This window comes from Nomascus leucogenys, chromosome 24 (assembly GCF_006542625.1).
Source record: "Nomascus leucogenys isolate Asia chromosome 24, Asia_NLE_v1, whole genome shotgun sequence".
Lineage (NCBI taxonomy): Eukaryota > Metazoa > Chordata > Mammalia > Primates > Hylobatidae > Nomascus > Nomascus leucogenys.
Window position 1 is genome coordinate 1993069 of NC_044404.1, and position 108239 is coordinate 2101307.

The window sequence follows — 108239 nt, forward strand, 5'->3', positions numbered from 1 at the left end:
CAGCGCCGTGACAGTTTGCCAACGCCATGGCAGCACAGGAAGTCCCCACACCTTGCCATGGAAACAGCTGGAAGTTAGTGCCCATTTCTAGCTATTTCTGAATAACCCTCCCCTTAATTAGCATGCCATTAAAAGTGAATTATAAAAATGACTGCAAGCCAGCCCTAGGCTGCTACTCTGGGAGCACAACCCACGGAGGGCTCCCTGCCCTGCAGGAGCGGACGCAGGGCTGTAACAGCGCCAATGCCTCCATGGAGCTGCTTTCTTCCACCACAGGCTTGCTTTTGAATTCATCTTCCTCAGCGACACCAAGAACCTGCCCTTCCTCAGTGTGACTCTTGCCTAAAATCTATCCCTGGTTTTCTCTTTTCCTAAGCGTGCCCTGACTTATTCTTCCATCTTCTCTGATCTTGCAATTGCTCCTCAGTGACTCTACTCTGCAGATCCAGAAAACTCAGCCTTAATCTTCCCAGAGCCCTGTTGTCTCCAATATTGCAACCTCTAGCCTTGCTTTCTCAGACGCCTAGATTACAGGCCTCTCTCTTGAACACCTATTGGTATGGTATCTGGGGATCCTTTAAATACACGATGATTGGCAGGGGTTACATAGCGGAAATCAGTGCCTGACAATTCGCCTTCCAGGATATGGACTATCATTCGGTCTCTTTCTGGGCCTCAGTCTCTTTTCCATAAAAGTAGAGATTGTAATACTCATTTGAATTGCAGATACCTCACCCCGAACCCACCTAATATAAGGTAAAAGCCAAAAATACAACCCCTCTCCTCATCCCATGAAGGTAAAGTCCTCAGAGCCAAGGAGAGAAGGCTCAGGGAAGGTACCTGGGTGTTTCCAACACTAACCACATATTGTAGTTTTTAGTGTTCAAGTTTAAGCTTCTTATGTTAAAGTTACCCCAGCTTTAATTTTATTGTAACAAGATTTATTTTTGTAATTCCATTTTTGGATTCTTGATTTCTTGCTAAAGAAATACAATTATTTTTTATACCAATCTTGTATAGTGTTACATTCCTAAATTTGTTCATGAGTCCTAATACTTTTTAGTAAATTTCTTATGATTTTCTAAATGCAAGATCATGTCATCTGTACATAAAGATAACTGTACTTCTTCCTTTCCAATCTAGATGCCGTTTATTTATTTACGTTGCCAAGTTGTCCCAGCTACCACGGTTATCAAGTAAAAGGGTCTCACTGCCCAAAGCACTAGAAGCCGGTACCATGACACTGAGTTTTTGAGAAAAGAAAAACTTTAAAGTCAAACCAAAACCTATGGGATACAGGCCGGGCGCAGTGGCTCACGCCTGTAATCCCAGCACTTTGGGAGGCTGAGGTGGGCAGATCATGAGGTCAGGAGATCGAGACCATCCTGGCTAACACGGTGAAACCCCGTCTCTACTAAAAATACAAAAAACAAAAATTAGCTGAGTGTGGTGGCAGGCGCCTGTAGTCCCAGCTACTCGGGAGTCTGTGTTTTGCTTGATTTCAGTTAGAAGTTGTCATTCAGCTTTTCAGAGTCCTGGAAGATTTTCCTAGTCCAATGATATGATCCCCAAAGTTATCAGAAACCATATTTAGGAGAACTTGTCAGAGTCCTTTCCATTAAAAGTAATTTAGATGATAGCTGATTGTAAAAGCTTTTTCTTTTTTTTTTTTTTCTTCTTTTTGAGACATGGTCTGGCTCTGTCACTCAGGATGGAGTGCAGTGGCATGATCTTGGCTCACCACAATCTCTCCCTCCCAAACTCAAGCCATCCTCCTACCTCAGCCTCCCAAGTAGCTGGGACCATAGGCATGCACCATGCCTGGCTAATTTTTGTATTTTTGTAGAGACAGTGTTTTACCATGTTGCCCAGGCTGCTCTCAAACTTCTGAGTTCAAGCAATTCACCCACCTCGGCCTTGCAAAGTGCTGGGATTTTTACAAGTATGAGCCACCGTGCCCTGCACCAGGCCCAGCACCGCGCCCTGCACCAGGCCCAGCACCGCGCCCTGCACCGCGCCCAGCACCGCGCCCTGCACCGCGCCCAGCACCGCGCCCTGCACCGCGCCCAGCACCCTGCCCTGCACCGCGCCCTGCACCGCGCCCAGCACCGCGCCGTGCATGGCATCCAGCACCGCGCCTGGCCTGTAAAGGTTTTAGAGAAGAACTTTAAACAATCACCATAGATGACAAAAACTTAGAATAGCCTTTGGTTAAAATCCAGTGAAGGTTCTCAACTGGCAAGAAAATTTAGTTATTTCTATTATATGTAGCATTTTAAGATAACAGCCAGAATCATGACTGACAGCAACACATCAGATCCATCAGACTTCCACAAATTTTATATAATCTTTAGAATATTTATATTAATAATATGTCTATACACATACAACTTCAGAAAAGATTTAACATCATCAAAATTATGACTGATACCATATTAGATTTTTATAAATTTATATAATGTTTAAAACATTTATATTAATAACATATCTATAAATGTAACCAAAAGAAGATTTAGGCCACGCACAGTGGCTCACGCCTGTAATCCCAGCACTTTGGGAGGCCACGCTGGACAGATCACCTGAGGTCAGGAGTTCGACACCAGCCTGGCCAACATGGCGAAACCTTGTCTCTACTAAAAATACAAAATTAGCCAGGCATGGTGGCACGTGTCTGTAGTCTCAGCTACTTGGGAAGTTGAGGCAGGAGAATCCCTTGAACCTTGGGGCAGAGGTTGCAGTAAATTGAGATCACGCCACTGCACTCCAGCTTGAGTGACAAAGCAAGATTCTGTCTCAGAGAAAAAAAAAAAAGAAGATTTAGTGTTACTGGATTTTTGGCAATGCTTCCTATACAATGTTATCAACTAAGTTTTAGCAAAGATGTCAAAAAATTAAAAACATTTGACCAAAACAGAATGACAGTTTTTTTATTTTATTATTTTTTTGAGACAGGGTCTCACCCTGTTGCCCAGGCTGGAGTGCAGTGGTGCAAACATGGCTCACTGCAGCCTCAACCTCCCAGGCTTAGGTGATCCTCCACCTTAACCTCCCAAGTAGCCAGGACTATGGGCACGTGCCACCACACCTAGCTAGCTTTTGTATTTTTAGTAGAGATAGGGTTTTGCCATTTTGCCCAGGCTGGACTTGAACTCCTGGGCTCAAGTGATCCACTCACCTTGGCCTCCCAAAGTGCTGGAATTACAGGCATGAGCCGCTGCACACAGCCACATGTCATTTTTAAATAACAGTCATTCATTTAATTAGCATGACAACCAAAAGACATCAAAAGCAACATAGAAGGTTACATGGATGTGAAAACTGAAAACCCTCAATTTTCCAAAGTAATTTAAAAAAAACAAAGGCAACACATGGATCATGTTGATAAAACCTAAAATCTTTATTACAGGCCAGTCATTTAAAAGGTAAAAGCTCCTGTGGCATAATTGTGTCTTCTTATGGGAAGCTAATTTAAATCACTTGGAAGTCAAACCTGATGACAAGGGGACTTGGATTTAATTAGACATAGAAAGAGTGTGTCCAGGGTCATGAGTGAGCATAATATTACAGAGGTATGTAAACAGGAAAACCAGAGCATAGAGCAGTGGGGATCCATAGCTCACAGTGATAGCATGGAAGTTTCCTGGTTACATGAAGTAATTCAGACATATTTAAAAGCCAAGAGTACAAAATTAGACCTGATGAAAAAGCTGAAGGAGTTATCATCCCAGCCAAGCAGAAAAGCCAAGCCTTCTATTCCTTGTAAAGAAGGAACAGAAGACAATATGTGATCTGTGAGTGATGTGTAACACGAAAGTACAGGAAAAGTTGAACTTCTGATATATAAATCTGAAAAGTTTTTTATAGTAACAGATTTCAGGATTAAAAGTCAATATTTATTACCTCATTAAGAGCAAATAAATACTTTAAGAAAACCTTGTTGTTTTAACCAAAATTTTTAGTTTTGTATCACTATGTTTTTAATATTACAGCCAATTTAAATAAACTTTATAAACAATCTATCTGATCTCAATCAGTTTTGACCTCAAGGTAAGATTTACATAAACTTTTAATCACCTTGTATAATTTTTTCCATCTTTCCCAAGTTTTTATACACATTTAGTTTTATCTATCTTTTTTATTCCTTCAATTTAAAATAATCCTTAAAAATCTCTAAGTGAATTTACTTTCTCTGAAACAAAAACCGGTATACATTTTGCATACAGAATTGTTTCTCTTGTATCTAGTAGTCTTAATCACATATATCTACCACAATATTAATACTTAGTAACCCTTATTTTAATAAAAAACCTAGGAAGAAAGAAATCTTGAATTGTCATATAGCAGTATCTTACAGATGAGAATAATTTCATAATTTAGAAATATGTGTTCCTAAAGCATATTTTTTTTAAGATGGAGTTTCGCTCTTGTTGCCCAGGCTGGAGTGCAATGGCACAATCTCGGCTCACTGCAACCTCCGCCCCCCAGGTTCAAGCAATTCTCCTGCCTCAGCCTCCCGAGGAGCTGGGATTACAGGCGCCCACCACCACACCTGGCTAATTTTTTGTATTTTTTAGTAGAGACGGGGTTTCACCATGTGGTCAGGCTGGTCTCGAGCTCCTGACCTCGGGTGATCCACCTGCCTCGGCCTCCCAAAATGCTGGGATTACAGGCGTGAGCCACCACGCCTGGGCTAAAACATAAGTTTTTAAATTGGAAATAACCCAGATATTTAATGAGTATCTATTATTTAATTTAACATAACTAAAACTTCCAAAATAGGCTGGGCATGGTGGCTCACACCTGTAATCCCAACACTTTAGGAGGCCAAGGCAGGAGTATCATGAGACCAGCCTGAGCAAAATAGTGAGATGCTGACTCTACAAAAAAAATAAAAATTAGCTGAGCATGGTGGTGCATGCCTGTAATTACAGCTACTTGGGAGGCTGAGGTGGGAGGATCCCTTGAGTGCAGGAGGTCAAGGTTGTACTGAGCTGTGATCATGCCACTGCACTTCAGCCTGGCTGACAGACAGAGACACTGTCTCAAAAAAATTTCAAAAATACATTAAGATGTCTTGTATAGACATTTATCCATTTACATTTACTTATTTTTAACAGTTTAGAGTGTGAGAACTGAGCTATTAGACAAAGCTAGTCATCATTTCTAGGTTATTTTCTTGTTAACCGTGTTATAGCCTGTGAATATCAGGTGTTCATGTAAGTGAGGACTTCAAAGTTAAATACATGGGTATTTTACCAATAACTCAGAAAATTCCATTATTTTTGTTCAACAAACCATATTAAATTGGTCTTATGTATTTAAAAAACCACATAAACAAATATTCTTTTTTTCCTGTGTTTATAGCTTTATAACCTTCATGCCAAACCCTAGCACCTTAAAATATCTAGCAAATGTAAATATAAAACACAGTCAAAAATGTATGCTGACAATTCTGAAGACATTTTTATTTTTATTTTATCAATACTTTTTAAATTATTTGTATTTATAAAAGAACTCTTTTGTCTGGGCACAGTGGTTCATGCCTGCATCCCAGCACTTTCAGAGGCTGAGGCAAGAGGATCACTTGAGCTCAGGAGTTTGAGACCAGCCTGGGCAACATAGTGAGACCCAATCTCTACTAAGAATAAGATAAAAAATTACCAGGCATGGTGGTGCATGCCTATTGTCCCAGGTACTGGAGAGAACGAGGCAGGAGGATTGCTTGAGCCTGGGAGGTTGAGATAACAGTGAGCTATGATCCCACTACTGCACTCCAGCCTGGGGAACAGAGTGAGACCTTAGAGAGAGACCTTGTCTCAAAAAGAGAAAAAAATTAAGAATTGTTTCATTTTTTTGTTTTTCTTCAGACAAGTAACCTTCAATTTGTAACATCACAGACAGTAAGTTTCATCTCAACACCAGTAGACAAGTCAGCAGATTCAAAGTAGGCAGGGAAAAAAAATAGATAGTCAAAAGAACTGAGACTTTTTCATTTTAGGGTTTTTAAAAATAGAAACTATTTGAGTTCTGAATTTTCTTTCATGTAATTTGGCCATCAGGTTTAAAGTGTGCTCTAGAGGCCAGGCACAATGGCTCATGCCTGTAATCCCAACACTGTGGGAGGCTGAGGCAGGTGGATCACTTGAGGCCAGGAGTTCGAGACCAGCCTGGCCAACATGACAAAACCCCATCTCTACTGAAAATATAAAAATTAACTGGGCGTGGTCTTGTGCACCTGTAGTCCCAGCTACTCGGGAGGCTGAGGCAGGACACTTGCTCAAACCTGGGAGGCGGAGGTTGCAGTGAGCCGAGATTGTACCACCATACTCCAGCCTGGGCAACAGAGCAAGACTCTGTGTCAAAAAGAAAAAAAATATATATATATGGGCTGGGCGCAGTGGCTCATGCCTGTAATCCCAGCAGTTTGGGAGGCCAAGGTGGGTGGACTACTTGAGATCAGGAGTTCGAGACCAGCCTGGCCAACATGGTGAAACCTTGTCTCTACTAAAACCACAAAAATTGGCCAGGCGTGGTGGTGCACACCTGTAATCACAGCTACTCAGGAGGCTGAGACAGGAGAATCACTAGAACCTGGAAGTGGAGGTTGCAGTGAGCCAAGATCACACCACTGCACTCCAGCCTGGGCAACAGAGCAAGACTCTGTCTCAAAAAAAATGTGTGTGTGTGTGTGTGTGCGTGTGTGTGTGTGTGCGTGTGTGTCTAGAATGGTCCATAATATATAGCCAGCTTGAGTCCCAGAAAACCTAGCAAGCTTAAGGGTAGAGCTTCTCATTTTGGCCTTTTCAACATTAAATCTCCTTTAGTAAGCCCTTCCCCTCTAGGGAGGTACTTGCCGGAGCGCTGCCTGAAGTTGGTTTTCTGACGCCTTGTTGTTTCTGTTCTGAATGATTTATTTCTCATTATAAGAGCTCAGCAAAGCAGGCAGAGTTAAAAAGCAGAGACAGGAAGAATTTTTTAAATTGTGGACTTCACTCCTACACTGAATCTCAGGTCCCCAGAAAGACAGAAACACCATGGGACCACAGCAAAGGCAGAAGGAGTGAGGGAGGGAGGTGGGCAGAACAACTAACAGGAGTTGGCTCTCAATTTTTCACGTGTGCCATTTTCTTTAGGTTTTTTTTAGTTTATGGAGTCTCTTTGTTCCATTTGAGCACACAGATAAAAACTAGAGATCTCACAAGGTTTTTGCTGAGACCATCAAAGCCTTTAACCTCTGTTGGGCCAAATATTTTAGACCAAAAATACAGATAGACACACAAAAGCCAGAACCAGACCAGCTTGAGTATTTCAGTGGCTGCAGCCTTTATTCCCTTTATTCTTTAGGATTTGAACTCAAACCAGATTCAGGGTTCTAACCCAACCAGGATCCCCCTGGAGTGAAACTGAAACCCACAGTCTAGACAAGGTTGGGGGTCTTTATCTTTTTTTTTTTTTTGAGACGGAGTTTCACTCTTGTTGCCCAGGCTGGAGTGCAATGGTGCAATATTGCCTCACTGCAACCTCCGCCTCTCAGGTTTAAGCACTTATCCTGCCTCAGCCTCCCAAGTAGCTGGGATTACAGGCATGTGCCACCACACCCAGCTAATTTGTTTTTTTAGTAGAGACAGGGTTTCTCCATATTGATCAGGCTGGTCTCGAACTCCCAACCTCAGGTGATCCGCCCGCCTAAGCCTCCCAAAGTGTTAGGATTACAGGCATGAGCCACTGCACCTGGCCTGCTTGTTCTTTTCATTTCATCCTGATGTCCGAATACAGGAGAGTAACTGAGTTGGTGTTCACTAACAAGCACAAAAGCTTTGTTACATTTACAGAGTCATTCTTGGCAAAACCTGAAGTTTTGCCTCCTGGGTGCACGTCATTCTCCTGCCTCAGCCTCCCAAGTAGCTGGGACTATAGGTGCCCGCCACCTCGCCCAGCTAATTTTTTGTATTTTTAGTAGAGACAGGGTTTCACTGTGTTAGCCAGGATGGTCTCGATCTCCTGACCTCGTGATCCACCCGCCTCGGCCTCCCAGAAGGCTGGGATTACAGGCGTGAGCCACCACGCCCAGCCAGAAGCTCTGTAATTTCAATGATGATTGTGCTTTTAATCTCTTTCTTGGCATCTGGTTCATGATAAAGTTTCAGGTGTCTTGATGGTATCTAAATCAGCTGTTGATTCCATCCTGGAGAAACACAAGCATAACCTCTATGCCAAGTTATTATTTTATATTATTTTACCTATTTCCCAACTTTTTGTTATTGGATCTCTCCACCAAACCAGTTGTTCTGCTTCTGTCTTTGCAGCTGGTTTCTGTAGATGCTGTTCAGCTGCTGATAACATCTGGCTTTTGGGCAGGCTCAAAAAATTGAAAGTTAATAATGGTAGATCCAATTGTGTCTGGGCTGTCCCATAATCCCTGTTTCTTCCCTTTTTTGTTTTTATTGTCAGGTGTTCATCTGTATGAAATCGTAACTGAGCATTTTCAATTAACGGTGTGGAATGAACCACGTATGAAGAATCAGAAATCACATTAATAGGCATATCGAAAGCAGTCAATACCTCAATTACAGCTACAAGCTCCATTTTTTGAGCTGAAGTATAGGGCGTCTGGAAAACTTTACCTTTTGATCCAGAATAAGAAGCTTTACCATTACTAGACCCGAATTGTAAATGCAAACCATTCACAGTGTTGCTCAGCTAAAGGGATAGTAAAGAAACAGTCTTTTAAATCTATGACTATTAAAGGCCAATTTTTTGGAATTATAGCAGGAGACGGCAATCCTGGCTGTTATGCTCCCATAGGTTGTATGACTGAATTGATGGCTCTTAAGTCAGTTAACGTTCTCCATTTACCTGATTTTTTCTTAATTACGAAAACTGGAGAATTCTGAGGGGAAAATTTTGGAGCTATGTGCCAATTTTCTAATTGTTCAGTAACTAATTTCTCTAAAGCCTCCAGTTCCTCTTTGCTTAGCAGCCATTATTCTATCCATATTGGCTTATCTGTTAACCATTTTAAAGGTATAGGTTCTGGAGGCTTAACAATGGCCACCATCAAAAATGGTATCCTAATCTTTGGCGGGAACTTTGTCTTTCCGCTTGAAGCGGTTCTTTCAAATCTTGCAAAGATTTTTCTAGTCCCATACGAGGGACATGCCCCATTTCATGAATTATATGTCGACTTTGAGGGCTGTATAATTATTCTGCAATTAGAACTTGTGCTCCCCATTGTTGTAATAAATCTCTCCCCCATAAATTTATAGGTACAGAAGTTACAATTGGTTGAATAGTCCCAGGTTGTCCATCGGGCCCTTCACAATGCAAAATGTAACTACTTTTTTTTTTTTTTTTTTGAGACGGAGTCTCGCTCTTTCACCCAGGCTGGAGTGCAGTGGCGCAATCTCGGCTCACTGCAGACTCCGCCCCCCGGGTTCACACCATTCTCCTGCCTCAGCCTCCTGCGTAGCTGGGACTACAGGCGCCTGCCACCTCGCCCGGCCAATTTTTTGTATTTTTAGTAGAGACGGGGTTTCACCGTGTTAGCCAGGATGGTCTCGATCTCCTGACCTCGTGATCCGCCCGCCTCGGCCTCCCAAAGTGCTGGGATTACAGGCGTGAGCCACCGCGCCCGGCCATAACTACTTTGATATACTTCAGGGGCTTTACCAACTCCAACTAAGTTAAATTGAGTGGGTTGAATTGGCCACGCGGACAGCCAGTGCTGTAGAGAAATGATTGAAATGTCCTCCTGTATCTACCAAACCTTTAAATTTCTTTCCCTGAATAGTTATTTCACAGGTAGGATGTTTATCAGTAATTTGATTTACCCAATAAGCCACTTTGCCTTGTTTATTTGTGCTTCCAAATCCTCCTGTTCGTTTAATTTCACTTTTCCCCATTCCCACATACAGCACAATCAGGAGCTGTGCTATATGCTCTCCTGGCTCTGCTTTCCAGGGAACAGAAGTAGATATAACAATTTGAATTTCCCCAGTGTAATCTGAATCAATGACTCCTGTATGTATTTGTACCCCTTTTAAACTTAAACTAGACCTTCCTAAAAGTAATCCTACCGTCCCCACTGGCAAGGGTCCACAGACTCCTGTTGGGACCTTTTGCAGGGGTTCCCCAGGCAGAAGACTCACAGCTATTGTGCAGCATAAATCTACTGTGGCACTACCGGCTGTGGCGGGGACAGACATTGTACAGGGGTGAGGGAATGGCCTGAGCTGGAAATGCCCCGGTTTGGAACGGGGCCCAGGACGGGCCCCTCACGGTGTTTCCCGAAATCGGGTTCCCTTCTTTATCAAACTTAGAGTGACACTGATTAGCCCAATGTTTTCCTTTTTTACATTTTGGACATATTTCAGGCTCAGCAGTTTTCTTTCTTCCCCTATCTGGCAGCCTGACTTGCTGATTATTTCTACATTCTTTTTTAGTATGAACAGCTTGTTTAAATTCTTTGAGCAATTTAAAAGGAAAAGGCTCAAATGTAGCTATAATATTTCCCTGTTGATCTGGGGGGCGTGTATTCTAACAGGGAACTGCCAAGCCTCTAAATCACCCTCTCTTCTAGCTTGCTGAATTCCTGCCTGAATAGAACTAAGAGCGGTCGCTCAAGGCGCTGCTCGAACAGTCACTGGGGCAACTACTTTTCACCCACTGTCCACTGGAAAAGAAAGATCTGGAGGGTCATTTTCTTCAAAATAATAATGAGGGGGTGCAGAAGGGTAGGGATGAACCTCTCCCTCCTTTGCCACTTTACCTTTAGCTGGCAAACAAACCTGGTCTGTAACCTCTTCTGTTACGTCACTATACTCTCCTTCCTCCTCATCATCAGTGTGAAAAGGTTCCAAGGTGAAACGAACCAGACCCCACACCTGTCCCATTGTTACCCTGATGCTTCCGAGCTCCCCTTCTTACTCCCCACGGGGATGGCTTTAAGAGCACTCAGGTGTCCTCCAGCTAGTTCCACGTTCTCCAACCGTCGCTCCGGCGACCCTTCGACCTGGATTCGAGCCCCCACGATGGACGCCACTTGCAGAGACCAGCTCGGTCGGGGACACCCTAACCCAGCGGCACTAGAGGAATTAAAGACACACACACAGAAATATAGAGGTGTGAAGTAGGAAATCAGGGGTCTCACAGCCTTCAGAGCTGACAGCCCCGAACAGAGATTTACCCACATATTTATTAACAGCAAACCAGTCATCAGCATTGTTTCTATAGATATTCGATTAACTAAAAGTATCCCTTATGGGAAACGAAGGGATGGGCTGGAATAAAGGGGTGGGTCTGGCTAGTTACCTGCAGCAGGAGCATGCCGTTAAGGCACAGATCGCTCATGCTATTGTTCGTGGTTTGAGAACGTCTTTAAGCAGTTTTCCGCTTAAAGCGGTTTTCCACCCTGGGTGGGCCAGGTGTTCCTTGACCTCATTCCGGTAAACCCACAACCTTCCAGCATGGGCGTTAGGGCCATTATGAATATGTTACAGTGCTGCAGAGATTTTGTTTACGGCCAGTTTATGGCCAGATTTTGGGGGGCCTGTTCCCAATAGTAACCAATATTAAGTCATTCTTATTTCAACATTTAAACTCTCCCAACTGAATGCATTAAAAAACAAAAGTCACACACCACTATACCCCTTATATGTACACAGCGGTGGGCAAACATGTGACAGGTGGAGGTCCTGAGGCACCGCTGGGGGCTTGTGAGCGGATGGGCGTCTTCCAGAACGCACTCTGCTGGCACTGGGCAACGTGAAGTGTTCATGGCCTGTGATGCAGCCCGCTCCAGGCCACTTCCAGGACTGCGAGGGAACAGCTGTGGGCATGCTCATTTCATCTTTGCTTGAGATCATGGCAGTTGGGGGCAACTTCTTTTTTTTTTTTTTTTTTTTTGAGACAGAGTCTTGCTCTCTCGCCCAGGCTGGAGTGCAGCGGCGCAATCTCAGCTCACTGCAAGCTCCACCTCCCAGGTTCACGCCATTCTCCTGCCTCAGCCTCCCGAGTAGCTGGGACTACAGGCACCCACCACCACGTCCGGCTAATTTTTTGTATTTTTAGTAGAGACAGGGTTTCACCATGTTAGCCACGATGGTCTCGATTTCCTGGCCTCGTGATCTGCCCATCTCGGCCTCCCATAAAGTGCTGGGATTACAGGCGTGAGCCACCGCGCCCGGCTGGCGGCACCTTCTGCCCCACAATGAGGGAATAAGCAAACCAGAATGGGGGTGCCTGCACGGGATACTCCTAAGTGCTCAGACATGGCGTCCACAGATGGATCCAAATCAGTGCTGGATGATGGGCACTCACCCCAGGTCTGCAGTCCAATAACATGGGCCTGAGCAGAAAGCACGTGGCACAGAGCCCCATGGCAGATATGGGGACAAGCGGCCAATACATCAGCTCAGGTGTCCGAGGGGTTTTGGGGACATCAGAGAGAGTGGGGAACAAAGGGGGAAATCGCTTGGAGACCCGGGACGAGCCTGGCACGCCAGGATGCTGATTCTGAAAGGGCGATTAAGGAGATTCCATGTTTTAAAAATCTGGATTTCTGGCTTCTTCTGAAAAAAAATCAGAAGATGTTTAGCACAACAGCGTCGCATCATCAGCTGTACTCCTGCCCCACTGTCCCCCAGGCAGCCTGGCTCATCCCATGGCTCACAGAGGCCCACACTGTGGCTCAGCACGTGCACCTCGGCTGCAGGGAGACGGGTACCAGCCCAGGAAGTGGGACACTGGCTAAAAGAGGATGGGATGCAGGGATGGGGTGGGATGGGAGACCAAACCAGTGTGAGGAGTGAGGATAAAGGAGATGCTGGAGATAAAATCTGGGCAAGTGAGCAGGGGCTGCTCCTGCTAGCTGAGGCCAGAGATGCCAGCCCAAGGGCCACTCAGACTCCTGCGCTGGCCCTTCCACACCATCCCAGGCCCAAGGCCTCCCACACACAGCGTCACACCCACAAACAGCACCCTCCTCACAGCGACAGTTTACCCTGCCCCTTCACAGACCTCCCTTCCCCCACAGTCACCCCACATTTTAAAGGGAACTTGAGTCCATCCTGATATGTAAACGTGATTGGTTAAATATCTATCATGGGGGAAAATAGACAAATCTCCAGTGCGGAATAGTTCTAAATAACCTATGTGGAGGCTCCACTCTCAAGGAGATACAGCCTAACTCCCCACCTCTCCGATGCGGCTCATCCCAGCAACCTCCTTCTTCCAATGCAGCTCATCGCAACGACCTCCTTCTCAGGAGTGCAGAGTGGAGGTCAGTGGTGGAGTGAAGACGGGCCAGGGTTAACATCAGCATTGATCACTTGACCTCTGCACACTTGACTCTGGGTCTTTCTCCCCCAAAAAAACCAGAACCTCAGTATAATCGTGAGGAAAATAGACAAATCCTAATTGAGGGACATTCTCCAAAATACCTGACTGGCCCTCCTCAAAACTGCCAAGGTCACGGAAACAAGGAAAGTCTGAAAAACTCACAGTTTAGGAACCTAAAGAGACTTGACTACTAAATGGAATATATCCTGGGATCCAGGAAAAGAAAAGGACATTATGTAAAAACTAAGAAAATCTGAAGAAAATGTGGCCTTTAGTTAATAAGAATCCATCAATATTGGTGCATTAGTTGTAACAAGTAGTTGTAACACGTGCCACGCTAATGTAAGACGTTAGTACTAGCGTAACTGGGTGCCAGGCGTTTGTAAACTCTGTTCCTTCTTCTCAATCGTTTTGTGAATCTAAAACTGTTCTTTAAAAAGAGTTTAGTTAGTAGGCCGGGCATGGTGGCTCACACCTGCAATCCCAGCACTTGGGAAGGCCAAGACTGGTAGATCACTTGAGCTCAGGAGTTGGAGACCAGCCTAGGTAACATGGCAAAACCCCATCTCTACTAAAAATCCAAACATTAGCCAGGTGTGGTGGCGCACACCTATAGTCACAGCTACTTGGGAGGTTGAGGTGGGAGGATCGCTGGAGCCTGGGAGGTCGAGGCGATAGTGAGCCAAGATTGCACCACTGCACTCCAGCCTGGGCAACCAGAGTGAGACCCTGTGTCCAAAAAAAAAAAAAAAAAAAAAAAGAGTGTATGTAAAGTGAAAACAGAGAGAGTACGAGAGAAGAGGGAAATCAGGGGCTCAGTGGAGGTGGGCAGGGGCTGGTCCATGTGCATGCAGCCCACCTGGTTGGCAGCCACCCAGGTGTCTCCTCAGGCGTTGGAACAGGAGTTTCTTCCACAGCCTTCAGTTTGCTCAGGTGGGCATGTGGCGATGGCAGACCCTTGGGCTGTGAGAAACTATGTTGCTGTTTTGTCCAGGTCTTCACAGACCAAAGACGCGGCTTTGCCCAGAGGAGGCCTCGAGGAGCCAGGCTGGAGTTTGTGGAGAGAGTGTGTGTCACTCACAGGACATATGACGCGTTTGCGACATGCGTTCTCAAAGTGGGAGCCACAGCAGTGTTCATTTTACTATTGCTGGGCCTGTAAATGGAGCGTTTTATCTTTTTCATCAGCTGGTTCACTGAACAAGTGTTCACAGAGCACCTGCTAGGCAAATCCATCGTGACAGAGACTCGGTGTGCCCCCAAGGAGCTCACAGTCTAGCAGTAAAGATGGTGCATAAACTCTCTGACACTCAGGGTGACAACGGCCACCCCGCCTGCTCACCCCTTTCCTAATGCCCACACAGAGCAGACACTCGAGGGCTGCTTTTAGGAGTGCTGACTACATGCTTACCTACCTCCACGTAGGCATGTGTGTACACAAGCATGGCCTGTTTTCACCTTTTCACAAAACTATGTGAAAAGTGAAACATTTTGGAATACATTTCCAGTTATGCAAAATGTTTAAAGTATGAATTTCTTTGGTTAACACAAATTAGGCATGAAATGCAGGCAACCCTGTTTACCAAGAAACATCAGGGTGCGGTGTGCCTCTGGGAGGTGCCCATGAGCACCTCATCTTGAGGCCAGTCTTCATGCTAGACCCTGGGTGGAGAGAGCGAGGTGGGTGTGACGCCAGGTGACTTAGCAGCCCCAGGAGGGTGACTTCCCCTCTGGAGGTGCCATTTGACTGTACGGCTCAGGAGCACTCGGGGTCACCTTCAGGAGGGGCAACTCCTGGGTGTCTCCCAACAGAGCCCAAAACCTGGAAGTGGACAGAGCACCCCCCGCTCATCTCCTGGGTCCTCATCTCAGGGGAAGGACTGCCATTCCGGCCAACACTGCCCTGCACTGCCTAGAAGGAGAACCTAGGTTGGGCTCCAGACAGGAGAGAGGGGTGGGTTTGTGGGGCTAATTAATAGTAATAATAGGCCGGGAGCGGTGGCTCATGCCTGTAATCCCAGCACTTTGGGAGGCCGAGGTGGGTGGATCACCTGAGCTCAGGAGTTCAAGACCAGCCTGGCCAACATGGTGAAACCCCGTCTCTACTAAAAATCCGAAAAACTAGCTGGGCGTGGTGGTGCCTGTAATCCCAGCTACTCGGGAGGCTGAGACAGAATCACATGAACCCGGGAGGCGGAGCTTGCAGTGAGCCGAGATCGCGCCACTGCACACCAGCCTGGGCAACCAGAGTGAAACTGTCTCAAAAAAAAAAAAAAAAAAAAAAAAATCGTAATAATAATCCCCTCTCACCTGAGTTCTGGGGAGTCAATCCAGGTTCAAGATTCCTCCTTTGAAAGGTAAACTGGGTTTGGATAAAGAGGGTGCCCATGCGTGTGGGGACGAGGGGGCCGGGGATGCAGGTCAGGGGTGAGGCGACGAGGAGGCCTGGGATGCAGGTCGGGCGTGAGGGGGTGAGGGGGACCCGGGATGCAGCCCAGTTTGAGGGGATGAGGGGCCCCCGGATGCAGGTCCGGCCTGAGCGGGTGAGGGGGACCCGGGATGCGGGTCTGGCGTAAGGAGCTGCAGAGTTGCCCCATGCTAGTCATTGCGGCCGCCATAACCGAGCCCCACCGGCTGCGCGGCATCTTCCACAAGCGTTTATTTGCTAATTCTGGGGGCTGGAGGTCCGCGGTCACAGTGTCCACAGACTGACTTCTCCAGAGGCCTCTCCTTGGCTTGTGGACACCGTCTTCTCCCTAGATCCTCATCTCCTCTTCTTTTAGACTGTATCAGGGCCCGCCCCATGATCCCATTTAACCTTAATCGCCTCATTAAAGACCCCATCTCCAAACAACCATATTCTGAGGTCCCGGGGTTAGGGCTTCAGCACAGGAATTTGGGGCGGGGGCACACACACTCTTGAGTCTGCACCACCTCCCCACCACTGCGTGGTGTGTGCTGCAGTTTAGCTTGTGTGACTGTGATCTTTTTCATCAACTGGTTCATTGAACAAGTGTTCAACGGGCCCTCTAAGGAAGTAATTAAGGTAAAATGAGGCCCTAAGAGTGGGGCCCTGATCTGATACAATTACTGTCCTTATAAAAGAGGCACCAGAGCACCCACTCCCTGTCTCCATCGTGTGGGGACAGAGCAGGCGGCCGTCTGCAAGCCAGGTATGAGCCCTCGCCAGGAAAGGCCCAGCTCACACCTTGACCCTGGACTTCCAGCCTCTAGAACTGTGAGAAAATTAATTTCTGTTTAACCTACCCAGTCTGCGGTACAGTCATCTGTCAGTATCTGTGGGGGACTGGTTCCAGGATCCCCACAGATACCAAAATCCACAGATGTTCAAGTCCCCGAGTGGGCCCTCTGCATCCATGGAGGCAGCCCCAGCCTTGGAGACCGACTGTGTTTCATTAGGGCAGCCCTAGGCGCAGCGGTGCAAGGAGAGCCAAATCTACCCCCCCCTGGCGCTGCACGGCCCTGAGGCTGAGCAAGGCTGTCCACCCTGCTGTCAGAACCCCAGCAGGGAAGGTGTCTAGAAGGCAGTCCTGGGAACCCTGCACAGAGGCCCAGCGGGCACAAGGTTGGGGCAGCTCTGTTCCTAGCAGGCCGAGCCCAGGTGGCCGGAGAGGGAGCTCTGGAAGGTCAGCGTAAGGGCTGTGGGCCCCTGTGGACTCCGTGCCCAGCCCAGCATCCCGGGGAGCTGCCTCCACGTGCTCATCCCACGAGGTTCCTGCTGCACTCAGAGTGGAGGATGGGAGGCCTGGGGCAGAGGGCCGGGGGTTTGGAGGGGCTGAGGGGGACAAGGATGCACAAGGGGCCAGTGCAGAGGACAGCGCGAGTTCCAGGGGCCCGGTGTCCTGGTCTTCCTGGTCCTGCCGTTTTTATTAGAAGCGAGCCCTCCACCCCAGCGGGTGTAGAGCCCAGGACGCAGCAGAGAGTGGGGGTTGGGGGGCGGCATCGGGGCAGGTGGCAACCCCTTGGACGCAGGCTCAGGACGCCAGGGTCAGGGCGTGAGTGCCGGGGCCCCCTCTAAGCCGCGGGGTCCAAAGAGGCCGCCGTCCCTGCCCCGCCCCCTCCTCCTCCCCCTCAACCCCCAGTCTTGCGTGGCCGCCTCCTCCGAACGTGGCCGCTTCAGCAGCGCCCGGCGCAGGCCGCACTCTGCCACCAGGGGGCGCCGCAGCTCCTCGCTCCGCCGCCTCCCGCGAACACAAAGACCCGCGCGGCCACGACGGCCGCGTGCCCGGAGCGCCGGGGTCCTTCCTGGACACCAAAGTCAAGAGCTCACGTTCCAGGAGGATCTGTCCGCCGGAATTCGGTTCTGAGCGTTGCCGGACTCCGCCGCGGGGAGGACGTGGAGGGGAGGCGGGTGAGGGGAGGGGGGCGGAGGGTCGGGGGTGCCGGGGGGCTCGGGAGGGCTGCAGGGGAGGCTGTTGGGGACGTTCGTGGCGGGGGGAGGCTATTGGGGGACGTTCGTGGCGGGGGGAGGCTGTTGGGTCCCCTCCCCGCCCCGCCGCGTCCCAGGGAACCCAGGGAGGGCACCCAGCGAGGGGGGCCGGGGCGTCTGCCGATTCCTCACTGCTGTCCCCGCCTGTGCCCGAAACCCCCGTTCACGTTCACCGAGAAAACAGACATAAACCCAGCCAGGCACATCCACTAGAATGGCTGTGATTTCAGAAAAGCAGAAGTAAGTGCTGCTGAGGAGATGGGGGCATTGGACCCCCTCGCGCATTGTCGGGGTGGGCGCAGCCGCGGTGCAAAAGGACCTTCCTCAGAAAGTTGAGCACGGAATTCCCATAGGCCCGGAAATTCCCCTCCCGGGCGCTCCCCGGAGAGCTGAAGACTCAGGCGCATGCAGGCGGCGAATGTTCACAGCAAAGGGCGGCCCAGTGCGCAGCTGGAACATCACCCCCAGGCACTCGCTGCGACAGGGACGAGCCTGGGAAACGTGAAAATGTCCAGAACACGGAATCCACAGATAAAGAAAAGACATCGTGGTTGCCAGAGCTCGCGGGAGGGGGCAACAGGGACCTACTGCTTAATGTGTATGGTTCTGCTTTAGGGTGAGGACGTGTTCTGGGACGAGCTGGAGGTCAGGGTTGCAGGACAAGGTGAAAGCGCTAAATGCCACTGAATTGTTTGCTTTAACGTCATTAATTTTGTTATGTGATTTCATCTCAATAGAATAAATAGGTCAAGCTGGCTGCAGGGCCCACCCCACCACGGCCTGGAGCAAGGTCTTCTGGGGTGTAGCCTATGGCTTCCTCTCCCTGCAGGCTCCTCCACCTCCGCCTTTCTCCCCACCTCTGCCCTCACCCAGGCTCCACCACGACCAGCTTCATCCACCCCCCAGGAGACCATGAAGGCCCACGTCTGAAATCCTCACTGAGCCCACCCTCCCATCTCCCTGAACTATGGGTAGGACCCCTCTGGCCCCCAGCCCTGCCCTTGACCCGGCCCACCAGGCCCCCACCCAGATCCACACCACCAGGCACTCTTGCCCTTGGCCTGCTGCCTGGCTGGCCCTGCTCCTTCTGGGCCTCCTGGAGCTTCAGCCCCTGCCTCCACAGCAGACCTTGGCCTTTAGCATGCTCAGTCTCCTCAGTGGCAGCCCCGGGAGCAGCCCAGGGCCATCTTCTTGGGTCAAAGCCTCCCTCACTACCCACCCTCTTGCCAGGACTAGCTGTGTCCTGCAGCAGCCCAGCATGTGCCATTGAGCTGGCCTTTTCTCAGGCCCAGTGCCCAAGGAGGAGCTGATTGCATAGGCTCAGCGGTTCCAGGAAGAGTGGGGACTCAGGAATATCTGCCCAGGTGTCTCCACTGCCTCCGCCAGGGCCTCCAGCTTTCCTAACCAGGACCCTGGCCTCTGGCCTTGGTTGAGTATTTCACCTTCTTCCATGTTTAGTGCCTTGGGCTCTGCTACCCTCCTGCTGGAGGTGAGAGCATCCTGGGTGCAATCAGAGATGCCCTCTGGCTTTCAGACCTGCCTGCTTTTCACCCTCAGCCCTTTCTCGCTCAGCAAAATTGTGGTGGTCCCTACTCAGCAGCTCCCTGGGCAGCTCTCTGAGCAAGGTGGTCTCTGTGGTCATGAAGGAGAGCTGGCTACGACAGCGCCAGAAACTCAGCTGCCTCTCCCCTTCAACTCAGCCGGCCCCCACCTGAAGTGCACAGGAGCTGGGAAGAGAGTCTGGAGCCCGCCCCGGAGGGCAGCACAGGAGGTGTCTCTGCAGCTGGTGTCCTGCCACCCCTGCAGGCAGCACACGTCCTGGGCACTCTCCTTAGCCACAGACAACAGCCAGTGCCAGAGTCTGCTGTCACTTCCCCTTTAAGCACACTCATTCACCCACACCCAAGGGGGTCAGAAGTGCAGGGAGCATGGGCTGGGTACGCCTCCGCCGGTGAGAAGGCTGAGCCACCACCGCCCCGGGAGCCCTGCTCCCAGGCCTCTCATTTTCCCCTACCTCTGTAAGACTTTTCTGTCACTCTCTAGCCATTGAAAGGCTTCTGTTCCTTAAAGTCCTGTTACACTCTTCTTTCCCAGGATGCAGCGAGCCAAGACTGTACCACTGCACGTCAGCCTGGGTGACAGAGTGAGACCCTATCTTAAAAAAAAAAAAAAAAAAAAAAAATTGGCTGGACATGGTGGCTCACGCCTGTAATCACAGCACTTTGGGAAGCCAAAGTGGGCGGATCATTCGAGGTCAGGAGTTCAAGACCAGCCTGGCCAACATGGCGAAACCCCATCTCTCCACTAAAAATACAAAAATTAGCATTGCATGGTGGTGCACACCCATAATCCCAGCTACTGGGGAGGCTGAGGTGAGAGAATCGCTTGAACCCAAGAGGTGGAGGTTGCAGTGAGCCGAGATCACACCATTGCACTCCAGCCTGGGCAACAGAGGGAGACTGTGTCTCAAAAAAAAAAAAAAAAGTCTTCTTTCCATGATGAGACTGTCAGGCCCTGCGGCCTCGTGCACTGGCCAGAGGGGCCGGGGTCACTGTCTGTTTCCTTGCCCACCCTCAAGGGACAAGGAGGAGAGGTGAGGCTGTGGGTGCGCCTGATTTTACCTGCTGGAGTCCGTGTTCTCTGGGCTTAGGGAGCATCTGGAGTCGACTCTTTCTCCATGGGACCCTCCCTTTTTCAGGAAAACTTCCCCTCCGCGGGGACCCCGCAGGGCTAAGAAACACCCTCTTCACCTCCCTCCTGCCCAGTCCTTCTGACCAGCCAAGAGAGTGCAGACCCTCCCCGATCTGGGAGGAGGGCCCATCACCGGCTCCCTGCCCCCTGCTCGCCAAGCCACCCTGGGACTTCCCAGGCTGCTCCTTCCACCTGAAGGGTCTCCCTCTGGCCAAGGCGAGGCTCACAGGTCCCCTGTCAGGATGGGGCCTTAGACACCCGGACTGACCCAGTGACAATCACCTTAATTCTCCACAGATAACTACCTGGAGTTTTCTTATTTATTCATTAGTGGATTTGTTCGTGATCAGCCCCACACCTGTTAGAATGGAAGCTGCAGGCAGCAGGAACCAGTGTGGCCAAGTCGGAGGGCAGCACAAGCCGGTCCTCCTCATGGACAGCAGGTTCACGGACAGCAGGTTCATGGACAGTAGGTGTGGAGCAGGCCAGGCCCACAGGAGGGCGGGCAGGAGGGCAGGCGCCAAGAGGTGCGGATGGCCTCTCAGAACAGGGGTGCAGGCTGGTGGGGGCAGCAGCTGGAAGGGGAAGGTCACAGAGCCAGAAAGATAGGGTGTCCGCCACAGCCAATTCTTTGGAAGTTTTCCTGAAAAAGGGAAAAGAGACAAGGTATGGTTCGAAGGAAAGCAGGGCCTGGGAGAAGCCTGTGTGCAGTGTGTCTGCAAAGGGAGGAGGAAGCAAAGATACTGGAGGGGAAGAGGGAAAGGAGGAAGGGACAGGGGAGGTGACAGAGGGAGGGGAGGGGAGACAGAGGAGGGGGAGGAGGGGCAGGGGAGGGGATGAGGGAAAGAGGGAGGGATGGGACTGGGAGAGAATGAGGGAACAGGTGGGAGGGGAGGAGGGGGTGGGGGAGAGGAGACAGGAGAGAGGGGAGTAGGAGGAGGGGATGAGGAGAAGTGGGGAGGGGAGAGGGGACAAGTGGGAGGGGAGGATAGGGTCGGGGAGGAGAGAGGGGAGTAGGAGTGGGGGGATGAGGGAAAGGTGGGAGGGGAGTGGGGACAAGTGGGAGGGGCAAGATGGGGGAGGCAATAAGGGGACAGGTGGGAGGGGAGGAGGGGACAGGAGGGAGGGGATGAGGGGTAGGTGGGAGGGGAAGGGAATGAGGGGCAGGGGGTAAGGGAGGGGGTTTGGCCCTGCAGCAGGTGGGATTCTGCTCAGCCCACTTCCTGGGCCACAGGGATTCATGAAGGGCACTGGATCAGGCCCCCAGGGCGCACTGATGCTGGTAAATGCGGTGGTCGTTTTTGGTGTCATCACTGCTATCTCCGAGGCCGGGAGGAAGGACCGAGGGTGGGCCCGGCGCGGGTGGGGTTCGTGGGCAGGGGCGGCTTCCAGGGCGGCGGCGCGGCTGGGCTGGTTCTGGCGCTGGGACCCGCAGCTGCGCCCTGTGCCTGAGCAGAGACCGGGGACCCCACGCTCCGCGCCAGCACCCGGCCGCGCTGCGGAGAGGGAAGGGTTACGGCGGGGATGGGGGTGGGGGGTTGGCGGGGGCGCGACTGACTGGCTCGGGATTGGCTCGGCGCGCGCAGGACCCGGGGGCAGCTGCGGGCCCAGACTTCCCGGACGCCCTGGCGCCTCTGCTGCCCACGGCGGCCCCGAGGCCGCGCCCGCGGAGGGGGGGCCCCCATCTCTTGTCAGCCGCAGTGACTGCGGGTGCCTGACGGCGCCGCCAGCCCGGGTGGCCCCTCCCGGCCCCAGCGGGGTCTCCCGGGGCTGCCTCTGTCGGTCCCGACCTGCCTGGTCCTTGGAGCTGGGGTGGGAGCCACGCTTTGATCAATTGCTAGGGGCGGGGGGACTGGTCGACCACACCTGAGGGCCTGGGACTTGTTTGCCACACCTGTGGCATCTGGAGGGGTCCTGGTTGAGCAACTAGGGGGATGTCTGGTAACCAGCCAGGCCCCTCAGGCTCCCTCCCGGGCGGAGGAACCTGGCAGGCCCTGAGCAGACAGACAGGGATGGACTCGCCTCCGGGCACCCTGTGCCTGCCTTCAGCCTCCCCACTGAGGCCCAGGACTTTAGAGGTGGGCGTGCCCACCAGGCTGCCAGGCCGTCCATCCTGGGCAGCTGAGCAGGCCACAGTGTGGAAGAGGCTCCAGAAAACCCAGCCCTGCCGCTGCACACGTGCGTGGCCAGCAGATAAAGTCTCCCTTGTTACTGTGGGCAGTGTAGCTGCACCTGTGGTGAGGCCAGCACTGTTGAAAAGATGTCAATTCACAGAGCTTGACTATGACCCAAAGATGAGGTTAGGACTCCGGGAAAGGATGGTGGCAGTCTTCAGGGGAAACCCTCCTTTTCTTCTGTCTGGACACTGGAGCCGCACACTCGCCTGTCCCCATCCTCCCACAGCACAGGGCCCCTGGGATCTCGGCCCTGGACAGGATTTGGGGGATGGCCACATCTCCCCGAGTGGGCTCTGCTCATGGTCCTCACAAGGCCCAGGACAGGGATGAGACCAGGCCTGCGTCCTCTGTCTCCCCGCCCCACTGTGGCTGTGCCAGCCTCCCTGACAGGGGCTCCTCTGTCCACGTGCCCCTCCTAGGCCACCATCCTGTTATAAACAGGGAGGAGTCTCCTTCCAGCCTCCCTCTGGGGCGGGCAGGCAGCACGGCGATCACCTGCCCCCACTCCCTCATCTATCACCCTGAACTGTGTTCACGGTAAAATTACTCATCCTCGGCCGGTGATAAATGGCATCAGTCTAGAGCCAGCACGCAGCATGGGGTGGGGCTCCCTGCTCAGGGTTCCCAGGCCTGGGCCAGATAAACCTGGTGAGCCGTGCCTTTGTGCTCACCCACAGCTGGCAACAGCAAGTCAGTGGATTTGTACGTGTCTGATGTGTGCCCTCGGTAAAAGCACGCGTGTGCACGATTCTGTGTGCATGTGTTCGTGGGGGCTGGGGGCTGAGGGAGGCCATCTGGGATGTGGGGGTCTGGATGTGGTGGCCAGGGTGGGCGCTAGGCAGGCGGCAGAGTGGAGAAGGTGTATCGCCAGGAGAAGGGACCCAAGGAATCAGAAGAGCAGGGGGAGCCACTGAGTGGAGTGCAGGGAAGATGGGGTGTCTGGGAGCTCAGCCTGGTGCAGAGGGAGGGAAGCAGGCAGCTCCTGGATGCACGGGTGGGGCATACTCTCTACAGATTCAATGCTGGATTTGTATAGCGTATAGATTTTCAATAGTTATTAAAAATCATCAAAAACAATCGTGTTTACAATTTATTGGGCAACCACTATATTCTGGTCAACATCTAGAATTTATCAACAATTGTACAAGCCAAGTATTTTATCCCCATTTTTACAGAGGATAAAACCAAGAATAAGGAACTTTACATTGTCAATGATCAAACCCCTAGTGCACCCATGGCCGTGCGTCCGCAGGACAAAGCAGCCTTTGGCAGTCCTGGAACTTAAGAGGTCCAGAGATCAGCAGCTCTCGGCTCAGGTCCAGGCAGCTGGACAGCACCCAGTGCCTCCTCCAGGTCCTCCTGGATCCTCTCCTTTCTTTCACTTTCAGCCCGGGAATCTCCGTGAAGTCTTAGCTGATAACTAAGGGGTTAATGAATAATCACAGTGATGAGCTCTGGAGGAGCCGTGGCCAGAGTAGCGGTGGGCTCCTTTGATTAAACCACAGAGGTCCAGAGGATCAGGCCTCGAACCTCCTCCACCACCTGCCAGCTGGCACCTGTGAAGGAGGTGGAACCAGCACCCACCTCGCAGTGGCTGCAGGATCACCTGAGATGGTGATTGCAAAGTGCTGAGCCATCGGGACACATATTTCCAAGACCTCCTGAGTGCCGGCTGGTCCCTGGAGCAGAGATGAGGCCGCTGTGGGGCCTACAGTCCAGTTATGAAGGCAGGGCTCCTGTGTAAGCCAGCAGGCCCAGGTCTGGAAAGGCCAGGACGTGGGTTCAGAAGCTCAAGGACAATGGATTCATTCTGACTGGAGGGATCCAGGAAGGCTTCATGGAGGAAGTGGCATTTGACATTGGCATCAAGGATGAACAGGATTAGACAGAGGGGACTGGTGTCTGCGTGAAGGAAGGCCAAAGTGCTGTTCTGGGGTGAGGGCGGTCAGCCCCTCCTGCCCCTCCTGAACTGCTCGGCTTGGGAGGCTTTGGCAGAAGGTGGCTCTGCACGCCCCAGCTGCAAGGTTGGAGCTTCCTTTTCTGCACTCCACAGCAGGAAGAAGGGCTGTGTGAACTGCTCACCACTGTCTTCCTGGATTTGCAGCTCCGCGCCTGGCACAGAGACAGGCTCAGTGACGGTTGAAGGAATCGGAGAAATAATGAAATGTGTGTTCATCCAGCAGGCGGCGGAGCCTTGGGTTAAGGGTTAACGTCAGGAAATGACAGATCCAACGCTCCTGCTTGGGGCAGCGTGGAGGCCAGCGGAGGAACTGCAGGAGCCTAAAGGAGATGGCGCACAGGCCTGGCTTGGGAGAGCAGCCGTGAGACAAGGGGGCTCGTCTGAAAGACGGCGAAGGCTGCTGGAGGAGATGCCCCGGGCAGGGGCTTGGCGGTGTCTGGCACCGAACTTCCCAAAGCAGCTGCCTGTGTGGACTGTGCCTGGCAGGGAGGTAGCCACACCGGGAGTGACCCTAGACTCTGGCTCCCCAGGGGTGGCTGGAGGCAGTGTCTCCGCCCGTGTGGGCCTCCTGCTTGGGGTCCGCAAGCTCTGCCCTGCCGCTGGCTGCAGTGAGAGAGGTGGCCTTCTGAACGGGCCCTGTCCCCGGGGAGCCTCTGGTAAAGAGATTTACCTGCGCCCTCAAAACACGCCATGTCCACCGGAGTCTCTGGGTACAGGCTGCCCCCAAATGGAAAACCACACCCTGTTTAAGACCCAAAACCAAGGAGAGAGCCCCTCATGCCCCCTTCTATCTCCCCTTCTGTCCAGGGCCCCCTGCCTGCTCTGGTCCACCCCATCCTGACCCCCTCTGCCTGTTTATCTGAGGGCTGTGAGCCAAGGCCTGGGCCTGGCTGAGGGTCAGGGATCCTGGACCTGCTTGAGACCATGCTCCATACGCTCCCTCGGTCACAAGGCCAGCTGTGGAGACAACCCCCCACCCTGAGCCGGCAGTGTCAGCAACGCCCTGTCCTCACAGTGCCGGGTAGTGTCTGGCTGAGACCCGGGGCCACCTGCTCCAACGTCCACTCCAAGCAAGCCAGAGCCAGGTGCTGCCAGCCTGCCCATGTGTACACATTAGCAGACAGGTTTCCTGGTGTGGCACACACGTGTTATGACCTTGGCTGCTGTCCCCAGCCCAGAGTGCACTTCCAGGTAATAAATCCAGCATCCTGAGGCTTCACTGCTCTCCTGAGGGTCTTCTCAGATTAAATCTCCTTCACGATGACAGCCTCCTGTCACCTGGGCCCTGGTGACGAAGCCTTCGGAGAGGAAAGGACCCATCCAGGGTGTTCCCAGTGGGCGTGCTGTCCACCCTCCGCCCCTGTCCTGGCCCCTGCAGTGGGGCGGCCACCTTGGGTAACGAGGCTGCCTGAGGTCCAGGAGGAGGAAGAACCAGGTGGCCCACCTTCGGTGCACAGGGAGCAGCAGGCACCTGACGGCAGCCTCCTCACCCCTCCCTGGGCTGAAGTTCAGGCTGTCTCATCCCTTGCCAGGAGCTCAGGGCTGAGCTAGGTTGGCAGGGGATGGGTTGAGGGTCTGTTGTCCAGCAGGTTGCCCGGGCCCCACCCAGGCCACTCAGAAAACACCTGCAAGAGCCCCGAAGGCATGCAGGGCACTGTCGTGAGCACACCAGTGGGGACAGACGTCCAGGCAGGAGGGAGCAGCCAGACCCCCAGCCCACCAGGATCACCAGGTGAGCAAGGCTGGGGAACGATGGAGGCGGAGCCCCGCAGCTGCCCAGCTCACTGCCCAGCTCACTGCCCCGAGTGTCCAGGCTGTGGTGCAGGCATGGGGACCCAGGTGTGTTCAGGGGTCTCCTTCAGGGGAGGAAACCAAGCTGGGAGTCTGGGGAGGCCGAGGTGTGAGGTGACAGCAGGTGAAGAGTGAGCCACAGTCCGCATTTTCACATGAAAGGAAACTACAGGGCCTGGCGTGGTGGCTCAGGCCTGTAATCCCCGCACTGTGGGAGGCCGAGGCGGGAAGATCACCTGAGGTCGGGAGTTCGAGACCAGCCTGACCAACATGGAGAAACTCCATTTCTACTAAAAAAATACAAAATTAGCCAGGCATGGTGGCACACGCCTGTAATCCCAGCTATTCAGGAGGCTGAGGCAGGAGAATCACTTGAACCAGGGAGACGGAGGTTGTGGTGAGCCAAGATCGCGCCATTGCACCCCAGCCTGGGCAACAAGAGTGAAACTCCGTCTCAAAAAAAAGAAAGAAAGAAAGAAAAAGAAAAAAAGAAAGGCAACTACAGAAGGCGAGGGAAGAACCACCCGAGATCAGCAGACGGAACCATGGCCGGAGCCCACCAGGACCCTGGAAGGTCCGTGGTCCACCAGCCAGGCTGGGGCACCTCAGCCCCTGGGCAGAGCACCAAGCAGGGCCGTGCCCTGGTAAAGGAGGGTACAGTCAGCCCCAGACTACATGCTGCCTTGGTCCTCCCAGCAGGGCTTAAAAGCAAGACCCCAAAGGACCAAACAGCTTCTAAGTAACTTCCTAGAGTCCTGAGCAAAGTCAGCTTCTCTCAGCTTTGCTACAAAAATAGTCAGCACCCAGCAAAATTCACAATCCCTGTCACCCACTCAGAAATCACCAGGCATGTGAGGGAGCAGGAAAATGCAACCCAGAATAGCAGGAGCACCCATCAGTGGAGCCGCTTCAGAAGCGACCGACAACCAGGCAAGTCCACAGGGCACTGAGGCGCCTGCCACCTCTGCGCCCGGCGCTCCCAAAGCCAGAGGGCAGGTGGGACGCAGGTGGGGACGCTCTGAGCAAAAACGCACGCGGCCAAGCTGGGGTCACCCGTGGGAAGAGGGTGAAACGCTTGCACGTGGGTAGGGCAGTCTCTGCAAGGGGCTGTGTGGGCTCCGGGGCCAGACGCTGTGAGGGCCTCACCAGCTGTGAGGTGGCTGTCTCTGCCCCACCCCACCTGCTCAATGCATGTTAATTTCATCTTGTTTCACTCTCATTCCCATTTTACAGGTTGAGGTTCAGAGAAGTCAGAAGTGGGCACAGCGTCCTGGGGTGAGGCCTCACGCCCTCTGCACCACCTACCCTCCAGGTCCCACCATCCTCACAAATTCAAGGCAAGGTTCTGGAACCCCCAGCCCTCCAGAAAGGGGAAGCTGAGCCCAGGAGACACGTCAGAGAGTTCGAGTCTGTGAGTTTACCCTGTGCTCACGCCGATTCCTCCTGCATCCTCTGTCAGGATGTCTGGATTCCAGAGTCCCCACCCTGATTTTCCAACCTTGTCTCAGCCTTGGCTCCTCCCTTTTTGGGGCAGGACAGGGAACCCCAGCAGCAGGCGTGTGAGGGCATGAGAGGGTGGGAGGTGCCCTATGCCTGCCCGCCAGACCAGGGCCCCAGCCCTGGACACAGGAAGACAGTGTGAGTGCTGTTCCTGCTCCCACTCCCTCATCCGGGCAGGTGCTCCCAGGTACAGGTGCTGAGTCCCACCCAGAGGGGCCCTGCCACACCCAGAGGACTGACAAACCCAGACACAACTGTCTCTTCCCCTGGTCAGGGTCTGGGCAAGGGGCCCTGTGGGCCGCTGTTGTGAGTGTCCGTGCTGTGGCCCGGTGTGTGAGGTTGCGTTTCCAACTGGGAGTGATTTGGCTTCGGTTACCTGAGGGTCTGAGGACACGCACTAAAGCCCCACCTTTCCGACTTCCAGAGCTGCCGGCTCCAGCAGCAGCCTCCAGGCCTGAGCAGGCTCTGGGGCTCCCACACCTGGGGGGCCAGAGTGGGAGTGACAAAGGGCCCCAGGCGACGGCTGAGAGCCGGCCCGGGCGGGCAGCAGAACAGCCACCAGCTCCCGCCAGGCCCTGGCAGCATGAGCGATGGCAGGCCCAGCGATAAGAAACTAATAATTTATGCTTCCAGCTCCTGGGCCGGCGCCGAGGGAAGGCTGGGCCACAGCCTTCCCCACACTGAGCGGCCGCAGCCCTTTATTGCACGAATTATTAACGACCAGAGAATGAATGACTCTGTAATCAGATCAGGCTGCCAGCACTTTTCATTGCATTTATTTGTATAAATTCTGAAGTCGGGGTCTGCTCTAAGCTCAGCAAGACAGCCTCGTGCTGGCTGGGCGCCCAAGCCCCCACCCAGACAGAGCACGGGTCCCTCACCCTGCCCACGGGATCCAGAGGACAGAGGGCTCAGGAAGGGGTGCAGGGAACTGCTCTGAACCAGAAGTCGAGTTTATGGGCACCCAAAGCAGCCCTGGGCCAGGGTCAGAGCTCTGTCCTTGAATCTGCCTCAGGGAAGATTCCCAACTGTCCTCAGAGCCAGGGGCACCCAGGGCTTGGGAGCTGAAGTGGGGGTGGGTCTGAGACCAGGAGAAGGCTCCCCAGCCCTGAGGGAACCCTCGTCACCCCCCTGCTCTCCTGAGAAGGCTCCCCAGCCCTGAGGGAACCCTCGTCACCCCCCTGCTCTGCTCGATCCAGGAGCCATCCCAGGGTTGCCTGAGGCCTCCTGGCTCTCCTGCCTCCATCCTGTGGGCTTCCCGGGAGCCCCAGGCTGGTCTCCCCCCTGCCCCCTCCTTTTCTGGTCTTGCCTGGGCTGGGCCCAGGGGCTCTGACTGTGGGTTTTCTGTGCAGCACCTCGCAGTGAGCCTGACGCTGGTCCTCTCCTGGGCCCCCGTTTAATCTTATTGACCTCTCGTTATGCTACAGTGCATAAATTCAGATTTGGAGATCTTATGTTCCATCATAAATTGGGCCAGCAGACTTCCGATCAACAAGATAAAGCTGTCTTCCGTGAGGCGGGTGTTTTATTAGTCTTGGTCCCAGTGCTGCAGGTGTGGGCTGGGGAGTGCATGAGGGCAGGGCCTCTGCTTGGGACCCTTCCTTCTGGGCGAGGGGCTGAGTCCCTCCTGCCGCCCGGGCTGCGCCCCAGGTACCTGGCGAAGAGAGGGACCCTGGAATTGCCGCCTTTCCCCTGCACCTTGGGCTTTGCATACGATTTCAGCCAATCCCTGCCGCCCAGCCTCGCCCACCTGCTTCTGGGGCCACCCCCGGGGTCATGCAGGGCTGTGCAGCATGGGGGTCCTGTTCTCATTCAGCCACCTGCACAGCCACCCCAGTGTGATTCCTCAGCAGCCACATAGAAGACAGATGGTCCATAGGAGACTCAGAAACAGAGAAGCCTCACAGCAGGTCCACAGAGGCACCCACGCCTGCCAAAAGGATGCCATGCACTCACCCTGCCCTCTGGGGAGCACAGTGGGAGTCCAGGACACCACCTTGGATGGGGTGAGGCTCCATCTGTGACCTCAGAAAGGCAGTCTGGAGCTGGACTTGACATGAGAAACAGAATAAAACTGCCTGTCCACCTGAGCTTGCTGCCCTGAAAATCCCTGACATGACACAGAAGTCAGTGCTGACAGAGGGCCTGCTGCTCCCAGTGACCCTGCCGGTGGGGTCTCAACCCACCCACTTCTTCTGGAGCAGCCGGTCACAGCTGTGGCCCTGCTGGGGCACACGGGGATGAGATCCTAAAATACACAGCAGCTGCACAGCGGAAACCTGCATATCCCATTTGGGTACAACTTTCATTACCCGAAGAAACATGGGGAGGAACCCCAGAGCAGCTCCCGCGTGGGTATCCTCCGCTGTGTTAGCATCCGGCCCTCACACAGCACCCAGGCCTCGTTGGGACAAGGCCTTGTGCACACACGGTGGGATCTGCGTGTGTACTGGGGCCTGTGCCTGGGCTGCTGCTCCCCAGCCACCGGTGTCAGGATCTCCAGGACCCCCATGAGTGGTCAGTGGAGCAGAGATGGCACAGACGCCAGTGACCTGGGTCATTCTGTACCTGGGATGCGGGACCCCAGAGACCACACCGTGGGTCTGTATCTGCCTCTTGGTGCAGGAGCAGGTGCAACCCCTGCCTGCCCCAGCCATGAGGCTCTGTCACGGGGGACCTCTGTGGCACCCTCTGCTGCAGGCAGGGCCTTAGGACAGATGCCACGCCACTGTCCATGCCTCCTGAGACTGACCTCCCCTTGCACTGGGCAACGTCTGCTGAAGATAAGGACATGTTCACTGGGCCAGGCCTGGAATTCTCCCACGTTGTGAGCTTTCCTCTCTCTGACGAAGAGGTTACCTGTGGTCAAACTCCTACAGAACACCAGGGACAGGAAGGCAGGCAGAGTCCCACCTGGGCAGGTGGTAGGAGTGGAGGGAGCAGGCAGGCAGCAGGGCTGCCCGGGGCTAGGAGGCTGAGCTGCCCTGGGCGAGCCCGGGAGCCCACCTGGGGCTGCACCCAGTCTGGCTGCGAGCAGGGCCCCCCCTCCCCTGGACACAGTGGAGGACCCCCTGTGTGTGGTCTTCACTGACAGCACCTATCTCGTGCCAGACATGTGGGATTGTCGGTGAATTTTAAAAAGCCCTGTTCTCAGGGGGCTCCCATCCCAGCACATACACTGTCACATCTGGGGTCCACCCTGGACCCCCCCATGCAGTTGGAGAGGGTCTCAGGGCCAGGTCTGAGAACAGCAACTTCCAGCCACCGCACCCCGCCCCTCCCCAGCTGGCCTGGGCTCCAGCTCCTTGCACTGAGGCTGTCTGTGCAGGGCCCCAGGCTGGTGCCCGTCTCCTCTAAAGCTCGGGGGTCGGCGCAGCCTGGCATCATCGGGCCTGTTATGCGGGTTCTGGTCTCTCTCTGCCCACAGACCCGCCAAGCTCACCAGCTAGTCAGTGTGCAGCCAGCACAGCAGGAGCGCGGCTTGCTAGGGCCCTCAGAACAAGCCGTGTGGCCCGAGGCCTTCACACAGGATCTGTGCTGAGAGTGAGCTGATGTGGACGGCGGCACCGTGGCCATGGCAGAGGCACCATCCCCCCACCCTCACTCACGTAGGGATCCGCTCTTCCCTCGCACTGGGCCCTGCTGGCACATTCCAGATGTGGGGCACAGGGGCTGGAGCCCAAGGCCTGCGGGCTGGGCCCTGGCTCTGCACTCGGCTCCCGGAGTCTCCCTGACCCAGTGTCAGAGAGGGTGCCACTCTTGCCATGAGGGCTGAGGACCCCCTAGGCCCACGTCCGCCCAGCAGGTGGCAGCTGCATCCTCTGGTCCCCTCCACAACCCCAGCCAGATCCAGGCTGCAGGCCGCAGTGTTGGCAGGGGGAGGAGAGGGTGAAATTGGCTGAGTCCATCCACTGGGACAGACCTTCCCGCTCCTTGGGGCTCTGGAGAACTCTATTCCTTCCCTTTGCTTAGCCTCAAGGTGCTGGTGCCTCTGGCTGCTGCATCATTTACAGAGGAATTGTCTGGGATGTGCCAGGCCTAGCACTCTGGCTCTCGCTGGTGTGCGTGTCAGCACACTAGTGACATGGCAGGTGAGGACCACGGCACCGCCCCTGCGATCTGGCAGTCAGAGCCCACCTGTGTGTCTGCAGGAGCATCCCCGACTACACACCATGGGAGGGCAGGGAAGGGTCCCTTGGGCCCACCCCTTTGTTCTTTCAATGGTAAAGGTTCAGGTCGGTGGACAGACTGGACTTGGAAACACCTTCTTGTGTCCTCGAAACGACGTGGCGCACAGCCAGCTCACAGCACCCAAAAGCGCGGGCAAGTTGCAGCGCGGCAGCTCCTCCTGTCTGAGCAGGAGCAGGTGCGTTCCTGAGGTCCTGGCCACTTCTGCAGGAGCATCTGAGGGAGCCCAGCTGATTTACCACGACCCCTGACCTCCCAGGTTAGCCTTTCCGTCCAACAGCACCAGGACTGGACCCTGGCACTGGACAGGCCACCTTGGCTGAGGATCGTGTGTGCCTGGGTCTGTGCGGTGCTGGTGCCCACAGGCCCTGGGTCTGTGTTGCACGGCCTTGGAAAGCAGTGCACATCCTGTCTGCACCGTTCGTCTGTGGTGAAGCCATCTTTGTCTGTGTGGCCATGGGAGGGTCTGTGCTGTGTGTGCGTCGTGCGAGAGTCGGGAGCTGCTGCACCACACACAGGCACGCAGGGTGTGGGCACATCTGTGCTTCTGAGCACGCGTGCCCTTGCCGGTGGCCAGGCACACACACAGCTGTGCATCCTTGGCCCAAGATCAGCTGTGCCACACCTGCAGGCTGCAAGATCTTTTCTGTATATCTCCCTCCATCACCAGAAGTAAGCTCAGGACGGAGGCTGACGGGCTGGCCTCAGCACTGCTCACCTGCACCTCCTGGCTGCACCTGTGGCCCCGGACTCGGCTTCCCCATCTCTCTCCTCCCCACCCCACCTCTGGTTCTGTACCACATCTGGGCTCAATAAATGGTTGATTGATTGATGAGGGGATGGATGAGAAGGGCTCTAAGAGAAGTGCTGGGGAGCCTGGGCAGGCACTCCCGGATGGCGGAGGCGGCGTGCGGGCTGGGGCAGTGGCCCCTGGCGCCCCCACACTCCCCCAGGACGTCTGGGGTCACCGTCTGCTCCATGGCCGCCCCAGGGTTATTTATGACCTCCTCCCTCTGGTGGCGGGAGGCAGCGGCTCCAGCCTCAGCCCAGCGGCAGAGGGGCCCCAGCAGGGGGACCCGGAGCAGCGACAGAGGCACCAAGGCCCAGGCAGGCGGGGCTCGTGGGCCGGAGGAGGGGCGGTGGAGCCCACACCGCCACGTCCCTGCCTCGCTCGGGATGATTCTAGTGCCAAAACTCCGTGCCTCTGGCCTCTGCCACCAGCCTGAGGAGTGCAGGGGAGAGTGGGGCCCAGGTGTCCCAGACCAAGACAGGTGCGTGAGTGGACACGGGACACAGGTGTGCGAGTGGACACGGGACAGGTGTGAGCAAGTGGACACATCACACGGATGTGCGAACAGACACAAGACACGGGACACAGGTGCGCAAGTGAACAAGGGACAGGTGTAAACCAGTGGACACAGGTGAGTGGACACATCACACGCGTGCGTAAGCGAACACGGGACACGGGACAGGTGTGAGCCAGTGAACACGAGACATGGGTGTGAGCGAGTGGATACAGGACACGTGTGAGTGGGCACGGACAGTACAGGTGTGAGTGAGTGGACACAGAACACAGATGTGCAAGTGGACATGAGATACAGGTGTGGGAATGGACACAGGTGTATGCGAGTGGACACAGAACAGGTGTGAACATGGACACGGACACAGGTGTGTGTGAGCGGACAGGACCAAAGAAGGGGCACAACCCCGCGGAAAAGGGTGATGCTGGGGGTGAGGAGCCTGGTCCTGTGGGAAAGAGGCCTCGGAACAGGTGCCTGCTTCCCAGGAAGACAGGCAGGTGGTGGGGAAGGCTGCCTCACCCAGCCCCTGGAGGGGCCTCCAGAACATCGGGGGTGGATGGTGAGGATAGAGGGGTGCCTCCAGCTTTGGACCCAGTCAGGGTCTTTTCCGGAAGACACCCTGGGTCCTCCAGAGACAGGTGGAGCCAGACTGTGGGCTGGAGGTTAGGCTGGGGGGCCCAGGTGGGACCCCACACCCAGCCAGAAACCCAAGGCCAGCCCCATGCCCCTCCTTAACCACACTGCGGGCCTGAGCATGGTGAGACGCTGGCGAGCAGGGAAGGGCTCCTGGAAGGGAAAGGAGGCCCCTCCGCTGGCCCAGATCAGAGGAGAGGCCTGGCCCAAGGGTCTCAGACCCAGAGAGGCACTGCCATGCAAACCTGCGCCTCCCCAGCCTCCCTCCCCACATCACTGTGTGAGCATGAGGGAGTCAGGTGCAGGCGAACCTAGAAGGAGGATCAGGTGCAGGCGAACCTAGTAGCCCGCACACGGGCAGTAGGGTCAGGGCTGTGGCCAGACGGGGGCACTCAGGGCCAGTCCACACGGCCTCCAGCTGGCCCCAGCAGTGGACTTTCCATGGCATCGGACCTGGGAGAAGACACAGACTTCAGGGGAGGAAGGCACGGGAACTCGCTGGCAGCCACCTGGGGTCAGGGATGTGCTGATGTCCTGGATGCAGACAGGTTGATATGGCCAAGGGTGGCCACATAAGGAAGGGTCACCCACACTCACACCTGGCCCCTCAGACCCCAACAGACCAAGGAGCCCCCACAGAATGGGGCCAGGATAGCAGGAGAGGCTTCTGGGCATGTTCCTTGTCTGAGCAGAGCACCGCTGGCCCAGACCTCACTCCGCAGGTTGGCTGTGGGACCAGCAGAAGCCTCCGGTGAGATAGGGTGAGGGAGCCCAGCGTGGTCACCCAGGGTCAGGTTTATGCTCAAGGAGGCTGGTCTGGTAGGAGGTGGTTGTGGGCTGTTCCCTCCCTCGAAGAAAGCACCTGTGCAAACAGTCCTGTGGCCCACTCACCCCTGGACCTGGTCAGGGAGATGCCCACAGGAACATGCCAGGTGCATCTCAGGGGGCAGGGGCCAGGGTCAGAAGAGGAGGCCCCTTTCTAGTGGATGCAACGTGGCACAGCAGGACAAGGCTGTCTCACCTGCTGTTACCAACGCCCCCAGGTTGTGTTTCTCTTCGGAACCCTCCAGATGCAATGCCGATCTGGGCACGCAGGGAGGTGTGGGGTGACAGGAAGCTCACCAGGAACCAGGGACTGGGGCCCAGACTGACCTGTCAGAAGGCACCAAGGTGGACGTGATGTGGCCGGTCCTGCTTCACTAGCCTGGCTCCTAGTGGGAGGGTGTGCACCCTGCCAACCCGCTGTCCCCCACCCTCACCCTGACTCGGATCCACACCACCTTCCTGCTGGGAGGTGTGGGGTGACAGGAAGCTCTTGCCCCACACCATGGCCCTGGCGCGGTCCTGGCGTGAGACATCCTGCATTTGAAACAGCTGTGTGACTTCAGGAGAGTTACTCAACCTTTCTGTCTCAGCGTCATCTATAAAAGACTAAAGAGGAACTCAGTGGCTCGGGCGAACTCACTCCTGTGAAGTGCATAGGAAGCGGCACGAATGGGCGGGGAGGTGCTGCCCTGTTATTCACAGAACACTTTGCCCAGGCAACACACTACAAATCCACAACCTCGCTCCCTGCAGGTGCACTGAGACCACCCACGCCCTCCCGGACACCAACGCCCACCATCAGATTCGCTGTGCAAAGTCCCAGCGCCGCCAGCGCACGCTCACACCCCGGCGAGCAGCCCCCAGCTCCCTCCCTCCCAGAGGAGCCCGGTCCGCGACCAGCCCAGCGCATCCCAGTCCCGCGCGGAGTCCTGGATTCCAGCCGCTCCCAGTGACTCGGTACTCGGGATAGCGCCAGGGGCCGCAGCCCTGTCCCGCTGCCGCCGCCGGATGCCCCGAGTCGGCCGTCACGCACCCCCCGCGGGAGCCCGCGCCTCCCGCCGCGCCGGGGCCGTTTAAATGGGCCAAGTTGTGGCGGCGGCGGCGGCGGCGGAGTCTCCCAAGTCCCCGCCGGGCGGGCGCGCGCCAGTGGACGCGGGTGCACGGCTGACGCGGCCCGGGCGGCGGGGCGGGGGCTTGGGACCCCCGGGCGGGGCGGGGACTCTGCAACTCCTCGCTGCCAGGCTCGGCCTGGCGGGTGGGTCGGCGAGCCGGGCGTGGGACTGCCCTGGGCGCGGACGCTGGTGGCCGGGGCGCGGGACTCCAGACGCCCCGCGGAGCCCCAAGGCCCTGGAACTGCGGCGCTCCGCGAGTTGATCCGGGATCGATAGCAGCTCCATGTCTCGGGCCGCCGAGGCCCCGCCGGCCGGCTGGGCAGTCCGGGGAGGCCTGGGGGGCGGCGCGGAGGAGGCGGCTGCGGGCGCCGGGGCGCAGTAGCGGACGGGGTGGGCTCGCGGCCAGGCGCCTCCGCGCCCCCCGCGACCCAACTCCAGCCCGGGTCGGAATAAGTTGCTGCCGCCGGCAGAGAGCGGAGCTGCGGCCGGCGGAGAGCAGAGCTGCGGAGCCACCGGGGCGCCATGCCGGCGGTCAAGAAGGAGTTCCCGGGCCGCGAGGACCTGGCCCTGGCTCTGGCCACGTTCCACCCGACCCTGGCCGCGCTGCCGCTGCCGCCGCTGCCGGGCTACCTGGCGCCACTGCCCGCGGCGGCCGCCCTCCCCCCGGCCGCCTCGCTGCCCGCCTCGGCCGCCGGCTACGAGGCTCTACTGGCCCCGCCGCTCCGCCCCCCGCGCGCCTACCTCAGCCTGCACGAGGCCGCCCCGCACCTCCACCTGCCCAGGGACCCGCTGGCCCTCGAGCGCTTCTCGGCCACCGCGGCCGCGGCCCCGGATTTCCAGCCGCTGTTGGACAACGGCGAGCCGTGCATCGAGGTGGAGTGCGGCGCCAACCGCGCGCTGCTCTACGTGCGCAAACTCTGCCAGGGCAGCAAGGGCCCGTCCATCCGCCACCGCGGCGAGTGGCTCACGCCCAACGAGTTCCAGTTCGTCAGCGGCCGGGAGACGGCCAAGGACTGGAAGCGCAGCATCCGCCACAAAGGTGCCGCCGCCCCTCCCTTCGCTGCCGGGCCCCGCGGGCCCCGACCCCATCCCAGCCCGACTCTGACACCCGCGGGGGCGCGGGCCGCCGCAGTCCCTCCCTTCGCTTCCAGGGGACCCGCGGGCCGCGACCCCACCCCCTACCGGACTCGGACACCCAGGAGCCTCCGGCTCGGCTGAGGGGGCGCTGCAGCTCCAGGGCTGCGCGGGGACACCCCCTCCGCGCGCGGAGGCCTCGGTGGACCTCCCCCCAGCTTGGGCCACAGCGCTTGGGGCTCGCGGGCCGCTCCCTCCGCTCGGAAAGTCTCTGCGAGGCTCCTGGGCCTTAAGGCCCGAAGGAAGTTTACGGGAACTCGAGAGAGCGGGCAGGAGGCGGGTTGGGAGGGCGCGGAGCCCCGGGTTCGGGGAGAGTGGAAGGGCGCACGTGCGGCCGGGTGCGAGCGTGCGGCAGGCGAGGCTGCGGGGCGGGGCGGGGGCGCGCGCGGAGCCCGAGCGGCGGCGCCAGGACACGCAACCTGTTTTGGCGCCTGCGGGCGCCTGGCCCCAAGGGTACGACGCCGGGGCGCCTGAGCCGGGACACAGAGGGCGAGGTGAGCGCCAGGCGCCGCGGGGAGTTTAAAAAGTTCGGGACCTGAGCGGTGCGTGGCTCCGCGGTGGCCGCCTCCTCCTGCCGCGCAGGCCGAGGGTCCCGACGGAGCCGCTCACCGCTCCGGGACTCAGCCTTTTTGGGCCCGGCCTGCGGTTCCCTCGGGGCCGGGGAGAGGGTGGAGCGCGGGAGGAGGGGCGCCGGGTGGGGACGCCCAGGCCCTTCGTCGGGGGAGGGCGCTCCACCCGGGCTGGAGTTGCAGAGCCCAGCAGATCCTTGCGGCGTTCGTGAGGGTGGGGCGGGAAGCGGGCTGGGAAGTCGGGACGAGGTGGGTGTGGGGGGTTGGGGTGTATTTCGCCCACGAGCCGGGAAGGGGGTACTGGCCCTGCCGCCGACTGCGCCGAGAAGCGTGCCGCTCCCTCACAGGGTCTGCCTCGGCTCTGCTCGCAGGAAAAAGTCTGAAGACGCTTATGTCCAAGGGGATCCTGCAGGTGCATCCTCCGATCTGCGACTGCCCGGGCTGCCGAATATCCTCCCCGGTGGTGAGATGCGGGGCTCGGTTTGGGCTGGGAGTTACTCTTCCCTGCGGAGCTTGTCCCTGGGGTTTTCAGGGTTTTCAGGATCGAGAGTCCTAACCTCACCCCTGCGGGTGTGCTGGAGGGAGCCTCCGAAGGGCGGGGGAAGCGGCTTTACCTCGTGCTCTCCCAGCCCTTGTACCTGGACACGGGGAGGAGTCCTCGGGCACCCGAGCCCCCTCCCCGTGTGGAGACAGGGTGGCCGCGCTTGTCTTAGAGCCTCCCCTTGGGTGCCTTGGAGCTGCTTCTCCTCGAGTCCTGGGTCAGGGTCTTTTCCTTGGGAGGAGTAATTCAACGCGGGCCTGGCACTGTGCCCTGTCACCGCCTGGGGGTCACCGTGTTCTCTGGCCCAGCTGGTGAGGTGTGATTCTGGGTACGGCAGCGTTTTGGGGAGCTACAGGCTTGGGTGTAAGTGACTTGTGTCTCTGGGTGCTGAAGGCCAGAGGATGCAAGGGCCTGGACGTCGAAGTGTGTCCTAGGGACGCAGAGGCTAACCAGGGGCACAGTCTTTGCAGTATGGGCCTTTGGTGTCCAGGGAACTGGAGTTGGAGGCTGGTTCAAGGCCCCAACCCAGGGTAGACAGCTATGGAGACCCTCACTGAGGGAGCAGGCAGGAGAGACGGGGATGCTGGGAGCTGCCTTCTGCTCAGGGAGGCACCTGCACCCCGAACCCAGTCTCCAGCCCCCTAGTTGGGTAGCGAGGGTTAGAGGATTGATCTGAAAAGGAAGAATGCCTGTTGGGAAGGACCAATTTGGAGCCAATTAGGGCCACGGCTGCTGGGGGTAGGGGCTGCAATTCCTGACACACTCAGGAGTCCCTTCTTCCAGGAAGGGGTAGGAGAGGCAGAGGTGCAAAGTGGGCCTGAGGGGCCCGGGCCCACCTCCGCTTGCCTGCTTTGGGCCTGAGGTAGGGTGGGGGAGGGGATGCCCAGGGGCCTGTGAGCCATAAGTGCTGTAGCCTGGGGGCTGGGAGGCTGCAGGCACACCTGTGAAGACAGCTGGTCCCTCAGACATAAAGCATGTTGGGCAGGGGAAGGGGACACAGCTGCACCTCACCCATGTGCCCGCCTGACACACAATCCGACACGGACCTGCACGCACAGGCAGGCAGCTCACAGAGTTGGCAGGCAGCTCACAGAGTTCCCAGGCAGGTGTGTAGAGAGCCGGCAGCCCCCTGCCTGCTGTCAGAGACCTACCCGGGGCAAGAGGCCAGTTCCCTCCTTTCAAGCAGCTGGTGCTGGAGAGGGCTCCTCTGGGCAGCCCGCTGTCTAGCCTTGGGTCTCTGGATGGGAGCGGCCCCCTTGAGGGCCCCCCCAGGAGTGGGGAGCAGGCGGCCTGAGCCCAGCGTCATCTCTTCTGACATTGCTTCCGTGGGCATCTCCTCCCCAACCCGCGGCCACAGCCAGGAGATACCCCCCCACCTGGGGCTCCCAGGTCCCTGCCCTGCGTGAGGGACGGCTCAGATCCAGGCCTGCCTCTGCCAGTCCCTCCCAGGCCTGTCCCGCACCCTCCCCCCGGCCCCTCCCAGGCCTGTCCCGCACCCTCTCCCTAGGAGGCAACTCCAGGGGCCCATTCTTTCCAGCCCCCATATTTCTTACTCAGAGGCTGTCTCCCCCAAGCCCCATGCCAGGTCCATAGGTGTGTGCACCTCATGGTCACAGATACTCCAGGGCAGAATATGAGTGTGTGTGTGCCTTGGGGACCCTGCAGGGCCAAGCACCTCCCAAGACGAGATGCTGTCAGGGGCGGAGTCTTCAGATCTGTGTGCTGTGGTCGAGGTCTCTGGTGTGGAGGAGGTGTGTTCTGTCCTTGGGCAGGGTGGGTGGCAGGGGAGCTGTCCTGGTCCTCAGCACCCCCATCAGCCACCCCAGACCTGCCCTCCAGGTGCCTTGGGGTGTGGCTGGGGTGCCGGTGTGTCCGCACGCTCAACTCTGCGCATCACGGGGCTGAGGCTGGCACACAGCCTGGGCTGCATTCCCAGCCAGCCGGCCCTGGCCTCCTTCCAAGGGGCAGTCTTCTGGTCCCTGCTTCCCTCTCTTCACCATCCCACAGACAAGAAGCAGAGAGAAAAGCATTGTGTCTTCTTCTCAAAAGAAGGGAGGTGGGAGGCCGGGCGCGGTGGCTCACGCCTGTAATCCCAGCACTTTGGGAGGGCGAGGCGGGTGGGTCACGAGGTCAGGAGATTGAGACCATCCTGACTAACACGGTGAAACCCCGTCTGTACTAAAAATACAAAAAATTAGCCGGGCGTGGTGGCAGGCACCTGTAGTCCCAGCTACTCCGGAGGCTGAGGCAGGAGAATGGCGTGAACCCGGGAGGCAGAGCTTGCAGTGAGCCGAGATTGCACCACTGCACTCCAGCCTGGGCGACAGAGTGAGACTCCGTCTCAAAAAAAAAAAAAAAAAAAAGAAGAAGGGAGGTGGGAGAGGAGAGGCTGTCAGAGCCTCTAAGCCCTGGTGCTTGGGCTGCAAAAGGGTAGAGCTAAGTGGAACTTCCCAGCACAGGACACTCCAGACAGGCTGTGGCTGTTGAAGGGACCCCTGAGCTCCAGCTGACACGCGGAGGCCTGGGCACAGACAGGCATCGCACCTACAGCCATGGCTCCACTCTATTGTCATTGGTGTTGGGGGCAGCCCAGGGCCAGGGCAGGGTCTTAGCAGGGGCCTCGGACCCCAGGCCCCATCCCCTGACCAGCAGTGCTGCGGTTTCCCACTGAGCTGTTGTGGAGAGAACAGAGGGGACCCAGCGCAGGCCCAGTGGCTGGTGAGGGGAGACGTGGCTCTGGGACAGTGGCCTCCACGTGGGTGGGGGGATGCTCCAGCTTCCAGACCCTTGGGGAGGGGGCACTGCCCAAACCGAGCTGGCGCTGGGGCTATGCATTTGAAGGTGATGGTGGTTCTAGGTCTGTGGAGGACACCCTCCTAACAGCCTCATCCCCAGCTCCGGGCTGTGTTTTGGCAACGGGAGGGAAGAAGTCCGAGGAGACCTCGGGGACTGAACGGAGGAGAGAGTTAGCTGGACGCGCTCAAGGGCTCCGCCACCTCCCGGAGCCAGCGGCCTGTTACTACATTTAAAAAAGCCTCCCGCCCACTGGAAAATAATCAATAGCTTTCCTTTTTCCCTGGGGGTGGCGGGACCTAAAAACACTGGAGGAGTCCAGAAGTGCTGTGGGCACGTCCACCGCGTGTGTGCGTGAGCTCGGGTCTCGGCTGTGCTCGGCAGGGATCACAGCGGGCATGTCTGTGCTCCCACTCGAGGCACCCACAGCTCCACACACTCGTTCGTGGGCGCAAGGGAGATGGGAGAAAGGGGCCGTGTGAGAAATGCCAGGCAGGGCTGGCAGAACAGAGGAGCTGGGCTGGTCAGGGCTCCTCATCTGGTGACCTGTGAGCCCCGGGCCTGCAGTCTGCGAGGGTTCAGCTCAGACAGTTGCCAGTTGCCTTGCACCAGGCTGCAGCTGCCCCCAAGCTGGGCTGTGCGTGGCGCTGATGAAATAGAAAAGGGCATTCGCTTGTCAACGTTGGCATCGGTGGCAGGGTGTGGTGGGGCAGAAGGGTCACAAAATATGGGTGGGATTGGCAGGCAGATACGTGGAGGTAACGTGTGCACTTGAGGGCACGTCCACTAGAACCAGCCCCAGGCCACAAGCAGATCAGGAGACACACAGGAGCCCTAAGAAGGGAGCTGGGAGTGAGGGGCACACAAGCCCGGACGGAGGCCTGTTGCACATGGGGTGGCCCCAACTCAGGCCCTGGAGTTGGCCGGGACCCTCTAGCATCCTCAAGGGCTGGGCCAACCAGGCTGGTGTGGGGTGGGGCAAGGGAGGGCTGAGCCAGTGGGCATCGTCTGTAGGAGGATGCCCAACTGAGGCCCCGTCTCTCGCTCTCCTCTGGGTCTCTGGCCAGCTGTGGCTCCTGTTGGCCCCAGGCCCATCCCAGAGGCAGGTGGAGGGAGGATGGCTGCTCTGAGGGCACCTCCACCATGCTTGGGGCTGGGCCTGGGGTGCGAGGCCAGGGCAGACCCCCGGGAGATGGAACGGCCCGGTCCAGCCTCACCTTCCTCTCCTCCTGCCCCACCAGAACCGGGGGCGGCTGGCAGACAAGAGGACAGTCGCCCTGCCTGCTGCCCGGAGCCTGAAGAAGGAGCGAACTCCCAGCTTCTCTGCCAGTGATGGTGACAGCGACGGGAGTGGCCCCACCTGTGGGCGGTGGCCAGGCTTGAAGCAGGAGGATGGTCCGCACATCCGTATCATGAAGAGAAGGTACTTGGACCAGGGCCGGACAGGAAGGTGCAAGGCTCAGATGGGGCTGGACGTTCAGGCCTTCAGCTGCTCAGATGAGAGCATCCACACCGGCCTCCCACACCTTCCCTCAGATGCTGGTCTTTTTGGGGTCCTGTGTAGGTCGTAGGCAGGAGCTGTTTCCTCATCTGCCCCATCTGGTGTCCTCTCCCACCTCTGCTCTGCAGCGCTCACTGGCAGGAGGCAGGTTGGCAGCAGTTGGGACCCAGAGGTCTGTACCTTCCTGGGCCGATGCTGCAGCTACCCTTGCCGACCGGGTCTCAGTCTGGCCAGAGCAGCTCCAGCAACAGGGAGCTCCATTCAGGCTCATGACTGGCTGTGCAGAAGCAGCCTCGGCCCCCACCTGCTGTACAACACGAGGGCTCCTCTGAGTGCACGGCAACAAGCCAGAGGGAGAAGGGGCCTCGGTTCTGTTCTTCTTGACGCATGTGTCTGCTGAGGCTAGGAGCTGGCTTTGGCCCATGGGCCTGTTCTAGTAGGAGACCCCAGCACGTTGAGCCAGTAGCAGGTGGTGCTGGGCACAGCAGCTGCCTTCGTTCACTGCCCAGGGCTGTGGCCCAGCAGGGCACTGACCCGAGACAGGTCTGCACACGCCCTGCTGTCCTGCGGCTGGGGTCTGGGGCCTCCAGAGCAACCTGGACCTTCTGCTTCCCTTCCTGCAGAGTCCACACCCACTGGGACGTGAACATCTCTTTCCGAGAGACGTCCTGCAGGTAGGAGCCGTGCTGGGCATGCATAGAGGGGGCCGTGACTCCCCTCCCTCCCTCCCACCCCTGCCCGTGGCCTGCTGTCTGCTGTCCGCTGTCTCAGCGTGAGCTGATGCTGGCTGAGCATCTGCCAGGTTTGACGTGTGCTGCAGGGTTGTCCCCCAGCCCGGGAGGCAGACAGTGTTGCACCCAGTTGAGGCTGAGGGACCCCAGACCTAGTCAGATGCAGCTCTCGGCAGCAGCTCAGCTGTGAGTTCCGGGCAGCCCGGCCCTGGAGTTAGAGTGCACTTCCTCCCATGTGAGATTGGCCATTTGAGCCCAGAAATGAGACCCACCGGCAGGTGAGAATGCTGACGTGTGAGTGGGGCCTTGGAGGATGTGTGGAGCTCACTCCGGCAAGGGGATGTCTGCAGAGTGGAGGAACAGGGAAGGGCGTGTAGGAGGGAGGCGGAGTGAACCTGGCAGCTCTGGCTCAGTTGGATGCTGAAGGGTCTTGGATGCTGGGCCTGTCGGCACCGTCCTCTAGGCCGGGAGCCAAAGTTCTTAAGCAGGGCAGTGACCAGGTGTATGTTTGGAGAAGGTCCCTCTGGAGGCCCTCCTGGCAGACAGGGGATTGGATTCAGGCTGTGGAAGCAGGATGGTAGGGGGTGTGATTCCAGGATGTGGGAAGGAGACAAAAATGAAGAGCCCCGGGGAAGAGGTCAAGGGAGTTGGGGGACGTGAGTTCCTGGCTCCAGCGGGAAGCGGGTGGTCAGTCTGTGAACAGAGCTCAGCTGTGGATTCTGTCAATGGGGTCAGGTCTTACCCTGTGGCTTCCAGGGCAGCAAGGCAGGAAGGAGGCGTCCGCCGCAAGGCCAGCTTCCTGGGGCCAGAGCCGTGAGGGCCCAGGGGACCTGCATGTCCTGGCTCCACGCCAGATGTGTTTATTTATGTCTCTGAGAATGGCTGGATCTCAGAGCCGAATTACAATAAAAACATCTTTAAACTTATTTCCACCTCATTTTGGGGTTGCCAGCTCAACTGATCATTTTTATGAACTGTCATGAACATTGATGACATTTTATGAGCCTTTTACTTGGGACACTACAGAATAAATTTGTCAGCGAGGCCTGTAGGGAAACCCAGCCGCGGTTCCCCCCAACCCGCTCCAGTAATGGCTCCTCCTGCCTGCAGCCCCCTCCTCCGTCCACCTGGCCTCAGGAATGTAGCGTCCCTTGGCAGCACTGACAGCTGGCAGCCTGGGGTGCCCTGGGAAGAGGCCAGGTCTTCCGTCCTGCACAGGCCCTAGAAGGGGCTAGAATGAGTTTCGAATCTCCCAAGGGCGAGGTTTCGGTCAGAGGGGAGGACGTGCTGGGGTCCCCGAAGGAGAAGGCGCAGCACGCCTGAGTGGACAGAAGCCTCCGCCTGTTGACCTGACCCTGGTGTCTGGTCAGAGTGGGTGGTAGTCCCTGAGCCCAGCGGCCACACGGGCTCCCAGGCCATGTCTGTGTTTCTTTCGGCCTGTGCCTGGGTCCTTCTGCCTCTGCAGGCTCCCACAGAACACACTGCCAGGCCACCTCCATCTGTGTGTTCATTTGCTCCCATCCATTGGTCTCCACCCATCTGTCCGTCTGTCCTTCCATCCCTGTCGCCCTGTCTGGCTGGCTCTGCAATGACCACCTGCCTTTTGGAGCCAGCGGAACCCCAGGCCATCCTCCTCTGCCTCAGGAACCCAGGGTGGCAGATGCTCCTCGAGCCATTGTTTGCAGGCGGGGACTTGGCCCCTCTCTCCTGGGCCCCTGAGCTGGTGGGAAAATGGGCAAGGGCCGGACTGTGTGGTCATCACTGAGGGGCAGTGGCGGGAGGCCTCTGCGTGGGGAGCTGGGGTCACACCTGCCAGGCTCTGGCCTCCCCCTCACCCTCTCCTTCCTGCGCCTCCTGCCTCGGCCCTGACTGCTTCTCCCAGCTTCCCCAGCTCCTGACCTGCGGCCCAGCCCCACCACAGAGACCCGCAGGGGTTCGTCCCTTGTGCGAAGCAGGGTGCAGAGGGCATTCTGTGGTTTGAGGACCACGCACTGATGTGCCCCGGCCAGGTTCCTTCTTCTCCACTCTGGGACGTCCAAGGCATGTTTCTTTACATAAAACTGGCATAACTGGCTCACTCAGTAGCCAAGTGACCAGAACAGGTTTTCAGGGGCTGGGCCAGGCCAGGCTGTGTCGGAACCTCAGGAGCAAACTCCAAGGCAGAGACCGGGGTGGGGAGGGCAGGTGGCACCCAGTTCCCCACCGGGTGCCACTGCCCAGCCACAGCCCCTCCACCTAGCTGTCAGGCCCTCTCTCACTTTCCTTCTGGGCGCCAGGCTCGGGGCTCACGGCCAGCCCCCAACCTCTGGAGTCTCTGCGAAGCTAGTTCTCCTCCTGCAGGCGTCCCAGGGGCACCAGAGGGGGGACCCCTGGGGAGAACTCCATGGCAGCTGTGGCTGCCAGGCCAGCCCGCAGCCCCCACCCCATGCTGAGGCCAGCAGTCCTCTCCTGACACCCCCGCATCGATTAGGATCATGGAAGGGATGAGACTCGCTGCCGATTAATCCCATAAAGTACTTACTCCCACCCAGCTGCCCTCCTGTGTGCCTGGGGGGGCTTCCTTTCCCACTGGGAGCCGGTGGGGGTGGGGGAGTGCCGTCATCTAGGTCTACTGGAAGGTTTAGAGCCCAGCCTGGGAGTCTTTGGTGCTGAAACGGATCTGCTTAGGGGCAGCCCTGGATTAGCCCAGCTCCAGCCAGCCCAGGTCAGGGGAGCCGGGCTATTTAACGAGGTTTAGGGTCGGCTCCCAGGTCACTGTGCAGAGGATTCACCAGCGTCAGTGCAGCCAGGAGGCTGCTGCGTTACAGGTGGGCAGGGGAGGCTGCTCCGTTACAGGTGGGCAGGGGCTGTGCTGCAGGAGGGCTGCTCAGGGAGTGGCGCCTGGACCCTGAGCCCCTTCTCTGCTGACCTGGGGGGAGGCTCACGGAACCAGGAAGGGGTGGAGGGCCGTGCTCCACACAGTTCCTCCCACTGCTCTCTGGGACTCCGTGGATGTGGGATTCGGCTGAATTAGCAAGAAGAGGAGAGACGAGGGAAGAAAAGAGTTAAATGCATGTTGATTCCAAGCCCCCACTTGTCGGGGGGACAGCGGGAGGTTGGAGTATGCAGCCCTGGTGCCTGGTGCGAGCTGCATGTGTCTGCTGGTGCTGTGTGTGCGTGGGGCGCATCTCATCAGCTGCAGGACTGTGGTCTGGGCCTCAGTTTCCTCGTGTGCAGAAATCGGGGGTCGGGATGGTTGCAAGTTTTTACCGAAATTCCTGCCCAAGGGGCTGGCAGCTCACATATGGCGCATTCTCTCCTGGGGCCTGTCCTGCAGGACTGCCCCCAAGCAGATTGGCCTCTTCCCGGGCGGGGTCCCTCTGCCTGGTGGGCCCCTCGACCCCCTTTGAGGCAGGGAGTGAGGTAACTGTGCAATTCCCTGTGAAGGGTGTGAAGGCAGAACCGGCTGGCTGCTCCACACAGACCCTCCCCGGAGCAGCAGTGGGGTCCCAGGTCCCAGTGCCAGGTTCTGTGTCGCTTTGACTTGCTCCGTGGGTGTGCACACAGTGGCACCACGGGCCACATGCCGAGGCGTGGGCACAGCAACGCGGCACTCAGAGGTCATCCCCACTCTCACACGCAGAGCTAGGCACTCTGTGTGCCCAGGCTGGGCTCCAGCCTCGCAGCTGCCCACGGGGTCAGCTTTTCCCGGTCTCATTCTGCAGCCAGGACGGCAACCTTCCCACCCTCATATCCAGCGTCCACCGCAGCCGCCATCTCGTTATGCCCGAGCATCAGAGCCGCTGTGAATTCCAGAGAGGCAGCCTGGAGATTGGCCTGCGACCTGCTGGTGAGGAGCACAGGAGGCCTGAGGGCGGGGTCGCAGCTGTGGGGCCAGAGGACAGTGGCGTCTCCACTCAGCACCAGCAGCCTTGGCAGGCAGCCAGAGAGGCAGGAGGAGCGGCCTGTCCCCCAGGGCTGCATGTGATGGTAATTGTGTTAATCCCAGCCAGCGGGGCAGACAGGAGGCAGACGCCGTGGCTCCGCTGTGGCTGCCGCTGGGGTGGGCTTGGAGTAGCCGGAGCCCTGCCACCCCCTTTTCACAGGGCAGACGTAGGCGTGACCTCAGGTTCAGAAATGCACACCCTGGAGAAACGCACTCCTGCAGCGCATGCCTGACTGGTCCCGCCTCCTAGGGCTCCTGGACAGAAGGGGTCCCAGTCCTGCCTTCTAGAGTTCCGGGAAGGATGGGGCTAGAGTTCCGGGAAGGATGGGGTTCCGGGAGGGATGGGGTTCTGGGAGGGAAGGAATCCGGAGCCTGAGGGAGGTGCTGCTGCCTGGTCACAGTTGTGGGGGGACAGGAGTCCCTGGCACAGGACCTCAGAGGGAGGGGGCAGTTTGGGGACCCAGGCCCCCCTCAGAGGGCACTGCTGTAGAGAGGGGCACAGCAGAGCCTCAGCGCCAGGGCAGGCTGTGAAAGGATGGGGGGGCGCCCCTGAGGCCCTGTGGACCCTGGGCAGGGGTGTTCCCAGCAGGGCCTGCATCTCTTGGGAAGGTGGGGTGGGGGAGGCCCACCCCCATCTGCGTCCCCCATCCGCGTCCTCGTGCGCCTGGGTAGGCCCTTGTGGGGCCGGGTCGGGGCAGCTTCTGATGCCGCGTTGGAGACAGCTGAGAGGCGGTTGATAAAATCTAATTGCCCCATCGATCCAGCAGAGCTGAGGGAGCCCCACAATGATTGAGATATTCTGAGCCAGCAGGCCCTCCCCTGTACCTTCACACAGGGAGACCTCCTCAGGTACATGCGTGTGCGTGTGCAGGCATGTGTGTGTCGGGTCCTGTGGGGTGCACATGATGGGGGCTGCCCGGCAGCTCTCACCCATGGAGTCAGGACATGTTCGTGCACTTCCGGGCTCACAGGCTCTACAGGGCCTCACGTGTCCTGTGACCTGTGTCCAGGTCTCCCACACGCACTCCATGTCAGGGTCCGGTCTGCTCCCCGGAGCTTCCTCTTCGAGGAGGCATTCACCTCTTCTCCCTTCCTGTGACCCCAGGAACCACACATCCATCCCGTTCCCAGCCTGGACCCTCCTGCTGAGCTGCACCTCCCTGAGCCCTGGGCTGTGAGGGACTCAGAGCAGGTTCTGCATCTGCCTCTGTGAGACCGCTGGGGTCCGTGAGTGAGGAGTGAGCATGGCCTCATCGGCCTTCCTGCGGTCTCCTTGCAGGCCCCCTTCCACCTGCCCCCCCCCCACCCAGTCACCTCCCCCAGGCTATGAGGAGGCCTTAGCCCCCCACAGAACGGAGAGGGTAGTTTCCACCGTGTAAAATGGAAAACTGACTGCCAGGAGGTGAGAGGCCTTGCTAACCCTGAGGGCATGTGCATGGTGGGCCAGGCGGCAGGTATGGGAAAGAGCCAGGTTCCCCCAGCCTTGGCCCACCCCCTCCCAGCCCACCGAGCTCTGGCACCGGAGGCTGTGGGGGAGACAATGGCTCCTCGGGGGCCAGAGCAGTGGTGCCTGGATCCGTGTGTGGCCAGGTGCCCCCGCCGCCCGCCAGGCCCAGCCACCCGATCTGTCACTGAGGTGGGGACCCTGGACCAGGCCGTGGGACTGACCCTCTCTCTGGGGCCGGGCCTGACAGCAGCCGGGCCAGGATCAATAAGTTATTAGCACCGCTCTGTCAGCTGTAATGTGGGATTGATCGGTGTGGCCGCCGCACTTCCCCAGCCTGATAAAAATGACAGATTAAGGGAATAAGAAAAAGGAATTAGGCCTAGAGCTGACGGCAGGGCTTGCAGGGGGACAGGCTTGGGAGCCCCACTGCCTAGGCCTCATGGAGGTCTTGGGTCACGGGGGGGTGGGCCCTCACCCCACCCAGCTAGAGGCCTCATGACGATGAGGAGGGGCCAGAGTCAGAGGCACTGGCTGGCCCGGGAGACCCCCAGGGCGTGGAGTCAGGCTTCCGAGGAGCTTGGGGTGGGTCGGAGATGGGTACATGGATGGTGTGGTCTGGAATGGATGTGGTCGGCAGGACCCAAGGGAGGACCTCAGGAGAGTGGGCTGGGCCTGGCCTGGGCCTCCCCTCTTGCCACCTGCTGGGCTGTGTTTGGGGCTGGGGCTGGGCTGGCCTTGTGGCTGAGGAGGTGGGTTAGGCTACTGGGAGGTGCACCCCAGAAGCCCAGAGCCTGGCTGGGCTGGTGGACAAGGGCGTGACAGCCACGCCAGGGTGCTAGCTCAGGCAGGACTGGGCCAGAGAGGAGGACTTGGCCTCCTGGGGGCAGGGATGGGTATGACCAAGTAGGAGGCCTGGGAGTGGAGGGGCCTCGAGGCGGCCTGGGGGGCCCACAGCCGGGTGACTCACAGAGCAGGAAGAGGTCAGGTGTGAGGTCCTTCCCGGCTTGTCTCACCCCACACTGGCATGTGACCCTGCACAGCCCGCCCTCACCCCTGTCCAGGAGGGGAAGGTGGTGCCTGGTCAAACCAAAAGCTTTTTATTCTTCTCCAGGCGGGTGAGAGGGGGGCTCGTTAACTTGCACAAGAGGCTAGGCTGGCGGGTGGGGCAGCTGGGTGCCTGCTGTGGATCTCTTCTGCACACACACACCAGCACCAGGGCCAGTGTCAGAGCTCCCCTGTGCCCCTGCCCTGCCACAGCCAGGCGTGATGTCCTCTGCGCTGAAGGCTGGGGCTGCCAGGGCTGGGCAAGGCCTGTACTCACCAGGACCAAGGGCCCCCTCTGAGAGATGGTGGGTGCGGTCCAGGCTGAGCGGGAGCAGGGGCTGGGTCCCCCTTCCATTCCTTGAGATGCAGGTGGGCACTCACTACCCTCCCGCAGGTGACCTGTTGGGCAAGAGGCTGGGCTGCTCCCCACATATCAGCAGCAACTGCTCCTCAGAGAAGAGGGCACGAAGCGAATCCCCTCAAGGTAGGAGTGTGGCTGGGACGAGGGACAGGTCACCAGGGGAGGGGGCAGTCCCTGAGGGTCCCCTGGACCTCGAGCAGGCGCTCTAGAGGGGTGTGGTCCTCGGCAGTGCCTGGAGAAACCTCTCACCCCGGGTCCTCCACAGCAGAGGCGCTGCTGCTGCCGCCGGAGCTGGGGCCCAGCATGGCCCCGGAGGACAACTACCGCCGGCTTGTGTCGGCGCTGAGCGAGGCCAGCACCTTTGAGGACCCTCAGCGCCTCTACCACCTGGGCCTCCCCAGCCACGGTGAGGACCCACCCCGGCATGATCCCCCTCATCACCTCCCCACCCACATGTGCTTGGCCATTCCTGTTGCTGAGGCTCTGCTGACACCAAGGCCAGGTTGGATGCAGGTCCCTGGAGGACCCTCTCTGCCACACATCCTGCCCCATGGCCACACCTCCATGTCCCCCAGGTCCCCAGGCTCATGACTCACTCACATTTTATATATGGAGAAATGGAGTCTGGGGTGGACCCAGGTGAGGGTGGGCAGTGGGCATTTCAGCAGCAGCCCCTGAGGAGAGCAAGCTCCTGGACCCTGTGGTCTGTGAGCCGTCTCTGCAGCCAGGGGACGCTGACCTGCCAGATGCCTGCCCCAGGATCCTGGGGAGGGGCAGTGAGCAGAAAGGCCGGGCTGGGTGCAGTGGGCACTTGGCCACCAGAACTCCCCAGGTGCTGAAGAGACCCCAGCTGGAGGGGCTGCCCCTTTCCCTGGGTCGGCTCTGACCCTGTCCACCCCACCTCAGGACGTTCTCCAGGGTCACTCCGGGATGCACTCGGACCCCCTGCCCGCTGCACTCAGCCTCCCAGGCCCCAGCCGCCAGCCTGGCAGGGGAGCTTGGCTTTTCCGGCTAGAGGTGGGTGGGGGCGCCGGGAAAGGAGGCAGGATTCCTCACACCAGGCACCGTCCCCCAGGGCAGCTCAGGCACCAAGAGCCTGAATAATTCACCAAATGTTAATAATTTAAAAATCCTCCTTTTCAATTGCTTTCCCTGCTCTGCCTGGGGCCGCTCTGCTGGCCGCGCGGGGGAGGGGGCGCCGGCCGCTGGGGAGCGCGCTGTCAATCAGGCCGCGCCGCCGCCCCCGCCCCGCCGCGGAGCAGGCTGTAAATAACCCCGGCAGCGAGCGCGGGGGCGCTGGACCCCGCTGGGATCGATGCGGGCGGCCGCGCCGGCTGGGCTCTGCGGGCTGGCACCCGGCCCTGGGCGGGACCCACCTCCGCTTTCGGGTAATTAATTTATAAACAGAGACGGCGGTGGAGCTGGCGGAGCCTGCACAGTGGGGGCTGCGGGGACTCCCGGGCCTGGGCGGGAGGGAGAGGCAGAGAGACCTGGGACGCGGCGCCTTAGACGCAGGCGCTGCGTGCGCATTGGGGCGAGTGTGGCCACGCGGGATGGTGACCCTGCGCAGCTGGGACTGGGCGACCCCTGTGCTAGTGTGGCGTGCATGCACGGGCGCTGCCTTTGTGACAAGCTTTGGCCAGCCGTGTCTACTATGGGGACCTCAGATTTTCTTGCCTCCCACCGAGGAGGGGGTCCCCTGGGCGGTCAACCCCCGGCTGGCTCTCCTGGACTCTCTCGCTGCCCCGCTGGCGCTGTAGCCTGGGGACCTCTGCACAGCCCCCTCCCCGCAAGGCTCAGCTGCCTCTCAGGCCAGAGGCCTCCAGGCACCCGGCTCCCCTTCGGGGAAGAGCTTTTCCCGACCCTTCCCCGCCCAGCATCTTGTCTGCCGCCTCGGCCCTGTGGCCGCCCATCCTCCTGCCCAGTGCCCGAGACCAGCCCAGGGGCAGAACACGGCCGAGTGGTGTGGTTAGTTCTCCACCTCAGTGTTCTACGATACGACGCGAGCTGGGGAGGGGGGCGCATAGCCGGGGAGGTCACTGCTGTTGTCCCCCACCCAGATCTTCTGAGGGTCCGGCAGGAGGTGGCAGCTGCAGCTTTGAGGGGCCCCAGTGGCCTGGAAGCCCACCTACCCTCCTCCACGGCAGGTCAGCGTCGGAAGCAGGGCCTGGCTCAGCACCGGGAGGGCGCCGCCCCAGCTGCCGCCCCGTCCTTCTCGGAGAGGTACTGGGGTGGCTGCCGTTTTCTGCTTGTTTCTGGGGTGCGGCCCGCACCCCCACGCTCTCAGCCACCAGCACGCGCCCCGAGTGTGCCAAGCATTGTGTTCAGGTCTAGGTTCGGGTCCGGGCAGAGGGTTTCGGGTGTGACACCGATCTGGGCTGCAGTGTCGAGGGCGCCACTGGGGTGCGTGAGGGAGGCTGAGGCCGATCAGGGGGTTCCCTGGAGGAGAAGCCAGAGAAAGGGAGAGCTCCAAGTCTGGAACCCAGGGGTCAGTCGTGAGGGGTCGGCCAGAGGACTCAGAGCTGGAGGCGGAGGGGGTCCTGGCTGGCGCTCAAATTTAGACGCCGGCGCCGGATCTGTTCCCGGCACAGACCCGGGTTTCTCGGGTCCAGGAGACAAGGCGGGGCGGGGGCGGGGGGCCTGGAGGAGGGAGGGGCCGCCTGAAGACCGAGGCCCCGCCCGGCCGCTGAGCCCGGCGTCTGCAGCTGCCTCCACCGCCGCCCGGATTGCGGCTGACGCCCCCGCTTCCCCCGCCGCTCGGGTCCGCAGGGGAGTGGAGCAGGCGGGGCCGGCGCCCCGCGCAGTAATTACCGCTGCAGCCGCCGCCGCCCGCCGGGTCAGCGCCTCCGCGCCGCCGCCGAGATTAATTGGCGCCGCCGGCGGGGGCGGGGATGGCGCGCGACCTGGGGCCGTAACGAGCTGCGCATCGACCGCCCGCGGGGCCGGCAATTAGCGGAGGCGGCGGGGGAGGGGCGCTGGGGCCTTTACGGGAATGGGGGCGGGCGGGGGCGCCGCTCATTGCGCTGCCGTCCACAGGGAGCTGCCGCAGCCTCCCCCCTTGCTGTCGCCGCAGAATGCCCCTCACATCGCCCTGGGCCCCCATCTCAGGCCCCCCTTTCTGGGGGTGCCCTCGGCTCTGTGCCAGACCCCAGGTGAGGAGGCGGGTGCGCGTCCCCTGGGATCCCGCGTGGAGGCCCGCGGACCCGTCCCTGCCGCTGTCGGAGCCGAGACGGACGGGGTAGGGGGCTGCAAAGGGCGGGCTCGGACCCGCCGACCCCGCGTTGTTCCCCTCCCCACCAGGCTACGGCTTCCTGCCCCCCGCCCAGGCGGAGATGTTCGCCCGGCAGCAGGAGCTCCTGCGGAAGCAGAACCTGGCCCGGTAGGTGCGGGAGACGGGCGGGGCCGCGCGGCCCGGGAGGCGACTGACCCGCGTCTACCCCCGACCCAGGCTGGAGCTGCCCGCCGACCTCCTGCGGCAGAAGGAGCTGGAGGGCGCGCGCCCACAGCTGCTGGCGCCCGAGGCCCCCCTGCGCCCCAACGACGGCGCCGAGGAGCTGCAGCGGCGCGGGGCCCTGCTGGTGCTGAACCATGGCGCGGCGCCACTGCTGGCCCTGCCCCCCCAGGGGCCCCCGGGCTCCGGACCCCCCACCCCGTCCCGGGACTCTGCCCGGCGAGCCCCCCGGAAAGGGGGTCCCGGCTCTGCCTCGGTCCGGCCCAGCGAGTCCAAGGAGATGGCGGGGGCTAGGCTCTGGGCACAAGATGGCTCGGAAGACGAGCCCCCCAAAGACTCGGACGGAGAGGACCCCGAGACGGCAGCTGCTGGGTGCAGGGGGCCCACTCCGGGCCAAGCTCCACCTGGAGGGGCCGGCGCCGAGGGGAAGGGGCTTTTCCCAGGGTCCACACTGCCCCCTCCGCTGCCCCTGGGCTTCCCCTATGCCGTCAGCCCCTACTTCCACACAGGTGGGCACCCCCACACTCTAGATCCTTCCAGAGGGCACAGGACTGGCAGGCCGCCTGTGGAAGGGTCTTGGGGGGAGGAGGGGCCGTGGGGAGGAAAATCCCCCTTAGGCACCCGTCCCACACCTGAGCAATTGGGGCACACGACGGTCAGGAGACGGGCGGGCATGGGAAAGCCAGCCAGAGCCCTAGTAACACGCCCCACAACTCAGGCGCCGTAGGGGGACTCTCCGCGGATGGGGAGGAGGCCCCAGCCCCTGAGGACGTCAGCAAGTGGACCGTGGATGACGTCTGCAGCTTCGTGGGGGGCCTGTCTGGCTGTGGAGAGTACACTCGGGTAAGGGGGGCCCCAGTCCCTGGGGCGGGGCTGGAACTGGCACTCACTACCTCCCTGGAAAGGATGGTGGGGTAGGGCTATTCCCCAACACCCTCTCCCTCCCTAAAAGCAGTGCGCAGCAGGGCCTGGACTGTGCACCCCACCTTTTTTTTGGCCAGGTGTCTTCTGCCTGACATCGACTCAAACCCAGATGATCATTGTTTTAAAAAAATTTCCACGAGCTGCACAAACAGCTCCCCTTGGCTCTGCTGGGCTGGAGGATGGAGCAGGCACCCGGTCCTGACCCTCCCTCATCTTCCAGGTTTTCAGGGAGCAGGGGATCGACGGGGAGACGCTGCCGCTGCTGACGGAGGAGCACCTGCTGAGCACCATGGGGCTGAAGCTGGGGCCCGCCCTCAAGATCCGGGCCCAGGTGAGCCACTGGGGAGTGAGGTCAGGGTCTCCAGACCACAGCTAGGCAAAAAGCTCTGGGTGGGTGTGCACCAGCCCTCAGCAGGCCATCTCTCTGCAGGTGGCCAGGCGCCTGGGCCGAGTTTTCTACGTGGCCAGCTTCCCCGTGGCTCTGCCAATGCAGCCACCAACCCTGCGGGCCCCAGAGCGAGAACTCGGCACAGGAGAGCAGCCCTTGTCCCCCACGACGGCCACGTCCCCCTATGGAGGGGGCCCCGCCCTTGCGGGTCGAGCTTCGCCCAAGCAGGAAAATGAGACCTTGGCTCTACTTCCAGGGGCCCCCGACCCTTCCCAGCCTCTGTGTTGAGGCTGCCGGGGGCAGGGGGTGGGGCCACACACATCTCCAGGAGCCACCACTCAATACAATGGCCTGCCTCCCACAGCTTTATTTCTTTCGGTTTTGGATGCAAAACAAATTTTAAAGGAAACTGTGACTTCAAAAGAAAGGAACACATTTCCAAAGACTTGGGGGAGTGAATGCAGAGCCTGATGCGGATGGACGAGGTTTGCAGGCGGAGGGCAGAGGTGGTGGAAGGGGCCAGGGGCCTGCAGGCCTTCCCCCTGGAACTGGGACTGGTCTCAGTCTGCTGACGTCAGGGTCAGCTCCCCCGCGGAACTGACTTCAACAGCCCACAGCTGTGGGGTTTCAGCACCCACGCCAGCCCAGTCCAGGTCTCGGTACGTTTGGTCTTTCACGCTGAAAAATAAATAATAAAGCCTGTCCCCTGTCGACCGCCTCCCCCAGCTGCACAGACGCCAGTCTCTAGGCCTGACTGCTGGAGAGGGGGAAACACTGGCCACCAGCCAGGCGGCCCCTATAGGCCCCCAGATGGGCTGCCTCAGTCCTCCTCTGAAAGCTGCAGATCCTCCAGCTCGTCCTCCGGCCCCTGGGCCAGCCGCTGCAGCTCCCCAGGGGCCAGCCCCGCCTCTGCGTCTGGGTCTCCATCTGTGGAGAGAGATGGAGGCTACATAAATTTTGCTTTATCGGGAAGCCAGCCTTGAGAGTTACTCATCACTAATTAATCACGGCACTAATTAATTTATCCCTGCCGCTGTTGCTGGCTGCCAGAGAACAGAGCATTTGGCCTGGCCTCCCCAGGGAGGGAAAAACCTGGCCCAGAAACCCCTGCCCGCCTGGCCCACGTGGCTCTGCCCTCCCGCCAGATGCGCTCACAGGGCCACACCCTCTCACCCCAAGACCATTCACCTTCCGAGTTGCTGCTGTCCTCCTCGTCCTCTTCATCCTCTTCCACCCCATGCCGAGTGCTCAGGCGCCTCAGTATCCCTGAGGAACAAGGAGCAGAGTCCACCAGCAAAGTCACAGCAGGGGCAGGAGGTGGCCAGGCTCACAACACCCTTCCCTCCGCTGACTTCCAGCAGGTGGAGAGGAGCCCTGGGGAGGAACTGGGAGGTCACAGGCCTGGGGACAGGGTTACCAATCCCAGTAGACCTTTACTTCAAGGAGGGAAGGCGCTGTCACCAGAAGCCTGGGAACATTGAGGTTGGCCCCAGCCAGGCCAGAGATGGGTGAGCCCTGCAGGGTAGGTACAGGTGGCCCTCGTGGCTCCAGGAAGCCCAGCAGAGCCCTCCAGGCCCACCCTTCCCCTGGGAGCACCAGGTAAGACCCACCTCTCTCCGAGAATCCCTCGGTGTCGTCTTCTTCAGAGCTGTTCAGGTCAAAGAGGTCTTTAAATTGCTTCCTGTCCTCATCCTTCCTGTCAGCCACCTTCCTTCTTTTGATTTCAGGGAAGTTCAGGTCTTCCAGCTGGAAGACCAAAGAGCCAGGGGCTCAGGTGGGAGAGGACAGGGGCTGGCGGCCACAGCAGGGCCAGGCATCACCAGACCCACCACCAGGACTGTGTGGCCAATTTCTAGTCCCCTCTCTGTTCCCGAATCACAAAGCCATCCTCCAAGTTATCCATCCCATGTCCAAGGTTAAAGGCAGAGCCCTTCCTGCTTCTCCCCACCTGCCCCTGGTGCCCACATGCTGGCCTGGGTGATGAGGTCAGTCTAGCCACTCCACCTGCCCAGAGCCCCCCAACCCATCAGGCCTGAGAGGGTGTGGCCTCCCCAACCCAGTGCAGCCTCAGGCTTCCCCTCCCTGGAAATGCCTGGCTCTGGCCAGTTCTGCAACACCTATCCCCTCTCCAAGTTGAATCATCTGGGCATGGCCCTGACCGCCTGGCACTGTTTCCAAACCCTTGCCCTGGTCTCAAGTCACAGTGAGCTAGATCTGAAACCCAGCAAGTCACACCACACCCCCAGGCCCCCTCGCCAAGCCGCACCCGCTCTTTGCCACTGATCTCCAGCTGGATCTCCCGGTCACGCAGCTTGCGCCAGTGGCTGTAGTACAAGGTCAGGGGGGTCCCCTCTTCCCGGGTCAGCTTCTCCCAGGCTTCCTGGGGGGTTGGGGGAGTTCAGGGTCATGCCTCACCCTGGGCAAACCCCCACATGTAGCTGGGGCTACACCTGGGCAGGTGCCCTCAGGTGGCACTACCCCCAAGGCCCACTAACCACTGCCTGCTGGTCAGAGACGCCGAAGGAAACCCTCTGGCGGCGGCTGCAGATGTGCGCCGAGTTCTCCTGAACCTTCCCAAGCAGCTGCTGCACCTGCCGGCAGTAGTTGGCCACTTTGCACTCCCGGAGGAACGACTTCAGCTGCGGAAGGGAGGGGGTCAGCCACTGAAGCCCAGGGCCGTTCCATGTGCACAGCTGGCCCAGGTCCCGTGCAAAACTACGCATGTTGGCCACAGGGATACCCCAGGAGGGGGCATGGGTCCCATCTCAGGGCTCAAGTGCATAGCTGTTGCTGCTGAGGTGGCACAGGCAGAATCAGCCCACCCTCTGGGCCAACCCTGCCCGCTGCTCACCTCTGGAAATAAAGTTTTATGCCAGGCGCGGTGGCTCACGCCTGTAATCCCAGCACTGAGAGGCTGAGGCGGGTGGATCACCTGAGGTCAGGAGTTCGAGACCAGCCTGGCCAACATGGTGAAACCCCGTCCCTAACTAAAATGCCAAAATTAGCCGGGTGTGGTGGTGGGCGCCTGTAAACCCAGCTCCTTAGGAGGCTGAGCCTGGAGAATCGCTTGAGCCCAGGAGGTGGAGGTTGCAGTGAGCCGAGATCACACCATTGCACTCCAGCCTGGGCAACACAGCGAGACTCCATCTCAAATAATAATAATACTAAAATACAGTCTCGCTGACGTGCAGCCACATGTGTCCGTTGCATGGTCCTGCAGCTGCCTGTGCAGCTGAACATCCGTGGGAAGCAACGTTTACCGTTTGGTCCCTTACCAAAAACATTTTCTGACCCCTACTCCAGACGCCAACCCCAGGCCCTTGAGTCCAGCAGCAGAGATGCCCCAGTGCCGGGCATCACCTCCCAAGAGGACATGGGAAGAACAGAGGCTGTGGCCCCTGCTGTGAGTGCCCTCCGGAAAGGGGGTCACGGCTCTGTGCATGTGACACGTGTGTGGCCATGAGTGACTGAGTACACACACATGCACACACCTGTATCTGGATGAGCCTCTGACCAGTTGTGGCTCAGGTGAGCAGACCCCTCCTCCCCACACTGCACAAACCTATAGTCGGCACATCTAATTCCAGACACCAGGGCCAGACAGCAGGGCCCCCACCCCTCCCACTAGGCACAGGCCTCCCTGAGGCTGGAACATCAGGGCTGAGAGCAAGCAGACCTCCCGTGGGGGCCCAGAAGCAACTTCTGAGGACAAGGAGAACCCCCTCCTCCACCCCACTCCTGCCTAAGGTGAGGCTGACGTGGGGTATTTGGTGGGGCAGGCTGGGCCTTCCTGTAAGGCTGACTTGGGGTATTTGGCGGGGCAGGCCAGGCCTTCCTGCCACCTGAGAAGCCACTCTACCCACTCCCCACACCCAGGATGGCCTGGGGAAGTGTGTGGTCAGGGTACCAGCCTGAGCCAGGGTTGGCACGCTCAGTCCCAGCCCCGAAGTGAAGATCAGCCTTGTGGTTCCCACCGGGGAGGAAGCTGTTGTGCTCCCAGGGTCCTCAGCCCACTGCCCAGGCCTGCCCCCAAACCTCCTGAATGGCTTAGAACCCCTCGTCAGAGCCCCCATGGGCCCCAAGGACACCCGCAGGCTCCCACACCCCATCAGCCCCTCCACGGGGGCCCTACGGGTGGGGTTGCCAGCATGGAGCCTCTACAGCAGTCAGGCTCTGCCTCGGCCCCTGGTACTCGGGACAAGGGCACCGCCTACCGGCCGGGGGCAGCCAAGCCCATTATAAGACAGTCTGAATCGGCCACAAGCCGGTGTGGGCAGGACACACACCTGCAGGACCACAGGCAGCACTAGCTCCGGGAAGCCGATGCAGTGTGCCTGGCTGTGCAGGTACTCCAGGGTGAGGTCGTACAGCTGCTCCACCAGGCCATCCTAAAGAGCAGGGGAGAGGGCCGAGTGCATTAGGGAGAGGCTGGGGCTGGGCACTCAGGCCCCTTCCCCTCAGGCTGTCAGGGCAGCAACATCTCCAAGGCAGGGACTGCAAGGAAGGGGCCCCTGGGCCCCCAGCCCTGGGAGACCATGAAGGTCCATGCTCGAACTCGGAGGATGCCAGCTCCCTCCCATCCACCTCAGCACCCCCAAGCCCACCCTGGGAACTGCCCAGGCCCCTCCCCAGGAGGCCAGCCTCACCCGGTACGCCTTCTCCTGCAGGTTGACATTGGACAGCTTCAGGATCACGGAGAAGTTGATGGGCTTGGAGCTCATGCGCCCTGGCTTCCTGTTGAAGTCGACCTGCTGGAACATCTGCCCCAAGGGCTGTGTCAGGCTCTCTCGGCCCCGTGCCTGGTCCCCCTGGCTGCACCCTGGTCCACCTGGTCCCCTCAGCCCCGCGCCTGGATGCACCCTGGTCCCCCTGGTCCCCTAGGCCCCAGGCCTGGATGCACCCTGGTCCCCCTGGTCCCCTCGGCCCCACCCTGGATGCACCCTGGTCTCCCTGCTCCCCTCGGCCCCACGCCTGGATGCACCCTGGTCTCCCTGCTCCCCTCGGCCCCACGCCTGGATGCACCCTGGTCTCCCTGCTCCCCTCGGCCCCACGCCTGGATGCACCCTGGTCTCCCTGCTCCCCTCGGCCCCACGCCTGGATGCGCCCTGGTCCCCCTGGTCCCCTCGGCCCCACGCCTGGCTGGACCTGATCACCCTGGTCCTCAGGCTTCAGCACGAGGAGACCTAACCCAAGACCAGAGATGAGCAGCTAGGCATGGTCCCAGCCCCATGGCCCCACACGGCCTGCTGTGTCCCCAAGTGGGGCTCTGATCAGCAGGGAAGGATCAGGAACACGGGCCCTCTCCCAAAATCCTGGGAAGCACTAAGGACCCACGTCTGGAGACCTAGAGATCCCTGCCACACAGAGTACCAGGACAGCCCCCATTCCTGACAACATGGCACTAAGGCCCATCCTGGCCCTCAGCACTGCAACGCCACATGGGGCTCCGTCCCGAGCAACCAGAGGACGCAGCAGCAATAGCAAAGACAGCAAAGAGTGCTGGACACAGGACGGGACGGATAGAGGTCAAGGGAGGCCTGGGGAGCCCCTCCCATACCCTCCATAGAAGCCACAGGCCGTGCACCTCCATAGGACATGCCAGGAGTAGCAGAGGAGTCAGCCCAGCCTCTCAGTCTTGTGACCTCTCCCCAACCACCAGGAGACCCCTCACACAGGAGCCCTCAGGCTGTGAACCAGAGAGATCCAGGGTACATGCTGGGGCACCCAAAGGACAGAAGCAGGTTATGGGGGGCCCAAGGGTGGAGGCCCCAGCAAGAGACCCCACTCAGCAGGGGTGGCTACCAGACAGCTGAGCTCAGGTCCAGATGGAAAAATGCCCTGGTACTGATGAACCTCTGGGAGGGCACTGCCCTTGTCTAGCCTGGGCCGAAGTATGGGCAGACAACTGGCTTCCTGTCCAGACACCAGGAAAGGGCAGGCACGGCCTACAGCTTTGCTTTAGCCTTTAGGGTTTGCTTTTTCCGGAGAGGAGAGGCCTGCATCCCTGCATGAGAGGGGCCTGCAAGGTGCAGCTGCAGTGAACCAGGGCAGTGCACAAGTGAAGAAACAGACACTGCAAGAGAGTAAGAAAGCACGCAGCCAGGGAGACTGGACACGGGAAACAGACACTGCAAGAGAGTAAAAAAGCCCGCGGCCAAGGAGATTGGGCAGGGGAAACAGACAAAGCATGCCTGGAGCTGGGCAGCAGAGCTAGAGGCCTGCAGACACAGGGGCCAGGCCAAGGGCTGGTAGTCAGAGACCACTGCTGGCTGCCATGGGAGTGAACCTGGCTTCCTGTGAATGTTCAGCATCCCTGCCTCGGTGGAAGGGGAATCAGAACATGCCTGGGGCTTCCATACCTTCTGGACCCGGCAACCTGGGGACCCAGCCCCAAGGACAGCTGTGACACAACTCTGGGCCTTCATGAGGCTGAGAACTCATTAGATAAACAGGGTGGAGACCTTGAATCCCTAAATTTACAGTGGGCTGGGGCCTAACCCACCCACTGAATGTCGAAGCTTCGGACTCCAACCTTTCCCTACCTGAGTGGCATGTGCACGTGCAAGGATGCATGCACACAGGTGCACACACGCACAGGTACACACACGCAGGCACAAATGCATGCACACAGGTGCGCACACACACAGGTACCCACGCAAACGCAGGCACACAGGTACACACATGCAGACGCATGTGCAAGCATACTGGTGCACACATGCACAGGTGCACACATGCAGACGTACATGCATGCACCCAGGTGAGCAGGTACACGCACGGGTACGCACAGGCGCACACATGCACAGTACACACATGCAGATGCAAATGCATGCACACAAGTGCACACACGCAGACGCATGTGTATGCAGATAGGTGCACACAAGTACACAGATACGCAGACGCACATGCATGCACACAGGTGCCCACACACAAAGGTACATGCATGCACAGGTACACACATGCAGATGCAAATGCATGCACACAGGTGCACACACGCAGACGCATGTATATGCATACAAGTGCACACACAGGTACACACGCAGACATGCGTGCACACAGGTGCACACACAGGTACACACATGCAGATATGCATACACACAAGTGCACATACAGGTACACACACGTGCGTACATACAGGTGCACAGACACAGGTACACACTGGTATACACACAGACATGCATACACAGGTGCATACATGCAAAGGTACATGCAAAGGTACACACAAGTGTACACATGCACACACCTGCAGGCACACACGCATTCATGGATATGCGTGCACACACACACAAACAGATGCACACATGGACTGATATGCACACACACACACAATTTACAGACCCATGCGCCCAGATGGTGCACCCACACACATGCATGCACGCAGACACAAATGCACCCACCCAGATATACACACACCCCCCATACAAATGCATACACATGCACACAACTGTCAGGGTAGGGCCTTTCAGAGTGTACAGTTCAGCAATCAGACTTGGGTTTTGGCCCAGCTCTCCTCCTGCAGACTGCAGTCTTGGGCAAGCACCTACAGGGTCAGGTCCTGGCATCCTCAAGCACAGCCCTAGCAGCAGCTGCCTTCATCCCCAGTGGCCCCACGTTCCCCAACACTGCCCCCAGCACGCGGAGAAGCACCATCCTCATGACACCCGTGACAAGGAGGAGGCCAGGGCTCTGGGAGGTCGCCAGACAACTCAGCACAGACGCCCTGAGCGGCAGATGCTCCCTACAGGAGCAGGCAGAGGTGCCACACACCCATCACAGCCTCACTCACCTCCAGGATGAAAGGCAACACTGGGATGAAGGCCCCCGAGCTCCCCGAGAGCAGCGTCAGGGCACGGATGCAGTGCATTCGCAGTGGGTAGAAGCGGGCAGTGGGGATGAGCCTGGGGGTGGGAAGGCCAAGTGAGCAGAGGCCCCGGCTCTGGCAGCCCCTGCCCCTCCCCCACTGTCTTGGACCCCCTCCCCACTCACCGACATCAGATCCCTAAAGCAGGACAAGGCAAGTCTGAACCCCAGGGACCTGCACCCCTTGCCCAGCTATGGGGCTGCAGGCACCTTACCCAGTTTTCAGCTTAATTTCATTTTAACACGGTGCCAGGAGTCATCTGTTCCTGCCTCCTCTCCTCTCTGTTCCCGGCTTTCGTGCTTCTTCCCTTGGACTTCCCACCCCCCTTCCCAGCCTTGAGTTTCTAAGGCTCAGCCAGACAGATGCTCCCTCCTGGTCAAAGAGGCCACAGAAGCGTCCGGCCAAACTGCTGTTCCCACCTTTTCCTGCTGCAGCCCCTACCATGCCCGGACCCTCCTAAGTGCTCACACCCAAAACGCAGTTCACTGCATCAGATGTGCTCCACCCAAGAACCCCACGTAATGAACCAAACTCACTGCAAACTGCACACAAGCCCCCAGAACACACGCCGGGTGGCACCCCAGGCGGCTAAATCGCTGTTGGAGGAGCTCATGTCACAGGTGCCCACCAGCCCTAGCTCTCCAGAATGCAGAGCATCTCCCCGTAGCAGGTACAGGGACCCCAGCCCTTCCTCAGGGATAGCCAGGACACAGACTCAGGCCCCAAGGCCCTGAACGCCAGAGGCACCACCCACACAGTCCCAGCAAATTTGCTTCTCCTGACCCTCCCGCACAACCCTGCCTACCCCACAACTCACTTGATACAGCCAATGATGACCTGGGCAAGCGGGTAGACCAAGGGCTGGAGGGCTTCGCTGGGACCCGCAGTGCTGAGGACCCGGCACCACAGGAAGAGGCAGTGCACGTACTGCCAGTTGTACACAGACTGGTACGTTTCCTGGTCAGACAGAACCACTTCAGCTACTGGCCAGGCTGACGCACATCCCTCCCGGTCCGGCACAGCAATCATTCCTCACCTCGCACACGGGGTCTCAACCCATCCACCCTTCCCCCACCTGCAAGGACCCACTGCACCAGGGTGCTGGGCTGTCTCCAGACAGGGGCTTCCGGGAGACCCAGGCCCTGCCTTGGGTCGGGCACCTGGGCTGCCCCACCCCATGCCCAGCATGAACCTGGAAAGGCCCCACCACACACCTTCTTGCGGGTGGTCATGGCGTTGCGCAGGTGTATGGCGAGCTGGCGGATGTAGAGGAAGGCGTGCTGGTAGGCCACACCCGGCTCCAGGGCCAGCAGCTCCGTCAGCGTCCGCTGCATGAAACTGATGAAGGGGAGGGCACCAGGCGAGGTGAACTTGCAGTTCCTCACATACGTGATGTACATTTGCTGCGGAGGGACCCGCGTCAGAGCCACCTGGGATCAGGGCCATGCACCTCCACCGCCCACTCCAGGCCCCCCTGGGCCTTTCCCTCAGAGCTGGGCCTCAAGGAAGAGCCGTAGCCCCTCGCACAGCCCCCACCCCCATGTGCCCACCAGCCTCAGGCCTGGGAGAAGCTGGGGCAGAAGCTCCTGCTGCACACTGGGCCTGTCTGGGGGCTGAGGGTCCCCACATGCAGGCCACCCATGGCTTGGGGATGGGCAGTAGGACTGTACCCTGGCCATGGCCTCAGGTCCCAACACTCAGTGTCCTCCTCCAGCCAGGGAGGCCCTCACCTGGGGAAGTTGTGTGAAGCAGGGTCCAGGTGGGGCCCTGAGAAGGCCGAGGGCGCTCTTCCCTGCCCACCACCCCCAGGTGCTCTGTGGGACATCCATGATCCAAGGGCCCGGGTCTGCTCAGAGCTGCAGTGCATGGCCCAGTGCAGGGGCACCAACCACAAAGGCAGCCTGCCCCGCCCTTAGGCCGAGATTTCCAATGCAGATGCTGAGGGACACAGATGCAGGGCCCACCACTACCTTGAGGACGGGGCCGAGGAAAGTGTCCTTCTTGTGCCGGCAGACTCTGCTGAGGACCAGGAAAGCCAGCACCCGCAGGGACTCCTCCCCAGTGCTCCATACGACCACCATTCTCTGCGGAAGGTCAGACGTCACTGCTGGCCCCCCAGCCTCCTCAGTGGGGATGCCCCAGGGCCAGCACAGCCCTCCCCAGCCAGGAAAAGGCTCTCATGGCCACCAGCAATTCCCAAAGCACCTCGGGGGAGCCCTGAGTTAGGAGCTCAGTTACAGAAGTGAACAGAACAGGTGCGTTGCTCCTCGTGAGAAGAGGACCACAAAAGTTTACCACGTCAGACACACCGACGTATGTGAGATCACACCGGGAAGAAGACACCACCGTGGCTTTGCTCACGGACTGAGCCACGCTGCCCAGGCAGGTGGGGGCTGCCTCAGGTGGGGGTGGGGGTGGGGCCAGGTGCTTCTGTGGCCTCTCTAGCCAAGCGGAGCCAGTGGAGTGTGGGCACCACCCGTGCCCTGGCCAGGAGTGGGATGTGGCAGGGGTAGCCGCGTGGCCCCCCGACGCGATGACAGCCATGGGGAGGGGACTGGGCCACCCACCTTGAGCAGCATGCGGCACTGCTTGGGGAAGGTCAGGAAGCAGGACACCAGCACGCTGATGTGCCGCAGCATGGCTGCCAACACCGTCGTCTCCGCCAGACAGGACACCAGCTGAGGGCAGGAGGGGACAGTGAAGCCGCAAACCCATGCATTCCAGGATACAAAAAAGGACGGGACCACCGGACACAGCCAGGCCCCCGTGCCCTCCCCACCAGGACAGCACCTGTATGACCGAGCCCAGGTATGCCTTGATGTCCACACGGAGCTTCCCCCAGAGCGGGCTGCTAGACGGCTGCAGCATCCTGCAAAGACACCACCCATCCCTGTCTGGGAGGCCCCACGGCTCAGACGCGAGGCTGCTCAGCATGTGGCGCATGCCCTGGCCAGCACAGCCTCCACAACCCTGCAGAGACCCCCGTCTCTCCTCTCAAAAAAGCTCAGAGCCCTTACAGCTGGACAGACACGCGGGCTTAGCAGGACCCTCTCAAGGGCACTAGCCCCTTCTTCAGTGGCCTTAAACTCCTGTCTGCCCTACCCAGGGTTGGCCACCTCCCTAAGAGTCCCCAGAAGTCCCAGCCTCCAACTCCCTCTCTCAGACGTAAACCTTTTCTAGGTCCCCTTGATCACATCCCCATCACGAGACCCCACAAGGCCCCTAAGCCCAGCAGCTGGTACTCGGTGCCTCTGGGGTCTGCCAGGCACCACCAACTGCCGTAGACTGGTTTCCTTTGGCCCACATTTGCTGCACAAAGAAAAGAAAATCAGAGGGCAGGTGTGGAGGCTCACGCCAGTAGTCACTGCACTTTGGTTTGTTTTTTTGTTGTTTTTTTTTTTTTGAGACAGAGTCTCGCTCTGTCACCCAGGCTGGAGTGCAGTGGCGCAATCTCGGCTCACTGCAAGCTCCGCCTCCCGGGTTCACGCCATTCTCCTGCCTCAGCCTCTCCGAGTAGCTGGGACTACAGGCGCCCGCCACCACGCCCGGCTAATTTTTTGTATTTTTAGTAGAGACGGGGTTTCACTGTGGTCTCGATCTCCTGACCTCGTGATCCGCCCGCCTCGGCCTCCCAAAGTGCTGGGATTACAAGCGTGAGCCACCGCGCCCGGCCTAGTCACTGCACTTTGGGAGGCCAAGGCAGGAGGATCAAACTCCAAGCCCAGGAGTTTGAGACCAGCCTGAACAACATAGTGAGACCCCGTCTCTACAAAAATATACAAAATATTATCCAGGCCTGGTGGCGGAGTCCCAGTTACTTGGGAGGCTAAGGTGGGAGAATCACTTGAATCCAGAAGGTACGTGTTGCAGTGAGCTATGATCACTGCATTCCAGCCTGAGTGACAGAGCAAGATCCTATCTTGTAAGGAAAAAACAAAAAACAAAACAAAAAAACATTTACCAGCACCCACACAGTAGGCGCTCACTAAAATCTGCTGAAGCACAGGAAGAACAAAGGGCAGGGCCCCAGAAAGACCCCCCGTCCTCGACCCTCCTCACACCTGTGCTGACGCTGGCTGCTGGACACCTGCAGCTGCCTATCCAGACCCAGGAGGCAGCCCTGCTCCCCAAGGCCTGACTCCCTCCGGTACAGCTGCTGCCTCACAGGGGTCCCTGACCTGGTGGCTCAGGCTGCAGTGCTTGCTGCTCCCCAATAGCTGCCTGTCCCTCCACTCCCATCTGCCAGCTTCCCTGTCCCCTTCGGACAGCACTGCCTTCATGTGGACATGGCTCTGCTCTATCCATCCAGCCCCGACCATTACCACCAGCCCGTCTCCTGAGCCGCTGTCTCCTGCCCCCAAGGTGCTGATGGCGAGGCCTCTCCCTTGGGTCTCCTTTCTTCCTTTGAGGGTGTCCTGGGGCAATTTCAACTCTAGGCCTCCATTGACTCAAAGTCACATGGCTGCACGGCCCCAGAACCCCAGCGTGATCCATGCTCTATCAAATGCTTGGCTGTGCGTCTCTCTTCTCTGAAAACCCTCCACGGCCTTCTCTGCCCAATCTTCCTCTAAGAGGGAAGTTGAGGCCCTCAGGTTCTCAGCATTGATAAGGCCCCTGTCTACAGACATGCACAGCTCCAGGAAACAGGCCAGTCACAGTGCAGAGGTCAAGGAGCATGGACAGGACTTACAAGTCCTTACGAAGGGGAAGAGAGCAGGAACCCTAACCTGGGAAAATCTGAGAGGAAAGGCAGCTGCACACTCCACACTGTCTGAGACCGAGCAGACAGCTTCCCTTTTCAGAAACGAAAGAAGGTGGGGCCGCTCCAACTGGCCCCAAGTGCCCAGCCTCTCCCAACGGTCCCTCGTGCCCCACTGCCTTCTCAGGGTCTCCGAGAAGAGCCTGGCTCTGTTGCCACGTCTCTGTCCTGGCCACAGGGCCTCTGGCTTCTCCTGTATGTGGTCCCTATCCACCTTCCACCCCACCCCCCTTCCCCACCTCCCGTCTTACCTGCTGCTGTCCTTTGCCGCCTTTCCAAACAGCAGCTTCTGGAGACAGCCAATAAGGTCTCTGATGCAGAAGGTAACCAGAGCATTGAACACTGCAACGAAAAGGCCTGGATGTACTCACGGGATAGAGAACACAACAGACAGCCTGGATGCCAGGCTCCCCCCGAGCTCACCAGCGCTGTCCGTGACCTGGAATTTGTTGGCCTCAGCACTTTCCTGGTCCCCTTGGGTGGTGGCCACAGCTGCTCGGAACGCCTGTACCACTTCATGGAACAGCTTTGGAGTGAGGCGTTGCTGAAGGAGCCAAGAGTACCAGGGGCGTCAGGGGAGCTGAGACTGCACTCGGCAGAGTGGAAACGGCGGCCCCAGAGAAAGGCACTCCCACCCTCACCCTCAGACATAGGGCAGAGATTGGGGGGTGGGGCACAGAGCCCCATACTGATAACAAAAATGCAAACAAAGTCTAGAATTCTCTGGGAAGGGGAGGGAGTCTAGCTCAGGAGCCCCAGGGAAAGGACTAGGAGTGCCATCTCCAGGTGGTATCCGGAGCTCTCCCTATCCTTGTCCCTGGAAAAACCACTGTGAGAGGCTCAAAGGACCCCAGCTCCACCAACCAACAAAAGCACAGTCCATCCCACCCACAGCGGGGCTGACTTTGGGGAGTGGGGCGCCGACGAAGCCCCTGGAAATCTACCCAAAGGTGAACACGCAGTCCTGGGGCAACCAAGCAAGCAGGAGGAGCAACGTGTAGTCACTTGCGCCGAAGAGGGCTCCAGCGTCCCCTGAGTGGAGAAGAGCTCCTCCCACCAGCACAGCCTCAGGCACCTCAGGTGAGGCAAGGCCAGATTTCTGCCTGGGCAGCCGGCTGCCCACCCTTCACTGCTGCTCACCTTTGCTGCCTGCTTCCATCTCTCAACCATGGCGAGGGTCACAGGAACACAATTCTTCGTCCCCTTCAGCCCTCTGGGGGCTCTGTCCCCATCGTCCCCCCCCTCCGCTCCATCCTCCTCCTCACTGGCTTCCTGCACAGAAAGGCTGAGCTGAAGGAGAGTGTAGAGGCCACAAGTGCCCCCATTCTGGTGTGGCCCATGCCCTCACCTCCAGCACATCTGGCAGGGAGTGGAACGGCTCCTCTTCCTCCTCAGAGCTGTCCGAGTCGCTGAAGTTTAGCAGGCTCTGGTCATTCTCCTGCAGGAACTTGTAGAACTCGGGGTCTCTGTCCTTCAGCCGAGAGAGCTGGTCTTTGTGCTCAGAGGCACGGCCTTTACGCCGGCTGAGAAGGCAGAAGTCAGTGACCCCAGTGGGAAGTGGAAGTAGAGGGGGCAGGGAGTGGCCTACAGGATCAGTCTACTCCCTTCACAAGGGTTACCAACAAGCAAGGCAGGAGGATTGCCAGGAAGTACAGACCCATCTCTCCTACCTAACAGTCTCTACAACACACGCTCAAACACACTACACAGGCCCCCCAGCCGCGGTCTTCCCCGGACTTGCTGCGCCGGCGCCCTGCTCTACACAGGCTCCCCCAACCGCGGTCTTCCCCGGACTTGCTGTGCCTGCGCCCTGCTCTAGGACCCCCAGCCGCGGTCTCCCCTGAACTTGCTGCGCCTGCGCCCTGCTCTACAGAGGACCCCCAGCCGCGGTCTTCCCCGGACTTGCTGTGCCTGCGCCCTGCTCTAGAACCCCCAGCCGCGGTTTTCCCCGGACTTGCTGTGCCTGCGCCCTGCTCTAGGACCCCCCAGCTGCGGTTTTCCCCGGACTTGCTGTGCCTGCGCCCTGCTCTAGGACCCCCAGCTGCGGTCTTCCCCGGACTTGCTGTGCCTGCGCCCTGCTCTAGGACCCCCCCAGTCGCGGTCTTCCCCAGACTTGCTGTGCCTGCGCCGCGCGCTACTTTGCCTGATGGTGGCTTCACCCTTCCAGGGGCTCAGACTAAAGGCAAATCTCTGTCTCTAATACCCAGCATGCAACTTGTCATCAGATCTCATCAGCAACACCTTCAAAACCATTCGTGTCTCCTCTCAAACCACCACATAGTTCAACTCTCAGTTAATATAAGGTCTGTTTCCACCCTTGCCACCTACAAGGCACTCCACCGCTCAAACCCAGAAGTAACTCCGTGTTTTACGAGGCAATCTTATGACGGTCTACGGCACCTGGCTCTTCATCACCCTTCTGGGCTCATCTACCGCTATTCACCCCCTCACTCCTGCCACAGCCACGTTTACCTCTGCACTCTCCCCAAATGCTCCCACTGCAAGGCCTTTGCTGTTTCTGCTGCCTGAAATCCCAAGACACGCTTCCCCTACTGTCCGTGTGGCCTCCTTGCTCGAGGTCTTTATTCAGACATCATCTTCTCAAACAGCCACCTCCGCTTTTTTTATTTTTATTTTATTTTTCTCAGACGGAATCTCACTCTGTCGCCCAGGCTGGAGTGCAGTGGCGCAACCTCCGCCTCTCGGGTTCAAGCGATTCTCCTGCCTCAGCCTCCCGAGTAGCTGGGATTACAGGTGCCCACCACGCCCGGCTAATTGGGATTTCTCCGTGCTGGTCAGGCTGGTCTCGCATTCCTAACTTCAGGTGATCTGCCCGCCTTGGCCTCCCAAAGTGCTGGCATTACAGGCGTGAGCCACCGCGCCCAGCCTCCGCTCCTTCTAACAGACCAACTCGGCTCCCCTGCAACTATCTCTCCAGCCCCTCTGTCCTTCCTTTCCCTCCCCGGCACTTATCTGTCTTCTACCGAACTGCAGGCGGTGATTTCACCCAAGAACGTGAGAGCTCTCCTAGATCGGGAAGAGACTTTTGCAGAACTCACCAACATAAGCTGCCTCCCTAGGACAGGGTTATGGCACGGAACAGGAGCTCAGTAAACATCGGATGAAAGAGTAAGTTAAGCTGAAAGGACTGGGGGGTAGAGGTCGGAGATCCTTAGGCCTTGGCCCTCAGACCCCAGGCGAGGTCAGCAACCTTGTGGCGCGGTGGGACAGGACAAGCAAGGAGGTTCTGCTCACGCATGTCCCCACTCACCTGGCCGAGGGGCTCCCGCCCGGCTCATCCGGACTCCGGGCAGCCTCGCGTGCCTCCCGCGTCTCCGCTTCTGGGGAGTTTTCGGACTCAGATTCGGACTCGGAGTCAAAGCCCGAAGCTAGGAACTCGTCCACCGTCAGCTCCGCCAGGCGCCTGCGGGTCACGCAGGAGTCACAGCTGCCCGCAGGCCCAGCTCGCCCCAGCCCCGCTGAGAGGAGCAAGAAAAGCCCCCTTGGATACAGACACCCACCGGGAGGCCAAACCGGCCGTCGCACCCGCTGCTTACCTCTTGCGGCTCCGCGCAGCTGCCATGACACCAGCCCGCAGCGTGCGCCCCACTTCCGGCCCCAGAATGCCGCGCGGCTGCGCACTTCCGCCGTCCAGGCCCCGCCCCGTTCCCCGCCCCGCCGCGCCACGCCCAGCCAAGTGGCTCTACGGTTCTCCGACCGCAGCGCCGGCGGCCTCAGGGCGGGAGGGCGCGTTCGCGTGCTCGGTTGCGGGCAGCCCCGGTGGGGCCCAGATGCGCCTCCTGCTGGGCGCCCGGCTCCGTAGGACGCGGCGACGCCGGTGTCCTCCCCGGGGAAGAGAGACCAGGAGTCCCGCCGCGCCCGCAGCCCACCCGGCGCTCCGAGGGCACGCGCCTGCGAGGACGCCAGGCTGCGACGGCGGGGCCCCTATGCAAAGAGCTCTCACAAATCAACAATAAAAAGCAGACGGTCCAGTAGAAAACGCGAGGAGCGGTGGGAACCGCACTGATGTCGGCAGGTCGACAAAAGACGGGCGACCCGAGGGCCAGGCTGGCTTCGCCTCCTATCCGCGGAGACCGGGCCAGCGCCACGAACACCACGCAGGGCGCTCCCCGTCCACGGGCCTCTGGGTACAGACGGCGGCCCTTCTCGGGGACGCCGCACGGGGCGAAGGCGGTGGGGAAGCCGGCGCCTTCCTTCCCGCTACCAGCCTGACACCCGGGCCCCCAGGCCTGGACAGCCAGACCCCGCGACAAGGGCGCCGCGGGGCGCAGGCGCGGCTCCCCCAGCCCTGGCACTGAAGGGGCGCGTGAGGCGGACGCGGGCGGAGTGGCCTCGGGATCCCATTCGGCCTCTTGGTGCCGCGGGGCCCCGGGGCTCCCCGGAGGAGAGCCAGTTAGGGGGTCGGGGGAGCGGGGAGTCCTACGACCCCGTGACTAACATGCTTCCGGGGGAAGAGGAGGGCAAAACTTGGGGGGGTCCTAGGAGGAGAAAGAGGGCGAGGCTTAGGGGGGCTCCTCGGAGGAGGAGGGCGAGGCTTAGGGGGGCTTCTCGGGGGAGGAGGGCGAGGCCTGGGGGGCTCCTCGGAGGAAGAGAGCGAGGCTTGGGGGGGGCTCCTCGGAGGAGGGCGAGGCTTAGGGGGGTTTCCCTGGGGAGGAGGAGGGGGAGGCCTGGGGGGCTTCCTAGAGGAGGAGGAAGGCGAGGCCTGGGGGGGCTTCTCGGAGGAGGAGGGCAAGGCCTGGGGGGCTTCCCGGAGGAGGATGAGGGCGGGGCCTGGGGGGCTTCCCGGAGGAGGAGGAAGGCGGGGCCTGGGGGGCTTCCCGGAGGAGGAGGAGGGCTAGGCCGGGGGCTTCCCGGAGGAAGAGGAGGGTGGGGCCCGGGGGGCTTCTCGGAGGAGGCGGCGGACCCGGGCGCAGCGCTGGAAGGATCCGCTTCCAACGTCTAGTCCCCGAAGCCTCTCGGGAGGCGGGGCGGGCGGCGCCGAGAAACAGCGGCTGCGGGCGGGAGCGGCGGGAGTGAGCGACACGGCGCGGGCCGCCACCGCCGAGCAGCCCTCCGGCAGTCTCCGCATCCGTTCGCCCGCGCGTCCTCCGCGAATCGGCGGCGGGTCCGGCAGCCGAATGCAGCCCCGCAGCGAGCGCCCGGCCGGCAGGACGCAGAGCCCGGAGCACGGCAGCCCGGGGCCTGGGCCCGAGGCGCCGCCGCCGCCACCGCCGCAGCCGCCGGCGTGAGTGGGCGGGGGTCGGGGCGCGGGGGGCGGCCTCGGGACCTGCCCGGCCCCCGCCCTCACGTCTGCTCGCAGAAGGGGCGGGGGCTTCTCCCGAGGGTCCGGGGAGGTCGGGACTCAGGTGCGGAGGCGGGGTCGGCCTGGAGTGGGTTCCCCACCCGCGCCCCGCGCGCCCAGGACGCCGCTCCCGCTGCGGGCCCGAGAGGGCGGCTAGGGACGTGGAGGAGCTGAGCTCGTGGGGGCGCCGGGGAGCGGGGCCGGGCGCGGGGCTCTGCTCGCGGCTCTGACGACGCCCGGGGGAGCGGGGGAGCAGGGGAGCAGCGCAGGCCTGGACACGGCGCGCTCCGGGGCGGGGGTCCTTGGCAGAGGTCAGGCGAGGGCTGCCGGCGCCCCCGTCGCACCAGCGGCTGGGTCCCCGCGGGCTGCCCGGGCTCCCCAGAGGCTCCAGAGCGGGCGGGCAGCTCCCGTGGGGCGAAGCCTGACCCGCCCGCCTCCTGCAGACCCGAGGCAGAGCGCACGCGGCCCCGGCAGGCTCGGCCCGCAGCCCCCATGGAGGGAGCCGTGCAGCTGCTGAGCCGCGAGGGCCACAGCGTGTCCCACAACTCCAAGCGGCACTACCACGATGCCTTCGTGGCCATGAGCCGCATGCGCCAGCGCGGCCTCCTGTGCGACATCGTCCTGCACGTGGCCGCCAAGGAGATCCGTGCGCACAAAGTGGTGCTGGCCTCCTGCAGCCCGTACTTCCACGCCATGTTCACAAGCAAGTACCAGCCTGCGCGGCGCTGGGGGCTCCGTGGGTCCCTCGGGTCAGCCCTTCTGACCCGCTGTCCCCGCAGATGAGATGAGCGAGAGCCGCCAGACCCACGTGACGCTGCACGACATCGATCCTCAGGCCTTGGACCAGCTGGTGCAGTTTGCGTACACGGCTGAGATCGTGGTGGGCGAGGGCAACGTGCAGGTGAGGTTCCCTCACCCAGATCCGGGTGAAGGCCTCGCACCCAGATCCCGCTGCCCCCCCACTCTGTGTCTCCCTCACCCGCCTGTCGGTGCTCCGTAGACTCTGCTCCCAGCCGCCAGTCTCCTGCAGCTGAATGGCGTCCGAGACGCCTGCTGCAAGTTCCTACTGAGTCAGCTCGACCCCTCCAACTGCCTGGGCATCCGGAGCTTTGCCGATGCGCACTCCTGCAGCGACCTGCTCAAGGCCGCCCACAGGTACGTGCTGCAGCACTTCGTGGACGTGGCCAAGACCGAGGAGTTTATGCTGCTGCCCCTGAAACAGGTAACAGCTGGCGGGCCCAGCCCTCGCTCCCCACCCCACCCCAGTCTTTGCCTTTGACTCCCGACCCCATTTTGTGCCTGATACAGCCCCACCCACAATCCTTAGTGCCTGCTGTGCGTCCACAAGACCCTCCTGGATCCAGGCCCCCCAGGAGCCTCGTCAGTGGCTCCTGACTCTCGGCCCCTCCCAGTATGAACACTCAGCCCCCACCCCCAATCCTCCCTCCTAGGCATCCTCAGGGCTCCCTGGGCCCACAGGACCCTCCCCAGATCTCAGGTCTGAGGACCCCCACCCCCAGGTGCTGGAACTGGTCTCTAGCGACAGCCTGAACGTGCCTTCCGAGGAGGAGGTCTACCGAGCCGTCCTGAGCTGGGTGAAACATGACGTGGACGCCCGCAGGCAGCATGTCCCACGGGTGAGGCGCGGCCCGGGGGGCTCCCACAGCATCCAGGAGGGCGTGCAGGTGGCTGAGGGCCTGGTGCACCCTGACCTTGCCCGAGTTCAGGGACTCCGTGGGGGTGGTGACCCCCCCTGTCCGAAGAAGAATCCGTCACACAGGTGGTACGGGCATCTGGGGGGTTGTCTCAGCCCTGACACCCAGCGTGCCCGAGGGTCCCGCCTGATCTTGGCGTTCCCTGCACCCCAGCTCATGAAGTGTGTGCGGCTGCCCCTGCTGAGCCGCGACTTCCTGCTGGGCCACGTGGATGCCGAGAGCCTGGTGAGGCACCACCCTGACTGCAAGGACCTCCTCATCGAGGCTCTGAAGTTCCACCTGCTGCCCGAGCAGAGGGGCGTCCTAGGCACCAGTCGCACGCGTCCCCGGCGCTGCGAGGGGGCCGGGCCTGTGCTTTTTGCTGTGGGTATGGCCCCCCGCCCGTTTCCCTTCTGCCCTGTGCCTTCTACTCCCCACCAGCACAAGTGCACCCCACCTGTGCCAGTCAGGTCCTGACCTGCCCCTCCGCCCCTCCATCCAGGGGCCTCTCCAGGAGCCCGGGGTGTGGCCCAGCAGTGGGATCCACTCATGAGTCCCGTCTCCACCTGCCCTCCCCAGGCGGCGGGAGCCTGTTTGCCATCCACGGAGACTGTGAGGCCTACGACACGCGCACCGACCGCTGGCACGTGGTGGCCTCCATGTCCACACGCCGGGCCCGGGTGGGAGTGGCTGCGGTGGGGAACCGGCTGTATGCTGTGGGCGGGTAAGCCTGGAGGCTGGACTTGGGTCGGGTCTGGCACGTGCCCACCAGGCCAGTCCTGACCTGCAGTGGGTTAATTCTGCTATAGCTATGACGGGACCTCAGACCTGGCTACGGTGGAGTCCTACGACCCCGTGACTAACACGTGGCAGCCGGAGGTGTCCATGGGCACGAGGCGAAGCTGCCTGGGTGTGGCCGCCTTGCACGGACTCCTGTACTCGGCCGGCGGCTATGACGGGGCCTCCTGCCTGAACAGGTAGTAGTTGGGGTTGGGGCTCCGGTGACTTTGTAGGGTCCAACCGCAGGAGGCAAGTTTGTGTCCCTATCACAGAGGTCATATCTGACGAGGTGTTAAAGGGGGTGATCCACAAGGCCGTTTCACCCCAGGCCACGGCCACACTGGGCCTGAACTCTTGGCTTTGCTGCCCCAGTGCCTTTCCTCTCTGGGGTCCTTACCCCCAGTCCAGAGGCTCGGCCCAGGTGGGTGTGCGCCCAGGGTTGTTCAGGCAGCCAGGGTCTTGTGCCCACCAGCGGGCGCTGCCTGGTAGGACTTTGCGGTCTGAGTCTCTCTGACTCCTAGGGTAAGATTTCAGCCATTCTGCTGGGGAGGGCAGGTCCTGGGGCCGGGACGCCTTTCCGTCTCCGCTGAGCTGTGGCGGCGGTCCTGGTGCCCACAGTGCCGAACGCTACGACCCCCTGACCGGAACGTGGACGTCCGTCGCTGCCATGAGCACCCGGAGGCGCTATGTGCGAGTGGCCACGCTTGGTGGGTGATGGGGCCTGCCTGGGGGGCATCCCCACCTTCCCCCACCCTGGAGATCCCACTCCCAGCAGGAGTGCCACGGGTATGTTGACTTCCCGCAGATGGGAACCTGTATGCTGTGGGCGGCTACGACAGCTCCTCACACCTGGCCACTGTGGAGAAGTATGAGCCCCAGGTGCATAGTGCACCCCTCCTGGCCACCCCCTCCTGTGCTCCACGGGGCCCTCCTCCCTCTGGTTACCCACGTCCCACCCATTCCTGACACCCCACCCTGGAGTCGGGGCTGCAGCAGAGGAGGGATGCCCGTGGCGGGTCTGCGTCCAGCCCACGCCCTCGCCCTCAGGTGAACGTGTGGTCGCCCGTGGCGTCCATGCTGAGCCGACGCAGCTCAGCGGGTGTGGCCGTGCTGGAGGGTGCCCTGTACGTGGCAGGGGGCAACGATGGCACCAGCTGCCTCAACTCGGTAGAGAGATACAGTCCAAAGGCTGGAGCCTGGGAGAGTGTGGCGCCAATGAATATCCGCAGGTCCGCAGTGGGGCTACGGGGAGGGGGGCGCAGGTCCCCAGTGGGGCTACGGGGAGGGGGGCGCAGGTCTGCAGTGGGGCTGTGCTGCGGGGAGAGGGGCGCGGGTCCGCAGTAGGGATGTGCTGTGGGGAGGGAGTTCTCCCCACCTTAGCGGGCATGTCCCATCCCCCACCCCTTCTCATGGCGTGGCCCCTCCCCCCTCATCCCTTCCTGCAGCCAGGTGCTCACCTTGCCTTTCCCCCAGGAGCACACATGACCTGGTGGCCATGGATGGCTGGCTGTACGCCGTGGGGGGTAACGACGGTAGCTCCAGCCTCAACTCCATCGAGAAGTACAATCCGAGGACCAACAAGTGGGTGGCCGCATCCTGCATGTTCACACGGCGCAGCAGTGTGGGTGTGGCGGTGCTGGAGCTGCTCAACTTCCCGCCGCCATCGTCACCCACGCTGTCCGTGTCCTCCACCAGCCTCTGACCCACCCACCACCAGAGGCCTGCAGCCTCCCACATGCCTTAAGGGGGCCGTGGCCCCCACCAGGGACGTCCTGCGCCATCCGTTCACGTCTCTGTCTCCATCCCTTTATGTCTGTAGTTGTTTATTTAGTTATTTATCTTATTTATTCAGGGGTGACCAGTGCTGCGGCTGCCCGTTTATACCATTAGCGTCTGGCATTCCTGCGTGTCCTGCCCTCCACTGCCTGCATGGGGGGCAGCGGGGAGTGAGGGGGCAGTGGGGAGTGACCAGGTGGGGGCCTCGCCACCCCAGGGCCATTGCCTGCTCGGACCCTGCAGGCTGCGGAGCAAGAGGCCCTGGGTCTCTCCAAGCAGCTGCAGACCCCAGCTCGAATTTTGCACACGGCCCTCGCACACAGCGAGGTCCCGGGAAGGGTGGGGAGCAGGTGTCCTTCCTGTCGTCGTCTGCCGTGTGCCATCTTTCCTGGATCTTGTAGTGGGTGCACGCGTGTGCACTCGGACCCCACACAGCAATACGAGCCCAACTTGAACAATAAACACATTTTTGGGGCTCCTCAGGCTGAGCATCTCTCTCTGGCTTTCTGGCTTGGGCAGCTGCGCAACTTTGGGTCCTGTCTGGGGGTCCAGGGTGAGGGGTGTCCGGGGGGTAGCCTGAGATGCGCAGGCGTCTGGGAGCTGCAAGGCAGAGCTGTGCATCCAGGGAGGGGGCCTGTGGAGTTCCTGTGGACCAGCCTCCCAGTGTGGGTGGGGTTTGCCTGGGCTGGGTACTGAGGCCGAGGTCCCCGCCGCGTCGTGGGCTCTGGGGACGGGGCTGGGGAGGACAGCATTGCCCCTGAGTACGCTGACTGTCCTGGCCGTCTAGGAGGCATGTGACCTTCCTGAGTCCCCTTAAGCCTTGGGGACCCTGATTTGGGTCTGTGGTGAGGGGGCCCAGGCAGGAGGAGAGGCTGGGGTGGCTTTCGCCGCCGTCTCCCATGCTGGAACTCTTGCCTCAGCCCTCCCTGCAGTCACCGGTGACTCAGGCCGGCCAGGGTTTAGATGGAAACAGGATGTGTGGGCACGTTGTTGGGGGGGGGGCCTGGAAGGTCGCCCAAGGTTCACCAAGCCAGAGCACAGGCAAGTGGGGTGCCCTGCACACCGGAGGCCTTGTCTGGGCCAGAGGGGTGCTTGCCAAGGCTGGCCTCTCAGTGTGGAGGGCCCAGGGCAGAGACCTGCACGGCTCAGGTAGGGGCCAAGCCTCTTCCAGAAAGGCTCCACCCTCGCCCAGCCCTGGGTGCCAGGCGGGACGTCCCAGAGCCCCGCCTGCCCGCGGGAGGCGGGGGCAGGAGACTGTGGACAGGGACCCAGCTTGCCGACCTGCACGACTCTGGCCATGGGGAACAGCCACTGTGTGCCTCAGGCCCCCAGGAGGCTCCGGGCCTCCTTCTCCAGAAAGCCCTCGCTGAAAGGAAACAGGTGAGCGGGGCGTGGGTGCGGCCACCTGGGCGCAGGGCTCCCCCACCCGCTCCGGGGCCAAGCCACGAGACCCCGTGCCTTGTCCCCAGAGAGGAGAGCGCGCGGATGCCGGCCGGCCTGCTTGGCCCCGAGGCTGCTCGAAGCGGGGACGCCGCCGCCAACAAGCTCTTCCACTACATCCCGGGCACGGTGAGCGCGGCGCGCGCGGTGGCTGTGGTCTGGGAGTGTGGCTCTGCCCGCGCGTGTGTGCCGCGTGTCCGTGCAGCTCAGGGTCTTCCCCTCGCCCCGGGGGCATTCAGACCCCGGTAGGTGAGGAGCCTACGCTGACTGCCCCGCCCTGGGGAGCTCATCCGGCCGAAAGTCTGAGCGGAGAGCGAAACCGCGACGCAGGACTGAGTCAGTCGGGAGCAAGCTGGGCGGGGCGGGCAGTGGGCGGGGCCTCCCGGGACCTCCTCCCGCAGGGGACCAGCGCACGCGCGTCTCGCTGCAACGGGGCTCAGGGTCGTGCTGGTAGTGTAACTTGAGAGTAAAGGGCCTCAGATGAGCAGTGAACCAGCCGGTAACCTACACCGGCCTTTCTCCCTGGGTGTCCCGCAGAAAGTTGCTGCTGGGTATGGCCGCCTGGTCCACAGCAACCCCTCTGGGCACGCGCCAGCCTCCTCCCAGCCTGCCAAGGCCATGCAGCAAGGAGGTGTCTCCCAAGCACACACTAGGCCACCTCTCCGTGGAAGGAGCAGAAGACCACCCCCCCCCAGCCCCTGTGGGACTAAGGGTCTTCACAGGGTGGATGCCCAGCCCCTTTCAGACGTGTCTGGTGCTGGGTTGAGGGAACAGGAGGAGGAACCTGGGCTTCAGGGCAGACAGGAGCCCCCACTGCACCCCTGTCAGGCAGCCTGGATGGGTGGGCTCTGCTATGTGCAGGCCCTAGGAGCATCTGGGGGAGAGGACCCCTGCCCTGCACTCCTGGGTCCGGCCGCTGGCAGGCCATGCAGACCCCTTTGCCAACACGCCCCCGCCAGGCAGGAAGCTCGTGCCATACCCTCTCCTGACCTCCAGAGTTTCAGGGCTCCCTGCAGACAGGTGCTGGTTTCGGAAACCACGCTGCCTCAGAGGACTGGGCAGGGAGAGGGAGCCAGGCTGGGTTGGGGTGGGGTCCCTTTGGCTGCATCTCAGACTCCACTCCCTCTGTCCAGGCCCAGGACATGCAGTGTGACCCTGGGGGGTCCTATGAGGTGTGGTGGGTGGCCCTAGTGGTCCTCCCTTGCCAGGACATGGTAGCCAGAGAGGCAACAACCTGCCACCCTCAGGAAATGCAGCTGGATGGGGGAGGAGCTCTGGGCCAGTCCTGGAGCCAGTGCTCCGCAGGCCTGTGCCTGGGCTCTACACCCAATGCTGTGAGCTGGCTCTGCCATGGCTCCAAGCTGAGTCCTCCCCGCGGCCCCAAGGCTGAGCTGGGCTGCAGGGCCAGCTATGTGGCCCTTCCTGGTCTGTGGCCTATTTTTCATGGGTGCCAACCTGGCATCAGTTCCCACGCTGGGTGTGGGTACAGGAGGCCCCACCCGGAGGCAGAAGGCCGGGGAAGCCATGCGTCTGTCTGTTCACATTCCTGGGCCTGCTCAGGGGCAGCTAAGCTTGGCCAGGGCACGGCAGCTCTGCAGGTAGCTCTCGCCAGCTCCTAGAGGGAGCAGCACACCTTCCCACTTGCCCCTGAGCCTGTGGATCACAGAGGTCTCCAGCCCCACGTTCACACCCGTCCCCTTTCTGACTTCTAACCTGGTGATCAAAGCCTGCATTTGTAGTGGACTGTGTGTGCCAGGATTGGCTATATGTGGCATGGATGCGGAGTCTCCTCCCCTCTCAGCACATGCAGTGATACCCACAGGATTGGCTATACGTGGCGTGGATGTGGAGTGCCTTCCCCCCCCTCCCCAGCATCGTGGAGTGCCTTCCCCTCCCAGCACATGCAGTGATACCCACAGCACATCCCAGGCCCTGTCTTAGGCTCTGGGGGCACAGCAGTGAACGGAATAGACAACCCCTGTTCTGCCGGTGCTCCCATTCCCACGGCAGAGACACACGATGGGACAAATCAATAGAAGATCCAGTGAGGAGGGTGGGGTGGGTGCTAAGGAGAAAAACAGAGGGGATGGGTCCTGGTGCTCCCATTCCCAGGGCAGAGACAGATGACGGGACAAATCAATAGAAGATCCAGTGAGCGGGGTGGGGTCGGAGCTAAGGAGAAAAACAGAGGGGATGGGTGCAGAGGATCAGGGAAGGCTGGAATTTTAGAAGGGCTTTCAGAAAAGGACTTCTTGGAGCAGGTAATGTCTGAGCAAAGCTGCAAAGCGGGTAAGGAGGGGGGTCAGGGCTGAGCGGTCCCCAAAGCAGGAACAGAACATGCAGCGGCCGGAGAGCATGGGTCTGATGTGAGGAGACAGTGAGGCCGGGGCAGCCACGGAGACCCCTTGGGGCACTGCCAGAACCCAGCTGTCCCGAGTGAGGCATGCGGAGCGGCGAACACACACTCAGAGGATCGGCCCCAGAAATCTCCTCACATATTTCAGGCTGGGGGCTGGAAATGGGCGACGGTGAGGACACTGACACCGAGGAAATTGGCAAATGTTACAAATCAGGGCATCGGTGTGTTTCTGTGTCTGTTTTTTGTAGAACCAGGTGTTAAGCGTTTACCATCCAATACTGGAGACGTGGGAGGGTTTTGAGTGTTACTCAGACACCCCCAAATTCTTCTAACAAGTCTTCAGAGGTTGAATAACCAAAGCCATGTTACACAGTTTAGGAAAGAATGAAGATCGGTTTAATCCACTGAGTCCAGATCTCACCATCTCTACCACTAGACCAGGCAGCTCTGTGTGGGGAAGTGTGTCTGTGTGTGCGTGTGTGTATGCACGCACGTGAGTGTATGTGTGCACAAGTGTGTATGTGCATGTGTGCACACATCCGTGTGTCTGTACACAGGTGTATGTGTATACGTGTGTGTTGGTGTATTTGTGTGTGTGGAAATGTATGCATGTAGGCAGTGTTTGCATGTATGTGTGTGCAAGTGTGTATGTGTGCATGTGTGTGCATGCATGTATGTGTGTACGTGTGTATAGGTGCACATGTGTATGTGTGCACGTGTGTATGCATGCATCTGTGTGTGCATGTGTACATATGTATGTGCACTCGCATGCATGTGCGTGTATACGTGTGTATATGTGCACATGTGTATGTGTATACATGTGTATTTTGGTGTATTTCTGTGTGTGGATATGTATGCATGTATGCACGTGTGTGCATATCTGTGTATGTGTGCCAGCGCATATGTGTGCACGTGTGTATCCATGCATATGTGTGCATGTGTGTATAAGTGCGCATGTGTGTTCACGTGTGTATGTATCTGTGTCTGTATTGTGTGGCATGTATGTATGTGCCTATTGTGTGTGTATGCATAGGTGCGTGTATGCGTGTGTACATGTGTATGTGTGTGCATATATGGATGCATGCATGTTGCCTGTATGTGCACGTATCGGGTGTGTGTGCATGTACACGTACACAAATGTGCATGTATGCATATACGTATGCACGTGTGTGTGTAAATTCTGCCGTGACTGTTTTCCTGTGGAAAGGCTGAGTGTTCAGGTTCTGTGCCTGTGGGGGGCTGTTCTTCACATATGTGTTGTGTGGCTGTGCACAGGCAGACCATGCTATAGTCCTGTAGCTGTGTGGATGCGAGCGGAGGGGATGGGGGGCCCAGGCGAGGCCCCCTCCCGTGAGCTCTGCTCCTCCTAGGACATCCTGGACCTGGAGAACCAGCGAGAAAACCTGGAGCAGCCATTCCTGAGTGTGTTCAAGAAGGGGCGGCGAAGGGTGCCTGTGAGGAACCTGGGAAAAGTCGTGCATTATGCCAAGGTCCAGCTGCGGTTCCAGCACAGCCAGGTGGGGGCCGGGCTGGGTGGGGCACGCTCAGGGTGCAGCATCCCCATCAGCCTGGGGCTCCCCAGACTCCGCACTGACGACCCTGCTACCCGCGCAGGATGTCAGCGACTGCTACCTGGAGCTGTTCCCCGCCCACCTGTACTTCCAGGCCCACGGCTCGGAAGGACTCACATTTCAGGTGAGGCGGTGGGCGGTGGGCGGTGGGGTGGGGCCACGGCCGCCATTCCCTCCATGGATCCCTGAAGCTCCTCCCACCCTGTGCCTGGCAGGGGCTGTTACCGCTGACAGAATTGAGCGTCTGCCCGCTCGAGGGGTCCCGAGAGCACGCCTTCCAGATCACAGGTGTTTGGGATGCTTCCCGGGCCCCCAGAGGCACTCCTGACCCAGGCCTTGGAGGGGACCTGCCCTGTGGGCTGCGGAGCATGTGTGTGTATGTGTGTGCCCTCTCTGCCCTGCCCGCAGGCCCGCTGCCTGCACCCCTCCTGGTGCTCTGCCCCAGCCGGGCCGAGCTGGACCGCTGGCTTTACCACCTGGAGAAGCAGACGGCCCTCCTCGGGGGACCGCAGCGCTGCCACTCGGCACCCCCACAGGTCAGTGCCGGGGACCCCACGCCCCTCCCCACCCTGATCCTCGCAGCCTGCTCTGACCTCCTCCTCACAGGGGTCCTGCGGAGACGAGCTCCCCTGGACTCTGCAGCGCCGTCTAACCCGGCTGCGGACCGCGTCAGGGCACGAACCCGGCGGCAGTGCTGTCTGTGCCTCCAGGGTCAAGCTGCAGCACCTGCCCGCACAGGTGGGTGTGAGGTGCGTGGGGCTGTAGGGGGACAGGAGGGGTGCAGGGTGGTCGGCAGGGCGGGGACCGGCCCTGGGTGCACAGCAGCTCAGTTCCCCCATCGTTTGACTCCACCCCCACTCAGGAGCAGTGGGACCGGCTTTTGGTCCTGTACCCAACGTCCTTGGCCATTTTCTCCGAGGAGCTGGACGGGCTTTGCTTCAAGGTGGGCCCCTCCCCACTGTGGGCCTGCCCCAGGGAGGCACCTGCGTGGGGGTGGGAGGGGGCGGCCATGCAGGAGGAACCTGTATTTCGGGGCTTGTTGAGACAGAGCGCAGGGCCCTGCCCACCCAGCCCGCAGTCCTGGTCAGTCTGGTCTCGGCTGTGACGTGGAGGAGCCCCTGCCCGCCCTGAGGTTCTCACCCTGAGGTTCTTGACCGCCACCCTGGGGCGGGCAGCATGGGGCTGAGAGCCCCTCCCGGGGACTCCCTCGTGTGTGCCTGCCCGTGAGAGGTGTGTGTGCACACGTGCGTCTGCCTGTGTCCTCCAGGGTGGACGCTGGGAAGGGGGTGTGCACTCACGGTAACCTTCAGTCACTGAGGAACAAACACTGGGCCCTCCCCGTGGTTCCCCCGGCCCAGCTTCTTCTCTGGGGACCCCAGGAGGCCAGTCCTGTGGCTTTGTGTGTCTGCCCCTAGCCGGCGAAGGCCCCTGCGCCAGGGTTGGTGGTGGCCCCAGGAGACATGGGACCCACTGGCCTCCCTCAGGGTGGCGGCCTCGGTGCCCAGCTCTCCACGTACCCAGCCAAGCTCTGGAGGGCAAGAGGGTGGGATGAGGCCAGGCGGGGCCCCGGGGCTGCCCCCACAAAGGCCTGGCCCTCAATCTCCGCCGCAGGGGGAGCTCCCACTCCGTGCGGTCCACATCAACCTGGAGGAGAAGGAGAAGCAGATCCGCTCCTTCCTGATTGAAGGTAGGGCCCTGACCCCGGTTCTGCCTCCTGCCTGGCCAGGCCATGGTGGGGCAGGAGCCTGGGGGACGCCCGACTCTTTAGTGGGGGCGCTGAGGGGTGCACCCCACCCTGCCAGCCCCTCACAGCATCTGTATGCCAGGCCCCCTCATCAACACCATCCGCGTGGTGTGTGCCAGCTATGAGGACTATGGCCACTGGCTGCTATGCCTTCGTGCCGTCACCCACAGAGAGCGGGCCCCGTCGCTGCCTGGTGCCGAGAGCTTCCCAGGGTTGCAGGTGAGGGGTCAGTAGGCCCCACAGCCCAGGTCCTGGGCAGTGGTAAAAAGGGGGCAGCAGACCGGGTGTGGTGGCGCACGCCTGTAATCCCAACATTTTAGGAGGCTGAGGCGGGTGGATCATTTGAGATCAGGAATTCAAGATCAGCCTGACTGACATGGAGAAACCCTGTCTCTATTAAAAATACAAAAAAATTAGCTGGGCATGGTGGTGCATCCCTGTAACCCCAGCTACTCAGGAGGCTGAGGCAGGAGAATCGCTTGACCGGGAGGCGGAGGTTGCAGTGAGCCGAGATCGTGCCACTGCACTCCAGCCTGGGCGACAGAACAAGACTTCGTCCCAAAAAGATAAAAGGGGGGGCAGCAGGGTGGGTCCAGGCAGGGGTGGGTGGGGAGTGGGTGGGTCCAGGCAGGGGTGGGTGGGGAGGGGTGGGTCCAGGCAGGGGTGGGTGGGGAGGGGGGTGGGTCCAGGCAGGGGTGGGTGGGGAGGGGGTGGGTCCAGGCAGGGGTAGGTGGGGAGGAGGTCCAGCCCTCACTCACCCCCACTCACTGCCCACCCAGGTTATGGGCAGTGGCCGAGGCTCACTCTCCTCAGGCGGACGGATCAGCTGGGACTCGGGGTGCCTGGCGCCCCCCTCCACCCGCACCAGCCACTCCCTGCCTGAGTCCTCAGTGCCATCCACCGTGGGCTGCCCCTCCCAGCACACACCGGTGAGCGCTTATGGGGTGTCAGACGAAAGTGGGGCAGAAGGCTGTCGGGTGCGTGTGTGTTGGGGACCCTGGTTCCTCAGGGAACTCAGACCGGAGGGAGCCCCTTGCAGCCTCAGAGAGTTGCACGGGAGAGGGGCCAAAGGGCTCTTTCTGGAAGGTTTGTGGTCCCCACAGGACCAGGCCAGCTCTGACCGCACCAGCATTGGCCGACGGAGGACTGAGCTGAGACGCAGCGGCAGCAGCCGCTCACCCAGGAGCAAGGCCCGGGCAGAGGGCCACGGCCCTGTCACCCCACTGCACCTGGACCTGACCCAGGTGGGCCCAGCACACCCACCCAGCCCCGGCCTGGTTCCCACCATTCCGCTCCACTGGCCTCTGTCTCTGGGCCCAGTGGTCCTGGAGCCACCCAGAGCCCTCTTGCACAGAAAAGGGGTGGCCTAGGCTGTTTCTAGCCCAGAAGCCCATCTCTCCCATCTCTGCCCTGCAGCTGAACAGGCTGAGCCTGGAGAGCAGCCCAGACACCCCTGACCGCACTTCAGAAACATCACACTCGCCCCTCTATGCCGACCCCTACACACCACCCGCCACCTCCCACCGCAGGGTCACAGATGTCCGGAGCCTGGAGGAGGTCAGACCCCTGCTGGGTGACAGAAAGGGCGGGAGGTGCCTGCAGCCTGAGGTTGGGGAGGTCTAGACCGTGCTTCTCGACCTGGGGTCTGGGGCTGCCCCAAGCCTGAGGTCTGTTCAGGCTCCAATGGGAGGTTGAGATTCTGGGGATCCCTGGATGCCACCCAGGCTCCAGCCCAGGCTCTCCCGGCAGTTCCTCAGTGCCATGCAGAGTGCACCTGGACCTGTGCCCTTAAGCCCACTCCCCTCGGTGCCTGTGTCTGTGCCTGCCTCTGACCCTGGCTCCGGCTCCTCTGGCCCCGCTGGCCCCCACTTGCTCTCCAAGAAGGGAGCCCTGCAGTCCAGAGCCTCTCAGAAACACCGGGGCTCAGCCAAGGATGGGGGGCCACAGCCCCCAGACTCCCTTCAGCTTGTGAGTAGCAGCCCCCATGCCAGTGTGCCCTGGGCTCCGGGCTGGCTGGGGGGCTGGTGTGGGGCCTCCTGGGACTCTGAGGGAGCAGGGAGGGAAACAGGAGGACGGGGGCAGATGGAGACCAGGGGAGGCCAGGAGGGAGATGGGGAGACAGGACTGGGGAGGGAGAGCAGGGGGACGTGGGTGATGCCAACACGGGGGGTGGGGGCTGCACATCGACGGGTTGTCTCCAAGCTCCCTGCCTGGGGCTGTACCTGGCTCTCAGACTTGTGGTTTGGGGTTCCCAGGTCTCCTCTGCCAGGGAAGGTTCGCCCGAACCCCGGCTGCCTCTGACAGGTGAGTGAGGGTCCTGCCTCCTGGGGTGACTGCCTGTTGCCTCCCACAGGCTGACCCATCTCTGCCTTCCCTGCCAGGTGATCGGTCCCCCAGGAGGAGCCGGGACCCCGGCTACAACCACCTCTTGGACGAGACTTTGTCTTCCTCCCACCAGAAGTGCCCCCAGCTTGGAGGGCCTGAGGCCAGTGGGGGGCTTGTGCAGTGGATCTGATGGCTGCGGTGAGGCGGGTTCTCAGGACCACCCTCGCCAAGCTCCAGGGTACCTGCCCCTCTAACCCACTTCAATTACAAGTCAGGGTCTGAACCCAGTGTGATGGGGGGAGTCTCCGGGGCCCTCCGGCTCCTGCTCCTTGGTGCCAGCAGCTGGGGCAGGGAAGGGCGGGAGGGGCCCCATCCAAAGGATGCCCTGGCCAGCAAGGCTGGGTCACAGGTCACAGGTCACAGGTCAGGGAGGTCCTGGCCGTCCACAGAGTCGGCCCTCAGCTCAGCCCACCAGGAGTCTGGGAGGAGACTCACTGGGAGTGGGAGGGAGGCACGGGCGTGAAGGTCAGAGGACAGAGAAAGGTCAGCAGGGTCAGAGTATGTGAGGTCAGAGGGCATGAGAGTCACAGGTCAGCAAGGTGTGAGGAGCACAAGCCAGGGTGTCCCGAGGAGGAGGGCGAGTGGGTCCTTGCATGGCCTGGTGTGCACCATAGGGCAGCACAGGAGACGCTGACACCACCGGACGAGAAAGAAAAAAGAGAGAAGAGAGAAGAGAAGAGAAGAGAGAGAATGAGAAAAAGAAGAAAGAAAAAGAGAAAGAATTTTATTGGTGCCGCGTCCATGTGTTCTCCGCTCAGCAGCCAGGGTCTCCCACAGTCTTCGGGACCCTGCACCCGCTGCCTCGGCAGGACCCCCACCCGGCACCCAGCCAGGCAGCCCCCTTCCTCTGCCACCTCGGGCCCCTCACCGACCTTCCCACCTTATCTCTGACTCCTCTTGGCTGTGGGCCCCCAGCTGCCCACAGGAGCCCCCGGGACAACCCCAGGAGCCCAGCAATCCATTTAATGCCGCCGAATTCTCCCTCTGCACCTGCACCCAGGGCTCCCGGGGAGGGGCTTGAGGCTCTGCCACAGACCCCCACCCTGCAGGGGCCGCTGCACTGGGGAGGGGCAGGCAGAGCCTTCACTGTCTCAGGCCAGAGCCCACAGAGGCCTTGGCCACAGTCCTTCGAGGATCAAGAGTGATGGGCCTCGGAGCCCTTGCCAGCCCAGCACACCTGTGAGGAGGCTGCCCATCCCCTCTTTGAGGCCACCCTGTGTCCTCACCCCTGCCTCTGCCAGAGCTCCAGCTGGAGCCTCTTGCTGCTCAGACCCCTCTGAGGTCCAGGTCCTGTCCTGCCACTCAGCCCCCACTGCATCCCAGAAGAAACGCAGGGTGCGGTTACATTTGATTTCAGATAAACAACAAATAACTTCTTAGTAAAATGACCTCCCCACTATTGCATGTCTGAAATTAACCGAATGCCCTGTGTTCTCCTCTGTGAATCTGGCCACCCTCCTACCCAGCCACCTGCCTGCCCTCCACCCACCCAGACTTTAGCACCTCTCCTCCCCAGCGTGGGGAGTGGTCCTGGCCACTGGCTGGATCCTCAGGTGAGTCGGAGGGAGCAGCACCAGGACACGCCCCCGCTCCTGGACGCCATAGAAGAGAGGGGTCAGAGGGCTCAGGCGAGGGCGGCCCCTCCTCCTGTCCTGGGCGCCTGTGGTCGTCTCCTCATCCCGCATCTCCCTGGCCCCGGCCTGGCTCCTAGGAGCTGGGGCTGCGGCTGCGACTGCGGCTGCGACTGTGGCGCCCTTGCCCCACCTGCCGGCGGAAGTAGCGGATGGCAGAGATGGTGCCAATGTTGGCCAGCAAGACTGCAAGAGAAGCACAGGGTCTCCTGAGGGCCAGCCTGGCTGTCAGCACCGTCTGCCCACAAGACCCAGCCCTCAAAGGGCAGGCAAGGCCAGTGCAACTAGGGCCGCAGCTCAGCCTGGGGGGAGCAGGTCAGGGGAGAGCCCTGGGGCCCCCATGCACCCCTCGTCCTGCCAGTAACCCTCAGTCTGGCTTCTAGGCGCAGCTCCCTCTGCCCCCAGGCGCCCGAACCTGTTTTCCAGGCGTCTGGGGTATGCAGATCTGACGTCCTCACAGCCCAGGTGGCAAAGGCTACAAACACCAGGCACATGTCATTCTGGCTGAAGGCAAATGATGGGACAGGTCCCCGGAGCTCCCCTAGGACAGAAGCTCACCTTTAGCCCCACGGCTGCACTCAGAGATGGCCCCGCACAGGCCCGCCCCGGGAACCACCTGTCCCCCAACCCTGGGAACCGCCGCCCTCCAATCCCGGGAACCGCCTGCCCTCCCCCAATCCCGGGAACCACCTGCCCTCCCCCAATCCCGGGAACCACCTGCCCTACCAATCCCAGGAACCACCTGCCCCCCAGTCCCAGGAACCGCCTGCCCTCCCCCAATCCCGGGAACCGCCTGCCCTCCCCCAATCCCGGGAACCGCCTGCCCCCCCAATCCCGGGAACCGCCTGCCCCCCAATCCCGGGAACCGCCTGCCCCCCAATCCCGGGAACCGCCTGCCCCCCAATCCCGGGAACCGCCTGCCCCCCAATCCCGGGAACCGCCTGCCCCCCAATCCCGGGAACCGCCTGCCCCCCAATCCCGGGAACGGCCTGCCCCCCCAATCCCGGGAACCGCCTGCCCCCCCAATCCCGGGAACCGCCTGCCCCCCAATCCCGGGAACCGCCTGCCCCCCAATCCCGGGAACCGCCTGCCCCCCAATCCCGGGAACCGCCTGCCCCCCAATCCCGGAACCGCCTGCCCCCAATCCCGGGAACCGCCTGCCCCCCAATCCCGGGAACCGCCTGCCCCCCAATCCCGGGAACCGCCTGCCCCCCAATCCCGGGAACCGCCTGTCCCCCCAATCCCGGGAACGGCCTGCCCCCCCCAATCCCGGGAACCGCCTGTCCCCCCAATCCCGGGAACGGCCTGCCCCCCCAATCCCGGGAGCCACCTGCCCTGCACACGCCTGCCCTGCACACTCTTGGCCTGGGAACTGCCTGCCCTGCACACGCCCGCCCCGGGAACCGCCTGCCCCGGGAACCGCCTGCACCAGGAACCGTCTGCCCTGGACACGTCTGTTGGAGTCACATCTCCCCCGTGCTTCCTCTGCCTGAGACTTTGGTGACCTGGTTGAGTTGGGCCAGTTTGGGGGAACTGCCGGTGGAGCCCCTGTTTTCTGGTCTGTAAAGCATCTCCCAGAGGAGATGAGTGTGAGATGTGCCTCGCAGAGTGCCTGACCCTGAATGCAGTGAGGCCTAGATGGGAACCCTGCCAGAGGCTGGGGGAGGGACGCCGCCATCACATGGGCCTGGACACAGGGCAACGGCTGTGCAGAGCCAACCCCCTGAACAGCCCGGGTGCCTGGCCTGGGCCGCCCTGTCTGGACTGTGTCCTGGGATGACTGGGGGCTGGTCCCCAGGCTCCCCTGTTAGGGGATGACCTGAGCCCTGTCTGCCCGTCCCCAGCGGTCCCATCCCTGGCCAAGCTCCCTGGACAGTGTGTGCCTGGGACCTGGACAGGCTGTGGGATCCGAGAGCACCTACCTGCCCGTCTAAGAGCCAGGTGGAGCCGCTCTACCACGGCTGGCTTGAGGGGGGTCCCAGGCCCCGCCCCCTGGGAGGCCAACCCGGGAGGCTCCAATGCCTGCAGCGGGAGCGGGACAGCCGGCACCAGCACGCCCTCAAGCCTGTCCTCCCCGAAGAAGTGTTCATAGACCTCAGGGATGGAGATGGGCACGGGGTCTCCAGGTATGGGGGTCGGCACAGGATCAGCTCTCGGGAGTGGCGCCGGGGACCCCCACTGCCTCGACCTCTGGGCTCCACCATCTGGGAAGAAGAACTCGCACATGTCCGGCCACTGGACGCCTGCCGGATCCTGACCGGTGGCTGCCGCCTCAGCATCTTCGTCCTCCTCGATGGTGTCACAGAAGAAGAACTCGTAAGCCTCCGGGAGGGTCACGGCAAAGCTGCTCCCTGGCCCGGCCCTCGCCACGGCAGAGGGAGGGGGGCGAGGCAGGTGCTTGAGGATCCGAGGCTGGTGGGGCCGGGGCCCGACGGCCACAGCATCCCAGGCTCCGGGCCCCCCGTGGCCCCCAGTTGCTGTCCGGGGGGCTGAGGGCCGGGCTGAGGCCTCTTCTGAGCCTGGCTTGTTGGGGTCGGGCCCAGCCACGGAGAAGCGCACTTTCTTCTTCCTGGGGACTTGGGTGAGACCCAGTGTGGCCGCCCCAGAGCAGCATCCAGGGGCCCCTGCTGAGGGCTCAGACACAACAACCTCTGTCTCCACCACATCAGGCCCAGCTCTGCGGGTGGGAGACCAGGCAGGGCCAGCGGCGTCAGCTCTGGGAACAGGTGTAGACACAAGCCCACTGGACTCGGTCATCCTCGGCACAGCCTCTGAGACAGGTGGAGATGAAGCCACCTCTAGCTTAGCCACTGGGCCTGCTGTAGGCAAGGCCACATCCAGGCCATGCTTGGAGGCAGGTGTAGACACAGCCATGTCAGGCTGCAGCTCGGAGGCAGGTGTGGACACAGCCATATCCGTGTCCAGTTGTGGCTTGGAGATGGGTGTAGACAGAGCCACACTGGACTGAGGCTCAGAAGCTGGCATAGACACAGCCATGTCAGGTTGCGGCTCGGAGGCGGGTGTACACACAGCCATGTCCCTGTCAGGTTGCAGCTCAGAGGCGGGTGTAGACACAGCCATGTCCTGTCAGGTGCGGCTCAGAGGCGGGTGTAGACACAGCCATGTCCCTGTCAGGTTGCGGCTCGGAGGTGGGTGTAGACACAGCCATGTCCCTGTCAGGTTGCCGCTCGGAGGCGGGTGTACACACAGCCATGTCCCTGTCAGGTTGCGGCTCAGAGGCGGTGTAGACACAGCCATGTCCTGTCAGGTTGCAGCTCAGAGGCGGGTGTAGACACAGCCATGTCCCTGTCAGGTTGCAGCTCAGAGGCGGGTGTACACAGCCATGTCCCTGTCAGGTTGCGGCTCGGAGGTGGGTGTACACACAGCCATGTCCCTGTCAGGTTGCCGCTCGGAGGCGGGTGTAGACACAGCCATGTCCCTGTCAGGTTGCGGCTCGGAGGTGGGTGTAGACACAGCCATGTCCCTGTCAGGTTGCCGCTCGGAGGCGGGTGTAGACACAGCCATGTCCCTGTTAGGTTGCGGCTCGGAGGCGGGTGTACACACAGCCATGTCTGACTTAGCCCTTGAGACATCTGGGTGGGCTTCCCGGACAGGCGTGGACACCGTGTGCAGCTGGGCTCGGGGGGAGGTTCTAATTTGGTCTGTGCCTTGCTCAGTCACAGGGACAGGTGTAGACAGGCCCAAACCTGGCCCTGGTCTGTCTCCCTGCACAGGGGACCTGGGGCCAGGCTCAGGAGCTTTTGCAGGACCTGGCCCCGACTCCTCCTGCCCGGCTTTGGCTATCAGCTTTGCCGTCTCAGGACTGGCCGCAGGGAGCCGCGGGGAGCCCATCCGGGCAGAAGCAGAGGCTCCTGCGTGCCCACCCCCCTTGGCACCCACAGCTCGCCTCTTCTTTCGGCTGGGGCTCCGTGGTGGGGCTCCAGGGCTATCAGGGGGCCTCTGGGAGCCAGTGCTGTGGCCAGGGGACTCGGGACTTCCAGGAGGCTCACCAGGGGGCCGTGGGGCAGGGCCCTGCAGAAGCCTCTGCATCTGGTCTGCAGAAGATGCCGGAGCCGGGCAGGATGAGCACTGGCCGGGAGGGCTGGCGCAGGGGCCGAGGGACGGTGGAGCTTCTGCCCGTGCGGACGTGCTGGGTGTCTGCTGACCGGTCCCCAGGGCCAAGACAGGCTCACACCGAGACCTGGTGACCAGCTGCTGTGTGGCCACGTCCTCCTCCTCGCAGCCCCGCCAGCTCCGCCCTCCTGCAGCTGGCTGCCCAGTTGGGAGAGGTGGGGCCCTGGGGGGACTGCTGCCACTGCTGTCCCCTTGGTCAATGTCACTGGACAAGGGCTCGTCCCCAGAGGCCAGGCCTGCCTGCAGGAGGCCACACTCATCGGCGGTGGCTGAGAACTCGGCCCAGTCCTGGTCACTCAGCTGGACGCTGTACTGGAAATTTTCCATGTGGGGTCAGCAGAGGCACTGGAGGGTAGCAGAATGGGTCCGGTGGGGTCTTCATGGGTTCAGGCCCCAGGCATCACCCTGCACATGCCGCCCCTGCCCCACGAGACCTGGGAGCTCCCACAGCCTCGGGGCTCCATCTGTGCCCTGAAAGGAAGAGAACAGCGTCTCGAGGGGAGGGCTGCGCTTCCTTCAAACCTAGTGGTGACGATTTCCAAGTTAGAAGATCCCCAGCTCCCATGACCCTAGTTCCCAACGCACCCCAAATGATAGCTGTGTAATGATGCAGTGTTACATTCCTAGAATCAAAGATGGTTTTCGACCAGTGAAGCTATAAAACCAGCCATCCTCAGGTTTGAATGCTGTTTCCCATCACATCTCAGCTGGGGCAGCCTCACCTCCTCCACCTTCTGCCAGAGCTGTCTTTACACGGCAAAGCACCTTTCAGGGTCCACTCAATGGGAGCAGTGCCCTCGGGGGGGTGGGCAGCCCTGGTCCGTCCCAGTGCGCCCCAGCTGGCAGCCGGCCACAGGAAAGGTTTACAGGACCCAGCAGGTGCCCAGCCCTCAGTGATGACCTTCCAATCGCCTTGGCTGGGCCATGCTATTCTCTGAGCTCACCAGGTGGTGCTGGCCAGAGCTGGCCCAAGTCAGCAGGGAAAGCCTGGGCAGGAGGTGCAGGGTGCGGTGGGTCTCTTGACCCAGCAGCCACCTCGGGCCATCCTCAAGGTCTGCACCACGACCCAGGCCTGCCCGGCTGCCCAGGATGCCTTCCTTTGCCCCGTCTCAGAGAAGCAAGGAGACCCTAGCCGGCTGTCCGGTCTACCCCTAGAGGGGGCCGCCCTCGGCCTCAGGTCAGCCCCTCTGGACCCAGGAGTGGGAAGTCACTTTGGCGGGGACAGTCCTGAGACGGAGGCCAGGGCACGATGGCTTCCCGCCCACTGACCTTCGCCCTCCTTTCTGGTCTCTTGAGAAGCCCCTGTGGGGGTTGTTGCCATTGGGACCCCTTGGGTCAGGGCAAGCAGCTGACCATGTCCTACCTGGGTCCCGGCGGCCGAGCTGGGCGTCTGAGCTGCCCATCCCGGGGCGGCATGGTGCTAGGCTGGCTGCACAGGCTCCACCCCCTGTGCCAAAAATACCACGTCCCTGTGGTCACATGAGACTCGTGCCAGCCACAGGGTCCAGGCCACAAATAGATGGCATTTGAGGGCCCTCCAGCTACAGTACGTGAGGACGACTTCCTGGCACGGGGCCCGGCCGAGGTGGGGTCAGACACGGGCCGGAGGACGCCGACCAGCAGGCAGCACCGCTCAGTTCCCGTGCTTCCGCCACCCGCAGTGAAACCTCAGACCTGTCCTCCCTGCCGCCCCTGGAATGTTCCTGGCCTGCTTCTGAGATGGCCTCTGTGTCCTGGCCAGGGCTTGTGCCTCCCTGTCCTGACCTCCGGGGCTCATGTGGGGGTGAGTGGCCTGCGTAGCCACACAGCCAGGGAGCGCCAGGGTCAGGTGCCCCCATGCCCGGCTCCGCTCAGCTGCACCCTCCAGGCTGTCCTGACCTTGGGGTTCACGGTGCCCATTCCCAGGCAGTTTCCGAGCCAGGGGACAAGAGGACAGGGCGAGGGATCCAACAATAAGCATCCGATCAAACAGACAGATGAGCTCAGCTCCGATGGCAGCACGTCCTGGGAAAGAAGTAGGGAGAGGGGTGGCTGGAGGGCCGGAGACCTCTCTAAGGAGGAGGCTTGGACTGAGAAGCTCCTGAGAGTCCGGGGCACGAGACTAGGAGACCGGGGCCTGCGCCGAGAGGGGTGGCAGTGAGAGCTGGGCGTGCAAAAAGCGCCGCATGCCTGGTGCTGCACGATGCTTTTCCACGAGGCCACAGGACAAGGCGTCCTGCCACCCAGGGCCAGCCTGACTTGAGCTTTCACAAGTGGAACGCATCCTGCATCCCTGTCTGCGTCTGTGTCCTCGGGCCCACGCCGCACTCTGGAGAGAGCTGCCATGAGGGCTGCCGGCGACTGCCCGGGCGGGCGAGGCTGTCCTGCGTGAACGTGCCACGTGGCTGTGCCGTTTCCCGTGGGTGGCGATGTGGGTCGTTTCCAGTTTGCAGCTACCACACGGTGCGGCTGTGAATATCTGGGAACATTCCTTTCGGCAAACCTCTCGCATTTCCAGGACGGGTGCGGTCAGCGTCAGAAGGTGCCGCCCCGTTCCCCAGGCGGCTGCGTGGCCGTGCTCCAGGCTGGAGTTTCGCAGGAGCTGCGCATCTGCTTCTGTGCGGCGCCTCTCGGCTGCGGCCGCCTCCCTGTGCCTCCCCGCTGTGGGTCTGTAGGAGTCGTTACGTATTCTGGACGAGCTCTTCATTGAACTCTTGTACTGGGGAATCTTCTCCCTCTCTGCCTCCACTTTCCACCCTCGTAACGGTACCTTTGTTTGCTTGTTTGTTTGTTTGAGACGGAGTTTCACTCTTGTCACCCAGGCTGATGTGCAATGGCAAAATCTCAGCTCACTGCAACCTCCGCCTCCCAGGTTGAAGAGATTCTCCTGCCTCAGCCTCCTAAGTAGCTGGGATTACAGGCAGGCACCACCGTGCCCGACTAATTTTGTATTTTTAGTAGAGACGGGGTGTCTCCATGTTTCCCAGGCTGCTCTCAAACTCCTGACCTCAGGTGTGAGCCACCGCGCCCGGCCTATTCCTTCATTTAAAAAAAACCTTCATTGTGTTGCCTTTCACGCTCGGCTCTGCCACACACTTGGCATTGACTTTTGTGAGAGGTGGGAGATGGGGGCACGGGACTCCTGTCTTCACGTGGACGCTCAGCTGACCCAGCACCACATCCTGGGTGGGCATGCACGTGGCGTCCAGGCCCCACGTGGACCATCACGAGATGAGAAGGCTTTGGGGCTTGGGACAGGAGAGGCAGGGAGACCAACGGCAAGGCTGTGGCCAGGGTGCTGTGCCAGGGGGTCTAGGGTGGCGGAGGGAGGGGCCTACCCTGAGGCCTTTTCCCAACAAGCTGTCACTGGAGTTGGCCTGAGCCTTCAGGGGAATCCTTCCCCGTACTCCAGCCCAGTCACGAACCTTCCTGGTGGGAGCAGCAGGGGGAGGGCGGCTGTAGGATGAGGAGTAGTCAGGGCCCCCCTGCACTTTAGGCGGCAGCACCCCTCAGTCCAGGGAGGAAGAATAACCCAGTTCTACGGTGGAGGAAGAGACCAGACCCCGGCCTGGGAGGCAAGTGGTGGTTGGGCAGGGTCCCCTGGGAGGATGGGGACGTGCTGTGCCCCTAGCGGCCACCAGAGGGCACCAGGATGCCACTGCGCCCCGGACCGGGTCGGCTCAGCGGCTCCTGCCCTGGTCAGGGGGCACCAGGTCCTGCCCGTCCTGGGGAGGGCGGGGGGAGAAGGCGATTCTTGGGGGGTTGCTGGCTCCTTTTCCTGAGGCGTGTGGCCCAGGTGAAAGCCCTGGACCTTGAGACAGTCGGGGAGCTGATTCATGAGGAACCCTCCCATGCCGGGCACAGCCTCAAACGATGTACACAGCTGCGGAATTATTTTTCTTTTTTTTCTTTTCTTTTCTTTCTTTTCTCCTTCTTTTTTTTGAGATGGGGTTTCACTCTGTCGCCCAGACTGGAGTGCAGTGGCGGGATCCCAGCTCACTGCAGCCTCCACCTCCCAGGCTCAAGTGATCCTCCAGCCTCAGCCTTCCGAGTAGCTGGGATCACAGGCGCCATCGCCAAGCCCAGCCTCCTTTTCATTTTTTATAGCTTTATTGAAGTATAATTAACACGTAATACACTTCAAGTATTTATTTATTTAACTATCTATCTATTGTTTGAGACGGAGTCTCACTCTGTTGCCCAGGCTGGACGGAGTGCAGTGGCTCCATCTTGGCCAACTATAACCTCCGCCTCCCAGGTTCCAATGATTCTCCTGCCTCAGCCTCCTGAGTAGCTGGGACCACAGGCGCACGCCAACATGTCCAGAGAATTTTTGTATTTTTAGTAGAGATGGGGTTTTGCCATGTTAGCCAGGCTGGTCTCAAACTCCTGATCTCAAGTGATCTGCCCGCCTTGGCCTCCCAAAGTGCTGGAATGACAGGCGTGAGCCGCCCCGGTCTTCAAGTATTTAAAATGTGCAGTTCGCTAGGTTTGGACACATATACCCCTGGGAACCACCACAAACGTCTCCAACACTCCCAAATGTTCCTTCGGCCCCTCGGTGATTCTTTCCCTTCTCACACTCAGGCAACCCTGAATCTGCTGTCCCTGCAGAGTAAGTTGCATTGGCTAGAATCGTCCGCTGGGCCCTTCTTTGTATAGGACAGGTCCTCTGTGACAGCATTTCTTAGAGATTCACCCACAAGGCCGGGCGTGGTGGCTCACACCTGTAATCCCAGCACTTTGGGAGGCTGAGGTGGGTGGATCATGAGGTCAGGAGATCGAGACCACGGTGAAACCCCGTCTCTACTAAAAATACAAAAAAAATTAGCCGGGCGCGGTGGCGGGTGCCTGTAGTCCCAGCTACTCAGGAGGCTGAGGCAGGAGAATGGCGTGAACCTGGGAGGCGGAGCTTGCAGTGAGCCGAGATCGCACCACTGCACTCCAGCCTGGGCAACAGAGCAAGACTCTGTCTCAAAAAAAAAAAAAGAGATTCACCCACACTGTGGTATATGTCAATTGTTGCTTTTTATGCAAAGTGTTCCATTGTTGGATACACTAGTTTCTGTATCCATTCCTCTGTTGATGGACATTTGGATTATTTCTAGTTTGGGGCTATCGCAGCTAAAACTGCTATGAACATTTGCGTACAAGCGTTTGTACTGTGAAAGGAAAGTGAATCTTGGGACCCCCCAAATCACTGAGCCAAACGGAAAAGTCAAGCTGGCAACTGCTTAGGGCCCACTTGCCTCCCGTTCTATTCTTTAAAAAGATAGCTACTAAGATTTAAATAATAAAAAAGCTGCCTATCTCCCTCAGGATGTGTCCACACGGAAATTCCTTGCAGACACAGGATGGACAGAATTCAAAGTCGTTCCTCTGCTCACTGAGATGAGTGAACATCTAATCAGAAACTCAAAAGAATGTGACCCTTTGTTTTATCACCTGTGACCTGGAAGCCCTCTCCCCTTTTCAAATTGTCTTGCCTCTTGGGACTGAACCAATGTACATCTTACACATATTATTGAAGTCTCATGTCTTACTAAAATGTAGAAAACCCAGCTGTGCCCCGGCCACCTCGGGCACAGGTCATCAGGACCTCCTGAGGCTGTGTCACGGGCACGTCCTTAACCTTTAACCTTGGCAAAATCAACTTACTTTTTTTTTTTTGAGATGGAGTCTCGCTCTGTTGCCCAGGCTGGAGTGCAGTGGCACCATCTTGGCTCACTGCAAGCTCTGCCTCCCGGGTTCACGCCATTCTCCTGTCTCAGCCTCCCGAGTAGCTGGGACCACAGGTGCCCGCCAGCACGCCTGGCTAATTTTTTTGTATTTTTAGTAGAGACGGGGTTTCACCGTGTTAGCCAGGATGGTCTCGATCTCCTGACCTCGTGATCCACCCGCCTCAGCCTCCCAAAGTGCTGGGATTACAGGCGTGAGCCACCGTGCCCGGCCTGGCAAAATCAACTTTCTAAATGGATTCAGACCTGTCTCAGATACTTGGGGTTGACTGTGTGGACACATGCTTTCATTTCTCTTGGGTACATACTCGGAATTGGAGTGGCTAGGTCATATGATAGGTATATGTTTAACTTTTTGAGAAACTGCCAGACCGCCTTCCAGTGTGGTTGTACAATTATTTATTCCCACTAGAGGTTCCAGGCTCCGGGTCCTCACCCGCACTCAGCACCGGACAGCTTTGTAATTCAGCCATTCCAGTAGGCACTCATTCTGGTTTTAATCTACATTTCCCTAATGATGAACAACACTGGGCATCTTCTCACATGTGCATTTGTTATCCATGTATCTTCTTTGGTAAAAAGACTGATGAAATATTTTGTCCATTTTATTTTATTTGAGACAGAGCCTCACTCTGTTGCCCAGGCTGGAGTGAAGTGGTGAGATCTTGGCTCACTGCAACCTCCACCCCCCGGGTTCAAGCGATTGTCTCACCTCAGCCTCCTGAGTAGCTGGGATTACAGGTGCCTGACACCACACCTGGCTAATTTTTGTATTTTTAGTAGGGACGGGGTTTCAGCATGTTGGCCAGGCTGGTCTCAAACTCCTGACCTCAAGTGATCTGCCTGCCTCAGCCTCCCAAAGTGCTGGTATTACAGGTGTGAGCCACTGTGGTTAGCCTATTTTGTCCATTTTAAAAATTAGGTTGTGGCCTGGTGTGGTGGCTCACACCTGTAATCCCAGCAATTTGGGAGGCTGAGGCAGGCAGATCACTTGAGGCCAGGAGTGTGAGACATGCCAGGGCAACATGGAAAACCCTGTCTCTACAAAAAATTAAATTAGAAATAAAAATTAGGTTGTTTTCTTGTTTTTGAGTTTGCAGCATTTTTTTTTTTTTTTGAGAGTTTGACTCTTATTGCCCAAGCTGGAGTGCAGTGGCACAATCTCAGCTCACTGCAACCTCTGCCTCCCAGGTTCAAGCAATTCTCCTGCCTCAGCCTCCTGAGAAGCTGAGATTACAGGCACATGCCACCACACCCTCTGGCTAATTTTTTGTATTTTTAGTAGAAACGGGGTTTCACCATATTGGCCAGGCTGGTCTCAAACTCCTGACTTGAGGTGATCTACCCACCTCGGCCTCCCAAAGGGCTGGGATTACAGGCATGAGCCACTGCACCGGCCCAGGATTCTTCACATATTCTGCATGTAAGTCTTTTATCAGATATGTGATTTATTTTCTTCCAGCCTGTGGTTTGTCTTTTCTTGTCTTTTTTTGAGACAGCGTCTTGCTCTGTTGCCCAGCCTGGAGTGCAGTGGCATGATCTCAGCTCACTGCAACCTCCGCCTCCCAGGTTCAAGTGATTCTCCTACCTCAGCCTTCTGAGTAGCTGAGACTACAGGCGCCCGCCACCACACACGGATAATTTTTGTATTTTTAGTAGAGAAAGGGTTTCGCCACATTGGCCAGATTGGTCTCGAACTCCTGACCTGAGGTGACCCGCCCGCCTCAGCCTCCCAAAGTGCTGGGATTACAGGCCTGAGCCACCGTGCCCAGCCTTTTCATGTTTTTAACACTGCCTCTTGAAAAAGAGTTCGTGTTTAACAATGAGGATACACAAAATTTTTTTTAAAAAGAAAAAGAGAAGTTCTTCCTTTTAATGAAGTCTAATTTGCCCATTTTTCTTGATGTATTATTCTTTTGGTGTTGTAGCTAAGAAATCTTTGCCTAAAGGTCACAAAGATTTTTAAAGTTTTCTCCAAGAAGGTTTATGGTTAGATTTTGCATTTAGGGCTATGATCTATTTTTAGTTAATTTGTGTATATGGTGTGAGGTAAGAATCTGTTAATTTATTTGCATATGGATATCCGATTGTTTTTGAACCACTGTTGAAAAGACTCTCCTGGCTGGGCTTGGTGACTCAAGCCTGTAATCCAGTACTTTGGGAGGCCAGGGTGGGTGGATCACGAGGTCAGGAGTTGGAGACCAGGCTGACCAACATGGTGAAACCCTGTCTCTACTAAAAATACAAGAATTAGCTGGGCGTGGTGGCAAGAGCCTGTAATCTCAGCTACTCAGGAGGCTGAGGCAGGAGAATTGCTTGAATCTGGGAGGTGGAGGTTGCAGTGAGCCAAGATCGCACCATTGCACTCCAGCCTGGGTGACAGAGGGAGACTCCATCTCAAAAAAAAAAAAAAGAAAAAAAAGAAAGAAAGAAAGAAAGAAAGAAAAGACAAGAAAAGACTCTCCTTTCTCTACTGAATTGTCTGTCAAAAACAGCTGACCATCCATCCATGGGCTGGCCCATTTCTGGAGTTCAGGGTTGATTGTTACTGGAGTTCTGGGTTGAGTGTTTCTGGAGTTCTGGGTTGATTGTTTCTGGAGTTCAGGGTTGATCGTTTCTGGAGTTTGGGGTTGATTGTTTCTGGAGTTCTGGGTTGATGTTTCTGGAGTTCTGGGTTGATTTTTAGAGTTTGTTGTTTTGAGTTCTGGTTGATCGTTTCTGGAGTTCAGGGCTGACTGTTTCTGGAGTTCTGGGTTGAGTGTTTCTGGAGTTCTGGGTTGACCGTTGCTAGAGTTGTGGGTTGATTGTTTCGGAGTTCTGGATTGATTTTCTCTGGAGTTCTGGGTTGATTGTTTCTGGAGTTCAGGTTTTCTGGAGTTCTGGGTTATTTTTTCTGGAGTTGAGTTCTGGGTTGACCGTTCCTGGAGTTCTGGGTTGATTGTTTCTGGAGTTCTGGGTTGATTGTTTCTGGAGTTTGGGGTTGATTATTTCTGGAGTTTGGGGTTGGTTGTTTCTGGAGTTTGGGGTTGATTGTTTCTGGAGTTCGAGGTTGATCATTTCTGGAGTTCGGGGTTGATTGTTTCTGGAGTTCTGGGTTGATCGTTTCTGGAGTTCTGGGTTTACTGTTTCTGGAGTTCGGGGTTGATTGTTTCTGGAGTTCGGGTTGATTGTTTCTGGAGTCCGGGGTTGATTGTTTCTGGAGTTCAGGGTTGACTGTTTCTGGAGTTCGGGTTGATTGTTTCTGGAGTTCGGGGTTGATTGTTTCTGGAGTTCAGGGTTGACTGTTTCTGGAGTTCGGGTTGATTGTTTCTGGAGTTCGGGGTTGATTGTTTCTGGAGTTCTGGGTTGAGTGTTTCTGGAGTTCAGAGTTGAGTGTTTCTAGAGTTCGGGGTTGTTTCTGCAGTTCTGGGTTGACTGTGGAGTTCAGGGTTGATTGTTTTCTGAAGTTTGGGGTTGATTGTGTTTGGAATTCTGGGTAATTTCCTTGTCAAATATATATTTTGCCAACGTTTCCTCCCATATGTGATGTCTTTTCACTTTTTGATAATTCCATTTGAAACATAAGTTTTAAATTTTGATGGTGTCTAATTTATCTATTTTTTTCTTTGGTCATTTATGTTTCTGGTATCTGTTTTAGTCTATTTTGTGCTGCCCTAATAGGATATCTGAGACTGGGTAATTTATAATGAACAGAAATTTATTTCTCACAGTTCTGGAGGCTGGGAAATCCAGATGAAGTTTCTGTCATCTGATGAGCTCCTTCCTGCTGTGTCATCCCTGGACAAAGAAGACAGAGTCGGAGAGCAGGAGGGACTGGACCCCCCTTCCATGAGGAACCCACTCCCACAATAACAGTGTTCATCTCTTCGTGAGGGCAGAGCCTCCATAAGCTAAACACCTCTTAAAGGTCCCACCTCCCAACACTTCCACATGGGGGATCAAGCTCCCAGCACATAAGCTTTTGGGGCCACATCCAAACCACAGCAGTATCCTACCTAAGAAGGTTTTTGCCCAAGGACTTTCCAAACCCAAGAACATGACAATTTATTGCTACATTTTCTTCTAAAAGTTTTATAGTTGTAACTGTTAACTTATGTCTGTCATCCATTCTGTTTTGTTTTATTTTGTTTTTGTTTTTTTGAGATGGAGTCTCAGTCTGTCGCCCAGGCTGGAGTGAAATGGCATGATCTCAGCTCACTGCAACCTCCGCCTCCCAGGTTCAAGCGATTCTCCTGCCTCACCCTTCTGAGTAGCTGGGATTACAGCCGCCTGCCACCATGCCCTGCCAACTTCTTGTACTTTTGGTAGACATGGGGCTTCACCATGTTGGCCAGGCTGGTCTCAAACTCCTGACCTCAGGCGATCCGGCGTGAGCCACCATGCCCGGCCTGTCATTCATTTTGAGTTCACTGTGTTTGTGATGTGAATAAGGCGAGCAGCTTCCCTCACGTGCATGTGGATGTTTGGGTGTCTCAGCACCATTTGTTAAAGACGATTCTTTCCTCCGTTGAATTGTCCTGGCACCCGTATTGAAAATCAGTTGACTGTAGGCCGGGCACAGTGGCTCAAGCCTGTAATCCCAACACTTTGGGAGGCCGAGGCAGGAGGATCACTTGAGGTCAGGAGTTCGAGACCAGCCTGGCCAACATAGTGAAGCCCTGTCTCTACTAAAAATACACAAATTAGCCACGCGTGGTGACGGGTGCCTGTAGTCCCAGCTACTTGGGAGGCTGAGGCACAAGAATCGCTTGAGCCCAGGAAGCGGAGGTTGCGGTGACCCGAGATCACGCCACTGCCCTCCTGAGACTCCATCTCAAAAAAACAAGTTTCGTTTTTATATTGTTCGTTGCCAGTGTGAAGAAATACAATTGATTTTTGAAATATTGGTCTTGTGTCCTCCAAGAATTCTGTACCTTGCTGTACCTGTTTATTAGTTCTAATAATTTTTTCAGTGGCTTCCTTCGGATTTTCTATATATGAGATCATGCCATCTGAAAAGTTTCACATCTTTTTCTTTTTTTTTATTTGAGACAAGGTCTCACTCCGTCACCCAGGATGGAATGCAGTGGTGCAATCTCTGCTCACTGCAACCTCTGCCTCCTGGGCCTAAGCAATCATCCCACCTCAACCTGCAGAGTAGCTGGGACTGCAGGTGCACGCCACTATGCCCGGCTGATTTTTGCATTTTTTTCCTTTTCTTGGTAGAGACAGGGTCTCACTATGTCGCTCAGGCTTGTCTTGAACTCTTGGGCTCAAGCAATCCTCCTGCCTTGGCCTCCCAAAGTGCTGAGATCACATGAAGGTGTGAACCACTGTGCCTGGCCCTGGATGCCTTTTATTTCATTTTCATTTTTTTTTCTTTTTTCTTTTTTTTTCTTTGAGATGGAGTTTCATTCTTGTTGCCCAGGCTGGAGTGCAATGGCGCAATCTCAGCTCACCGCAACCTCCACCTCCCAGGTTCAAGTGATTATCCTGCCTCAGCCTCCCGAGTAGCTGGGATTACAGGCGCCCACCACCACGCCAGACTAATTTTGTATTTTTAGTAGAGATGGGGTTTCTCCATGGTGGCCAGGGTGGTCTTGAACTCCCGACCTCAGGTGATCCGCCTGCCTCAGCCTCCCAAAGTGCTGGAATTACAGGCGTGAGCCACCGTGCCCGGCCTCTTTTATTTCATTTTCTTTCCTAATTGCTCTGGCAGGAACTTCCTAGAATGTCAAAAGTAAGAGGCAGGAGTGAGCATTGCTGTTTCATCACGGCATTTTGTCGACGTGATTACGACGCTCTGGGAGTCTCCATCCAGGTTCTTGTGCTGAGCGGCTCCTTGGATCAGTGGGTTTATGGTTCCCGTCAAGCTTGGGAAAACTCCAGTCATTATTTCTTCAGCTATTTTACCTTCTTCCCCTCTTCTGGGACCAACTCCAGTTAAACGTATGTTAGGCCACTCAACGTTGCCTCACAGCTCACCATTCTATTTCTCTGTTTTTTAGTTTTTTTGCTTTTTTTTTGAGACAGAGTCTTGCTCTGTTGCCCAGGCTGGAGTGCAGTGGCATGATCTTGGCTCACTGCAGGCTCTGCCTCCTGGGTTCAAGCAATTCTCTGCCTCAGCCTCCCAAGTAGCTGAGATTACAGGTGCCTACCACCACGCCTGGATAATTTTTTTTTTTTTGTATTTTTTGTAGAGATAGAGTTTCACCGTGTTGGCCAGGCTGGTCTTGAACGCCTGACCTCGTGATCCGCCCGCCTCGGCCTCCCAAAGTGCTGGGATTACAGGCATGACCCACCGCGCCTGGCCTGTTTTTAAAATCTGTTTTATTTTAAATAGTTTTTATCGTTATAGTTTCGAGTTGACTACTGTTTTCCTTTCCAGTGTCTAACTTGTTGGTACTTCCACCCAGTGCATTTCTCGAATCACACATCATGATTTTCATCTCTAGAACTTCCCCGTTGGGATTTTCGTACCTTCAAAATCCCTAACGCATTCGATATTTCCTCTAGCTTCGGCTTTTCTAGTTTATTTCTGTTTTTGTTTAGAGATGAGATCTCGCTTTGTTGCCCAGGCTGGCCTTGGCATCTTGAGTAGCTGGGACTACAGGCACACACAACCACACCTGGAATAGCTTCTTGAATATCTGGAGTAAGTTGTAGCAGGGGCTTTCATACCCTTGTCTGGGAATTCTATCATCTCTAACATGGCTGGAATCTTCCTGTCCATGTGGGGAGGGTCCTGTGCCCATCGTCTGGAGAGGGTCCCTGTGTCCATATGGGGAGGGTCCCTACGTCCATGTGGGGAGGGTCCCTGTGTCCATCATCTGGGGAGCGTCCTGTGTCCATCCTCTGGGGAGGGTCCCTGTGTCCATCATCTTGGGAGGGTCCCTGCGTCCTTCATCTGGGGAGGGTCCCTGCGTCCTTCATCTGGGGAGGGTCCCTGTGTCCATCCTCTGGGGAGGGTCCCTGTGTCCATCCTCTGGGGAGGGTCCCCTTCGTCCATCATCTGGGGAGGGTCCCTTTGTCCTTCATCTGGGGAGGGTCCCTGTGTCCATCATCTGGGGAGGGTCCCTGTGTCCATCATCTGGGGAAGGTCCCTGTGTCCATCATCTGGGGAGGGTCCCTGTGTCCATCATCTGGGGAGGGTCCCTGTGTCCATCCTCTGGGGAGCATCCTGTGTCCATCCTCTGGGGAGCGTCCTGTGTCCATCCTCTGGGGAGGGTCCCTGTGTCCATCCTCTGGGGAGAGTCCCTGTGTCCATCATCTGGGGAGGGTCCCTGTGTCCTTCATCTGGGGAATGTCCTTGCCTGAGTGCCAGGAAGGGGGGACACTCTCACTGTAACATCAGCTGAGATCCTTCATGCTTTCATTGTCGCCCCCACATGGAGGTAGCATTTGCCCCAAGGATTTCTGTCAAGCAGGTGACAGCCTTCTGCCTGCAACCTGCTTGGTAACATTAAGCCCCTGGCTTGGTCAGGAAAAGTCCAGCCGAAATCCCACATAGTAGATTCATTGGCCACCTCCTGGAGTGCTGCTCTCACCCCTTCCCCAACAAACCAGCTTCCTGGGGATGTGCTGATGGAGCTTCCTCTTTTCCTAAAGCCAAACTGGAGAAACAGAAGGCACACAACGACATGATGTCGTGGCCCCCAGGCGTCTCCGCCGACAGCTCTTGCCTCCTCCCGGTGCATTTGAAGGAGGAAGTTTGGCCAGAGCCAGCAGAGCATCCCTGACTGGGGCTGGGAGGGCCAAGACGGAGGGTACCACTGGGCCTGGGGCTTAAGAGGCCATGGTTGGGGGGGATCGGCAGCTGGAGGGTCCCACGCTGGAGCACAGCCAGCCCTGCCATCTGCTGTGTTTGGCACACGCCACGGTCAGTGATACGGTTTGGATCTGTGTCCCCACCCAAATCTCATGCCGAACTGTGATCCCCGGTGTTGGAGGTGGGGCCTGCTGGGAGGCATGGACCATGGGGGCGGGTTTCTCATGACGGTTTAGCACCATCCCCCCGCCGTGGTACCGTCCTTGGGTTAGTAAGTGAGCTCACAGGAGATCTGGTGTTTAAAAGTGGGTGGCGCCCCACCCCCCACCCCCTCTCCCTCCTGCTCTGGCCAGGTGACCTTCCTGCTCCCTCTTCTCCTTCTGCCAGGATTGGAAGTTTCCTGGGGCCTCCCCAAAAGCTGAGCAGGGCCAGACGCGGTAGCTCATGCCTGTAATCCCAGCACTTTGGGAGGCCGAGGTGGGTGGATTGCTTGAGGTCAGGAGTTCAAGACCAGCCTGAACAACATGGTGAAACCCCATCTCTACTAAAAATACAAAAATTAGCTGGGCGTGGTGGCGCATGCCTGTAATCCCAGCTACTCAGGAGGCTGAGGCAAGAGAATTGCTTGAACCCAGGAGGCTGAGGTTGCAGTGAGCTGAGATCACACCACTGTACTCCAGCCTAACAGGGCAAGACAGTCTCAAAAAAAAAAAAAAAAAAAAAAAAAAAAAAAAGCTGAGCAGGTGCCAGCACCATGCTACCTGTGCAGCCTGCAGAAGCACAAGCCAATTAAGCCTCTTTTCTCTCCCCCAGGCTGGAGTGCGGTGGTAAGATCTCTGCTCACTGCAGCCTCCACCTCCGGGGATCAAGCGATTCTCCTGCCTCAACCTCCCGAGTAGCTGGGACTACAGGCACCGCCATCACACCCGGCTAATTTTTGTATTTTTAGTAGAAATGGGGTCTCACCATGTTGGCCAGGCTGGTCTTGAACTCCTGACCTCAGGTGACCCACCCGCCTCGGCCTCCCAAAGTGCTGGGATTCCAGGCATGAGCCATTGTGCCCAGCCTACAGGCAACTGATTTTTCAACACAGGTGCCAAGACAATTCAATGGAGGAAAGAATGGTCTTTAACAATCACACCACTGCACTCCAGCCTGGGCAACACAGCGAGACTCCATCTCAAAAAAAAAGCAACTGACAAATAGAAGAAGAGTGAGCTGTGGGACAACTTCAACTGATATACACGTAACTGGAGTCAGTCCCAGAAGAGGAGAGCTGCCCCAGCTCTGCCTGTCCCTACCTCCAGGGTCCCCCACACCCATTGCCCTGTCCAGGTCAGAGTGAGCCCAACGGCTCAGACACCACTGCCTTCCTCTGCCCACCACCTTCCTCTCTCCATGCTCCATGTTGAGCTTATAGGCTGAGCGTAAGTTCATTCTCACATTGCTACAAAGAAACGCCTGAGAGTGGGCCGGGTGCGGTGGCTCAAGCCTGTAATCCCAGCACTTTGGGAGGCCGAGACAGGCAGATTCCTTGAGGTCAGAAGTTCGAGACCAGCCTCACTTCAACAAGGTGAAACCCCGTCTCTACTAAAAATACTAAAATTAGCCAGGCATGATGGTGGGTGCCTGTAATCCCAGCTACTCGGGAGTCTGAGGCAGAAGAATCGCTTGAAGCCGGGAGGCGGAGGTTGCAGTGAGCCGAGATTGCGCCACTGTACTCCAGCCTGGGTGACAAGAGACTCTGTCTAAACAAAACAAAACCCAACCTAACAAAGAAAACCTTACTACAAAGCTATAGCCATCAAAAAGACAGTGTGATTGATAATAGGACAAGGATAGATGTATTGATCGATGGAAAAGAATTGAGGGTTCAGAAATAGGTCCTCACATTTACAGTCAACGGATTTTCTTTTTTTTTTTTTTTTTTTTCTGAGACAGGGTCTCACTCTCAGCCCATCACCTTGGCAGGACTCTACCGACCCAGCAGACCACTGGACCCTCAGGACACTGAGGTGTGAATGCCAGGAGGGGCCGGTGGGACATCAGGGAGGCTGCCAATCCAGGGCCCTTGCCCTGGCTGCGTCCGAGGTGGGTACAGCCCTGGGGCTCCAGGGGTCAGTGGGGGCAGCAGCCAGGCATGGAGCCAGGGGAGCCAGAGGAGGCTGGGACCCAGGTGAGCACAGGGACCTGGTGGGGCGAGCTTTGGCCTCACATCTCACAAGCCCCGGCTCCAGGCAGCCCCACCCCACCCCCATCCCTAACTTCCTGGCGCCTGGAGTTCATGGGCCTGGCCTAGACTTCTGTCACCATAGGGACTGAGGTTCTCCAGATTTCAAAAGCCTGTGATCTGTGGTTGTGTTACCCCGTTCCCCCCACAGCAGACAAGCCCAGACACACACGGCCCAGACACCACAGAGGCAAAGGAATTCAGCAAACATTTATTGACCCTTGGTCCTCATCAAGGAGGCAGTGGGAGATGAATTGGAAGTGACCAGGGGCCGCCAGCCACACCCCCTCCACCGAGAAGACGACTTTCATCTATTATTCAGCAGAAAACCAAAAGC

The 108239-nt window shown here is 59.1% G+C and overlaps 5 protein-coding genes and 2 long non-coding RNA genes across 14 annotated transcripts; 5 read left to right on the forward strand and 2 right to left on the reverse strand.

Moving 5' to 3' along the window:
- Positions 1 to 23319: 23319 nt before the first annotated feature.
- On the forward strand, positions 23320 to 26698 carry LOC105738039. Its single transcript, XR_001113759.2, has 2 exons — positions 23320 to 23358; positions 23832 to 26698. It is a non-coding gene; the product is annotated as an uncharacterized LOC105738039 (long non-coding RNA).
- A 4537-nt stretch (positions 26699 to 31235) lies between these two features.
- Positions 31236 to 32920, forward strand: LOC115833022. The gene is made up of 3 exons (XR_004028446.1): positions 31236 to 31450; positions 31880 to 31998; positions 32137 to 32920. It is a non-coding gene; the product is annotated as an uncharacterized LOC115833022 (long non-coding RNA).
- Positions 32921 to 36904: 3984 nt separating this feature from the next.
- Positions 36905 to 55477, forward strand: SAMD11 (sterile alpha motif domain containing 11). Its single transcript, XM_030805577.1, has 14 exons — positions 36905 to 37005; positions 38041 to 38132; positions 42245 to 42426; positions 43128 to 43178; positions 46940 to 47064; positions 50046 to 50135; positions 50278 to 50418; positions 52073 to 52235; positions 53049 to 53164; positions 53313 to 53391; positions 53461 to 53972; positions 54182 to 54306; positions 54608 to 54718; positions 54818 to 55477. Exons 2-14 carry the CDS (start codon positions 38061 to 38063, stop codon positions 55061 to 55063), a joined length of 2013 nt encoding a protein of 670 aa, XP_030661437.1. The 5' UTR covers positions 36905 to 37005; positions 38041 to 38060; the 3' UTR covers positions 55064 to 55477.
- NOC2L (NOC2 like nucleolar associated transcriptional repressor) lies at positions 55114 to 71034 on the reverse strand. The gene is made up of 19 exons (XM_030805576.1): positions 70950 to 71034; positions 70664 to 70816; positions 68741 to 68915; positions 68533 to 68664; positions 67816 to 67936; positions 67644 to 67734; positions 65424 to 65502; positions 65201 to 65311; positions 64604 to 64717; positions 63848 to 64036; positions 63451 to 63590; positions 62559 to 62670; positions 59422 to 59535; positions 59062 to 59163; positions 57271 to 57414; positions 57042 to 57155; positions 56386 to 56521; positions 55964 to 56041; positions 55114 to 55702 (listed from the first exon to the last, which is right to left on the reverse strand). The coding sequence occupies exons 1-19, from the start codon at positions 70973 to 70975 to the stop codon at positions 55596 to 55598; spliced, it is 2238 nt and encodes a 745-aa protein (XP_030661436.1). The 5' UTR covers positions 70976 to 71034; the 3' UTR covers positions 55114 to 55595.
- A 1382-nt stretch (positions 71035 to 72416) lies between these two features.
- On the forward strand, positions 72417 to 77426 carry KLHL17 (kelch like family member 17). Of its 3 annotated transcripts, none has more exons than XR_004028470.1 (12): positions 72417 to 72637; positions 73138 to 73397; positions 73474 to 73595; positions 73695 to 73916; positions 74146 to 74331; positions 74563 to 74776; positions 74968 to 75112; positions 75198 to 75365; positions 75787 to 75875; positions 75974 to 76034; positions 76216 to 76397; positions 76642 to 77426. XR_004028470.1 is itself a non-coding variant. In XM_030805728.1 (12 exons), exons 1-12 carry the CDS (start codon positions 72531 to 72533, stop codon positions 76868 to 76870), a joined length of 1998 nt encoding a protein of 665 aa, XP_030661588.1. In that variant the 5' UTR covers positions 72417 to 72530; the 3' UTR covers positions 76871 to 77426. The 3 variants fall into 3 exon arrangements, 2 of the variants coding, with proteins under 2 accessions (XP_030661588.1, XP_030661589.1); XM_030805728.1 differs by having other exon boundaries at positions 75974 to 76047; XM_030805729.1 differs by having other exon boundaries at positions 74215 to 74331; positions 75974 to 76047.
- Positions 77427 to 78213: 787 nt separating this feature from the next.
- PLEKHN1 (pleckstrin homology domain containing N1) lies at positions 78214 to 87101 on the forward strand. 4 transcript variants are annotated; one of them, XM_030805733.1, is made up of 16 exons: positions 78214 to 78324; positions 78414 to 78513; positions 82114 to 82260; positions 82358 to 82438; positions 82530 to 82602; positions 82723 to 82850; positions 82957 to 83052; positions 83177 to 83257; positions 83926 to 84001; positions 84141 to 84277; positions 84838 to 84987; positions 85162 to 85302; positions 85475 to 85615; positions 85808 to 86026; positions 86314 to 86362; positions 86440 to 87101. In XM_030805733.1, the coding sequence occupies exons 1-16, from the start codon at positions 78242 to 78244 to the stop codon at positions 86571 to 86573; spliced, it is 1836 nt and encodes a 611-aa protein (XP_030661593.1). In that variant the 5' UTR covers positions 78214 to 78241; the 3' UTR covers positions 86574 to 87101. The 4 variants fall into 4 exon arrangements, with proteins under 4 accessions (XP_030661593.1, XP_030661594.1, XP_030661592.1 ...); XM_030805732.1 differs by having other exon boundaries at positions 78242 to 78324; positions 82921 to 83052; positions 86440 to 86573; XM_030805734.1 differs by lacking the exon at positions 85162 to 85302 and having other exon boundaries at positions 78219 to 78324; positions 82921 to 83052; positions 86440 to 87001.
- A 939-nt stretch (positions 87102 to 88040) lies between these two features.
- On the reverse strand, positions 88041 to 92672 carry PERM1 (PPARGC1 and ESRR induced regulator, muscle 1). Of its 3 annotated transcripts, XM_030805737.1 has the most exons (5): positions 92643 to 92672; positions 91465 to 92163; positions 89997 to 91110; positions 88490 to 88615; positions 88041 to 88260 (listed from the first exon to the last, which is right to left on the reverse strand). In XM_030805737.1, the coding sequence occupies exons 1-5, from the start codon at positions 92670 to 92672 to the stop codon at positions 88151 to 88153; spliced, it is 2079 nt and encodes a 692-aa protein (XP_030661597.1). In that variant the 3' UTR covers positions 88041 to 88150. The 3 variants fall into 3 exon arrangements, with proteins under 3 accessions (XP_030661597.1, XP_030661596.1, XP_030661595.1); XM_030805736.1 differs by lacking the exon at positions 92643 to 92672 and having other exon boundaries at positions 88490 to 88549; positions 91465 to 92535; XM_030805735.1 differs by lacking the exon at positions 92643 to 92672 and having other exon boundaries at positions 91465 to 92535.
- Between the last annotated feature and the right edge of the window lie 15567 nt (positions 92673 to 108239).

Excerpts from the sequence above, each read along its gene's own strand:
- NOC2L (XM_030805576.1), bottom strand. The coding sequence starts at position 70,975 with ATGGCAGCTGCGCGGAGCCGCAAGAG. Across the intron at positions 67,735-67,815 it reads CCAGGTCACGGACAGCGCTG|TGTTCAATGCTCTGGTTACC; the intron begins GTGAGCTCGGGG and ends TTTTCGTTGCAG. Across the intron at positions 55,703-55,963 it reads GGACAGCAGCAACTCGGAAG|ATGGAGACCCAGACGCAGAG; the intron begins GTGAATGGTCTT and ends CTCTCTCCACAG.
- PLEKHN1 (XM_030805730.1), top strand. The coding sequence starts at position 78,242 with ATGGGGAACAGCCACTGTGTGCCTCAGGCCCCCAGGAGGCTCCGGGCC. Across the intron at positions 82,439-82,529 it reads CGGAAGGACTCACATTTCAG|GGGCTGTTACCGCTGACAGA; the intron begins GTGAGGCGGTGG and ends TGTGCCTGGCAG. Across the intron at positions 84,002-84,140 it reads CCGCTCCTTCCTGATTGAAG|GCCCCCTCATCAACACCATC; the intron begins GTAGGGCCCTGA and ends TCTGTATGCCAG.
- SAMD11 (XM_030805577.1), top strand. The coding sequence starts at position 38,061 with ATGTCCAAGGGGATCCTGCAGGTGCATCCTCCGATCTGCGACTGCCCG. Across the intron at positions 53,973-54,181 it reads CAGCCCCTACTTCCACACAG|GCGCCGTAGGGGGACTCTCC; the intron begins GTGGGCACCCCC and ends CCCACAACTCAG. Across the intron at positions 54,719-54,817 it reads CCCTCAAGATCCGGGCCCAG|GTGGCCAGGCGCCTGGGCCG; the intron begins GTGAGCCACTGG and ends ATCTCTCTGCAG.
- KLHL17 (XM_030805728.1), top strand. The coding sequence starts at position 72,531 with ATGCAGCCCCGCAGCGAGCGCCCGGCCGGCAGGACGCAGAGCCCGGAG. Across the intron at positions 74,777-74,967 it reads GCCTGTGCTTTTTGCTGTGG|GCGGCGGGAGCCTGTTTGCC; the intron begins GTATGGCCCCCC and ends TGCCCTCCCCAG. Across the intron at positions 75,113-75,197 it reads CGGCTGTATGCTGTGGGCGG|CTATGACGGGACCTCAGACC; the intron begins GTAAGCCTGGAG and ends ATTCTGCTATAG.
- PERM1 (XM_030805735.1), bottom strand. The coding sequence starts at position 92,535 with ATGGAAAATTTCCAGTACAGCGTCCAGCTGAGTGACCAGGACTGGGCC. Across the intron at positions 91,111-91,464 it reads AGCGGCAACCTGACAGGGAC|ATGGCTGTGTGTACACCCGC; the intron begins ATGGCTGTGTGT and ends CCTGACAGGGAC. Across the intron at positions 88,616-89,996 it reads CCTGGCTCTTAGACGGGCAG|GGGAGCTCCGGGGACCTGTC; the intron begins GTAGGTGCTCTC and ends CTTCTGTCCTAG.